At 47.7% G+C, this 144179-nt stretch overlaps 1 protein-coding gene across 2 annotated transcripts; it reads left to right on the plus strand.

The window, feature by feature from the left end:
- The first annotated feature begins 45028 nt into the window (after positions 1–45028).
- SAMD10 (sterile alpha motif domain containing 10) lies at positions 45029–118648 on the plus strand. Of its 2 annotated transcripts, none has more exons than XM_063147429.1 (5): positions 45029–45137; positions 86045–86229; positions 103445–103613; positions 112199–112339; positions 118389–118648. In XM_063147429.1, exons 1-5 carry the CDS (start codon positions 45032–45034, stop codon positions 118496–118498), a joined length of 711 nt encoding a protein of 236 aa, XP_063003499.1. In that variant the 5' UTR covers positions 45029–45031; the 3' UTR covers positions 118499–118648. The 2 variants fall into 2 exon arrangements, with proteins under 2 accessions (XP_063003499.1, XP_063003500.1); XM_063147430.1 differs by having other exon boundaries at positions 118154–118447.
- Positions 118649–144179: the final 25531 nt, after the last annotated feature.

Here is a 144179-nt window from a genome sequence, read left to right on the forward strand (position 1 = left end):
GGAGAGGCCCTTTCAGGGATACAACCAGCACTCTCATTAGGCGTCTCTGGTGAGTTTTGCTTTCTTCCCTTGCCAGTGACAATTGAACAGGGAAGTTCTTGCAGCCTGCCTTTGGATCAACAGAATATCAAATATTTAGGAGCCCAGGGGTAAGGGACAGACTTTGCTGCCAAATGCTATGCGATCTGTTCCCTTTTCCTGCTTGGGAACAGCTGACATTGATGGAAAGAACCTTCTTTTCCATTCCAGCCCTCGGGAAGCATCCCTGTCACAAATGGCAACCTTTGCTTCGAAGTGCAGAGAGTGCTCAGCTTTAAGGGGGGGGGGAGCCAAGGCTGGTATTAACATTTAAAGCCCTAAACGGCTTGGGGCCAGGCTATCTGAAGGAACGCCACCCCCCATATGTACCTGCCCCGACCCTAAAGTCATCCTCACGGGTCCTTCTCTGTGAGCCCCTGCCAAAAGAAGTGAGGCAGGCGGCTACCAGGAGCAGGGCCTTCTCTGCTGTGGCACCCCGGCTGTGGAATGAGCTCCCTAAGGAGGTTCGCTTGGCACCTACATTGTATTCTTTTAGACGCCTGGTGAAGACCTTTTTATTCTCCCAGCATTTTAACAGTCCATAAATTAATTTTAACTTTGCTGTTTTAAATTTGTATTTTTTGCATTGCTGCTGTTTTTATCCTGGTTGAGCTTTTATACTGTATTTTATATACTGTTGTTTTATACTTTGAATTGTCTTAATTTTGTAAACCGCCCAGAGGGCTTCGGCTATTGGGCGGTATAGAAATGCAATAAATAAATAAATAAGGCTCGGAGAACTTGTACCCCAAAGGCCGGTCCTGCCAATGTGGTACTTCTGTCTTTTCCGGATGGAGCAAAAGACCAGTGGCGGCTGGTGGATCCCGTGTCAGTGGGATGGTGAATCTGCTCCGGGTTTCAGTCAGAACTCTAAAGGAGCTATCCAAGGTGCGGAGCTCCTTTAGAGTTCTGGCTGGTTCTGAATGAAACCCAGAGCAGATTCATTGTCTCACTAACACCAGACCTTGGGCAGCTCCTGTAGAGTTCTGACTGAAACCCAGAGTGGATTCACGACCCCACTGACATCTGAGCCACCAGCCTCAACTGCAAAAGACACTCTGTGCATGCTGAGAGGCGCTTTTTGGCCAGGTGCAGGCGAAATGCTGGCTCCGTGTGAGGGATGTTGGCAATTTGGGAGCAAGTCCCGTTCAGTAAGGCATACACAACCATCTCTACCCATCCCGGGTCCAATTCCCCCTTCTCTCCCTTGCCCATGGAATAGTGTGACATCTCCACCAGCGCTTAGCATGATGTGCACTCACCACATGCTCTTCTTAACCTTTGCAAATGCTTGCTACAAAAGCTGCTTGAAAGAGGGAAGGTCACAAAATCTGGGATTGTTTACCTTGGAAAAAAGGAGGCTAAGGGGAGATATGATAGAGGTGTACAAAATTAGGCATGGTGTGGAGAATGTGGATAGGGATACATTTTTCTCCCTCTTGCATGATACTAGAACCCAAAGGGGTCATAGAATCATAGAATAGCAGAGTTGGAAGGGGCCTACAAGACCATTGAGTCCAACCCCCTGCTCAATGCAGGAATCCACCCTAAAGGATACCTGACAGATGGTTGTCCAGCTGCCTCTTGAAGGCCTCTAGTGTGGGAGAGCCCACAACCTCCCTAGGTAACTGGTTCTATTGTCATACTGCTCTAACAGGAAGTTTTTCCTGATGTCCAGCCAGAATATGGCTTCCTTTAACTTGAGCCCATTATTCCATGTCCTGCACTCTGGGAGGATTGAGAAGAGATCCTGGCCCTCCTCTGTGTGACAACCTTTGAAGTATTTGAAGAGTGCTCTCATGTCTCCCCTCAATCTTCTCTTCTCCAGGCTAAACATGCCCAGTTCTTTCAGTCTCTCTTCATAGGGCTTTGTTTCCAGACCCCTGATCACCCTGGTTGCCCTGGATGTACCTTGAGGGCATCCAGGGTACATCCCATGAAGTACCTTGGGTACACCCCAAGGTACATCCCATGAAACTTACCAGTGGGAGATTCAGGGCAGATAAAAGGAGATACTTCTTCACACAGTGTATAGTTAAACTATGGAATTCAGTATTACAAATGTGGTGATGGCCACCACAAGGGGTTGGGTAAATCCCTGGAGGAGAAGGCTACTAGTCCTGATGGCTATGTGTTACCTCCAGTATCTGAGGCAGTAAGCCTCTGTGCACCAGTTGCTGGGGAACATGGGCAGGAGGGTGCTGTTGCACCATGTCCTGCTTTATTGATCCCTGGCCTACAGCTAGTTGACCACTGTGTGAACAGAGTGCTGGACTAGGTGGACCCTTGGTCTGATCCAGCAGGGCTCTTCTGATGTTCTTATGCTCTTATGATGGTTAGCAGTGGTGGAGGTGAGACACTCAACTGGTGTCAAGGTTGACAAGGGGAGGGAGGCGATGGGGGGGGGAGAGAATCATGGTTGAGAGGGGAAGAGGCAAAGGGAGGAAGGAGTCACTGCCAGCCAAGGTTGGCTTCTAATTTCCCAACTCTGCTTTGCAGCGCTGAATCACTACTGGGCCTCTGTTATAAGGTCTTGTTAAGACAATTAATCTAAGGCTTCGATTCAGGGGCCATGTCTCATCGTGATGGAGACCCTGCTGGGTTTGTGGAAAGTCCCTGTTTCAATCCCTGGCCTCTTCAGGTAGGCCAAGGATAGAATCCTGCCCGAAACCGTGGACAGATGCTACTAGTCAGTTGGACTCAGTATAAAGCAGCTTCCTACATTCCTAAGGTGGCCAGGTGTCCTACTTTATAGAATGCTGGCAGAGGACAGTCCTCTATTTGAAGGTGTCCCCTGCTTGATGGGCTGTCCAGTCCAGGTGTGGTTTAAAGTCAAAGAACCATAAGGAGAGAGAAAAGTGGGACTTGGTGTTAGCAGCTGGATGGCAAACTGAGTAGGCAAGGTACATTTACCTCTCAGCTAAATGCCTTTTCAGGGCCGGGGCCAGACTATATTGCGCCCTAGGTAGGCGCGTTCTGAAGCCGGTGCCCCCCCCCCCCCGCTCTCTCGCTCACTCACCGCCCCCTCACTCGCCTGCCCACTCCCTCCCGCTCCCGGCTTTGAAGCCAGGACGCTGGGGTTGGGGGGCGGGGCAGAGGCTTTGAAGCGGCGCGCCTGGGTCGAGGAGCCGGAGCACGTCGCGGGCGAGAGCCGGGCCGGGGCGAAGCGAGGCGGGGCAGGACGGGAGCCGAGGTGCGGCAGCGGCGGCAGCGACGCAGGGTGGGGACGACGACGATGCGGGCCGGCCCACTGACCCCCTCACAGCTGCCGCCGCCTCCGGGACGTAATGAGCCGTTGCCGCCGCCGCTGCTGCTGAGGGACCACCGAGGCCGCTGCCCCCCCACAGCTGCCCCTGCTGCTGCTGCTCCCCCCCGCGGGCCAGTCAGCTGGTTAAAAAAAGAAAAAAAATGAAGCGGCACGCCTGGAAGTACTGAAGCCTCCGCCTCCAACCCCAGCGTCCTGGCTTCAAAGGAGCCAGGATGCTGGGGTTGGGCGGAGGCTGGGGCGGCGGCTTTGGAACAGCACACCCGGAAGCCGCTCTAGGAGAGCAGCTTCCGGGTACGCTGTTCGGCGCCCTCGTTTGCTTGGCGCTCTAGGCGGCCGCCTGAGTTGCCTCTATGGCAGTACCGGGCCTGCGCCTTTTGCATTCTTTCCAGGCTTCAGGCAGTCCGGCTGCTTTTCATTCTGGAGGTGTTTACCCATTATAAATGTTTGGAGATGTCTACCACACAATAACCTTATGGTTTACAGCCGAGTCGCCATGGCGTTTGTTCTGATGAAGCTCTCGCGCAAACAGGAGTAATAAACCCCGGAGACCTGTCTATAAAGTTTTATAACGCGTATAAGAACAAGAAAATAACAAATATAACCTTCTATTATAAAAATATGTTTAAAGGGGTATTCATTTGATGCTATTATTAGCACTGTGTCACGTTAAATAATTGTGACTGTGATTTTGTATGTTATATATGAAAAAAAATAATTATTGTAACGTGACTAATATTTGGGAGCACTTTTCTTACACAGTTTTGTTGGACAAATGGTAGTTGGCCATCAGTGACCGTGCAGCTGATATGCATCAGTTTGTTACGTGATGTGCTCTCATTAGACCCATGTACAAACTTGCACACATTCTAATGAGACTTACACCCGCTTATAAGGAATCTTTTGACATTGGCAATAGAGCGTCTGTGGCTAAGTAAGGCGATTCTTACTCAAGAAACTTACAGCACTGAAGGGGATAACGCCACAATGGCACATTTATTGAGGTTGAAACAAATACAAAGGCACAAGCTAGTTTTGGGGAAATTAGCTGAGCAAGTAGAAGCTTAGAAGCAGTTTCAAGACTGAAAAATAGACTTTTTGAGACTTAAGAGCATACACACAGAGACAGCAGGGGAAAGAGTAGAGGGAATCTTTAAAGGCAATATACCTTTCCTTGGGCTGCAGCCCTTTCCTGTAGAGCAGAACTGGAGAGCATTGCAACTCTTAGTCTTAGGTGAAGAGGAAAAGAAGACAGCGAGGCAAAGCACTCACCCATGGCAGCTTGCTCTCGCAAGCTGGAATGTGTAGTCTATTCTGTGCTTCTGGTTCAAAAGGGAGAGAGAGCTAGCCTGCCTCTTCTCTCCAACTTGAGGGTTTTTGTATGATCTTATCTAAAGATCTACTTGCTATGGGAACAAAAGAGGGTGATTTGGGATGATGGCTGTACTTGATGCAGCCTGGAGTTATTATTATTATTATTATTATTATTATTATTATTATTATTATTATTATTATTTATATAGCACCATCAATGTACATGGTGCTGTACAGAGTAGAACAGTAAATAGCAAGACCCTGCCGCATAGGCTTACATTCTAATAAAATCATAATGAAACAATAAGGAGGGGAAGAGAATGCAAACAGGCACAGGGTAGGGTAAACAGGCACTGGGTAGGGTAAAACTAACAGTATAAAGTAGGGTGACCAACTGTCAGGATTTCCCCGGATTTGTCCTGGTTTTTGTTCTTTCCATGGTGTCAGGGGGGATTTTCTGTAATTTTCAATAATGTCCTGGAATGACACACCTTCCCCTTTAAGGCTGCCATTAGCATGGCAGGAGGGAATGACATGCTTTCTTGAGGCACATCATTCCCCCACCCCGAGCTCCAATTGAGGTCTTAAAGGGGAAAGTGGGTCATTCGTGGACATTATAGAAAAGACCCCAATTGGAGTGGATGGTGGTGGTGCAGAATGAAATCCTTTCCCCTCCTCCACTCCAATCGGGTTCTTTAAGGTGGCGGGGGAATAACGTACTTTCTGCAGGACTCAGAAAGCTGCTTCCCCACACACACACTAGGTGTCCTCTTTTTTGGTTTCCCAAATATGGTCACCCTAGTATAAAGTCAGAACAAAATCAAGTTTTAAAAGCTTTAAAGTTCAGCAACAGGGCTATATTAGCATGTGTATGACCAGGTAAAACTCTTGCCATCCAGCATTCATATTCTGCTTAGTTTTACCCCTACCTTTGTCTCTGGGGAATGCATTTGAAGACGTCTATCAGGAAATGGTTACTTGACCTAGGCCTTCTGTGAATGCTCTCAGGCTGTAGGTGGGGTTTTGGGTCGCTTCAAAATGGAGTCAGTACTGCTCACAGAAGCTACCTTGTAACAGTTATATATTGTAAATAAATAAGGTTATTTGTTACTATTCATCACTGTATATATATTGTGTAGTGTGTGCTTTGGGCACTTTGTATATATTGAATCATTCACACGACTGCCTTCTTCTTTTTGAAGGGACATTTAGGGACATCCATAGAGGCACACATGTTGTGCAAAACCGTGTCCTCTTTTTTGTGTGCGATGCAGTTCATCTTTTTTGGCCTCCAAGGTTGCCTTGGCTGTGAATATCAGGTTCTGGGGCTGAGCCACGGCTCCGAGGAAACCCTGGAAATGCTTCATTTGGCCCACGAATCACATCAAGAATCAAGCCCGCAGGTTACTGGACTGGATGGGGCTGAACAAGTTGAAACTTAATCCAGACAAGACAGAAGTACTGTTGGTGGGTAGACAACATGGTTTGGGATTGGGTGTGCGGACTGTCTTGGATGGGGTTGCCCTCCCACTAAAAGATCAGGTGTGTAAGCTTGTGGTGGGTGGGAGAGGAGCGTTCCTTGACGTAGTGGTCTTGTTAGAGGCCAAAGGAGCCTTTTTCCCAGCTTCAGCTGGTGCATGAGCTATGAGCCTTCCTGATTAAATTGGACCTTGCCAGGGTCATTCATGCCCTAGCAGCCTCCAGATTAGACTACTGTAGTGAACTCTACAAAGGGCTGCCCTTGAAAAGTGTTCAGATATTTCAAAATGGCTGGGAACACTTGGTACTGAGCAAGGCTGCTCCTGTGTGGTGAACCACCAAGACTGCAGCTGGGGCACATGGTTTTTGGTATTTGTTGTTTGTATTATTTGTATGTGCATGGTTTTCAGAAAAAAATGGGATATAAATGCATTTATCATCATCACCACTACCATGTTCTCCCTGGGCAATCAGATGTTACCAGATTCTGGACTGGCATCTCCTGCCCAAGTTGGCCATTGAGTCCTCCTCAGCATCAAGAGCTATAAAAGGCTTCCTATTTGGGCTGGGACTTGGGCTGGGTTCCAAAGGTCTTCCTGGCTATGTGACTCCTGCCATGGTGCATCTACTCAGACTCCTGGCTCCCTGCCACACATGGGGCTCTGACCCCTGGCTCCACCTTCACAGCTGCCTACAGCCCAGCCAAGAGAATCACTGGTGCTGCATGGGGATTCCTTCATCACCATCATCATGGGTTTATTCGCATGCACCTTTTTCATGGTAATCCAGGCACGTCAGAATAGCATACAATGTGTTTGATCCAGAGTCATGCCTGGTCGAGTTCTACTCAGGTTGGAAGGTTGGAGTAAGAGAGCGAGGAAGTGATATTTGCAATTCCTCCTTCCCTCTGCAGCCCCCTGTGACTTCTGAAAAGCTGTTTGGGGGGAGCTGTAGGGGCCATCATCAAAGATTGCTTCCCCCACCCTCTTCTCCAGTGTGGATCCTGCTGGTATCTAGTGCCTTCCCCTTCTGTGAACGGGATGGCCAATCTGGGTCCAACCCAACTGCAGGGCAATATGAACATAAGAACACAAGAAGGGCCCTGATGCTGGATCAGACCAAAGGTCCATCTAGTCCAGCATTCTGTTCACACAGTGGCCGACCAGTTGTCCATGGGAAACCCACAAGCCGGACATGAGTGCAAGAGTATCCTCTAATAATACCCAATAATAATATACAGTACAACGAATACTGGGGCGCTTCCATGCGACCCCAGTGCGACCCCAAAGCGATCGTGTAGCTTGCCTGGCGAAGAGACAAGGAAGAGGCGTCCTTGCCGCCGTCGCCGCCACCACCCACCTCCCTCCTCGCCGGCCGTGTCGGAGAGCTCGGCGGAAGAAGCTCTCCACCCCGCCTTCTTCGGCCGAGCTCTCCGACCCGGCCGGCGAGGAGGGAGGTGGGTGGCGGCAGCGGCGGCGGCAGCAAGGACGCCTCTTCTTCGTCTCTTCGAACAGGCAAGTTACACGATCGCTTTGGGGTCGCACTGGGGGCGCATGGAAGCGCCCTCAGTACGACGTGTAGAATCCCCCCTGCATTTGTTGCACAAGCGTACCGGAATTGAGTGCACCAAAGTCCAATAATGAGACACTCGCGAAAGATCTCCGTCAAGGTGTTGGGTTCCAAAACTTTATTCCCGGGAACAGGTGAAGGCCTGCTGCTCAGGCAGTAAATGCAAAAGCAAGGAAAACCCCGTGGGGGAGTAAAAAGAAGGCAAAGGCAAAGGTAGAAACAGGCAATCTTCAAAACGGAATATTTACAAAAGTTTATTTACAGTGCCAAGGTGCCGCCTACACGTTTCGAACGCAAACTGCGCTCTTCCTCAGGGCTGTTATAGAGTTCGGCCCTGAGGAAGAGTGCAGTTTGCGTTTGAAACGCGTAGGCGGCACCTTGTCAGTGTAAATAAATTTTTGTAAATATTCTGTTTTGAAGGTTGCCTGGTTCTACCTTTGCCTTCGGTTTCTTTTTTACTCGCTCAGGCAGTAAAGACATGGTCACCCACCCACATTCAAATCACAGTGTACGTATATATAGTCCAGATGTTACATGTCATTTGCCCCTGTTTAATTGGTCCACCTCATCTGTTACATAATATAATAATAATAATAATAATAATAATAATAATAATAATAATAATAATAATATATTTATTTATTTCTTACCCACCTCTCCCTTTGGATCGAGGCGGGGTACAACACAAATAAAAACATCCTAAAGTACATAAAACTAATTCAAACATTTTAAACCAGTGCATCATTAAAAGCAGCACACCATTAAAAGAGGCATCTTAAAATTCAGCTGGGTAGGCCTGCCGGAAGAGATCAGGCCTAGCTAAAGCCTTAGCTAGACGGGGCTTTATCCCGGGGTGACCCCCGGGATGGTCCCTGTGCGTTCACATGATGCACAGGGGATCCCGGGATCAGGGAGGGATGATCTCGCCCTCCACTTTAGGCCCGGTTTTTCCACAGTCTCAGGCTGAGCCTGAGAAGGTGGAACGTGTGGCCGGGCGTTGCAATTTGTCCCGGCTCCTCGCGGTTCCTCACAAGGAGCAGGGACACGTGCATGGGGCGCAGAGCTCCTCAGGAGCTCTCTGCCCATCAGGGGTGGGGTGGGGGGGAGTGGGGAATTATTGTTTTTTTAAAAAAACAACTTACCTTTTGCGCATGAGCGCTCGTGTGCTGCTGCCTCTTTAAAAAAATAATGGCGGCCACGACACCTCTCCCTATGAGGTTGTCACAGAGGGGGAGATCTTACGATAAAAATATCGTGGGAACTTCACCCCTCTGTCGCGCTAGGCTGCTAGGTCTAGCTGAGGCCAAAGTTGGCTATCCCTGATCGACAGGAGAGGCCCATTCACAGGGTGTGGGGGAATCTCACTATGGCAGTGGGAGCATGCTCAGTTGTGCCCTAGCGACGGCCACAGGAAGGAGAGATGCCTGGCCGCCGTCATAAGCACATGGAATTTCTGAGTCCCCAGATGTGTTTTGCGCCGTCTACCTGAGAGTAACCCTTCCCTTATATGGTGGTGTTTGGACAGCTGGCTGGGCAATTGGTTGGTCAGTTTTGAACTGACCTAGGGTGTTGTCCTGGCAGTTAACCAGCCATGTGGATTCAATGGGATTTATTTCGTCTGGCAAGAAAGGGACTTGGAGGGAATCTACACGTCATACTGAAGGCACTTGCATGCACCCCCAGTACGCCCCCAAAACGATGGTGTAGATTCTTGCCTACCTGCAGCCCAGAAGAGACGGAGGAGGAGGGGGCTGGGGAATCCAGCCGCGTCCTTGCCGCCACCCGCCTCCCCGCCGGCCTCCTGCTGCTGGGGTAAGAGCGACCCGGGTCGGAGCTCCGACCCGGGTCGCTCTTACCCCGGCAGCAGGAGGCCGGCGGGGAGGCGGCAGCGGCGGCAGCAAGGACACAGCCGGATTCCCCAGCCGCCTCCTCCTCCATCTCTTCTGGGCTGCAGGTAGGCAAGAATCTACACCATCGTTTTGGGGGCGTACTGGGGGCGCATGCAAGCGCCTTCAGTATGACGTGTAGATTCCCTCTTGGTGTAAGTTTATGTGCAGTTCTCACAAGAATGAATGGAGATTTTACTGAGGGGCGTGTGGCTGCTACTTTTCTCTTCCTTGCTGTGCTCATTTGCCTTTTCTAGGTGCCCCCAGGTGGGCTTCTGCTGGGGTGTCTTAAAGGGGGTGCGTGTACGTGTACACATGTATTTGCGTGTCAGAGGAAATAGACACTCTAGTTTATTCATCACATTGATATTTCAAGACCGCTTATTAGCACTTCATTTTTCCCATACCTACAAATTGCAAACACAGAACTGACATTTCTGGAAGGCCCATCAAATCTTCTCGTAAACTAATTTCAACCACGTATTGGGATGTTAGCAGTGGGATGAAGGGGTTGGACCAAGGATTGTCCGAACATTGCAAGGTCATTGGGGTGGATCATGAAAGTAAGTTGTTTGGGTGAAGCAGCTCACCGCATGGTTCCACCAATGTTCACCGTTTCTTCTCAGCCAACCTTTATCTGCAGCCAGGTGCTCTCCCGGCTTCTAATTAAGCCCGAGCTACCAAATGCTAAATGGACACAAGTTTAAATTTGCCTTTTTCCTCCCGGTGGATTCACATAACCATCAGGTGCAACGTGGCTTCATTGGCTTCCAATTCTCTTCAGAATCCAATATAAACTTCTTCTGTTGACCTTCAAAGCTTTTCACGGTCTAGCTCCTTCCTATCTCTCCTCTCTCATCTCACACTATTGCCCCGCTCGTGCTCTTCGTTCCTCTGATGCCATGTTTCTCGCCTGCCCAAGGGTCTCTACTTCCCTTGCTCGGCTTCGTCCATTTTCTTCGGCTGCCCCTTACGCCTGGAACGCTCTTCCAGAACATCTGAGATCCACAAGTTCAATTGCAGCTTTTAAAGCTAAGCTAAAAACTTTTCTTTTTCCTAAAGCTTTTAAAACCTGATGTTGTTTGGACTCTATACTGTTAGTTTTACCCTACCCTGTGCCTGTTTACCCTACCCTGTGCCTGTTTGCATTCTCTTCCCCTCCTTATTGCTTTACTGTGATTTTATTAGAATGTAAGCCTATGCGGCAGGGTCTTGCTATTTACTGTTTCACTCTGTACAGCACCATGTACATTGATGGTGCTATATAAATAATAATAATAATAATAATAATAATAATAATAATAATAATAATAATAAGTGGCCACGGAAAACCATTTGAAAAATTTGCACAAGGCGGCTCCTTGACCCACGATGAGCCATCTATACAAATCTACGGTGCGGGCCACACTTGTGTGACGTTTACCAGGTAAAATTTTGGTTGCCCCATCTAATAGCTGCTTGTGGGGAGCCAAAATATAGGGCCAAATGTTTCCTACATGTGGTTTAGAATTGAGCGGGTGGCGATCCTTTTCGATCCAGGCTGTGTTTGCCCTCAAAGGTATGATGGACGGGATTCTCTGTCAAGGGCCTCATCTACACCAAGCAGGATATTGCACGATGAAAGCGGTACATAAAAGGCAGGAGCCACACGGCTGCTTTATAGTGGTAGGGAAGTGCACTGACAACTGTTGGGGCCCATTGACACATGCCATATACCACTTTCATAGGCCTCAGCTAGACCTATGGGTCTAGCACGACGGAGGGGTGAGGACCTCGTGATATTTTTATCATGAGATCTCCCCTTCTGTTTACACGTGGCACGCAACAGCCTCGGACGAACAGGACGTTGTGTCTGCCATTTTGTTTTGTTTTTAAAGAAACAGAAGCAGCACATGAGCGCTTGTGCACTCAAAGATAAAGGGTTTTTTTGGGGGGGGAATTAGTTTCCCCGCTCCCCATCACCACCCTGATGTGCGGTTCCCATCTCCTCGCAAGTAACTGTGAGGAGCCGGGACAAACTGCAACGCCTGCCCACATGTTCTGTGGTCTCGGGTTCATCCCGAGACCACGGAAAAAGCAAGCTGAAAGGGTAGGGGCATATCCCGGGGAAAGGGAGGTTCATTCCCTCCCTGCTCCTGGGATCCCCTGTGCATCATTTATTTATTTATTTATTTATTATTACATTTTTATACCGCCCAATAGCCGAAGCTCTCTGGGTGGTTCACAAAAATTAAAACCATAGTAAAACAACCAACGGGTTAAAAGCACAAATACAAAATACAGTATAAAAAGCACAACCAGGATAAAAACCACGCAGCAAAATTGATATAAAATCAAAATACAGAGTTAAAACAGCAAAGTTCAAATTTAAGTTAAAATTAAGTGTTAAAATACTGAGAGAATAAAAAGGTCTTCAGCTGGCGCTCATTCCACAGCCGGGGTGCCACAGAAGAGAAAGCCCTCCTCGTAGTAGCCACCTGTCTCACTTCCTTTGGCAGGGGCTCACGGAGAAGGACCCCTGTAGATGATCTTAAGGTCCAGGCAGGTACATATGGGAGAAGGCGTTCCTTCAAATAACCTGGCCCCAAACCGTTTAGGGCTTTGAATGTCAATACCAGCACTTTGAATCGGGCCCGGACCTGGACTGGCAGCCAATGAAATTGTAAAAGGACTGGCGTTATGTAATCTCGCCGGCCGGTCCCTGTTAGTAAACGGGCTGCCCTGTTTTGTACCAGCTGAAGCTTCCGGACCGTTTTCAAAGGCAGCCCCACGTATAATGCATGTGGGCGCACAGGGACGATCCCGGGGATCGCCCCGGGATATCACCCCGTCTAGCTATGGCCATAGTGCTACATCCTGCTTGGTGTAGATGAGGCCAAGTTTGCCACTTAGAGTCGGGCATTTAGCCCAGCTATGAAACGTGCTATGCTGGGGGATTTGTAAAAAGTGAGAGGAATCGCTGTTCCAAACAGGACCACCATTGTGTTGGCAAGCGACTGAGTGACCCTTCCTCGCCCTTGCATTCCCTGGATCCTGCCTGCCGCCCTGCACGCCGCCAAACATGCCCCCACTTAGTTTCCTGGTTTTGTCTGTCTATCGTCCAGGGAAAGCGCCAGAGCAATGGCTTCTCGCAGTTCCTTCTCCGTTACAAAAGCCAAAAAAAAAAAGAATTCAGCCAGCTGAACTCCAGGCAGCAAAGAATTTGCTGGGCCCAGATTTCAATAGTAGAAAGCTGTGCCCAAACTGGGAGACAGAAAGGCTTGTGTGATAAGGGGACGTTTGGGGAATGACCTGCCTCTGACATCAGGCAGACCGGGATGCCAAAACGTGACTCATTGCCAGTAAAAGGGCAGTGTTGGTAGATGGAGGGACATTTCCCTTTGCATCAAAGACACGTTAGAAGGAGGGGAGAAGAGAAAATGTTTTTTGGCATGGGCATCTGCTAGGATTTTCAGGGGGTGGGCGGAACTCCACAGTGGTTTGTGGTTGCATCACAGCTATCCATTCTAAAACGTAATAAATTGCCCTGCTGCTACAATCAATTTCACAGCCCCATCTGCATTTCCCTAAAACGAAAAGTAGAGACAGGATGATATCATGACTGGAATCCAGGAGTTCATCCTATGAAGGAATCCCTCCTGTTATCTCCAATCTCAGGTTGGAGATAACAGCACAGAGATGCAGCAGTGGGCAGCTGGTGTTGGGAGGAGCAGCTGCTCTACCCAGCACCAGCTGAGTCCTTTTGCATGGCAAATGATCCGAAACACCTCCATGGGGCAGCATTTGCCACACAAATTCAGGAATTCAATGGGCCCTGTGAGGAGCGGCTGCTGAGAGAGGCACAGCAAAAGACAAATTGGGCAGTGTGACAACGTCAGCTCAGACACAGGAGGAATTTACACACACTGCAAATGTGTTCAGCACTCCTGCAATAGGCCTTTGGTTTGATCCAGTAGGGGTCTTCTTATGTAGGGTGACCCTATGGAAAGGAGGACAGGGCTCCTGTATCTTTAACAGTTGTGCCATTCCTGGGTGCTGCTGGTCATAGAAAGTGAGAATGTTCTTTCCACCTGGGGAGAGGGGTGGCATCACTTTGGTCCATGGAGGCTGGTGGCTCCAATATCAGTGGGGCAGTGAACCTGTTCTGAGTTTCAATCAGAACCAGTCAAAACTCTAATGAGTTTCACTCCTTTAGATTTCTGACAGGTTGTGACTGAAACCTGGGGTGGATTCACCACCCCCACTGACATCGGAGCCACCAGCCTCGACTAGCTTTGTTTGCCAATAAGTTGTAAAAAGGCACTGGGAAAATCCAGGTCTGTCTTAGCCCTCTTAATAATACATGGGATCAGAAGTAACTGAATCTGGCAACTAATTACATAACAGATCTGGCTTCAAGTTAATAGAAAGCGCAGAAGCCGTTAAAACACTCAGATTCTCAGAAAATCCAGGAAGACAGACAGTCCAAGGGTGGGCACAGACAGATAGATTTAGCTGCAAACACAGAGCAAGGGATAAATTAGGCTCCCCCCCTCCCCGAGTGACTGTTTTACATCTTTAGTGGACAAAACCTGCTCCAATAAGTGGAATATACATCTGAAGGGAAATTTTGTTCCAGAAAGGGAAAATTCTTATGCACCCAGAGGGAAATCTGATCAAAACAATCAATGTACACTGCTTAAGGGGTTACAATGGGGTTCTCGATCCTCCCAAAGTGCAGGACACGGAATAATGGGCTCAAGTTAAAGGAAGCCAGATTCCAGCTGGACATCAGGAAAAACTTCCTGATTGTTAGAGCAGTACGACAATGGAACCAGTTGCCTGGTGAGGTTGTGGGCTCTCCCACACTAGAGGCCTTCAAGAGGCAGCTGGACAAGCATCTGTCGGGGATGCTTCAGGATGGATTCCTGCATTGAGCAGGGGGTTGGACTTGATGGCCTTGTAGGCCCCTTCCAACTCTGCTCTTCTATGATTCTATGAATGTAACCAGCGGTTCCCTTCATGTTCAATCGTGCCAAGGGAGGACAGAAAATCCGAGGGGCGATCCACACGACCGGCCAATGCACTCAAAATTATAGAGCCAGTTGTTCACACCTGATCTCGAGATTTTGCCTTTGTCCTGATCAGTTTCAGGTGCATTGAGATTGCCTGGAGCAATGGTACATTACTTAGGGTGGCCATATGAAAAGGAGGACAGGGCTCGTGTGCCTTTAACAGTTGTATTGAAAAAGGAATTTCTGCAGATGTCATTTGTATATATGGGGAACCTGGGGAAATTTCCTCTTCATCACCACAGTCAAAGCTGCAGGTGCCCTGCCCTCTTTTAAATCTGGTCACTCTAGTATAGCTCCTGCAGCTTTAACTGTTTGATGAAGAGGGAATTTCACCAGGTTCTCCATATATACAAAGGACCCCTGCTGAAATTCCCTTTTCTATACAACTGTTAAAGATACAGGAGCCCTGTCCTCCTTTTCATAGGGTCACCCTAACATTACTGCATACTTAGCTGGGTTTACTAGGTGACCATATGAAAAGGAGGACAGGGCTCCTGTATCTTTAACAGTTGCATAGAAAAGGAAATTTCAGCAGGTGTCATTTGTATATATGGAGAACCTGGGGAAATTTCCTCTTCATCACCACAGTTAAAGCTGCTGGTGCCCTGCCCTCTTTTAAATCTGGTCACTCTAGTATAGCTCCTGCACCTTTAACTGTTGTGATGAAGAGGGAATTTCACCAGGTTCTCCATATATACAAATGACACCTGCTGAAATTATTTTTTCTGTGCAGCTGTTAAAGATACAGGATCCCTGTCCTCCTTTTCATATGGTCATGCTAATCCAACACTCCCTACACACACACACACACACACACACTCACTTTGTGAGTCCAAATTCTCTCCTAGTTAATTAAAAATTGTGAAAATAATACACCCTTCCTTTCAGTGGAGACTGGTGGATCCCATGTCAGTGCAGCAGGGAATCCACTCCAGGTTTCACTCAGAACCAGTCAGAACTCTAAGGCAGCTATCCAAGGTACAAAGCTCTAAGGGTAGCTCCTTCAGATTTTGACTAACTTTGATTGAAACCTGGAACGGATTCACCACCACACTGACATTGAAGGTACCATCCTCCAACTACTTCCAAGATAACAGCTCAGATAACATAAGAACATAAGAGGAGCCCTGCTGGGTCAGACCATCTAGTCCAGCACTTCGTTCACACAGTGGGCAGCACACTGCCCCCATGAAACCCACAAGTAGGACGTGAATGCAACAGCACCCTCCCACCCACGTTCCTGAAACAACTGGTGAAAATAGGCTTCCTGCGGGCCTGTTCAGACAACACATTAAGCCATGGTTAGGCCGCTAACCCTTTTATAGCAAATGGCTAGTGAGCATCTTTAAACAGTGGTTATGTAATCACCATGGTTAGGAGTGGTTTACGTGATATGCTAAGCCATAATGTTTAACTCAAAATGCTTAACCATCATGGCTTAGCATGTCGTCTGAACAGGGACTGTCTCCTCTACTTGAGGTGGCACATAGTCAAGCACCAGTTTTAAAATCTCTTCACTGGCTGCCAATTAGTTTCCGGGCAAAGTATAAAGCGTTGGTTATCACCTTTAAAGCCCTACATGGTTTGGGTCCGGGCTACCTGCGGGATCGCCTTCTCCCGTACGATCCGCCCCGCACACTCAGGTCCTCTGGGAAGAATTTACTCCAGCCAACAAAAACAAGGCTGACGACTATTACCCAGAGGAACTTTTCCTCTGCCGCTCTCAGATTATGGAATGACCTGCCGGGAGAGATTCGTCAACTTAACAGTCTTCCGGATTTTAAGAAAGCTGTAAAGACTGATCTCTTCCGGCAGGCCTACCCAGTTGAATTTTAAGATGCCTTTTAATAATGTGCCGCTTTTAATAATGTATTAGTTTTAAATGTTTTAATTATATGTATTTTATGGCATTTGCATTTATGTTGTACCCCGCCTCGATCCGGAGGGAGAGGCAGGTAATAAATAAATAAAATTATTATTATTATTATTATTATTATTATTATTATTATTATTATTATTATTTCGCTCCTGCTGCCGGAAGCAATGGTACACTGTCAGGGGTGGTGGCAGCAGAGCAGCCAGAGGAACGTTCCTGCTGCATCTGGATCCCTACTCAACGGCCCCCTCAATTCGGCGCTTATTGCTTTGAGACATTGGGGTGTGCCTGGGTACACCCAGCACACCCCTTGTGCCTACCTATGCTAGCTGCACTACTGATGAGAAGCACACATGATGTCCCAACTTCAGATGCAGTCAGAATTGCATAACGGCATGATGGAAGTGTATGGTTTGCTTCTGTGAAGTGTGGCCTTTGCATTTTCCTATCGCCGAGCTGACATTTTCCATGAACTTTCTACCGTGTACCCACATTTCATTCCTGAGCAAACGCAGCCAATTCGTATCTTTAGGTTTACAGTACAGCAGCTATCCCCAATCATGGGCCTTCCAGTTGTGTTGGACTACAACTCCCAACGTGTCTGGTTGGGGGATACTGGGAAATGTAGTACTACGCAAAACAGAAAAGACAAAAGTCCCCAATGAGCACTCAAACCAAACACTCAAGCTGAAAGTTCCCTAACAAAACTGTACTAGACCAATAAGATCATTTTATACAATGTCTATAAATAAAGCACGTGATGGTACACAAGCCATCATAACAATTGGTTATACATTTTTTATAAATTAAGCACCTGATACTACACAAACAATCATACCAATGTCATGACAACATCAGTCTACAGAATCCCAGGATATTTCTGTTTCTGATTGGGGGTTGGGAGAAAAGGGTTGGAACCAGGAGAGGCGGGCATGACAGTCAACGATTGGTGGTTGGGGGAAAGGGGTGGAGCTAAGAGAAGGGGGCATGGCAATCAATGATTGGTGGTTGGGGAAAAGGGGGTGGAGCTAACAGAAGGGGGCATGGCAATCAATGATTGGTGGTTGTTTAAAAGGGGTGGAGCTAGGAGAAGGGGGCATGGCAATCAATGATTGGTGGTTGGGGAAAAGGGGGTGGAGCTAAGAGAAGGGGGCATGGCAATCAATGATTGGTGGTTGGGGGAAAGGAGGTGGAGCTAGGAGAAGGGGGCATGGCAATCAATGATTGGTGGTTGGGGGAAAGGGGGTGGAGCTAACAGAAGGGGGCATGGCAATCAATGATTGGTGGTTGGGGAAAAGGAGGTGGAGCAAGGAGAAGGCTATCTGGGGAACCCTGGAGGGCCAAACTGGAACCCATAGAAGGCCATATTTGGCCCTCAGGCTTGAGGTACTGCACCCCAGATCTAGGGAGACTGGTTGCCATTAAGAGTCCTAGAGAATGTATAACATATATACATATACACACACAGAGAGAGAGACAGACGGACAGACACAGTGAGGGGTATCTTCAAATATGAATACAAAAGTTGTGGGGTGGCCAGCCACTGGAAGAGGAAGTGCATAAGCCAAAAAGAGGGGACAGGTTTGCAAATGTTTTTCATAAGCTTTGCATGTGGTAATTCATACGTGTCGCTGCAAATTTAGAAATAATTGCTGTAATTTAAATAGGAAGACAACCTGTCTCACCACAGCGTGCCTGGCTCCATCAGCTGCCTAGGTGCCAAGAGATGAGGCGTAAGTTCAGGGCCCCTGTTCTCCCTTCTTATAGTTCTTTATCTTTCAACCAGACCTAGACAGGACAGACCTTCAAACAGAGGACCATCCCCTGTAAAAGAGGAGACATGGCCACACACGCTAAGTCTCAGCTGCTATCCCGGTGTGTGAGGGGGGCGGTCTCACCACCTACGCAAAACGCACAGTTGAAGCTCCTGCCAGATGAGCTGAAGTCACCGGTTTGTTTGGGCTGCTTCTCCTGTTAATTAGACACATCCTTAAATGTTGCAAGGTCTGCAGCCACAGCTTCTCCGCTGTCCCTTAACACGGACGGACGCACACACACGCACGCACACGTAGAGGCTGACTAATGTGCCACATCGCACATAGCATATCACCTACTTGAAAGCCTGAGGTGTGAAGCATAATTGCAAAAGCAGAAACACTCCGGGAAATGTTTCTTCATGCAAATTGGAAAGTAAAACTCCAGAGCCCCAGAGAGTGTGGTGTCCTTGGCGGGGAGAGATTTTGATCATATCAGCAGGAGGGATGGTTTTGCACCTGCCGACTGCAAGCAGCTCCATGCATTCAGGTGGAAGAAGTGAGGCAGAGAGATGATTAGGAGGTCTGTCTCTGGGTACATACACATACACACACACACACACACACACACACACACACACACACACACACAAACAAATCTGGAACTTGTCTGAGCAGCTCCTAAATTAATGCTTGCAGAAAAAGAAGTCGCACTCAACTATTCACAGTGCTACCACAAGTCTCTGAAGATTGGGTGGTCTATTTAACAAAATCAACTCTGCATTAAGGTAAATACTCTTCCTGAAATATTCATTAGTCTACATCAACAGCACAAAGGCCCTCGAGATACAAGTGCCAAGACCAGATTTCTTCCACGGGGAAAGCAGCTGGTCAGGTCTCAGCAGCTAAGGCCTGAAACTCACCCACATGCGCGCACACAGATATATTAAGTGGGACAGAAAAATCTGCATGTGTTGAGCAGCGGAGGCTGGTGGCTCTGATGTCAGTGGGGCGGTGCATCCGCTCCGGGTTTTAGTAAGAACCAGCCCGACTTGGATAGCTCTGTGCCTTGGATAGCTCCTTTAGAGTACAGACTGGTTCTGATTGAAACCCGGAGTGGGTGCACCACCCTACTGACATTGGAGCCTCCAGCTGCCACTGGAAATCTGTTTGGTGCCATGCGTGCTGATGCTGCCATTTTGAGAAACATAGAGGCCAAGACTGGGAACCTGGAGGGCTGGATTTGCCTGCCTCCCCCACCCCACCCCACGGTTTAAGGGGACAGGTTTAAGCACAACAACACACCTTCTGCACAATTCTGTGTTTTAAATGTCATTTTAGTCACTGGAGCCTCCACTGATTTTAGTGTATTGTTGCAACCTGCAATAAAGATCAAGCATTGGCGGGCAGAAACCAAGAATCATGAGGTCTGTTACTTAACTATACACCTGGCTATTTAAAATGAATAGGCGAAGTTCAGCCTTCCTACCACTGGTCACACCTACCTCTCCTCTCTGGCCATTTTTCTCCCAGTTTTCCTCCTCCTTTCCGGCTCCTCCCTCTGGCTTTCTCCAATCTGCTCCTCTCTCCTCATTCCTCAAGACCACGCCCCCAACACCCCTGTTCTAGGCTCCCTGCTTCCCACATTGTGCTGACTTCGATGCTGGCTTGTTCCTACAATCCAGATTCTCTGGCCTGCCCTTCACTGGGCTTTCCCGGCTCTCTCGCCCCTCTGTAGGATGTACACTTCTAAGCCAATGGTAGTTAGACAGAAAGCATCATCACACAGGGGGAAATCGTGTTTGCTTACCATCGCTTCTCCGCCCACGCATTTCTCCCTCATTGCTTCCTCTTTCGAAAGAGGAAGTAAACAACGTGCACGCGGCCCATTCAGCGGGCCGTTTTGATCCCGCTGCTTCTCCTGCACACAGCAGGAGATAGCGGCAATTTCTTTAAAAATAAGTCAGACTTAACTAGGGTGTTTTTTTGTTGTGCGAAGAAGGCTAGAATCATAGAATAGCAGAGTTGGAAGGTGCCTACAAGGCCATCGAGTCCAACCCCCTGCTCAATGCAGGAATCCACCCTAAAGCATCCCTGACAGATGGTTGTCCAGCTGCCTCTTGAAGGCCTCTAGTGTGGGAGAGCCCACAACCTCACCAGGCAACTGATTCCATTGTCATACTGCTCTAACAGTCAGGAAGTTTTTCCTGATGTCCAGCCGGAATCTGGCTTCCTTTAACTTGAGCCCATTATTCCGTGTCCTGCACTCTGGGAGGATCGAGAAGAGATCCTGGCCCTCCTCTGTGTGACAACCTTTTAAGTATTTGAAGAGTGCTCTCATGCAGAAGGCGAGCAGGAGGCAGATGACATTGTGAGGGACCCACGAAAATCCATGTGTGCCCAGTAACGAGTGTGCAATAAAACGCTCGTCTGATGGAGCTTAGAATATATGAGCTTCAACATAGGTCAGCCTACGGCAATGAGAGACTCTTCTACCTGCCCCGCCCTTCCTAACATCCAGGGGTTTAGCCAGTTACTCCCAAAGGTGGCACCACTACCGCTAGAAAAACCCTAAACTTTATCACAGCAAACTCAAGGGCCCATGGGCCTATCATAGGGTGACCCTATGAAAAGGAGGACTGGGCTCCTGTATCTTTAACAGTTGTATTGAAAAGGGAATTTTGGCAGGTGTCCTTTGTATATATGGAGAACCTGGTGAAATTTCTGCTTCATCAACAACAGTTAAAGTTGCAGGAGTCCTGCCCTCTTTTAAATCTGGTCACTCTAGTATAGCTCCTGCACCTTTAAATGCTGTGATGAAGAGGGATTTTCACCAGTTACTCTATATATACAAATGACACCTGGTGAAATTCCTTTATTTATTTATTTATTACATCTTTATACCACCCAATAACCGAAGCTCTCTGGGCAGTTATACACCACTTTACCATATCTAAAAATATATATTTCAAAATAGTTTACAAACGGAGATTGAAATGGATTAAAATGCATCACAATAAATTCAGAAACACTTAGAAAAGCATCAGAACCAGCTACTCAAAACACTGTCATTAACAAACAATTCCCACAAAAACCCTGCAAGGCAGCCTAGGCCAAGAGATTGCAACTGACTCAAGGTTAACTGGAGAAGCTTCATCATTTAGTAGGGCTTCGAGCCTGGTCTGTGCAGCCCAAGTCCCATGTTCCACCCACCGCAGCACTGCTGGCTTTCAAAGAGCCATTCCACACTGTTTACTTCCTCAGAGCCTTTAAAGCACAGCTGCTCATTTGAGGGTTGGGGGCAGCGGGGTCTTCATGAACATTGGCTCTCAGGCTCACCCTTTTTCTGTGGAGTGATCTCAAAAGGGCTACATTCATTCATTCATTTATTTATTTATTACATTTTTATACCGCCCAATAGCCGAAGCTCTCTGGGCGGTTCACAAAAATTAAAACCATCATAAAACAACCAACAGGTTAAAAGCACAAATACAAAATACAGTATCAAAAGCACAACCAGGATAAAACCACGCAGCAAAATTGATTTAAGATTAAAATACAGAGTTAAAACAGTAAAATTTAAATTTAAGTTAAAATTAAGTGTTGACATACTGAGAGAATAAAAAGGTCTTCAGCTGGCGATGAAAGGAGTACAGTGTAGGTGCCAGGCGGACCTCTCTGGGGAGCTCATTCCACAACCGGGGTGCCACAGCGGAGAAAGCCCTGCTCCTAGTAGCCACCAGCCTCACTTCCTTGGCAGGGGCTCACGAAGAACAGCCCCTGTAGATGATCTTAAGGTCTGGGCAGGTACATATGGGAGGAGGCATTCCTTCAAATAACCTGGCCCCAAACCGTTTAGGGCTTTAAATGTCAATACCAGCACTTTGGTATATACCTTACGAACTGGAAAGGGCTGGCTTCCCCCGGCGGCGGCTGGCCAAACAAGAGGTCTTTTGAGGATTTCAGCAATTGTTCTATGCAATTGTTAAAGATACAGGAGCTCTGTCCTCCTTTTCATATGGTTGCCCTACCTATCAGTCTGAAGGTGCAACGGAGCCAGTCAAAAATAAGATAGCGGTTTCTACATATTTGCGGGATTCCCTAGAAATACAGAAGATATATATATATATATATATATATATATATATATATATATATATATATTAAAAAACCATGCCAAAACAGCCTGGCAAGGACATGTGAGCTTCTGGGACATACAGAATGTTGAGCTGGTGATTAAGAAGAGAAAAAAAAAAACTTTCCCCACAAAGGGAACTACAAGGCTTCAGGTCCAGGCTGGCTAGAACCCAGAACAGGAGCACTGGTCTTAGGGGGTGAGGGTGGGTATTCTGCTACCTCTGACCTGGCCGGGCTCCTGACATCTGTTGCTATAATGCAGGGTTCCCCATTGAGGTGCCCGCAGGCATCTCCAAGGACTCCTGCAAAGCTCTTGGCTCCCTACCCCCTTCAAAACAAAATCTTTAAGTAAAAACTTCATTGTTCGGGAGCCAGGTGCTCCTTTCTGTTCCTGAACCTGCCGCTGATCAGCTGTTCAGCAGGCAGGGATGGGGACGCAAGGCAAAGGGGGAGAGGGGAGAGAAAGAGCGAGGCTAGGAGGGGGAGAAACCGCAAGATAAAGTGGAGGGTGGGAGAGAAAGAATACTGCTAGGGGAGAGAAAGGGAGAGAAATAGTGAGGCTAGAAGCTGGGATGTGTGTGTGTGTGTGTGTGTGTGTGTGTGTGTGTGTGTGTGTGTGTGTGAGAGAGAGAGAGAGAGAGAGAGAGAGAGAGAGAGAGAGAGAGAGAGAGAGAGAGAGAGAGAGAAGGGGAAAGGTTTGTGTGGATGGAAGATGTCAGGATCAAGCCCTGTCTTCCTGTTGCATAACCCGATTCGGACTCGGAGTTTGGAGAAGAAGTAGACAAGTCAAAACAGGAAGCGGGGGAGGAATTTCTCCAAGACTCTCCAGGAGTCAAAGAGGAATCCTCCCAAGAGCTTATCAGACAGGAAGCCCCAGGTGAGAGATCATCCTCCCCACCCCTAGGACTTCAGTCTTTGTTGGAAGAGGAGGAGGAGGAGGAGGAGGAGGAAGAGGGAACATCGAAATGGACAGATCCCAGAGTCACGCTGGTGGAGTTAAGGGCAGGTGGGAGTCAGTCTGCCAGACTAGCCACAGGGCAGAGGTTATGAGCTTGAAGACTCGCCCTGAGGGAGGGGTTCGATTAAAGTCAGCCGGGCACTACAACAAACTGTCCATTTAGTTGATAGGCAACTGTCTTGCTTTGTTAGGCTAATTAAGCTTAGAATGAATGAATGAATGAATGAATGAATGAATGAATACCTTTATTGAATAAGTCTTCTGACCATTTCAAAAAAATCACATAATCATTAAGAACAAACAGACATTACTTAAACTTTATGATTTAAAATTTTAAAACAATATACAGTTCATATGTGATATATATGACTAGGGATGTGCTCCGCTTCTAATCGGACCGGCGAATTAGAAGCGGAGCGGGGGGCTTCGCCTGCCCTTAAGGCGGAGGCGAAGAGGATCGAGGTGAAGGCGGATCCTTCGCCTCGATCCGGAGCTCCGCCGGAAAGGTAAGTGGGGTTTACCAGGCCCTGCCGCTGTCGCTGTTGCCCGTGCGGTGACGGTGGCAGGGCCCGGTAACCCCCCCCCCCGCCCTCCTCTCCCGGCCTTACCTGGCGCCACTCCCCTCCACTGCGGAGCTCCGATTTGGAGCCGGAGCTCCGCAGCGAAGAGGAGCGGAGTATGGGCGGAGCGGCGCGGAGCGGGCCGATCCGAAAATTTCGGATCGGCCCGCGGGGCGGAGCAGGGGGTCCGTGCACACCCCTATATATGACTAACAGTTAATAAGACCCCATGTATATTACAACATTTGATAAAAACTTATTAATTAATCCATTTTTTCTAATTCTTTTTTCCTTATGCTGGCTGCTTTAAGAGCGAAGAGAGCAACCCTCTGGGTCACAAAATAGTTAGAACCATGTAAGAGAAAGGACAATTTATCCTTGGCTGTCCAGTCTCTCATGTGTATTAAAAACAAAGATAGATAATGTTCTCTTCATTTTGAATATAAACAACATTCAAGTAAAAAGTGGGCTAAATCTTCTATTGCATCCAGTTCTGGGCTCCACAATTCAAGAAGGACGCAGACAAGCTGGAGCGTGTTCAGAGGAGGGCAACCAGGATGATCAGGGGTCTGGAAACAAAGCCCTATGAAGAGAGACTGAAAGAACTGGGCATGTTGAGCCTGGAGAAGAGAAGATTGAGGGGAGACATGAGAGCACTCTTCAAATACTTCAAAGGTTGTCACACAGAGGAGGGCCAGGATCTCTTCTTGATCCTTCCAGAGTGCAGGACACGGAATAATGGACTCAAGTTAAAGGAAGCCAGATTCTGGCTAGACATCAGAAAAAACTTCCTGACTGTTAGAGCAGTACGACAATGGAATCAGTTACCTAGGGAGGTTGTGGGCTCTCCCACACTAGAGGCCTTCAAGAGGCAGCTGGACAACCCTCTGTCAGGGATGCTTTAGGGTGGATTCCTGCATTGAGCAGGGGGTTGGACTCGATGGCCTTGTAGGCCCCTTCCAACTCTGCTATTCTATGATTCTATGATTCTAGGGTTGCCACATATACATAGTCTATCTTTCGATGGAATACCTTGGATTCTACCCTGTAACATCATTGTGTCCATCAGCTCGAATCGAAGCCGGGTAAAGGCTACTCGATGGACCCGTTAGTTAAGCTTAGAGGAGAGCTCTGAGTATTTGCACTTCCTTCGGGTGTGAAGAGATATTTAGTGAATACAGCTTGGTGGTTCGCATAGCGAACCTCTTTATTGCCTCGCATCTCGTTGGGAGGGTTTAGAATCACGACAGAAGATTGGGTGGGCCAAGAAGCAACTATTTCCATGGCCCCCTCCACCTGAGCAACCAGCATTGCTATTTCTCTCCCTCCACCACCTCTTGACTAGCCAGCCCCCATGGTAGCCATTATGTGACTAGTAGGGCTGTGCATGGACCCCCCTCCCCCCGAACCGCTTCGTGGCCCGATCCGGAACTTTCGGATTGGGCCTGAACTGTTTCGGGTCGATCGGACTCTCCCCCGCTCTGCGGAGCAAGATCCGGAAGGGCAGATCGAGATTCCCCCCCTTCACTACTTACTTACCTCCATGGCGGACAGCAGAGGCAGGTAAGTGGGGAAGGGGGGACAAAATGGGGGCCGAATATAAGCCTCCTCCCCCTTACCTCACCGCACAGACTGCGGCATGGTGGCAGAGCCAGGTAAGCCCCCTCCCCCCCCCCCACCCCAAATGTGCTCATGGGTCGAAAAAGCTGGAGATCCCTGCTATAGTTGGTCCTGTATTCTGTCAAGGTATCTGAGGACCTCCAGTCCAGATTGGTTGGGTTTCAGCCATCTTTCTGGTTGGGTATCAAGTATCTGCTTTGGAAATGATTCCTCCTCCCTTAAGCTCACCTCAAATGAAATCCGTTTAAAGGCCCTTATTTGAAACCTGTGAATGATTAAGGACGTAATCAATGAATCATGCCGATTCATCACCAAATGTTTATAGCACTACAGAACTGAGAAGGCTGACGTGGAAAATATTCGTGGAAATATTTGCGCTGCTTGAGCGTTTCTATTTCCATACGAGGTCTCTTGGAAACTTTCTTGGTTTCATGAAATCCCAGATTCGCCTTAAACCACACAGTTTTAGGAGGAAAGTCATTAAGGAAAACACCCAGGATTCCGTAACTTGACCGAACTCCTGAAGTTGGCCAAGACAGTTATTATTAGAATTGCAGCTGGCAGGAAATGGATGCCCTCTTAGCTTCCTCTGAGTTGTCCCACAAATGGTGATTATTCCAAGTAAACTATTAGCTGACACAAGCACATCTCCTGGTTCCTTAGGGCAGAAGCTGAACTAAAACCTGTAAAAATAAGCCTTGGTAATGATCCACAGTGTTATGGGTCCTTGGTTCTTTAAAACACACACACACACACATGGAAATAATATACAGAGTTCGGTGCCTAGATTGGTTTCTGACAACTCACCAACATATTCTCTCTCTCTCTCTCTCTCTCTCTCTCTCTCTCTCTCTCTCTCTCTTTCTCATGCAAGCTCTTTAGGTCAGCAGAAAATGTTTCCACTCCTTTCTCTTCAATTTTCTGTATGTAATTTCGTCTTGGCCTTCATCTTTTTCTTTCTCTTCTGTTATAGCTCATACATTCCAACTTCCATACTGTATTTACCAGGGACTGTCCTCATTTAGTCGTCCATTTTTATTTATTTTTGCCATTGGATGACGTCTTGTTAAAATCTTTGATCTATTTAAGCATACTTAACCCTGCTCTTCAGATGAAAAGACTCCCAGAATGGCTTACAGATGAATTTAAATCATCATCATCATCATAAGACAGACCCTGCCCTTTTATCATCTAAAACAGTGGTCTTCAACTAGTGGGTGGTGACACAGTCTGGATGGGTTGCGGCAAAGCTGTTGCTGCCGTGTTGGGCAATTGCGAAATTGTGAAAGTGGATCCCATGTTGCAGGTTCACAGTCCAAGGTGGGTCTCGGGTCTGGACCAGTGGAAGACCCAGTGCTCTTCAACATTTTTATTAATGGTTTGGACGAGGAGGTGCAGGGAATGCTTATCAAATTTGCTGATGACACAAAATTGGGTGGGGTAGCTAATACCCTGGAAGACAGAAACAAACTTCAAAGTGGTCTTGATAGGCTGGAGTGCTGGGCTGAAAACAACAGAATGAAATTTAATAGGGATAAATGCCAAGTTCTACATTTAGGAAATAGAAACCAAATGCACAGTTACAAGATGGGGGAATACTTGGCTCAGCAATACTACAAACGAGAAGGATCTTGGAATTGTTGTAGATCGCAAACTGAATAGGAGCCAACAGTGCGATAGGGCTGCAAGAAAGGCAAATGCTATTTTGGGCTGCATTAATAGAAGTATAGCTTCCAAATCATGTGAGGTACTGGTTCCTCTCTATTCGGCCCTGGTTAGGCCTCATCTAGAGTATTGCGTCCAGTTCTGGGCTCCAAAATTCAAGAAGGACGCAGACAAGCTGGAGCGTGTACAGAGGAGGGCAACCAGGATGATCAGGGGTCTGGAAACACAGCCCTATGAAGAGAGACTGAAAGAACTGGGCATGTTTAGCCTGGAGAAGAGAAGGTTGAGGGGAGACATGATAGCACTCTTCAAATACTTACAAGGTTGTCACACAGAGGGGGGCCAGGATCACTTCTCAATCCTCCCAGAGTGCAGGACATGGAATAACGGGCTCAAGTTAAAGGAAGCCAGATTCTGGCTGGACATCAGGAAAAACTTCTTGACTGTTAGAGTAGTGCGACAATGGAATCAGTTTCCTAGGGAGGTTGTGGGCTCTCCCACACTAGAGGCCTTCAAGAGGCAGCTGGACAAGCATCTGTCGGGGATGCTTTAAGGTGGATTCCTGCATTGAGCAGGGGGTTGGACTCGATGGCCTTGTAGGCCCCTTCCAACTCTTCTATTCTATGATTCTATGATTCTATGAGGGCAGGGCACCTGCAGCTTTAACTGGTGTGAAGAGGGAATTTCACCAGGTTCTCCATATATACAAATGGAGAACCTGCTACCTTTCCACCAGCAGGCCTTTGGCATGTAAGCAGGTCTGTTGGGTTGGATGCTATTTTTATCCCGTTATTGCTGTAATTTTGATTGTGTTTCAAAGAGCGTTTCTACATGATGCGTTTATTGTGCAATCATGACTCCTTACGCACAGTTGTTTACAGGCTCTTTAGATAATGTCACAATCCTCCAGTTTCACTTCTGTTTTTTCAGAGCACTTTTCCAGGGTTTGTTTGTTTTTTAGAACAGGGGAAATGGGGTATTATTTTCTGAAAGCACTGTTTCTACTGGTGTATTTGCGCTATTCCACTATAGCACAGCTCCACCTAGAGGTAATGTAGTGGAACAGCAGGAAAGCAAAAGCTCTATCTGTAGAGTTTGGATCTCGATTCTGAGAAGAAACTGAAAGTAGAAACAGGGATTGATGGCCTCGTGTAGAAAAGGTCAACACATTTGTTTTATTATAGTTTTAATCAAGTTTTACTTATGATTGTGAACTACCTCGAGTGCCAATTTTCTTGGTAGAAAGGTGGGTTACAAATCAAATAAATATATATAATTAATAAATAAATGATACAAAAGAAAGAGGGAATGGGGAGGGTGGAGGGGAAGTAAACTCAGTCTCAATTTCTTAAAGTTATATTTCTTATAATGACCAGCTGGAATGGAAACAGTTCAGTAGTCTGATGGAATGGTTACCACTACACAGCCATTGAGAAAGATCCAAAGGCAGCTGGTATCTCAGAAGAAGTGATGGAATAGCCCTGCTTCTCTTCTTAATCATAGAATAGCAGAGTTGGAAGGGGCCTACAAGGCCATCGAGTCCAACCCCCTGCTCAAGGCAGGAATCCACCCTAAAGTATCCCTGACAGATGGCTGTCCAGCTGCCTCTTGAAGGCCTCTAGTGTGGGAGAGCCCACCACCTCCCTAGGCAATTGGTTCCATTCTCTCCCTTTGCTCTGCAGTCTGATGGAATGGCTGCCACTAGGTGTTCGCGTGAGTTGCAGGCAGGGCCGGCCCTACCATTAGGCAGGGTGGGGCAGTCACCTCAGGTGGCAGTTGCTGGGAGGCAGCAGCAAGATGTTCAAGGAAAGAACGGTGTGCTTTCTGCACCCTCTAAGTTAGCCGGCTGCCTTCAAGTTCAGTAGAGAATGTTGTCCTATCATTAGTGTGGAAGGCAGATCCATCTACCAGTCTAGTCAGGTTTTGTACATGGAATAGGAGGGGGGGCATCTTGTCCTTTGCCTCAGGCCATAACTAGACGGGGCGAAATCCTGGGGCGATCCCTGAGAACATCCCTGTGCGTCCACATGACGCACGGTGCCCCCCGGGATCTCGCCCTCCCCTTCGAGCCTGCTTTTTCCGCGGTCTCCAGATGATCCTGAGACCACGGAACGTGTGTGCAGGCATCACGGTTTGTCCTGCGGTTCCTCATCCATTGAGGGGGCCAGAGCGGGGAAATTGATTTAAAATAAAAAACTCACCTTTTGCGCATGACCGTTTGTGCGCTCTTCTTCTTTAACCAAAAGGGAGAGGAAAATGGCGGGCGCGACGTCCTCTCCCACCGAGGTCGTCGCGCGCCGCATGTAAACAGAACGGGGGGATCTCGCAATAAAAATATCGCGAGATCCTCAACCCTCCGTCGTGCTAGACCAGGTAGGTCTAGCTGAGGCCTCAGTCAGCAAAATGTCTTGATCCATGGATGGTAGGGCTCGGACCAAAAACTGCTGCCCAGGCCCCAGAGGGGAGTCAGCAGGCAGGCTGTAGCCTGGGAAGGAGTGAGCAGCCAGCCGACCAGAAGACGGCTCTGGGCTGTACGGGAGCCGGGAGCCGGATGCCGACATGGGCTTGCGATAGCTCCTGGGCTGGTACTGGCTGCAGGATGTGCCATTTTCTACCCCAGCTTCACAGAACTGAGATCTCATGAGCTGTGCGATGTCTGCATTCTCTCTCAATTCGTGGTGGGGGCAAACGCATGAAAAATGTGCATTTATTTATTGCACTTATATACCGCTCCCATAGCCAGGGCTCTCTGGGCAGTTTACAGAAATTCTAAAATTAAGATTAAAATTAGTATACAAAATTTAAAATTCTAAAACACAGAACATACACACATAAAACATTAAAAACCGTTAAAAAAAACCACCACCTAAACATGTGGGTGATTAGGATGTGCCGCCATATGCCTGGGCAAAGAGGAAAGTCTTAACCTGGCACCGGAAAGATAGCAGCGTTGGTGCCAGGCGAGCCTCATCAGGGAGATCATTCCATAGTCTGGGGGCCACCACTGAAAAGGCCCTGTCCCTCGTTGCCACACTCCGAGCCTCTCTCGGAGTAGGCACCCGGAGGAGGACCTTAGATTTTGAACGTAGTGACTGGGTATATTCACGTTGGGAGAGGCATTCCATCAGGTATTGTGGTCCCAAGCCGTGTAAGGCTTTATAGGTCAAAACCAGCACCTTGAATTGGGCTCGGAAACATACAGGCAGCCAGTGCAAGCGGACCAGAGCAGGGGTTATATGGTCGAACCTTCTGGTTCCCGAAATCAATCTGGCTGCTGCATTTTGCATGAGCTGCAGCTTCCGAACTGTCTTCAAAGGCAGCCCTACGTAGAGTGCATTTGCAGTAATCTAACTTGGAGGTTACCAGAGTATGGACAACTGAAGCCAGGTTATCCCTGTCTAGATAGGGCCGTAGCTGGGCCACCAACTGGAGTTTATAGAAGGCATTCCGTGCCACTGAGGTCACCTGAGCCTCAAGTGACAATGATGCATGCATGAATATTAAGGTGCCATGCCATGCATCGCCTGCCATTCCCAAGGCTTTTGAGGCTACTCTTGAATTGTGAATAATAGATTATAGGACAAGCCTGGTTTCCCAGAGAGACTCACCTACCATATCTTGCTTTCCCAAGGTTTTTAAACTCTTGATGATCTGCTTCATTCTCCCTTGTGTATTTAATGCTACTTTTATTGATCTACTGGGTTTAGCTTGTGGTGTTTTTTTTTATCTACTAGGCCTTTTATTGTGGGTTTGAAATATTTTATTTTGAAGCCACCTTGATAATTGGTTGAAAAGTGGACATATATTTTAGGAATGAATAAATTATTTAAAAATATTTCTAGCAGGTCTTTTCACCAAAAGAACAAACTTTACCGTGTGTGTGTGTGTGTGTGCAGGAGAGGGGAATGGAATGGAAGAAGACATGGCTGGCTGGATCCCTGAGCAGAACCACTTCACACTGCAACATTTCGTTGCAGATCCTATTTGCAATAACTACAGTGCTTGATCATTGCAAGTGGTGACTTGCATGTATGAACAAACCATCTCACGTCTAACACCATGGCCAAACAAACCGTACATGTGAAACTGCCTTCTGTCACCACCTAGCTCAGCATTATCTACTCTGTCTGTTTGAGATCCATTTAACTGGATATAACAGGAATACCAGGATTCCAGGAAGCACTTGCTCTACCACTCAGCTATGGCTGAATCATCAAGCAGTATGCATAGGGTGACCCTATGAAAAGGAGGACAGGGCTCCTGTATCTTTAACAGTTGCATAGAAAAGGAAATTTCTGCTGGTGTCATTTGTATATATGGAGAACCTGGTGAAATCCCCTCTTCATCACAACAGTTAAAGCTGTAGGAGCTATACTAGAGTGACCAGATTTAAAAGAGGGCAGGGCACCTGCAGCTTTAACTGTTGTGATGAAGAGGAAATTTCACCAGGTTCCCCATATATACAAATGACACCTGCAGAAATTTCATTTTCATTACAATTATTATTATTATTATTATTATTATTATTATTATTATTATTATTATTTTATATAGCACCATCAATGTACATGGTGCTGTACAGAGTAAAACAGTAAATAGCAAGACCCTGCCGCATAGGCTTACATTCTAATAAAATCATAATAAAACAATAAGGAGGGGAAGAGAATGCAAACAGGCACTGGGTAGGGTAAAACTAACAGTATAAAGTCAGAACAAAATTGCACTGTTAAAGATACAGGAGCCCTGTCCTCCTGTTCATATGGTCACCCTAAGTATGCACATATGTGTGTGAGCCTATCTTGGGATTCCCCTAGACCAGCCTTCCCCAACCTGCCACGCTCCAGGCATGCTGTACTACAACCCCCATCATCCTTAGCCACAGGTGATTGTGTTTCATTGTGTTAATCGAGGACTCAATAGGGACTATGGTTAAATTTTATTGTATTAATCGGGGTCTCAATAGGGACTATGGTTAAATTTTATTGTGTTACTCGGGGACTCAATAGGGACTATGGTTAAATTTTATTGTGTTAATCGGGGACTCAATAGGGACTATGGTTTCTATGCACATTATAAAGACTCTTAGGGAGCAATCCTATGGCTCCTAGACAGAGTCTGGGGGAGCATAAGATATTTCAGATTCATGGATCCAAGATCAGAGACAGCATTCTGACTTTGCACCCAGGAAAACAAGCCCCCCTCCCCCATGCAGCAACCTCGAAGTAAAGGGAATTTGCCAGCAGGCAGGGAGGGGACTGGGGAGGTTGGCTTACACCGTATCCTGAGGCCTCCCCAACCTCCTTCCCTATCCCACCCTGGTTCCTCAGCTAGATGGGTGAAATGCCCATCTAGCTAAATTGCAGAGTTGGGGGAGCTCAGAGGTGAAGATCGCTTCTGTAGTTTCTCCCTCTCTGCATTGCATACTTGTAGACCTCTGGGTTCGGAAGCTTACGAGCATCAAGGATGAATCTGATAGGATTGTGCCCTTAATGCACTTTGTGATTTGTAACTGTTGCTATAAGATCAAGGATGAATCTGATAGGATTGTGTCCTTAATGCACCTTGTGATTTGTAACTGTTGCTTTAAGAGCATGGACCGCTTGCTGCAGATTGACCGGTTTAACTGTCTTTTCAGACTCAAAGCCCCCATTTCCACTTCTAGCATCGGATGAAGTGGGTTGCAAGCCGCAAAAGCTCATGCTAATTTACTAAGGTAACTGGACAACTAAAACAGTTAGTCTAGCTGTGCTATACTTAACCCTTGAATTCGTTATATATGACTAGGGTGACCATATGTAAAGGAGGCCAGGGCTCCTGTATCTTTAACGGTTGCATAGAAAAGGGAATTTTAGCAGGTGTCCTTTGTATATATGGAGAACCTGGTGTAATTCCATCACCACCATTAAAGCTGCAGGAGCTATACTAGAGTGACCAGATTTAAAAGAGGGCAGGGCTCCTGCAGCTTTAATTGTTGCGATGAAGAGGGAATTTCACCAGATGCTGTATGCATACAAATGACACCAGCTGAAATTCCCTTTTCAATGCAACTGTTAAAGATACAGGAGCCCTGGCCTCGTTTTCATAGGGTCACCCTATATACGACACCACGATCACCACTGCAGCTCAGACTACAACTAGTGGCCACAAGGCAGTCCACAGCCTCCCAATGGCCCAGAAAGCATAGCCCCATGATCCCTGAGCCACGGGCAGCTGCCATGAAAGGGGCAGTGAGGTGCTGGAAGGAAACCAGGCCATCCTGCCATTGCAAGGTGTATTTATCCATTTATTTATTTATTGCATTTATTTATTTATCCATTTATTTATTTATTGCATTTTTATACCGCCCAATATCCAAAGCTCTCTGGGTGGTTTGCAAAAATTAAAACCATAAAAACCATTCAAAATATAAAACAAACCGTATAAAAGCATAATATAAAATACAATATAAAAACACAACCAGGATATTATCAAGCAGCAATGAAGAAATTAATGCAGATTTAAAATACAAATTTAAAACAGCAGAGTTAAAATTAAGTTGATAGACTGTTAAAATGCTGAGAGAATAAAAAGGTCTTCACCTGGCATCTGCAAGAATAATAGTGTAGGTGCCAGGCGAACCTCCTTAGGGAGCTCATTCCAGCTGGCCAGGGTGCCACAGCAGAGAAGGCCCTCCTTCTAGTAGCCACCTGCCTCACTTTCTTTGGCAGGCGGTCATGGAAAAGGACCCGTGAAGATGACCTTAGGGTATATGGAGAGGCTGATTAAGAAAACATATTTAGCATAAGAGTGAGATGTGCCTTCCAAAAGACTGTGCCCCAGGCGGATTGGGTTACCGATGGCTGTTCATCACAAGATGCAAAAGAGGGCAGGGCTCCTGCAGCTTTAACTGCTGTGATAAAGAGGGGATTTCACCAGTTGCCACAGGCATACAACTGACACCTGCTGAAATTCCCTTTTCTATGCAGTGGTTAAAAATACAGGAGCCCCGTCTTCCTTTTCATATGGCCATGCTAGACTGGGACAAGCTCAGTCTTGGGGCAAAGCCACTCAACAGAGTCAGAATCATAGAATCATAGAATAGCAGAGTTGGAAGGGGCCTACAAGGCCATCAAGTCCACCCCCCTGCTCAATGCAGGAATCCACCCTAAAGCATCCCTGACAGATGGTTGTCCAGCTGCTTCTTGAATGTGACAACCTTTTAAGTATTTGAAGAGTGCTAAAAGGTGGTCACACAGAGGAGGGCCAGGATCTCTTCTCGATCCTCCCAGAGTGCAGGACACGGAATAACGGGCTCAAGTTACAGGAAGTCAGATTCCAGCTGGACATCAGGAAAAACTTCCTGACTGTTAGAGCAGTATGACAATGGAATCAGTTATCTAGGGAGGTTGTGGGCTAGGCAGGCAGAGCTCAGGAGTGCAGTGTTGCTGATCAGGAAGAAGGGCAGTTCAAGAGCAGGCTCCGAGGGAACAGGGTCTTGGGGCGTGCAAAGGGCTGCAGGGCAAGAGATCAGCCCAAAGAAAAGGAGGATTCAGGTTGCAAAGGTACTGGTGGCTCAAATGAAGGTGTTGGTTCCAGCAGCTCTGCCTGCCTAGGGCTGAGGCTTTGAGCTTCCAGGGGTCCACCCAGGACCCAGCAGCACAGCAAAGGCTTGTAGAAGCAGCCCTCCTCGTGGGTAAGAACAGAGCTTTACTCATGAGGAAGCTTCCTTTGCAAACAGGCACTCCTTCCCGCAATTGTTGTTCTGGCCTGTCTCTTGAGAGGGCAGCGTTCTCAGGTGGCAAGGTGGCCGCTCAGCCTCTGTCTCAGAGGCTGTCCCCCTCCTGCTGCAAAGTTGGACCCGTGGCCAACTCCCTTGAGGGCTCCTCCTGGGCTTCTGCTTGATGTCATTTGCCTCTGGGAGCGCTGGCTCCTCCTCATAAGAGGATTCCTCCTGCGGAGGCAATGGCACCGGTGCAACATAGACCCTCCATGCTCAGAGGCCACTGAACTGAAGCAGTGGAGACGTGCAGCCCCAAGGTCAATGTGTGTGTGTGTGTGAATCTGCTCCAGGTTTCAGTCAGAACCGGTCAGAGCTCTAAAAGGAGCTGTTGGGTAGCTCCTTTTAGAATTCGGAAAGGTTCCGACTGAAAACCCAGAGGGGATTCATCGCTCCCCTGATATCAGAGCCACCAGCCTCTACTGAACCAAAGGCTGGGTCAGTGGAGGCTCCAATGGCGTGATGAATCCGCACCGGGTTTCAGTCATAACCAGTCAGAGCTTTGCACTTTGGGCTGGTTCTGTTTGAAACCCGGAGCGGATTCACCGCCCCATGGTCATTGGAGGCACCAGCCTCCCCTGGCCCTCTGCACTCTGCTTATGCACTGGCTAGCCACCATAGCATGTGGTTGGCCCCCTGTGGGCAGGAACAGGATGCTGATCTAGTTTTCCACGGGCATCCTGATTGATTTGCAACCCAGCACCTGCACTGCACCAGCTCAGGGTTAGTGCCGGCCAGCCCTTGGACTATCAGAAGCAGGTCAAAATTTAGCGGTTGTGAGGACAGAGACAACTGTTGCCCCTGCTGAAGGTCACTGGTGGCAACATGCTCACCTCTACACATGTTGGCATTCTCTCCTCATCACGTATATTTCTGTTGGCTGTTCTGTTTAGCTACTGCAAGCTGTCATAGAAGTGATGAGGTTATTCGCCTTCTGTGGCCTACGGTGTACGTCGCATGCTGATAAGATCATCAATAGCCATTACGAGAGTTCATTACTCTGGCTTTTTGATTGTTCTGAATTGGAGTAGAGGTTTTTCTTCTTGTTGTTGTACTGCCTTGGCATACACTTGATTCATTTTCACAGGCCTTTGCACTACTGTTTCTTCAGTTATACAGAAGAGTTAAAAGCCGATCACAAAACTCGGTGAATATAAATGACTAACAAGTGTTCTTACCTTTTGCTGGCCAGGGGGTTAAAAAAAAAACATGATTGCATCTGCTCCCAAAGCAGGCAGAATAATATGTACCTTCCCGGACCCTAAGGTCATCCTCAGGGGTCCTTTTCCGCGAGCCCCTGCCAAAGGAAGTGAGGCAGGTGGCTACCAGGAGCAGGGCCTTCTCTGCTGTGGCACCCCGGCTGTGGAATGAGCTCCCTAAGGAGGTTTGCTTGGCACCTACATTATATGCTTTTAGATGCCAGGTGAAGACCTTTTTATTCTCCCAGCATTTTTATTCTCCCAGTCTATAAATAAATTTTAACTTGGTGTTTTAAATTTGTAATTTTGCATTGCTGCTGTTTTGATCTGGTTGAGCTTTTATATTGTATTTTATATTATAGTTTTATACTGTTGTTTTATACTTCGAATGGTTTTAATTTTTGTGAACCGCCCAGAGAGCTCCGGCTATTGGGCGGTATAGAAATGTAATAAATAAATAAATAAAATAAATATGGAAGTAAATGTCTGGGGCTACAAGGACGAAAGAGGGGTCCTTAAAGAAGGATGTGGTGTGGTGCATTTCATCACATTTTAGAACTATTCAACTAACTCCAGTGCATTTTAGAAGCAGCACAAAGTTGTCTGGTAAATGGCTCATTAGATCCCTTAATGTAGTGGTTCCCAAACTTTTTCAGGTCACCGCCCCCTTGGTTCCACAAACTCATGCCCACTGCCCCCTACCCTACCCTATAAAAATCATTATTCAGAATAGCAGTTTTCAACGACCCACTAAGGAAGATAATAACAATAAAATTCAAACCAGTAACTATTAATTGAATATTTATTCAAAATCCAAAGCACCCGCCGCAGGCTTGCTGAGGGAGGGAGGGTAAAGAGAGTAAATGCCTCTGTTTTGCAGCCAGCATGGCGGGGCACACCAAGCAGGGTATGTCTCTTCATTAGCATTTTGGTGCTTTTGAAACATTTCAATTCACCGTTAAAAGGACTCTTCTTAAACGGTATTAATACATGTGTGGATTCTTCCCCTATATGGCTTGGGACCAAACTACCTTCTCCCATAAAAATGTCCCTGGGCTTTAAGACCTTCTGGAGAGGTGCTTCTCGTAAAAGGCCACCTCGAGCGCCCCCCTGCCACCCCCTTGCCTCTTAACGCCCCCCTATGCAATCCCACCGCCCCCAAGGGGGCAGTACCGGCCACTTTGGGAACCACTGCCTTAATGACTGCTAAACGGTCAGGCATGAGGGTAGGCAGATACCTTGGAGACCAGTGTGCTGAAGGGAGACTGAGGCAGACAGGCTGGAGGCAGGCTGTCTTAAATATCATAGTAAGGGGGCACAGAGGGAGGGCTGAGTGTGACCTCCCACCATGACAAATTCCCCACTCTGAAGGGAAGTCAGTAGATCTCAAACAAACTCCTAAAGATAAAAGGTCCATGAGGGAGAGGGGAATCCAAAACCCACAGCTGGGCAGTACCTTTATTAGGACCAACTAAAATTCCACAAAAATGTGCAAGCTTTTGAGTTCTCCAGAACTCTTCATCAGGATAGGTGGTACAAAATCTCATCCCCGACCTGCTGTCTCCTCACCAGACCTAGCACAGAGAGGGGGGCACCACATAGCATTCACTGGAACCAAAGCAAGGTGACTTTTGATGGAGATGGTTGTTTATGGCACATTTCTCCTCAGTTGAGTTGTGATAAAGAAGTGACCCCAGCTGCAGAAACAACAGTTGTGGATAATACCTGCGGTGATGCAAGACATGGGTAGAAAAGACTCTTTGGCACCCTTCAGACATGCACCTGTTTTGCTGTTAAAACTGGACCCCCAGCCCTTCTTTCATCTATGAGTTGGTTTGCACATAACACTAACCCATGGTTTATTTAACCCAAGGTTTGTTGTTGCCTACCCAGGGTTTGTATGGCAGATGATCAAACTAACCAAAAGTTTGTATTTTCAATCCCTGGGTTGTTTCCCTCTTCCTTTGCCCACTCCATCCCTGAACCCCAAATTATTATTATTTATTTATTTATTTATTTATTTATTTATTTATTTATTTATTTATATAGCACCATCATGTAGCATAGATTTTTGTTGTTTTTTACATTCTTGCCTATCTCTGTAGCCTGGCAAAACAACCATGAGTAACCCAGAGTACTGGGTTCACACATAACAACGTTTAAACAACCTAGAGTTGTTTAAACAACAAACAACCCAACAACACACCATGGTTCTCTTTCTGGGTTGTCCCTGGTTAATAAACCAGAGTTTGTTAGTAAGGCTGGGTTCACATATCACGACAACCCAGAATTCAACAACCCATAGGTTGGATAGACTCCAGGTTAGCTGTGGCATGTGAACCAGTGACTGGAGCAATTCCATGTTCAGATATATGGGAATGCCACAATCATTTCATTTTTATGGGCAGCAGAAGTCATAATATTTCACATCCCACACCGAGTTCTACTGCTGTTTATGGGTTTTCATAAAAGACCGTTGCAATATTCTTGCACGCTGGGAGCCATTCAGTGCTGGCATTGTATTTTCATTATCGGCACTCTCGTCCACGCATGGCGCATTCAATGAAGCACAAGTGGAGACGGAATGGGTCATTAACACACTGGACAGTGATTCTAGAGACTCAGCACTGTACTCAGCAGCATTAACAATTTGGAGACCTCTTTGGTTGGCCCAGTTTTGGTTTTTTCTCAGGTTCTCTCTCCAAAGCAATCCTTTATACGTGCTGGTGTGTATCTAAAAGCAGCAAAACGGTGCTGCATTGAAATAGGCAGTAGGTTCGCGCAGGATGCAGTCAGCAAACCACACACACAAAAATTGTATATATATAATAAGTAACTGACAAAGCATACATTTGCACCCAATGCCAGTCTCACTTAACTCCCATTCTTTTTAATGGATCTCATCTAAGAAGCACTAACTTTGGATACAGCCCATCAAGAGGCAGAAGGAGAGATGTTTAACTAAAGGTTTTAATCAATCATTTAGATCAGGGATCAACCAGGATGATCAGGGGTCTGGAAACAAAGCCCTATGAAGAGAGACTGAAAGAACTGGGCATGTTTAGCCTGGAGAAGAGAAGATTGAGGGGAGACAGGATCGCACTCTTCAAATACTTAAAAGGTTGTCACACAGAGGAGGGCCAGGATCTCTTCTCGATCCTCCCAGAGTGCAGGACACAGAATAACGGGCTCAAATTAAAGGAAGCCAGATTCCAGCTGGACATCAGGAAAAACTTCCTGACTGTTAGAGCAGTACGACAATGGAATCAGTTCCCTAGGGAGGTTGTGGGCTCTCCCACACTAGAGGCCTTCAAGAGGCAGCTGGACAACCATCTGTCAGGAATGCTTTAGGGTGGATTCCTGCATTGAGCAGGGGGTTGGACTCGATGGCCTTGTAGGCCCCTTCCAACTCTGCTATTCTATGATTCTATGGGACAGACAGAAAGTAGATTGGAATTGACTGACAGATCCCAGGGTGATTTGACATAGATCTACAAGAGCTTGTGACTAAATGTTTTAACAAGAGCAACAACAAAACAAGGAACCAGGTGTTGTTGTTGTTTTTAACTCTCTCTACAAGATCCCCAAATATATCCCTCCCACCCATGTTCCCCAGCAACTGGTGTATGTGGGAGGTGGTTCCATTCCATGGGGCACTTGGACATTGGTGTTCCTCCCCAGCTCCCCATCATTCCCATTAGGGCTTGTGCAGGAGCATCGTGCCCTGTTAATTAGAGGATGTGCTCGTTTGGATTTTCCACGCTGAGGATCTTCTGATGCGCATCAAAATGTATTGAATGATGTGTGGTACCATCACCAGACCATGTTCCCCTGCACCCTCCTGTGGTGTGTGGACTGCAACACCCATCATCCCCAGCAAGCCCACTGACTGGGGAGGATGGGAGTTATGGCCCAACACAGTGAGTGGGTGCCCTAGTTGAGGAAGACTGCTCTAGAGATTCATCTCACTACCACAAGACGTGGTGATGGCCACCGATTTGGATGGCTTTAAAAGGGGTTTGGATAAATTCCTGGAGGCAATGGCTATCCATGGCTACTAGCCCTGATGGTTGGGTGCTACCTCCAGTATTCGAGGCAGTAAGCCTGTGTGCACCAGTTGCTGGGGAACATGGGTGGGAGGGTGCTGTTGCACCATGTCCTGCTTGTTCATCCCTGGCCGATGGCTGGTTGGCCACTGTGTGAACAGAGTGCTGGACTAGATGGACCCTTGGTCTGATCCAGCATGGCTCTTCTTACGTTCTTATCTCGCTGCTCCTCCAGAATCCTGGAAATTACTGGGACCTAGATTTCAGACCCGAATTCAAACCAGAGCACAGCCTTATCCAGTTTTCTTGGATGAGTTTCAGTTGGTACAGCTCCAGGATGTTGACAAGGTGCTTGGACAGGTTCGTGCAACCACCTCTGTATTGGATCCTTGCCCCTCTTGGCTAATTAAAGCTGGTAGGGATGGAGCAGCCGGCTGGGCCAAGGAAGTGATTAATGCCTCTCTACGAGGGAGTAGTCCCAGACTGTCTGAAAGAGGCGGTAGTGAGACCACTTCTGAAGAAATCTTCCCTGGACCTGGAAAATCTTAGTAACTACAGGCCGGTGGCAAATGTTCCATTCCTGGGCAAGGTCCCTGAGCAGGTGGTTGTGGGCCAGCTCCAGACACTCTTGGATGAGACTGATTATCTGGATCCATTTCAGTCGGGTTTCAGGCCTGGTTTTGGCACGGAAACAGCCTTGGTCGCCCTGTATGACCTACTTTCGCCCTATGTCAGGAGAAAGACAGGGGGAGTGTGACTCCGTTGATTCTCCTTGATCTCTCAGTGGCTTTTGATACCATCAACCATGGTATCCTTCTGGAGCGTCTGGCTGAGTTGGGAGTGGGAGGTATTGCATTGCAGTGGTTCTGCTCCTACTTGGTGAGTCGGCTCCAGAAGGTGGTGCTTGGGGAGCATTGCGCGGCCCCGTGGATTCTCCAGTATGGGGTTCCGCAGGGGTCAGTCTTGTCCCCCATGCTGTTTAACATTAACATGAAACCATTGGGTGCGGTCATTCGGCGTTTTGGAGTGTGTTGTCATCAGTACGTTGATGACACACAGCTCTATTTCTCCTTTTCATCTTCGACAGGTGAGGTTGTGGAGGTGCTGAACCAGTGCCTGGCTGCAACAATGGACTGGATGAGGCCTAATAAACTGAAACTCAATCCAGACAAGACTGAAATGCTGTTAGCGGGTGCTTCCCCTGACTGGACAGTGGATGTTCAACCTGTTCTGGATGGTGTGGCACTTCCCCTGAAGGTGCAGGTTCGTAGCTTGGGGGTTCTCCTAGAACCATCTCTGTCACTTGAGGCCCAAGTGGCCTCAGTGGCACGGAGTGCCTTCTACCGTCTTTGGTTGGTGGCCCAGGTACACCCGTGTATCTGGACAGGGATAACCTGTCTATGCTCTGGTAACCTCCAAATTAGATTAACTGCAATGTGTTCTATGTGGGGCTGCCTTTGAAGATGGCTCAGAAGCTGCAGCTTGTGCAAAATGCAGCGGCCAGATTGATAACTGGAACCAGAAGGTTCGAGCATATAAGACCGACTCTGGTCCGCTTGCATTGGCTGCCTGTATGTTTCCAATTCAAGATGCAGGTTTTAACCTATAAAGCCTTACACGGCTTGCAACCACAATACCTGATGGAACGCCTCTCCCGACATGAACCTACCGTACACTACGCTCAACATCTAAGGTCCTCCTCCGGGTGCCTACTCCGAGGGAAGCTCGGAGGATAGCAACAAGGGAGAGGGCCTTCTCAGTGGTGGCCCCTCAATTATGGAATGAATTTCTCGACGAGGCTCGCCTGGCACCAACATTGTTACCTTTTCGGCGCCAGGTCAAGATTTTTCTCTTCTCCCAGGCCTTTAACAGCATATGCTGAGTTTTTTTTAACTAACCCCAGAATAGTTGTTTTTAAATGGATATTGTGTTTTTGTTTGTATTTTATGCTTTTAAATTTTGTACATTTCTTTTTAATGTTCAGTTTTTAATTTTTGTAAACCGCCCAGAGAGCCTCGGCCATGGGGCAGTATGTAAATGTAATAAATAATAATAATAACCTGGCTAGAAAAAACAAGTAAGAAACTCACAAGACTTAACGTTTCCAAGACCTATTTATTTATTTATTGCATTTTTATACTGCCCAATAGCCAAAGCTCTCTATTTAAAGTGACAGTTTGTACCTATAAAACCTTAAACAGTTTGGGACAAAATTATTGAAGGACCACCTTCACCCATATCAGCTGGCTCACACTTTTAAGTTCAGCAAGAGGGGTTCTTATCACTTGCCCACTTCTGAACAGGTCACGAACAGGTCAAGAACAGAAGACAGTTCCTTTTCTGCAGCGGCCCCACACCTCTGGAGCAGGTTGACATCACGGGTCTGCCGGGCCCAACTTTGTAGGCATTTTGGAAGACCTTGAACACTTACTTGTTTATACTAGCCTTTCCCTGACTGTGTTTTACCAGACTATTCTTCTCTGTAGCTGCAATTATGCCGTAGGGTTTTACTAGTAATGTTTTATGGAAAGTGTTTGTTGTTTTACGGATGTTTGCTCCCTTATTATTGTATCAGGCTTTTAATTATATGAGTTGTAATGTTGTAAACCGCCTTGGGAGGCTGCCTACCCAGAAAGCCAGCCTAGAAATCGTTTAAATAAATACATAAATAAAACAGGTACTGTTGTGACTTGTTTTTCTTCTCGTGAAAGCAGTGGCTCCCTGCTGTTTTTTAAAGTGTTGCACTGGGAATCGGGAGATCCGGGTTCTAGTCCCCACTCAGCCATGGAAACTCACTGGGTGACTTTGGGCCAGTCACAGACTCTCAGCCCAACCCACCTCACAGGGTTGTTGTTGTGAGGATAAAACGGAGTGGAGGAGGAGGGTTATGTACGCCATCTTGGGTTCCTTGGAGGAAAAAAAGCGGGATATAAACGCAATAATAAATAATAAATAAATAAATCCCACCATCCCTGTGCTAGCTGTGTAGACAATGGAAGTTGTACTACAACAGCATTTGGGGACTCAAGGTTCGGGAAAGGCTGCAGACTCCAACTGCAACCCACCGTGTGTACTTCTGACTGTATTTGTTCATTATTCATCTCTGGCTGCCTTTGTCCCTGCACCCGTTTCTCTCTCTTACTTCCCTTGTCTCCCTCGCTGTCAAGGGCCCTAAGAGCAGGCGGGCCTGTCTTTTGTACCAGCATGCTAAAGCACCATATTTACTGGAAGTGTTGTACCCTCAACAAAATAAATAATCACCATCATCAATCGGAGAAAGAGAACAATAACCAGGGAGGATAGAAGGGGCAGAGTAAGAACATAGCAAGTGCCATGCCGGATCAGACCAAGGGTAGTAGAAAAGACAAGAAGGAAACAAAGGACAAAGAGACGAAGGAGCAAAAGTGATTGGGGGAGGGAGAGAAGTTGGCATTTGGTACGAAAATAAAATAAAACCAAAAGTGGGTCCCATATTTTTGTGAACCGCCCAGAGAGCTCCGGCTATTGGGCGGTGTAGAAATGTAATAAATAAATAAATAAATAAATAAATAAGTTGGAGAGGTGGAGAGGTAAATCAAAGGTGGCTCCACCCTGGTCTCAATAAATATATTGATTGATTGATTGATGGCATTTATACCCTGCCCCTCTGAAGTATCCCAAGCTGGCTTGCCACCTGAGCAAAACCGGACACTCGTGAAATAAAAACCCAAGTATGGAGACCCTTACCTGGGGCTTACTCCCAGGTAAGTGCGACTAGGGCTGCTGCCCTAACGCTGCGCACCTTACTCGGGCGTAAGACCCACTGGACTCTGGGATTGCTTCCCGGGTAAACAAACAGACACAGGGTTTGGCATCGTGGAAGGCGGCGGCGGCGGCAGCAGCCCAAAGCGACCGGAAGGCGCCGTCCCGCCCTAGATGCGGAGCGGGCCAAACCTGCCCCACGAGAGGCAGGGAAGGGCGAGGCGGGGTCAGGCGGATCGGGGCGCGCGGAAGCCCCGGCAAGGGCGGTGGCCGCCGGGGAAAAGCCCACAAGGCGGAGGGAGGAAGGGAGGGGGCGTGATCGATCGGTCGCCCGCGCCTGCACCCCCCCGTGAGCGGCGGGAGGAGGGAAGCGCCCCCACCCCACCCCTCCCCACCCCCCGGCCAGCCGCGCTACAAACCGCCGTCAGGACGGGGGAGACCGGCAGGGACGGAGGCGCGCTCGCTCGCTGGCTGGCTGGCTGGCTGGCTTTCCGGCTGCTTCCAGGCCCGCTCCGGCGCTCCCCGCTTTCCCTGCCCGCCCGGCCAGCTCCAGCGCCGCCCCGCTCTAACCCCTGGCCCTTTCGGGGCCACCTTCTGGCTTGGGCCGGGAGCGGCGAGCAGCAGCCCCGGTCGCCGCCGCCGCCGCCGCCGCCTCTCCCCGGCTGGCCTAAGGCGGGCGTGAGCAAAGGCGGCGGCGGCGGCGACCCCACTGCTGGACTCCCGGGTGCCAAAGCAGGCGGAGGCTGGCAGGACGCGGGTGACCTTGCGGGGATGCGGGCGGCGGCGAGGGGCGTGTTTGAGCATCTTCTTCTTCCTCCTCCGATCCGAGCGCATCGTCGGGTGACTTGAGAGCAGGAGCGAGAGAGACAAAAGCAGCAGGAGAGGAGGAGGAGGAAGAAGGCTCCCGGGACGCGCGGCAGCGGCTCGCTTCGCCCAAGTGGGGCTTCGCCCATCCGCACGAGCCAGCGGGCGCGCCCCGCCCCGCCGCCCCGCGCCGCCCCGCCGGACGTCTCGGGCGACGCGCGATCGTCTGAACCCGCCAGCTCGCGCCGCCCCTCCGGCCGCATGCGCTTGATGTTCGCGGAATTGCGCTCCAAAGGCAGCAGCCCCTTGGCGAACCCGGGAGGGGGACATGAGCGGGCGCTGACCATGAACTGCACCGAGGCCAAGGAGATGGACGGTAAGGAGAGGGGCGCGCGCGTGTGCGTGTGTGTGTGAGAGAGAGGGAGGGAGGGAGGCGCCGATGCTGCTTCGGTGCTTGCTTCGGGCGAGGGGATGGTGGGTTTCGGAGTCCGGCTTGAGGCAAGTGGGGGGGGTGCCCCTGCCTGCCCCCGATCCACGAGTCTCCGGTTTATTCTCCCCTGGAGATATTCGGCGCGCAGCAGAGCACCGCGGTCCTTTGTAAGTTACGCGGGGCGCGCATCCTGTCTGGTGCCAAGGGCTCCGGGAGGGAGAAGAGCAAGGCACCGAAGGCAGGCAGGAGGGGTTGTCAGCTATTTTTTCCTCTTCTGCCGGCCAGCGTGAACGAGAAGGACGCCTTAGATGGACTTCCTAAGGGGGAACCGGAGCTCTGTCGCTCCCAACGTGCCCCTCTGGCTTGGGCGACGGGGACATGGTCGTGTGCAGAGAGCCCCCGGGAAAGATGCATGAGCTGCGGAGCGCTGGGTTTTCTAAAAAGATGTCTGACCTGGCAGCCCTTGCCTGTTGTCCAGGGAGGAGGGAGGGAGGGAGGGAAGGGGCGCGCGACTGGGTGTGGAGGGCTGCGGTGCTGAGAAAGAAGCACTCTGCACATGCTCGCTGTTACTCTGGACTTCTTGTTCAGATCTCTCAGAGGTCAACGTCGGGCCCCGGGACTTCGGCTGTGGGCACTTTTTGTGGCGAGGGTGGTGGTGGATGGTCATAGAGAAATAAAGAGGCTGCATCCCAGGGCATGTTCAGGTAGGAGTAAGTCCGGCTGGGCTCCAGGAGTCCTTGCCCCTGAATAAAGAAGCGTAGGATCAGCTGAGAGTGTCTGAGGCTGCCTTTTCCTGGAAAACTGAGAGGAGGTTTAACACGGAACCGTTGCACTGGGGAGGGAGGGAGCTGGGTGGGGAGTGGACACATTTCATTTTTTAAAAAAATGAGAAGTACGGTGGTTTAAGCCTGCCTGGGTGGAGGCCATTTCTCTGTCCGGGAGACACCCTGATGTGTGGAGGTTATTCAGCGTCACTCTGCACATGGTCTGACATGCTGTTTTCTTTGCAGTTACTTGGTATCTTTCAGGCTTTTAGCCAAGTCAGTAGTTTAAATTAACTCCCCTGTGAAGTATGAAGTGTTTTCCAAATGGAGTAATATAACGTAGAAAGCAAGAGCGAGTGAAATGTTTTTTAAAGGGTGAAAAGATCTAACAGGCATAGCCCTGAATCCACTTAGAGCTGCCTTACCCAACCCTGGGGCCCTCCAGATGTTTTGGAGTACAACTCCCATCAGCCCCTGCCAGCACAGGCATCAGGGATTATGGGAATTGCAATCTAAAACATCTGGGAGGCATATGGTTGGAGAAGGTTGACTGAAGGGTAACAGGGTGCCTAATTAATCTTGCGACCTGATCCTTGCCATAGCTATCAATGGCAACTAGTTCTGATGGCTTATCAGAGGCAGCAAGCTGGGGAACATGGGTGGGGTGTGTGTTGTTGCACCATGTCCTGCTTGTGGGTCCATGGTGGACAGCTGGTTGGCCACTGTGTGAACAGAGAATGCTGGATTAGATGGACCCTTGGTCTGATCCAGCATGGCTCTAATAATAATAATAATAATAATAATAATAATAATAATTTATTTATTTATTTATTTATTACCCGCCTCTCCTTCTGAATCAAGGCGGGGAACAACACTAAATAAAATATAATACATAAAATTAGATAAAAGAGCATATAAAACCAATACAATATTAAAATTGTATTGTACCGCCCAGAGAGTTTCGGCTATAAAAATGTAATAAATAAATAAATAAAATAACAATCACAACATCTTAAATTTTTTAGGTTTAAAATTCATTCTTTATGTCCTTATGTTATGGTCTTACTTGGAAGTGATGGCTGTTGATTTTAACAGGGTTTGCTGCCAAGTATGAGGACTGAATATTGCTGTATCAGTGCCTAGCAGACCCCCTCCTCAGCATTTTTAACTAATAAACACGTCCCCTTGAAGGCAGCAGGACTGAATTCTGATGGGACAAGTTTCGGAATGGGTTTCCCCTTGAGCCTCTTAAATGCCGTTGCACCGGTCCCGGTCCTAGAGGGTGGGTAGATGTGGGCAAGCGCCATTTCCATGTACCCTAAACCTTCCAGACTGAATAATCCAGAGTAAATGTCAACATCTCCTTCAGAGACTCCCAGGGACCAAAGGCATTAGAGGTGGATTCCAAAGATCTCATTGGGTCGATCAGTTATCCCTCAACATCCTTTAATTACCTTTCTTATGCTCCGGGTTATGTATGATGTAGTGGAGGGGAGGGCGCTCACTCAAGATTCACCCCAGCCCTTTTTAGTGAGCTTGCAGTGGGTTTCTGATCAGTGTTTGCAACTGTGAAAGTGAAAATTGCAGAGGTAGTTATTGTGCCACAACTCGGAGTTGTGGCACAATAACTACCTGAATGAACATGAAGTACTTTGCACAGACTAAAGCCCCATTTGAATGTGGTGTGTTATTATCATCACCTTTAAAGCCCTACATGGGTTGGGTCCAGGCTACCTGCGGGATCGCCTTCTCCCGTACAATCCGCCCCGCACACTCAGGTCCTCTAGAATCTCCTTCAGCTAGCAAAAACTAGATTAACAACTGTTACCCAGAGGACCTTCTCTTCTGCTGCTCCCAGACTGTGGAATGGCCTGCCGGAGGAGACTCGTCAACTGAACAGTCTACTAGCATTCAAGAAAGCTATAAAGACTTATCTCTTCCGGTAGGCCTATCCAGTGGAATTTTAGGATGTTTTTAAAATGTTTTTAGGACGTTTTTTAGGATGTTTTTAACAATGTATATTATGTTTTAATTGAGTATTATGTATTTTATCATTTATTGTTGTTCCCTGCCTTGATCAAAATGGAGAGGCGGGCAAGAAATAAATTTATTATTATTATTATTATTATTATTATTATTATCATTATCAACATCATCAGCATCATATTGTGGGGAGGGGGCGCATTCTTCCACTGTTTTTCATCCCTCTCTATAACTTGTAAGGAATAGGGGAAAGGCTCCAAATAATAGAACCAGAAACAATAGCTCCGCCCCCTAACTCTGCACTGTGAGCCGTTGTAGGGTAGTGCAGTGGTTGCAGCAGCCTTGCCCAACCTGGTGCCCTCTAGACGTGTTGGAAGTACAACTCCCAGTGTCTCATGGCTGCCTGAGGAATTGTAGTCAAACCCATTTGCAGGCCACCAGGTTGGGGAACGTTGGACTAGAATACCTAGCTATGGCCAAGGTGATCTGGGTTTGAATCTCCACTTAGCTATGGAGCTCAGTGGTAGCGTTGTTCCAGTCACCTTTTCTCAGGGCTGTTGTGAGGATAAAATTGTAGAGTGGAAGGCCATGCATGCTGCTTCTTGGAAGAAGGGTAGGATGCCGTTGTTGTTGCTGTTATTATTATTATTATTATTATTATTATTATTATTATTATTATATTTATTTATATCCCGCCTTTTGCTCAATGCTGGGCCTCAAGGCGGCATCACGAAATTTAAAACATATACATTTAAAACATATACATTAATAATTATACATAAATGTTTGCATGTTGCTGCTGGTGGCGGTACAAACTCAATTTTAAACCAGGGCAGCAAAATGCTTGAGCTAGCCTTGCGTGTATTATCTCCACAACCCTGACAACAGCCCTGCAAGGTAGGTCAGTGTTGTTATCTCCGTCTTGCAGATTGGGAGCTGAGGATGAATGACAGTGGGTTTGCCTACGGCCACTTAAGTGGGTTCTCGTGACTAGGAGGAGATTTGAAAGAGAGACTCAAAGGTTTTCAAACAGAGGCAGATTGGCCACCTGTCAGGGATGCTGTAGCAGTAGATTGTCCGTATCGGCGGGGCGTTGATCTTTGAAGACTGTTCCAACTCTTATGATTCTTGGTTCACAGCTCAAGCGCTCAGCCACAACACTTTAACTGCTCAAAGTGGAGGCTGATGGCTCTGATATCACTGGGGTGATGAATCTTCTCCGGGTTTCAGTATCCTTTCATAGAATCATAGAAAAGCAGAGCTGGAAGGGGCCAACAAGGCCATAGAGTCCAACCCCTGCTCAATGCAGGAATCCACACTAAAGCATCCTTGACAGATGGTTGTCCAGCTGCCTCTTGAAGGCCTCTAGTGTGGGAGAGCCCACAACCTCCCTAGGTCACTGGTTCCATTGTCGTACTGCTCTAACAGTCAGGAAGTTTTTCCTGATGTCCAGCTGGAATCTGGCTTCCTTTAACTTGAGCCCATTATTCCAAAGCACCTTGGATATCTTCTTTAGAGTTCTGACTGAAACCCGGAGCAGATTCACCACTCCACTTATATCAGAGCCACCAGCAGCCTTTCATAAAAACACTTCTTCAGATGAATTGATGCTTGTTTTTGTCCTCATAGAGTCAATGTTACTCTGTTGGTAGCCAGATTCTTAAACATTGTTAATGCTAGATGTTTAATGCTTAGCAATTAGGATTGTTCCTGATAATGTGTGCTATATGTTCTCTTTTGACTTGTCTCCCGATTGGTGTGTATTCAGGCTGGTCGACTAATAAATTCTGATTGATTAATTGATTGCCCAAGCTGTTAAAGAGCTCTTTTTTCTGGAGTGCTAAAAGCGCTTCATGTACAATATTGCAACAATCCCGAAAAACCTTAAGAGGAAGGGACCATATGTTATAAGTGGCTTGTGTAAGGCTTGGGTGACCGTATGGAAAGGAGGACCAGGCTCTTGTATCTTTAACAGTTGCATAGAAAAGGGAATTGCACCAGGTGTCATTTGTATGCATGCAGCAACCGGTGACATTCCCTCTTCATCACAACAGTTAAAGCTGCAGGAGCCCTGCCCTCTTTTGTATCTGGTCACTCTAGTATAGCTCCTGCAGCTTTCACTGTGGTGATGAAGAGGGAATTTCACCAGGGGCTGCATGTATACAAATGACACCTGCTGAAATTCCTTTTTCTATGCAACTGTTAAAGATACAGCACGGCTCTTCTTATGTTCTTAGACACTTTTATTTATGAGTTTTATCCTGTCCTTCCTCTAAGACAGCCTTCCTCAACCTGGGGCGCTCCAGATGTGTTGGACTACAACTCCCAGAATGCCCCATTCTAGGAGATGCAGTCCAACACATCTGGAGCACCCCAGGTTGAGGAAGGCTGCTCTAAGAGGTCCAGGGTAGCACACACAGTTCTCCCTTCTCCCTTTTGTCTTCACAACAACCCTGTGGGGTAGGTTAGGCTGAGAGATTGGGACAAGATCGCCCAATAAGCTTCATGGTGGAGTGAGGCTTCAAACCCCAGTCCTAGGCTTAATCTACACCAGCCGTTTATTCCGGAATAATATCAAGGTCGTCCCTACCGCTCCACATGATGTTCACCTACTTCCACGGTGATCTAGGGTCGACCACGCCGTTTTCCTGGGATATCGCAGACTGCTTTTGCCATGTTTTTCTCGGCTCCCTCGCTACGATCCCAAAGTCCGCGGCTGGTGTGCCTCCCCTCCCCGAAGCTGTTGCTGTTCAGCAGGAGCACCTGGCTCAGCGAAGAGCCAACCCGCTTTCAGGGGCGTGTCCAGCGGTTTCTGACGTGTGCGGCCACCATTTTCAATTGGCTATTGGCGTGTTTTGGTGCTGACTGTGTGAATTTTTTTTTAACACAAATGTATCAACGCGCAGGAGCGCATCTTTGACACAGTACCTATTCCCCCTGGTTTTTTCATGTATTTGCGCTGGTGTGCATCTCGAAGGAGGTATTAAAAAAAATCTTTGCCCTGTACCCATCTGTTCAGTCCCACCCGCTTCTCCCAATACACCTTCGGAAACGCCATCACGGGACTCACATCCTCCCGCAATGGCACTCCTTTACTCCCAGGAAACTTCCCTCGCGTGTGCCTTGTGAGTGTGGATCCTGGAAGCGGGAAAACTCAGAACCACCCCTCCCCCTTTCGAAAGGGCTCTAAGTGTAGATCAGCCCCTAGTCTAACACTCTAACCACTACACCACACGGCTCTCTTGACATGCAAGGGATCCCTGATCAACATGACAGGGGAAAGTAGTGGGTTTGAGAGCCGTTTTACTTCATTTGCTAGAACCTTAAATTATTTCTCTGGTTTCTGCTTTTTCCCAAGTAGCAGGTGTTGATGGGGAAAAGCTCTTTCCTAAATCATGCCCTGCTGTGGTGTACACACTTGGCAGTTATTCATTAGAAGCTACAGCCCATCCTAGCCTTAAAGGCAGAGGAGAATGGCGAACAACACTCCCTAATCTCATTCATCCTGGCAGGATCCCAATGACTCAACTCAGTATTATTCCCACTTTACAGATAAGGAATTGAGATTATGGGAAAGAGATTCTCTCATGGCCACCAGGTGAGTTCAGGGCTCACCTGAACATTCTGAACTCAGGATGTTCATAGCATCATAGAATAGTAGAGTTGGAAGGGGCCTCTAAGGCCATCGAGTCCAACCCCCTGCTCAATGCAGGAATCTGCCCTAAAGCACCCCTGACAGATGGTTGTCCAGCTGCCTCTTGAAGGCCTCTAGGGTGAGAGAGTCCACAACCTCCCTATGTAACTGGTTCCATTGTTGTACTGCTCTAACAGTCAGGAAGTTTTTCCTGATGTCCAGCTGGAATCCGGCTTCCTTTAACTTGAGCCCGTTATTCCGCGTCCTGTACTCTGGGAGGATCGAGAAGAGATCCTGGCCCTCCTCTGTGTGACAACCTTTTAAGTATTTGAAGAGTTGCTATAAAACAATCTAGTAATACAACCTGGTACCCTCCAGAAGTTTTGGTTTACAACTCCCATAAACCCCACCCAGCATGATCAATGGTCAGGGATTATGGGAGTTGTAGTCCAAAACACCTAGAGGGCACTAGGTTGCATGCCTCTGCCATAAGATGTAGTGCTATCTGCTAGTCTAGCTGGCTTTACTTTCCCCCAACACCTTTTAGAAGAAAGAATTAAACATATTTGTCAATAATAGCCAAAAAATGGAACTTCCCTATTCAGAAGCAGTATACCCTTGATTGTGAACCACTTTGGACCTGACAGAAGCTGCATTATCTCCTCTGGAAAGTCTGGTGTCTAATCCCAGATACGTGGGAGCTTGTTGTGATATTTGGTGGCGGTGGCAGGAGTTCTTTTTATTATTCACATATTCCACAGCCGAGACCCAGCACAATAGGTTCTGGGGCTGAACCCAAGCTCTAACGAAGCCTTGCAAAAAGAGAATTAGCATAACTATTGGAGCTTGTGCTACTATGTAACATTTAATTTGAGTGTCTTAAGCCTTCTCTACTTTCTTTTTTTCTAAAAAAATAAATAAATGGTTGTCATAATATTTACCTAAGAGAAGCATGAGGCTGGGAATCAGGAAGCAAAAGGTTGCGGTTGCAAAGTTGTTTTTTCAGACGGAAAGGTGAAGGAAAAGGTCAAGTTGTCTTTTTTCGATCACACCCCTTGCAGGGCTAACAAACACTGCCCAATTGTTCTCTCTGCGGAGGGCTTTGATCCAGGCCAGGAGTCCTTAAAACATTTGCTGAGAGAGCTGCAGCAGGAGACCTTGGCCAGGGAAGGAACGGAGAACTCGGTCTAGAGCTGACTTCGCCAACCCGGTGCCCTCCAGGTGTGTTTAGATCAAAGTGTAACAAGACGCCAACTTCTTTGCAGGAGCCCTGCAACCTTCCGTTGTGAGGTTCTTGCCTTTCCGGCCATCTCTTCGATCCAGGTTGGGATGAAGACGAAACGTTTTTTCTCCCGTCTAATATCCAGTTGATTTGAAAGACTGCGGGCACATTGATTTCCCCCCACAGACCAAATCCCCACTAAACTAAGGGCCTGTCATTTGCAAAGCAACCGAAGTCGTCCATCTTGCAGCGTCTCCTGACCCTCTCCGCTGTGTGTGCATATTCTTTGGGAGCTGTTGGGAAATATTCCAAACCATGCAGATCAATCAAGAGCGTGATATTGATTTATTTCATTTCATTATTTAGTTAATTATTTGGTGGGCTTTTCAGGGGGGATCTTTGCAATGCAGAATGCACAGCTTCATTCCCCTTGCGGAACTATTCACAGGAGTAAGCCCATTCTTCTTTCATCGCTGGGTCTCTGTGTGTTCCCTTGTGGCTTTTTTTTAATCTTCCTTTCCCCTGCTCTTCCATCTTGCCTTCTCCCTCCTTAGAGGAAAGAAGCACCAAAGAGAATAGATGTATTCTGTGACTTACAATTGAAACGCATATCAAAACGTCGCACGGAGTCAGATGTTTGATATGGTTTAGTTCGGCTTTGCTTGATGTTCTCTTGGTTCAGTTCGGCTTCAGGCCCGTAAAAAAAGCCCAGTCGCCTGTTTGGCAGACCTGAACCGAACAACGTGGGTGGCGATTCCATTTCATGTGGGAGCAGGCTTATTATGAATGAGGCGATCAATATACCAGCACTTATCTCTGTGCTAGGGAAAGCTTCGATTTGTGTGTGTGTCCAGGGCACAATTCAGACATCACGGTTTTGCTAGGGTGACCAAGGAGGACAGGGCTCCTGTATCTTTAACAGTTGTATAGAAAAGGGGATTTCAGCAGGTGTCTGAAACCTGCTGAAATTCCCTTTTCTAGACAACTGTTAAAAATACAGGAGCCCTGTCCTCCTTTCCATAGTGTCACCATAGTTTCACTCAATACAAGTGCAAAACCTAGGGTGACCCTATGAAAAGGAGGGCAGGGCTCCTGTATCTTTAACAGTTGTGTTGAAAAGGTAATTTCAGTAGGTGTCATTGGTACACATGCAGTACCTGGTGGAATTCCCTCTTCATCACAAGCGTTCAAGCTGCAGGGGTATAGCTAGAGTGACCACATACAAAAGAGGACAGGGCTCCTGCAGCTTTAACTGTTGTGATGAAGAGGGAATCCCACCATGTGTACCAATGACACCTACTGAAATTACCTTTTCAACACAACTGTTAAAGATACAGGAGCCCTGCCCTCCTTTTCATAGGGTCACCCTAGGTTTTGCACTTGTATTGAGTGAAACTATGGTGACACTATGGAAAGGAGGACAGGGCTCCTGTATTTTTAACAGTTGTCTAGAAAAGGGAATTTCAGCAGGTTTCATGGTTATGCATGCAGCACTTGGTGAGATTCCCTTTTCATCACAACAGTTAAAGCTGCAGGAGCTATACTAGAGTGACCCGATCCAAAAGACAGCAGGACTCCTGCAGCTTTAACTGTTGTGAATAAAAGGGAATCTCACCAAGTGCTGCATGCATAACCACGAAACCTGCTGAAATTCCCTTTTCTAGACAACTGTTAAAGATATGGGAGCCCTGTCCTCCTGAACACAAACCATTAAATAGGCCAATGTAAAGGGATGTGAGCCAACGGTACGAATCCTTTTGCTTAAAAAAAAACCCAACTGCTGTTTGCCCTTCAAGGAAACATCCATGGGTGCTAAGGGAAGCTCCCCTTGAAATGCAAATAGCAGCTTCAAAGAGGTGATTTTTGTTGGGATCATAACAGGGAGAGGAAGAGTTAAACTCCCCCACCACAGCAAAGCTGTGCAGGCCTCCTGAGGGCTGCTATTTATATAACCGACAACAGGCACGTTAATTGCACATGGATGCAATTAATGTCAGGTCTGGTTTGGCTTTGAGATTCCAACATCTCTTCTGTCAGAAGGAAAACGGCTCTACACGTGTTGCTTTGAAGTTGTCACCTCTCATAGAAGAGGGAGTGAAACAGTGTGATTAGCCTGAATAGAAGAAGTCAAACAACCGTGTAGGCTCTTTACTGCCTAGTCCTCTGATTGAGTGCCTTGCTATGCAACCCGGGAGAAGCTGTGCTTGGCAGAAGGCGCTGGTGCAGATGTGATGAATTCACCTTTCCAAAGGAATCCTGCGAGACCCGTGGTTTTTGCTGTTGTTGCCTGCTAGGGGCACTGAAAAATACGCCGCTGTGTCGTAGTTACTCCTGACCACAGATCCATCTTCCCAACGGGAGATGAACAGCTTGCAGGATCGGGTGCTAAGTAGCCTTTCCCCCCCGAGCAATGTTGAAGATTTGGCTGCACAGCATGGTGGACTGCATGCATTTCCATGCTGGAAGGAGCTGTATAAGGAGGTTGTGAAACCACCTTCCACGGGGCCTTTCCAGAAAAGGCTCAGCAGGAATCTGTTGAGAATTCAAGGTGCTGGTAATGATGTTTAAAGCCCTAAATGGCTTGGGACCTCGATACTTGAGAGAGAGAGCCTCTCCTTATATATGCCTGCCTGAGACCTTAGATCTGTTGGAGGAGCCCTTCTCTGCATCCCACCAATGCAACACATACACTATGATGGGACAAGGGAGAGGGCTTTCTCTGTGGTGGCACCCCGACTGTGGAATGCCATCCCCTTGGAGGCCCAACTGGCGCCAACATTGATTGCATTTCGACGCCAAGTAAAAACATGGCTTTTTAACAAAGCCTTTGATGGTTAAAATGACCCTCGTGTGGCGCAGAGCTCCAATGTCAGTGGGGCGGTGAATCCGCTCTGGGTTTCAGTCAGACCTGTACACGTGCTACCTTGGCTAGCTCCCTTAGAATTATGACTGGTTCTGACTGAAACCCGGAGCGGATTCATCACCCTTCTGACATGGAAAACCACTAGCCTCCACTGACTAATTCAGTCTCATTCTTTGTATACATGTTTTGGGGCATGTTCAGTCTCAGGGTATGAGCCTCGTGTGGTGCAGAGCGGTAAAGCAGCAGTTTCTGCAGCTGAAACTCTCCCCACGGCCTGAGTTCGATCCCAGCGGAAGCTGGTGTCAGGTAGCCGGCTCGGGTCGACTCAGCCTTCCCTTCCATCCTCCCGAGGTCGGTAAAATGAGTACCCAGCTAGCTGGGGGAAAGGTAATAACGGCCGGGGAAGGCAACGGCAAACCACCCCGCTATAAGGCCTGCCAAGAAAACGTCAGCGAAAGCTGGCGTCCCTCCAAGAGTCAGTAATGACTCAGTGCTTGCACGAGAGGTTCCTTTCCTTTTTCCTTTGATGGTTAAACTCACTGGCACATTGTTTTAACTGTTTTAACTGCATCTATTACTTTTAAATTATATATTGTTTTAACTTGGATCATGGTTTAATTTATTTTTAACAGTGTATATTTATTGTTTTATACTGTATGTTTTTATCTGTACGCCACCCTGAGATCTTAGTGATATAGGGCGGGATATAAATATTTGAAATAAATAAATAAATATTAGGTAGGGTGACCATATGAAAAGGAGGACAGGGCTCCTGTATCTTTAACAGTTGTATTGAAAAGGGAATTTCAGCAGGTGTCATTTGTATATATGAAGAACCTGGTGAAATTTCCTCTTCATTGCAACAATTAAAGCTGCCCTCTTTTAAAGCTGGTCACTCTAGTATAGCTCCTGCACCTTTAACTGTTGTGATGAAGAAGGAATTTCACCAGCTTCTCCATATATGCAAACAACACTTGCAGAAATTCCTTTTTCAATACAACTGTTAAAGATACAGGAGCCCTGTCCTCCTTTTCATGTGGTCACCCTAGATTAGGGTCGAAGCTACACTGGCAGGCCTTCCAGGGCTTGGGTTTGGGGGGAGGATCTCGGTCTTTCCAGCTTCTGGGATCGTCCCCCAGGGTCCAAATGCCAGTGCAACATCCCGGAAGTCAAGAGGGATGTTCCTGGTGTGGCGTTGTTGTTGTTTTTAAGAAGGGAGAGGTTTGCATAATGGCGTGGCTGCAATCCTGTGCCAAAGGTAAGTTGTTGTGGTTTTTTTTTTTAAAAAAAAAACCAACCTTAAAACGTGGTGCTCCAACATGCTGAGGGACATCGCGGGGATGGCGAAAATGTTTTTCCCCCACCCAAATGGGCACGGAGCCCCCTCTCAGCTCCATGCCTGTTTGAAGAGCCCTGTTACTCACACAGAGGAGGGGAAATCTAGGAGCCCACGCCACACCGCCTGCAGTCCTCTGGGTTGTCCCGGGGCCATGGGAAAAACTTGGATAAGTCGAGTCCCAGTTATCCCAGGACAACTGAGAGGTCATCTCTGGTTGACCCCAGGATCAGCTGTGCGTCATTTGGATGCACAGGAACGACCTTGAGCTGACCCTGGGATAAATGGGAAGCGTAGACACGGCTCGGCTCCAGGACAGGGATTGGACCATGCGATCTATTAGATCGCTTCCCTTTCTATGGCCTTAGCTAGATTCTGCGGACTTAAAGACCGGTTTTTGGTTTTGTGTACTGTCTCGAATATTATGCAAACTTAGTCATAGAAAAATACATAAAATAAATCTTCATTGAAAATGCACATTTCCTCCATACGGTAAAACATGAAAATGCACATTGGTGTGTTTTGGGGAGATGTGCTGATTTGCACAAGGGTGATTTGCACAAGGGTGATTTGCCGAAGCACGAATTTGCACAAATTTGGAGAACTGGGGGGGGGGCGGAAACGTATTCCACCCATGAGCGAATGATAGGACAAAAGCTGCTTGACCATCTGCAAAACCCAGATGGAAGAGATTGTACAAAATCTGTACTCGCCTTGTGTGGGGATGCATCGCTTCATGCACCCTCTCTCTCCCTGCAAGGTCAGGCTCCTAGCAGTCCACCAAACATCTTCCTGCGTGCCCTGATTCCCAGTAGAATGTCTGAGATTTCAGTGGTGGAGGAGGAGGAGGAGGAGGTGTGTGTGTACAGCCCTCAAAGGGTTCTGAAGGATCAATGCAGCCCCCAACCCGAGGAAGTTGACCTACGCCTGTCCTAAGTTAAACTTCTGCCACCGCCATCACTGCCTCCTTCTCCTCCTCCTCTTCTAGCACTGGCCTAGTTATGCCTTGCAGCATGATATGCTAATCGCAGGATCCTCCCCACACATGGGCCACACAACGTCCCAGGCGTTGTACCCGTCGTGGAGGCTATTTTTTTTTTTTTACAAACTTGAAGAGGTGGAACGCATTTGCGCTCCAGTGAAAAGTAAAAGGGTAAAAAAAGTAAAAAAATGATTCCCCCGCCCAATCCCACCCCAATGGGCATGGAGCACCTGAAGAGCTCCGTACCCAGTTCCTGACTCCTTGCATTTACTCACGAGGAGCCGGGACAAAACCGGGATGGCCACCCCCACCTCCCGTGGTCTTGGGACGATCCCGAGACTGCGGGGAAAATCGGGCTAAAAGCTGTCCCGGTAATCCTGGGGAAAGGGAGGGATCATTGCGTCCAGGGAGGGATTATTGCATCCAGTTCTGGGCTCCATGATTCAAGAAGCATGCAGACAAGCTGCAGCGTGTTCAGAGGAGGGCAACCAGGATGATCAGGGGTCTGGAAACAATGCCCTATGAAGAGAGAATGAAACAACTGGGCATGTTTAGCCTGGAGAAGAGAAGATTGAGGGATTGAGGGGTGATAGCACTCTTCAAATACTTAAAAGGTTGTCACACAGAGGAGGGCCAGGATCTCTTCTCGATCCTCCCAGAGTGCAGGACACGGAATAATGGGCTCAAGTTAGAGGAAGCCAGATTCCGTCCGGACATCCGGAAAAAATTCCTGACGGTTAGAGCAGTACGACAATGGAATCAGTTACCTAGGGAGGTTGTGGGCTCTCCCACACTAGAGGCCTTCAAGAGGCAGCTGGACAACCATCTGTCAGGTATGCTTTAGGGTGGATTCCTGCATTGAGCAGGGGGTTGGACTCGATGGCCTTGTAGGCCCCTTCCAACTCTGCTATTCTATGAGTCTATCCCTCCCTGTCCCCGGGATCCCCTGTGCTTCATGTGGATGCATGTGGATGATCCCGGGGTGATCCCTGGGATAAGGCATGGTGTAATGCCCAGAGCGACAGGGCAGGGTGGAAACTTCCCACTGGTGGCTGTAGCAGTTGAAAGAACCCATGGCTGTCACAGGCACTTGGAGGCTTCTTACAATGTGGGGGCTTCTGAGGGCTCCTCGGGATGATGGGCCCTCAGATTTAAGAAAGTAGTAGAGTTAGTATCTATCTGTCTATCTCTCTATCTCTCTGTCCTGTGCTTTCAGCTGCATTGCAGGAATATATTCAACAGGTACAGCTTTCTCCATCGTTGCATTTCCACGCCGGAAAAAGCTGCATCCTCTCTTTGAAGGAAAAGGTGTGACCCTAGATGGTAGTTCCACATTTCTTTATCCAGATCCCCCCCCCCTGCCACCACCATCTTCCTGGCAAATAAAGGAACTGATATATTTTATGACTTTCTTACATAGGAGCAATGAAATTAAATGAGTCTGTGTGAAGCAATAGTTGACCTGAAAGCATTCGCAGAAGTGCTGAGTGGCGTTCCAGTTATAAAAGGCTAATAAATCAAAGAGAATGGTTCGGGTAGTTTTTCTTTTCCCTTGTATAGCTGCTGAACCTCTTTTCGGGGGTGGGGGAGGGAGTATTAGAGAACCTTCACAGCGGTGAAGGTCCAGTCCTAGAAGCTCTGTTTTTGTCTGTTGAAGGCAGTGGGAAAGCAATTTTTTTTAGTGTTCTCGTTGTTGTTAGGAAATGGTGTTGTGTCAGAAATTAGGCATGGTGGAAAATGTCAAGGTTTGCAAATTAAAAAAAATAAAAATCTACAGATTTTCACAGCGGGAGCCAAGGGCATACCAGGGCCAAGAAAACCCAGAGAGGGAAGCAATAAGGGGGCGGAATAAACTAGATGGAGCTTACATTTTTCCATTGGATTCGATGGCCTTATAGGCCCCTTCCAACTCTACTGTTCTATGGTTCTATGAACGTTTAGCTCACTGGGGTTTTTTTCCTTCATAGGTAGGGTGACCATATGAAAAGGAGCAGGGGGTTGGACTTGATGGCCTTCTAGGCCCCTTCCAACTCTACTATTCTATGATTCTATGAGGACAGGGCTCCTGTATCTTTAACAGTTGCATAGAAAAGGGAATTTCAGCAGGTGTCATTTGTATATATGGAGAACCTGGTGAAATTTCCTCTTCATCACAAAAGTTAAAGTGCAGGAGCTATACTAGGGTGACCAGATTTAAAAGAGGGCAGAGCACCTGCAGCTTTAACTGTTGTGATGAAGAGGGAATTTCCCCAGGTTCCCCATTTATACAAATGACACCTGCTGAAATTCCCTTTTCTATGCAACTGTTAAAGATACAGGAGCCCTGTCCTCCTTTTCATAGGGTCACCCTATTCAAAGGAGATTCAAGGTGACTACGCAGTCATCTTCCAGCCCTTTTCAGATGTTCTAAGGGCCAAACTTGACATGACATTAAATGCCTCTTTGCATTTTACGTGTGGGTTTTTCCAAACTGCAAATACCCATCAACTGGATCTCAGCGGGCGTGGAATCGTTTCCTCCCCTTCTGTGGAAAATCCTTCCTCTGAAGGTCCTGTTTGTTTTGGGAGGGAGGGGAATCCATTGGCACTGGGGGGGGGGAGAGATTTCCCCTCAAGGCGAACACCAGCTTAAGAAAAAGGATTTTCTCAGGATCATAGCAGGAGATAAATGCCCCTTTCCACCCTGCTGCTATCCTGATAATGATAGGGTGACCACATGGAAAGGAGGACAGGACTCCTGTTTCTTTAACAGTTGCATTGAAAAGGGAATTTCAGCAGCTGTCATTTGTATGCATGCAGCACCTGGTGAAATTCCCTCTTCATCACAACAGTTAAAGCTGCAGGAGCCTTGCCCTCTTGACCAGATATATAACATCTGTGGAGAGCCCCTACACATATGAATAGGATTTGGCAGAGCCTGCCATCACAAAACCGCCTCCCCTTGATAAGTGTTTATTCTGAATATCTGGGGGTGGTGGAAATAAAACACTCTTTGCAGTGCTTTCAGGGTGTTCTCTCTGCTCCACCCTCTGTTTCTCTTTCAAGTGATTCAGTGTTAGATTTTACAGGGTGGCTTTGAGAATTACGTAATAAGAATATTACACCATCCGATTTCCAAAATCCATGTTGATGTAACGCCATGTTTGAGGCCAACGCAAAGATCACCCCTTCAGAATTGTGCAAGCTTTCGAGATCCCCAGATCTCTTTGTTGGGCAAGATGTTATGAAGGGGATGGGAGTGGGGAACTGAATAGATAGCAGTCATGTTGTCTGCACGTTTGGACTAGTCCCAAGGTTAGGGTGACCATATTTGGGAAACCAAAAAAGAGGACACCTAGTGTGTGTGGGGGGGGAAGCAGCTTTCTGAGTCCTGCAGAAAGTACGTTATTCCCCCGCCACCTTAAAGAACCCGATTGGAGTGGAGGAGGGGAAAGGATTTCATTCTGCACCACCACCATCCACTCCAATTGGGGCCTTTTCTATAATGTCCACGAATGACCCACTTTCCCCTTTAAGACCTCAATTGGAGCTCGGGGTGGGGGAATGATGTGCCTCAAGAAAGCATGTCATTCCCTCCTGCCATGCTAATGGCAGCCTTAAAGGGGAAGGTGTGTCATTCCAGGACATTATTGAAAATTATAGAAAATCCCCCCTGACACCATGGAAAGAACAAAAACCAGGACAAATCCGGGGAAATCCTGACAGTTGGTCACCCTACCCAAGGTGTAATGACGGTGAAGTGTTCTGCAAGTATTCAAGATAGGCTCAGCAGGTCATGTGATGGTTACAGAACAAGGAGATTTGTATGGAGGTGGTACCTAACCCCGGTAAGATTAAATAAAATAAATAAGATGAATTCAGCAAGCTGCTGGAGAGGTTGTCAAAAGAAAGGAACATATTTACATATGTGGTGGGAATGCGAATTTGTACAAAAATTATGGGAAATGGTGTTTAATGAGATAAAAGAAATTTTAGGAATGGAGATCAAAGAGACACCTATAGTGGCATTGTTATCATTATACGGAGAACTGAATTGTAATAAAGAGACAAAAGAATTGATAACGAATTTGTTAACAGCAGCAAGATTAATGATAACTAGGAACTGGAAGGTTCAAGGGGATTATCATATCAAAGATTGGTATAAAGAAATATGGAATATCGCTATTAATGATAAATTAACATGTAATATAAAAGTTAGAAGAGGAATGATAAAAACGAATGATTTTGAGGGAATATGGAAACAGTTTCTAGAATTTGTTTTATCAAAGGGGAGAGGGAAAACACCTCCAGAGGAAGCAATGAGTTTCTGGAAACATGAATAAGATCCCGTGCTTGGGGGGAGCACTTTTATGTTAAGTATAATTATGTTAAGAGAATTAAGTTAGAATATATGTTATCAAATGTTTATTTTATATTATTGTGTATTATGTAGTATTGTTTTATTTTGTATTGATGTATTGTTTGAAGTATTAAACTAAAAAAAAAAGGTTTGCTTTTTTGGTGAGACTTGGAGAATACTGTATTTAGGGCAAAAGTCCTGCAATTCTCAGCATTCCCCAGCGTATATTTGTCTATAAATGCATAGGATTGTGCCTTTAGCCATTCCCACAGCAGGAGCATTTCATACCACCAAAAGATGGGACTTTATTCTCCGAGGGTTCATCTTCTCCAACCACTAGGTAAAGCTATCCAAATGGACTTCAATTGACTTTTATCATCTAGAGCAGCATCTAAAATTATCTCCTGCTTTGATAATGGCTAATTTTTCTCTGCAATCCACTGGTAAAAAGGGGTCCGTATGCTTCCACCAGGATGGAAAACACTTCTGAGAATCGCTGGACTTTATATTCCCTAAAAATGGAGGAGCAAACGTTTCCCCCTGTTAACCATCACATGACCTGCAGAGCCTAACTTGAATTACTTGTAGACTCTTCCACCCACACTATATCTTGGGACTAGTCTGAACTACTGATGAGCAAACTTACCCAGAGGAGATTTGTTATTTACTCAGAAAGTAATTAATTTGTGCGTATGGACGTGGACAAGAGTTCAGCTTTAGTCAGTGGAGGCTGGGGGCTCCGATGTCAGTGGGGCGGTGAATCCGCTCTGGGTTTCAGTCAGAACCAGTCAGACCTGTACAGGTGCTACCTTGGCTAGCTCCCTTAGAATTATGACTGGTTCTGACTGAAACCCGGAGCGGATTCATCACCCTTCTGACATGGAAAACCACTAGCCTCCACTGACTAATTCAGTCTCATTCTTTGTATACATGTTTTGGGGCATGTTCAGTCTCAGGGTATGAGCCTCGTGTGGTGCAGAGCGGTAAAGCAGCAGTTTCTGCAGCTGAAACTCTCCTCACGGCCTGAGTTCGATCCCAGCAGAAGCTGGTGTCAGGCAGCCGGCTCGGGTCGACTCAGCCTTCCATCCTCCCGAGGTCGGTAAAATGAGTACCCAGCTAGCTGGGGGAAAGGTCATAACGGCCAGGGAAGGCAACAGCAAACCACCCCGCTATAAGGCCTTCCAAGAAAATGTCAGCGAAAGCTGGCATCCCTCCAAGAGTCAGTAATGACCCAGTGCTTGCACGAGAGGTTCCTTTCCTTCCTTCAGTCTCAGGGTGCATCTTGGGAGCTGTAGTTTGGAATCACCAAGTGCAGCGTGATGTCATACAGCACCACATTATGTTCCCTTTCTCATTGGTTGTTTTCTCACGGCTCGCCTGTCTGATGGTGTCATTTGCTATCTCCCATTGCCAATATGAAGATGGACTGTCCAATGAATGAATAAGTTTATTACGGTATAACAACCAGCACTCCAATCAAACACCATACAATTTAACACATTATATTACAGATGTAAAACGTACATATGTTATTAACGTCTCGCCTCTTTATGGCGTGAGATGGCTGCAGCACAAAATCTGGCCACTTTCGCAGTAACTTGGGCATTCATGCCTGTCAGAAGGTAATCTAAACAAAATTTGTCCGTTCTGCCTGGGAATTTTTTTATGAGTGGTGTTATTAAGGAAACTCTGAGGTCTTTATACAGGTGGCAGTAAAGTAAAACATGGACTATTGTCTCAACATCCCCCGACCCACATGGACATAGCCATTCGCTGTAAGGGACTTTTTTTAAATCTGCCCTCCAGCAATGCTGAAGGTAAAACATTAAACCTGGCTAACGTAAAAGCTCTTCTGAGCCTCAGAACGGTCAAGTTTATCAGGTATGTAGCAAGTACAGGAGGACCACTATTTTCCCTGAACCCCAGGTTTAGGCTAGCTCAACTCAGTTGATCTTGGAGATCAGCGGTCCCCCAACCTTTTTGGCACCAGGGACCGGTTTTGTGGAAGACAATTTTTCCACGGACCGGGGTGGGTGGGTTGAGGGGATGTTTTTTGGGAAGCCACGCCCACCCACCCCATTCCAGCATCCTGACTTCGCTTTGGCTGGGCAGGTAAGATAGCACCCTGCGCCCAGGTACGCTGGGGTGGGTGTGGGTGGGTGAAAGCAGCTCACCTGCGTGGCCCGGGGGTTGGGGACCCCTGTTGTAGATTGATTTCTTGAATCCTTTGGGCAATATCCATTTTTTGCTTTCTCGTATCCTAGGTTCAGGTCCGCAGTCATGGAATAGCCTAAGGACTGCAACTTCCTATTCAAAGTATCTTTCCACCTTGAATTGAAAGTGTCCGTTAGAGTAAGCGGAGCTAAACCCACAGGGACAAACAGTAATTTTAACCAGAGATTAAACTTACGTATCCATATACAGGCCTCTAATGAGATCTGGCCTGCCTCCAGCCTTTTAATTGTATTTTGAACGCAGGACAGGAGATGGGACTGTCCGTGCAGAGTCAGAAGCAGCTAAGGGGTCTGCTTCAAGCTGTGTGTTGGGGCGGGGGGGAGGTTGTGTGTGTGCCAATTTGGGGAGGGGAATCTATGTACCATTTACTGCACATGCTCTGAAGCTCACAATCAATTCCGAACCTAATAGTGAATTCGTAACACATCAATCCGGGCTCGCTATGAAAGTGAGCATTACGAATTTATTTTATTCAAAATTAAAACATTTGTATCCCGCCCTGTATCACTAGGATCTCAGGGTAGCATACAGATAAGATTAGAACAATGTAAACATAAATATACATAGCTTTAAAAGTATTATTTATTTATTTAGGGTATTTTTATCTGGCACCTCAGCCAAAAAGGGTCCCAGAGCGGCTTACAATAAATCAGTAAAGAGGACAGTCCATGCCCTCAGGCTTACATTCTAAAATAAAAAAAGACATGACACACAAGGAAAAGCAGATGGGGAGGGAAGAGGGGGAAAATAAAAATAAATTAAGGAGACTGTTCAGGCTGGTGGGAAGGCCCTGCTCCCACCTCTCATCTCCCAATGGGAGAGTAGACCAACAGCTCCTTCTTCTCCACAGGGTCAAGATGACAGTTAGCCCTGGGAGGGGGTTGTCCAACTGATGGTCTCTGCCTGCTCCCGTCTCCCTCAAAATTAAAAATAAAATAAAAACCAGTAGATTTTTTTTAAAAAAGCAATCAAAACAATTAAAAACAAAACTATGTGTGCCCAAGGAGAATTTAGCCCTCAAAGGTGTTGATAAAGGGCCATGCTTTAACTACAAATGACTTCAGTTTCGACGAAGAGCTGACTCATTGTAGAATTGTAATTAACTGACTAATTACAAAACAGCATCACTAGTTGGAACACGCAGATAACGTGACTTCATCGTCTCGTAACTATTTTGCCTCTGCCCACCCCCTCACGCCTGCCTTTTAGGGTTGCCTGAAGAAGAGAACTGGGGATCTTGAAAGCTTGCACAATTATTAGTTAGGGTTAGCTTAATAGAAGACATTAGAGCAACATGAATTTGGGGGATTTTGTTATGGTTAATGCAGCTATCTTTTCTTTTATTATTGTAATAATGATGATGATGATGATGATGATGATGATGATGATGATGATAATGATGATGGGCTCCACAATTCAAGAAGGACGCAGAGAAGCTGGAGCATGTTCAGAGGAGGGCAACCAGGATGATCAGGGGCCTGGAAACAAAGCCCTATGAAGAGAGACTGAAAGAACTGGGCATGTTTAGCCTGGAGAAGAGAAGATTGAGGGGAGACATGAGAGCACTCTTCCAATACTTAAAAGGTTGTCACACAGGGGAGGGCCAGGATCTCTTCTCGATCCTCCCAGAGTGCAGGACATGGAATAACGGGCTCAAGTTAAAGGAAGCCAGATTCCGGCTGGACATCAGGAAAAACTTCCTGACTGTTAGAGAAGTATGACAATGGAATCAGTTGCCTAGGGAGGTTGTGGGCTCTCCCTCACTAGAGGCCTTCAAGAGGCAGCTGGACAACCCTCTGTCAGGGATGCTTTAGGGTGGATTCCTGCATTGAGCAGGGGGTTGGACACGATGGCTATTCTATGATTCTATGATTCTAATAATACATAGGCCTTAGCTAGACCTACTTGTTAGTCCGCGACGGAGGGGTGAAGATCTCGTGATGGTTTAATCGTGAGATCCCCCCTCTGTTTATATGCGGCGCGCGACAACCTCAGAGGGAGAGGCGTCACGCCCACCTTTTTTAATTATTTTCTTAAAGGGGATGATGCACACGAGCACTCGTGCGCATAAGGTAAGGTTTTTATAAAACAATAATAATTTAATTTCCCTGCTGTCCCACCCCACCCCCGATGGGCTCTGCGCTCCGTGTGAGGCTCCCTGCTCCTCACGAGGAACCACGAGGAGCCGGGACAAATTGTGGCACCCAACCACACGTTCTGTGGTCGCCCGAGACCACAGAAAAACCAGGCCTAAAAGGTAGGGCAAGATCCTGGGGGAAGGGAGGGATGACCCTTCCCTGATCCCGGGATCCCCTGTGCATCATGTGGACGCACAGGGACGATCCTGGGGATCGTTCCGGGATCAAGCCCCATCTGGCTATGGCCATAGAAAGGTTTGCATGGAACTGTTTACATGTATCTAATCAACTGATCGATTAATTGCTTGAAAGGATTATGAATAATCAGCCTGAGGCTTTCATTTAAAGATCAGCTTCTAGCACTGTTGAGTGGTTTGCCCTAGCAAGGCCCCTTAATGCTGGTATTTGAGTGTTGCCATTTTCCCCACAATGCCTCAGAGTAATACTACATCAGCTTACAGTAACAGTCAACTTAACAGTCGTCAACTTAACAGTTTTAACATTTAAGAAAGCTATAAAGACTGATCTCTTCCGGCAAGCCTATCCAGTGGAATTTTAGGATGCTTTTAGTGTGCTTTTAGGATGTTTTTTTTTTTTTTTGGATGTTTTAACGATGTATACTATTATACAGAATGATATTTAATAGGGATAAACGCCAAGTTCTACATCTAGGAAATAGAAACCAAATGCACAGTTACAAGATTGGGGACACTTGGCTCAGCAATACTACAAATGAGAAGGAACTTGGAATTGTTGTAGATCGCAAGCTGAATATGAGCCAATGGTGCGATATGGCTGCAAGAAAGGCAAATGCTATTTTGGGCTGCATTAATAGAAGTATAGCTTCCAAATCGCGTGAGGTACTGGTTCCTCTCTATTTGGCCCTGGTTAGGCCTCATCTAGAGTATTGCGTTCAGTTCTGGGCTCCACAATTCAAGAAGGACGCAGACAAGCTGGAGCGTGTTCAGAAGAGGAGAACCAGGATGATCAGGGGTCTGGAAACAAAGCCCTATGAAGAGAGACTGAAAGAACTGGGCCTGTTTAGCCTGGAGAAGAGAAGATTGAGGGGAGACATGATGGCACTCTTCAAATACTTACAATGTTGTCACACAGAGGAGGGCCAGGATCTCTTCTTGATCCTCCCAGAGTGCAGGACATGGAATAACGGGCTCAAGTTAAAGGAAGCCAGATTCCAGCTGGACATCAGGAAAAACTTCCTGACTGTTAGAGCAGTACGACAATGGAATCAGTTCCCTAGGGAGGTTGTGGGCTCTCCCACACTAGAGGCATTCAAGAGGCAGCTGGAGAACCATCTGTCAGGAATGCTTTAGGGTGGATTCCTGCATTGAGCAGGGGGTTGGACTCGATGGCCTTGTAGGCCCCTTCCAACTCTGCTATTCTATGATTCTATGTTTTTAATCAATATTTTATGTACTGATTAAACTTGCTGTAGTTCCCCTCCTCGATCAGAATGGAGAGGCGGGTAAGAAATTATTATTATTATTATTATTATTATTATTATTATTATTATTATTATTGGATATTTAAACTGTTGTGTGCTGCTGCCACATTATAAGAAGAGGCGCGGCAGTGGGCGCGTTGCTGAAGGTGGTGCCCAAATTGGAGTCAGCTTTGTTTGCGGCCCTTAGAATTAGGAAGGTCATGAATGAAGAAGGAGAAGGAAGCAAATCCAAGTTGGGAAAATCTGCTTGAGAAAATGAATGGGCCTTTGGGAGCCCTGCATTTCGTGGTGCTAATACAGGCCAAGGGAAGGTGTAATGAATGAGGCGGCGTGGGTCACCCGGGCCTGCTCATCTGAGTGTGTGCAAGGCTCTGGAAATCCCCACTTGACATGGGATTAAGAGGGGGCTGAGCAGCGGAAGTGGCCGGCAGATTTTAGAAGTCTGGCGGCGTTGGTGGATTAAGCTGTTTTCCCGTCCTTTGCATTCTGCTCCGTTTTGCATGGCTGGCCTTGAGGATGAATGAAATCAGCGAGGGGTTGGGAAAAGAAGGGATTATCATTTGGGGCGGACAATGAGTCCGAAAGACGGTGTGGGGGGGAACTCCCCAGAGCCAGCAGGAGAGTGCTGTGTGTGTGTGTACGCAAAGGATGCCAAGATCCTAATCCCCCTCTTTTAATTACGGGCTGGCGAGGTAGTTTCCTAGAAGTTGAGGGCACGGGAAAGAAGCAGAGGACAGATGGGCGTTTGTAGAAAATGAGGGAAGCATCCATTGGAGGAAATTGTGCGAGGGATTGTGCAGAACTGGAACAGAAATGAAAGCTGGCGGATCCTGCCATGCGCCGCAAAGCCTGCCATTCCTCCATCTTCCTTTGATCCCTCTTTCCCTTACGATGGCCAGCTGTTCGGTATTTCAGGGGTACAACTACTCAGACTACATCATGGCAGACAAGCCAGCAAATGCCAGAGTCTGTAAGGTTTACCTGTAACGGGGGCAGAGCATCAAACCTTGGGGCCAAATCTGGGCCTTTGGGATTCCCCAGTTAGCTGTGGTCCCTTTGGCCTGACCAATGATCATTCGGTGGTGTCCCAGCTTCTGTGCAGTTCTCTCTCTCACTCTCCCCCCCCCCCCAATTCTAAAGGGTTGAAACCTGTCTCCAAAGGCTCAGTTACTGGCTGTAAGAGGGTTGCAGGCAAGCTGGAGCGTGTTCAGAAGAGGGCAACCAGGATGTTCAGCGGTCTGGAAACGAAGCCCTATGAAGAGAGACTGAAAGAACTGGGCAGGTTTAGCCTGGAGAAGAGAAGATTGAGGGGAGACATGATAGCACTCTTCAAATACTTGAAAGGTTGTCACACAGAGGAGGGCCGGGATCTCTTCTCGATCCTCCCAGAGTGCAGGACACGGAATAATGGGCTCAAGTTAGAGGAAGCCAGATTCCGGCCGGACATCAGGAAAAAATTCATGACGGTTAGAGCAGTACGACAATGGAACCAATGACCTAGGGAGGTCGTGAGTTCTCCCACACTAGAGGCCTTCAAGAGGCAGCTGGACAACCATCTGTCAGGGATGCTTTAGGGTGGATTCCTGCATTGAGCAGGGGGTTGGACTCGATGGCCTTATAGGCCTCTTCCAACTCTACTATTCTATGATTCTGTGAAGCTAAAATATGCTTGTATTTTGGCTCCACCCCATCTTTAGCCCCGCCCACCACTGCAATGCAGCGCTTTAGAGCTTCTGCAGAATGGAATTCAGCCCACAGACTGAAAGAAATCCAACTGCTTGACCTCTAACCTCTCTGATTCTGACTGCAATCCAGGGCAGGATCTACGCTACTGCTTTAAAACGGTTTATAACCGTAGGGACAACTGTTGGGGCCCAGGACACACTCCATAGACAGCTTTCAAACCATTTTCAACATGTCATAACCTGCTTGGTGTAGATCGGGCCCTGGTCAGGATAAAAGAGAAACAGGTTCTCAGGATGCAAATTATTTATTTTCACGAAGACCGGCGCACGTCAGCCTGTACTGTATTCAAAGGTCTTCCTCAGGGGATTGATGGAAGATAGCGTCTGCAGAATTTCCTCTAGCAAAATACTCCTCCTTTTTCTTCCCTCCTGATATATTTAAAACTCTTTCAGCCTGAGGGCCAAATTCCATTTTGGAGAAGCCCATGTGGAGTGGGTGGGGTTTCCAGTGTTGGGCGTGGTTAAAGTCAAAAGGGGGCGTGCCAAAAAAAAAAAAAGTCCCAAAACTACCAGCCTCTTTTAGCTGAAAACCATTCAGCCTTTTAGAAAGGGGGAAAAAATGCACTGAGCCTGAGAAACCACCAAATGATCGAAAGTCGCGGGAAAGAAGGTGGGGCCAGGAGAAGTGGACGTGGCCTTTGGGGGACCCTTGGGGGGCCACATTTAGCCCTGGGCTTGGAAGTTCTGCCACCCTGATTTAATGGTATAAATATACTATTCTACCCCCGTGCCACTTCTGCCCCAGAAGAGAAATAGAGTTTCAGATTCTCATTTAGCTACCTCCTCCTTCTCAACAAGTGGTGTAATAAAACCAGGCTTCCTGGGTAATAAATGCCCACAGGGGCCGCACTGCATTCTCCTGCTCTCAGACAGCATGTCACCATCCCAAAGGGGGAGGCCTTTTGCCCCAACCTGAAACGCGTTCGCTCGCCACGCAGGGACGCATGGATCTCATCCCCTGGGCTGCAGTTTTGCATTCTGTTTTGTTGCATGATGAGAAGAAGAAGTCTGATAAGCAAGGGCCCTCCAGGTCTCTGCTGTCCTCTCAAAGTGTGAATCCGTTTTGCCGTTCCAGGAATCTTTTATTTAAGGTAACTGTGACTGGGGAAGGCAATGGCAAACCACCCCTCTTCAAAGTCTGCCAAGAAAATGTCAGCGAAAGCAGGCGTCCCTCTAGGAGTCAGCAATGGCTGAAGTGCTGGCACGAGAGGTTCCTTTCCTTTCCTTAGGGTGACCCTATGGAAAGGAGGAGAAGGGCACCTGTATTTTTTAACAGTTGTAGAGAAAAGGGAATTTCAGCAGGTGTCCTTTGTATGCATGCAGCACCTGGTGAAATTCCCTCTTCATCACAGGAGTTAAAGCTGCAGGAGCCCTGCCCTCTTTTGTATCTGGCCATGCTAGACAAGGCACCTGCAGCTTTAACTGTAGTGATGAAGAGGGAATTTCACCAGGTGCTGCATGCATAGAAAGGACACCTGCTGAAATTCTTTTTTCTATAGGATTGTTAAAACTACAGGTGCCCTGTCCTCCTTTCCATAGGGTCACTCTAGCCCAGTTTCCTTCCATCTGCTCCTGCTGCTCCCAGCCAGCTTCTCATTTGACTGCATTTTTAAGTAGCCTGAAATCAATAGTTAGCTCCTTAAATGACAGGTCCCCAGTCACAGAATCATAGAACAGTAGAGTTGGAAGGGGCCTCTAAGGCCATCGAGTCCAACCCTCTGCTCAAGGCAGTGTTCAAGTCTGCTCGGTATGGTGCCAGCTTGGGGTATATGCACCTGGTAAATCCATACGAAATTAATGTACCAGCTTTTGTACACCCTGAGGTCATCACCTCGCTGCAGTTTTCAACTGGAGCTCACGCCGCTGTTGAAACTTGTGTTGCATCTGGTGTCAAAAGCAGTGCATAACGTGAGTGGTGCCTGCCAGCATCTTTTACAACAGGGATGCAGAACTAATATTAATTGCCGCCTCCCAATCCTGGTCCATCCAGCATGGGCTAGATGATATCAGGGAGCAGGGCCACGCCTGCTAATGTCATCACACACACACACACGGGCATTTTCACTTTCTCCATGGTAAGGAGCAGCACGCAGAAAGAGACCCCTCCAGGTTCACAGATCATTTGTCATCCTGATAGGGATGGCACACGACGCACAGACAGACGTGGCCGGCACTTGTCCACCCGATTCTGACTGAATCCTCAGGTTCATGCGCCACTTTCATACCCATTCTTACACATTGAGAAATGTGCCTGAAAATGGCTTGTCCATAGTGGTGCTTGAACCCAGGTCTCTTGTATCTGATGCACACACATGCCCGTGCTTTATGGAATGTTCTCTATGGGCATGTCTAGATGGGGCGATATCCCGGGGATCGCCTCAGGACCATCCCTGTGCGTCCACGTGACGCACAGCGGATCCCGGGGGCAGGGAGGGATGAACCCTCCCATACCCCGGGATAACCAGGACGGCTTTAATCCCGACTTTTCCCTCGGTCTCGGGATCGCCCCGAGACCGTGGGACGTGTGGGCGGCCATCCCGTTTTCTTCCCGGCTCCTCGCGAATAAACGCAAGGAACTGGGCAGGGGGCACAGAGTTCTTCAGGAGCTCCGAGCCCATCAGGGGGAGGGGGATCTTTTTTAAAAAAACAACAACTACCTTTAGCGATCAATTGCTCGTGCGCTCATTTTTTATTTAAAAAAACCCAAAATGGCAGGCGCTATGTCTTCTTCCTCCTCCCGGGACATCGCGCACCATGTGTAGACTGAGGGGGAGGATCTCGCGATCACCATATTGCGAGATCCTCTCCCTCCCCTCCCTAGGTCTAGACATGCCCTATGTTGCACTGTTCCACTTAAAGTTATGGTGTTGTTCCAGCTCTCTTCCGGCACAACTAGTTGCACCTAGCAGTTGATGGGCCCTAGAATTGTTTTTAATAGACCCCAGAATTGTTGTTTGTAAATGGATACTGTTGTTTTTATACTGTTTTTATGTTTTTTAAATTTTTGTATACTTTTAATGTTTACTATTTTTAATTGTTGTAAACCGCCCAGAGAGCTTCGGCTGTGGGGCGGTATATAAATAAATAAATAAATAAATGGGAGGCACGTCTGCATCCAGCTAGTCCAATAAGGCCCAGACGAGCCATCATGGTTGCGGCTGCAAACACTCTTCCACCTTCGCTTCAGCCGCAAGCACGGCAGGCGGATTCCTTTGCACACAGATCTCCCTGGCTGCATGTGCACGCGCGTCTCTCCCCGCGTGCACGTGTGTATCCCACATCATTTCTGCGGCTTCCATACATTTCTCCGCTTTGATTAGCTGTCCAAGGCCTGGAGCGTGGGAAATCGTGAATTGGCACCCTCAGGAGCGCTGGGGAGAAAAACCTCGAAACGCTTCTCTGGCACGAGTCGTCAAAATCCAGTTAGAGCATTTGAATCAAGGACATTCCCCCCCACCCCTGCCTGGATGCAATCATTCCGTTTTCACAAAGTGTTGGATTAATCCGCTTTTTCCTTTCCCGTTCCCCTTCCCTTCCCTCAATCCCTTTGTGCTCGATTTTGCCCTTTGGCCAGGTTTATTTTTGTGAACGGGTAATAGCCCAGGTAGGTCATATTTGTTTTCTCCTCGGGCTTTGATGACACCCTTTTTTCACGGGGCGGATTTCACACCTCTGCTTCAGTCGAGGGTCTCGCGGCTGCGGAATTAGCACACAATAGATCAATGGTTTTCCGGAACGCTTTTATTCCCGGAACGCACGAGGCAGACTTAGACATGAGCTCCTCATTCCGCTGCTCTCTGATCTGCCTGTTTATTGCCATGCTCGCTGCTCGTCTTTGCTTGCCAGGATCAACGCAGCTTATACAAAGCCGGCTGCCTTTTTTATCCAGGGAGACAGGCGTGCGAGTCTCTTGTAAAGGGGGTTTCCTCTTTGCCACCCACCCCCCAACCGTGGTGGGTTTTGATATTCTAATTGTAATATGGCTGGAACAGTTTCATCTCAGGGCGATTCTCCCTGGATGATTTTCGAAAGACTCGGCTGCGCTTTCGTTGGAGCGTGGAAAACTCACGGGCCGTACGGCCATGTGGCAGACGCGCAGGATTCTCGCCTTTGCACAAGCGCCGCGATCCTGGACTGGTGTTAAAGCTCGGCCTGGTCGGGCACCTGCCATGACGTGCGTGCTTCAGAGGGCCCACCACTGACCTGAGTCGCTGGACTCCTCTCCAGGCAGGTGACGTGCTTAGGGACACGGGAGCCCCGACTCTCTCGGAGCCTGGATTTGGGGGAGAGGAGAGGAATGGGGCCAAAATGGGGAAACACGGACACCCTGTGACCAGGTTCAGACAACTGCGGGGGCAAAAGAATGCTTGTATGCCCCCTTACAAGTTTGCCCATGCTTTAAGATCTTCGGGAGAAGCCCTTTTCTCAGTCCCACCAACATTGCAGGTACGCCTGGTGGGAACGCAGGAGAGGGCCTTCTCGGTGGCTGCTCCAATACTCTGGAACTCTCTTCCCCGGGAAGCTAGACTGGCTCCCTCCCTGATGTGCTTTAGGAGGCAGGCAAAGACTTTTTTGTTCCAGCAGGCCTTTGGCGAATGATCTGGACCTCCGTCTCTGCCTAGAACTTTTAAAATTATCATTTTAAATGTTCAAATGTTTTAATATCGGAATACGTTTAATATACTTTTAACTTTTGTATATCTCTATAGGTTTTTAATGTATGTTTTAAATTTTGTAATGCCACCTTGAGGCCCAGCATTGGACGAAAAGCAGGAAATAATAATAATAATAATAATAATAATAATAATAATAATAATAACCCGCGTGTCCTGTGACCTCCAGAATTACCCACGATGTAGGGTAGGTTGCCATATCATCCAAAGCCACCGCGGTGCATGGTGTGCGTGCCTTCTTTCCACGCCACTACCCATGGCTTGTCATTGGGGTTGTGGGGTGATTCACCACCCCACTGATATCAGAGCCAGCCCCCCCCCCCGGGCTCTGACTCCATGCAAGATGGTGTCCTGTGTCTGAAAGGAAGCTCTCCCCGTGGCAAGCCGAAGATCCAATAAACGGATGCTCTTCTGAGTCTCCCGTTGTGCATTCGGTCGGCGTAAAATGACGTGCCGTTTTTGCATTGAGGTCAGTGGAGCAGTGATCCGGGTTTATTCGAGCAGAGGCGCCCACCCCGGCCAACTCCTGGCGTAAATCTAGCGCGAGGATGTGGTGAATCATTTGGCTGCATCTGGTGTGAAAGCTGGCAAGCCGAGTGTGTCTCCTCCTCCCTGCAAATAGCGTCTGGAGCACACACAGCCGTCTCTGTCCTGCTGGTTTAATTGCTTTGGAGTGAATCAATATCACCAGCCGTGTTTGGGGGCTTTGTTCAATTGTCTGTCGAAAGAAAAGGAGGAAATGGGGGGGGGGGGGTAGTGCAGAGGATTAAAAATAAGATGACATTTAAGCCAGCATTTGGGTTGCGATCCAGACTGACAATGGCTGAAAGGAGAACATCCCAACTGATTCTGTCATCTTTATTTAGCGTGGCCATTTAAGGATAGCCCAAAAAAGAGGACAAAAGAAGAGACCGATTTGCATAAAATTGCATGACAGCCAGCGTGGTGTCAGTGTTAAGAGTGTTGGGCTGGGACTTGGGAGATCCAGGTTCTAGTCCTTGCTCAGCCATGACGCTTCGGGTGAGTCACTGAATCACAGCCTCACCCTACCCCACAGGGTTTTTGTGAGGAGAAAACAGAGAGGGGATTCAAGTAAGCCGCCTTGTGTGCTTTGCAAGAGGGGGAGAAAAGCAGGATATAAATGTACTAAACTAATAAAGTAAAATATCGATGGATGCAAATTTAGAAATTATTATGATAATTTAAACTAGGGTGACCCTATGAAAAGGAGGCCAGGGATCCTGTATCTTTAACAGTTGCATAGAAAAGGGAATTTCAGCAGGTTTCATTTGTATATATGAAGGACCTGGTGAAATTCCCTCTTCATCACAACAGTTAAAGCTACCCTCTTTTAAATCTGGTCACTCTAGTATAGCTCCTGCAACTTTAACTGTGGTGATGAAGAGGGAATTTCACCAGGTTCTCCATATATACAAATGACACCTGCTGAAATTCCCTTTTCTATGCAACTGTTAAAGATACAGGAGCCCTGTCCTCCTTTTCATAGGGTCACCCTAATTTAAACAGAAGTTCAGCATACCTTGCCATAGTTTGGAAGGCCATGACCAGGTTTCCTGTGAGCTGTTGATGGCCACTTTTAAGGCCCAGCTATTAGTAGTAGTAGTAGTAGTAGTAGTAGTAGTAGTAGTAGTAGTATCCTGCCTTTTGCCCAATGCTGGGCCTCAAGGCGGTCTTACAAAGTTTAAAATATACGGGGGGGGGGAACAAAACCATAGACATTTAAAATACACAACAAAATTATAAGACATTAACATAGATGGAGGGCCAGATTATTCTCCAAAGGCCTGCTGGAACAAAAAAGTTTTAGCCTGCTTCTGAAAGCCCATCAAGGAGGGAGCCAGCCTAGCTTCCCCAGGAAGAGAGTTCCAGAGCACCGGAGCAGCCACCGAGAAGGCCCTCTCCCATGTTCCCACCAAGCGCGCCTGTGAAGATGGTGGGACTGAAAGAAGGGCTTCTCCAGAAGATCTCAAAGCACGGGCAGGCTCATAAGGGAGAATACGGTCTTTCAAATAACCTGGACCTGAGCCATATAGGGCTCTTCTTTCTGACAGTTATCTTTAAGCCAGACTTGGACCAGAGAGCCCTTCAAAAAGAGGACTCCCCCAAAATAGAGGCATGTACACTGTAGAAGAGGACACATGGCCACCTATCTGTGGTCCTCCTGGTGTGTGCTTTTTTTTTTTAACACCACCACGTTGAAGGCTGCTGGAAAACGAGCACGCTTGCTTTTCTTTTTTGTTGTAAGCGTTTTATCGGAAAGCTTTTCACTTGCTGCCGCTAGAACATTTCTCTCCTCACACGCCGTCTCCCTCTAAAGCGTCGCCGCTGTAAAGTCAGTCATCCAAAGTTAAAGGCAAATGATAGAATGCAAACATTATTAGCAGCTGACTCTCAGCAGGATTGATCAAATCGAGGAAAACACCATTAAAGCCCTTGGCTGATTTCCGCGCGCACATCCTGGATGTTAATGCTACGAGGACACCCACCCACCCCAAAAAAAGGGAGGGAAAGAAAGTAAAAGAGAGGGGGGGAATAATATAAATGTTTAGTTGGAAAAAACTTTTGAGTTGTTGGACTTTTTCCACCTAAACATGCATAAGATTTATCTACAATATTTGTACACCGCTCCACATCCAAGATTTTGGAGCGGTGAACAGCAGATAGGATTTATTATCATTATTATTATTATTATTATTATTATTATTATTTGCATTTATATACCGCCCCATAGCCAAAGTTCTCTGGGCGGTTTACAAAAGTTAAAAACCGTAAACATTTTAACAGTAAACATTAAAAACAAATATACAAAGTTAAAAACATAAAAAGCAAAAAAAAACCCACAGTATCCTTATAAAACAGCTATTCTGGGGTCCGTTAAAAACAAACACACTCCGCATATATTGTTAAATGCTGTTAAATGCCTGGGAAAAGACAAACAGAGTTCAAGGTCATTCAAGGAAGGTTTCCTGAAATCATGTTTTCAGGAGGCACCAGAAATATTGACCCTGTTCAGATGACACGCTAAGCCAGGGTGGTTAAGTATTTTGAGCTAAACATGTCATGTGAACCATGACTTAGCATGTTGTATGAACCATTCCTAACCATGGTGGCTGCATAACCACAATTTAAACACACTCACTAATTGTTTTCTGCAAAAGTTTAGTGTGTCATCTGAACAGGCCCAATGTAGGCGCCCACCTGACCTCCAAAGACAAGGAATTGCATACGGCCGTGCGGACCCACCAGCCTCCCTCACACAATTCCTAATTTCCTGAATTGCGTCTCATCTAATTTGGCCCTGAGTAACTAAAAGTATATATATTTTCCTGGATTAAGTAACCTTAAAAAAAATAGAATGGACTCATTTCTGGTGGGTACACTGAAGGCTAAAAGTCTGAGTTGTTAATCTGGAAGGACCCCAGTTCAAATTTCACTTCTGCTGTGAACTCACCAAGTGACCCAAGTTCTTTCAGCTTTCTACTCAAACATGAGGAATAATGACACCAACTTCCTTTACACAGGGAAAGTGGGGAGGAAGCTGTTTCTCTCTCTCCCCCCCCCCCCCATAATAATACTACAACCCAGTGTGGTCATCTCATGAAGCTGAATGGTGGGAGATTCAGGACAGGTTAAAGAAAGTACTTTACACAGTTAAACTACGGGAGTTGCTTCCACAAGATGTAGTGATGGCCACCAATTTGGACAACTTTAAAAGGGGATTAGACAAAGGGCCTTGCTAGACCTACCAGATAATCTGTGTGGGAGGAGGGGCCAGCCCACGCTACAAGTAGCACGGGCTGTCACCCCGTCTACACGTCAGACATGACGGGCTGCAGGAAGGACCCGTCGCATCCGCCATTTTTTTTATTTTTAAAGGGCCGGGTGCGCAGGAGCGCACCATTGACCAGTAAGTATTTTTTTAAAGTGTTTCCCACTCCCCCCTGGCTCCGATTACCCCCCCCGGCCGCGATTCCCACCCATCTCCGGTTCCCCCCCCCCTCCGCAGCAATCTCTGATTTCCCCACCCTGGCTGCGATTCTCCCCCATCTCCGGTTCCCCTCCCCCCGTGATCTCCCCACCCCCGGTCTCTCCCCCTGCCCCGATGGGCCCAGCGCCCTGTCCGCCACTTTTCCTGGTTACTCGCGAGTAATTGTGGTAGCTGGGAAAAGCGGGGAATCAGTCTACACGCCCGCGGTCTCGGACTCAGCCTGAGAAAATATCGGGCCACAAGCGGTGCTGGTTATCCCAGGTCAAGGGAGGGTTACCCCTGCCTGAGTCCGGGATCCCCTGTGCGTCATCTGGATGCACAGGGGCTGGCTAACCCATCATCTAGCAACGGCCAAAGTTATGTAGGCTAAAGCTGTCCATGGCTACTAGACCTGATGGACATACAATATCAGAGATATTGATATCTCCAATATCAGAGGCAGTACGCCTAGGTAATCTAGTTGCTGGGGAACATGGGTAGGAAGGTGCTGTTGCGCTCATGTCCTTATGGGTTTCCCACAGGCAGCTGGTTGGCCACTGGGTGAACAGAATGCTGGCGAGGCTTAGCCACCACTGGGAAATCCATTTCTCTTTTTGCCCGATGGAGCTCTATAGCATGAGTGCACTCTATACCAGAGTGCAGGACACGGAATAACGGACTCAAGATAAAGGAAGCCAGATTCCGGCTGGACATCAGGAAAAACTTCCTGACTGTTAGAGCAGTACGACAATGGAATCAGTTGCCTGGTGGGGTTGTGGGCTCTCCCACACTAGAGGCCTTCAAGAGGCAGCTGGACAACCATCTGTCAGGGATGCTTTAAGGTGGATTCCTGCATTGAGCGGGGGTTGGACTTGATGGCCTCCTAGGCCCCTTCCAACTCTGCTATTCTATGATTCTATGCCCATCTCAGGTTTTCTTTGCAGGCTGAGGCATTTTCCTGAACACTGGGAGCTCTCTGCATTAATTGTTTTGTTTTTTGCTTTGGTGAGCCATAATGTGTACAGATAGAGATTTCTGCCCATTTTGGCTGCAGTTTGCACAAAGTATGCAAATTTGCACCAAATTCAGCTGTAATTTGTACAACTTAAAAAAATACGAGAAATTGGCAAACTGGCCCAACTCCATACAGATTGAGTCGGGCTTCACAGCTGAAAGTGGACATGTTCAGGGGGTCATTGAGCTTTGCCCCCCAAACGGATTCCTCCAACATCCTTAGATGGGATGGACTCTTAGTCTGATCCAGGATGGCTCTTGTTATGGCCTTCAGGTTGTTATAAAGCAGTGGTTGCCAAGCCAAGAAAAAAAAAAGGCTATATTAAAATAAAACAAAACAACAACATGGGGTTGTGTTACCTGCAAACCACGGTTTGGATTGCAAAGCATGCTTTGCATTCAAAGTGTCCCAGGTTTGATTCCTGCCATCTCCAGGCTTCGGGGGTGGGTTTTTTTAGGTTTTTTTAAGGATCAGGCAGCAGGAGGAGGAGGACTTATACTGGAGCCCCTAATGTCCTGGTGCCAAACAGAGTAAGTCACTGGACTTCACCCTACCTGGTGCCTGTTTACACCTCCCTGTGCCTGTTTGCATTCTCCTTCCCTCTTTATTGTTTACTACAACTTATTAGATTGTAAGCCTATGCGGCAGGGTCTTGCTGTTTACTGTGTTATCTGTACAGCACCATGTACATTGATGGTGCTATATAAATAAATAATAAAATAATAATAATAATAATAATAATAATAATAATAATAATAATATAGTCTGATCTGGTGAAATCTAGCTTCCCTCGTTCCTATAGATAACCCATCCGTAAACCAGAGACTGACACCACAGTTTGAAGTGAGTTTGCAAAATCAAGATGGCAAAGGAACCTGGTTTGCATTCATGAACCCGGATATAAAAATATGGTTACCTCCAGAAAGGAAAAAGAGGGAAGAAATTGTTCCAGAAGGACATCGAAATGTCAGGGGAGGAAGAGAACGTAATGTTCCTCAAGCCGGTTTGGCGATTTGCAAACCACAATTCGCAGGGAATCGGCCCTGACATGCTATTTAAATGCTGAGAGTTCTTGGGAATTGGTTGGATTTTATGCAGGAAGTATTCGGCTGTTATCTCACGATAAGAATTCTGGAATAGTGACCTCACACTCCTGAGTGGCCACATGAGATAAGAATTGTGAAGCATTTTGCATTCCGAAGAGTGTAATAGATTTATAATGAGTTTGCTACGTGCAGGAAGCGGAGACCAGACACGGTCGGAAATCACCTACCAAATACTGTTTGCATATACGGGGTTCTATTATGAAGAGTCAATTGACTCTTCTTTACTTCGCACAGCCTCTAGATTTATCTCCAGCTTGGTTATATAAAGACTGCTTAGTTGAACTCGATTTCTGTTTTCCATCCACCAAGACCTGTCCGGGATGAGATGGTTTTGAGTCAACAGCTAGGTTCTATACTTTGAAAAATGGGGGATCTACTATTCCGTGCCGCTTTTGCCTTCTTCTGGTCCTAGGGGGCACTGAAGCCTGAAACCACATCACGTAGGGTATTCTGTATAAAGGAAAGGAAAGGAACACCTCTCATGCAAGCACTTGAGTCATTGCTGACTCCTAGAGGGACGCCTGCTTTCGCTGACATTTTCTTGGCAGACTTTGCAGCGGGGTGGTTTGCCATTGCCTTCATAGAATCATAGAATAGCAGAGTTGGAAGGGGCCTACAAGGCCATCGAGTCCACCCCCTTGCTCAATGCAGGAATCCACCCTAAAGCATCCCTGACAGAGGGTTGTCCAGCTGCCTCTTGAAGGCCTCTAGTGTGGGAGAGCCCACAACCTCCCTAGGTAACTGATTCCATTGTCGTACTGCTCTAACAGTCAGGAAGTTTTTCCTGCTGTCCAGCTGGAATCTGGCTTCCTTTAACTTGGGCCCGTTATTCCGTGTCCTGCACTCTGGGAGGATCGAGAAGAGATCCTGGCCCTCCTCTGTGTGACAACCTTTTAAGTATTTGAAGAGTGCTCTCATGTCTCCCCTCCATCTTCTCTTCTCCAGGCTAAACCTGCCCAGTTCTTTCAGTCTCTCTTCATAGGGCTTTGTTTCCAGACCCCTGATCATCCTGGTTGCCCTCCTCTGAACACGCTCCAGCTTGTCTACGTCCTTCTTGAATTGTGGAGCCCAGAACTGGACGCAATTCCCCAGTCGCAGTTCCCTTTCCCCCAGCTAACTGGGTCCTCATTTTACCGACCTCGGGAGGATGGAACGCTGAGTCGACCTGAGCCGGCTGCCTGAGAACCAGCTTCCGCTGGGATCGAACTCAGGCCGTGGGGAGAGTTTCGGCTGCAGTAACTGCCCCTTACCACTCTGCGCCACACGAGGCTCTGTATAAGCATGGTATAAATAGAATCAAATCATCATCCAGCAGAACTCAATTGCTATGTATACAACTCTTCCTGTTATCATCTTAGAACTCTGACCATGTAGACATCCTGGCTACAAATTCTAGCCTGCCTTTTCTGCTCCCTATCTTGCCCCCTTTTTAAACCCACATTTTGTAACATCTTGCCTGATGAAGAAATCTGGAGATCTCGAAAGCTTGCACATTCTTTGGCAATCTTTCAGTTGGCCTAATAAAGGTATTACATTATATGGATTTTGAAATTTTTCTGATGGCCGTCTTGGCTGCCGTCATGTGTCTGTGTTTTGTTTTGGGTTTTTTTTTGGGGGGGGGGTTGTTTTGTTTGCATATGCAAAGGGTTAGTTATCTAAACAACCTGATATTGTACCTAATGGCCCAACTCCAGTTCATACAAGCAGCCCTGCCCTATCGCCTGGTTGCACTCCCCTCCAATAAAGCTTTTAATTGCTGGGACATAACATTTAATTGCATTGCATTTAAATTGCTGGAGGCAAATTGGCAGTCCAGCCGAGAGAAAGAAATCAGGAGGAGCTGCAGTTAGCAAGGCTGGGTTAACCACAACGTTTGATGCCGTGCCGTGCCCTGGCTTGGCCAAAGAGCTGATATATGATGCAATTCTATGTACGTTTGGGAATCGGTCCCTCTAAATCAAGTGGGACCTACTTTTGAGTAAATGTGCCCAGGATCAGACTGTAATTGTTTATTCCCAATTCATATTATTTTATTTTATTCATAAAAGTATTTTATATACCTCATATCTTCCATTCCAGTGGCAACCTCAGGGCATCAGACTATAAGAACAATTAACACTAAAACCGTTTAAAACAAAGAACACACCGGTAATCATAACAAAACTAAACAGCAGCCGAATAGAATCATAGAATCATAGAATAGCAGAGTTGGAAGGGGTCTACAAGGCCATCTAGTCCAACCTCCTGCTCAATGCAGGAATCCACCCTAAAGCATCCCTGACAGAAGGTTGTCCAGCTGCCTCTTGAAGGCCTCTAGGGTGGGAGAGCCCACAACTTCCCTAGGTAACTGATTCCACCGTCGCACTGCTCTAACAGTCAGGAAGTTTTTCCTGATGTCCAGCCAGAATCTGGCTTCCTTTAACTTGAGCCCGTTATTCCGTGTCCTGCACTCTGGGAGGATCAAGAAGAGATCCTGGCCCTCCTCTGTGTGACAACCTTTTAAGTCTTTGAAGAGTGCTATCATGTCTCCCCTCAATCTTCTCTTCTCCAGGCTCAACATGCCCAGTTCTTTCAGTCTCTCTTCATAGGGCTTTGTTTCCAGACCCCTGATCATCCTGGTTGCCCTCCTCTGAACCCGCTCCAGCTTATCTGCATCCTTCTTGAATTGTGGAGCCCAGAACTGGATGCAATACTCTAGATGAGGCCTAACCAGGGCCGAATAGAGAGGAACCAGTACCTCACGTGATTTGGAAGCTATACTTCTATTAATGCAGCCCAAAATAGCATTTGCCTTTCTTGCTGCCATATCGCACTGTTGGCTCATATTCAGCTTGTGATCTACAACAATTCCAAGATCTTTCCCGTTTGTAGTATTGCTGAGCCAAGTATCCCCCATCTTGTAACTGCATTTGGTTTCTATTTCCTAGATGTAGAACCTGGCATTTATCCCTATTTAATTTCATCCTGTTGTTTTCAGCCCAGCGCTCCAGCCTATCAAGATCACTTTGAAGTTTGTTTCTGTCTTCCAGGGTATTAGATATCCCACCCAATTTTGTGTCATCTGCAAATTTGATCAGCGTTCCCTGCTATAATCATATATAATCATACCTCCACTGCCCCAGTTGCATTAAAAACATAAATAAGGTCATTTTGACCTGAACATGATCAGCAGAGAATTCTAAGATCTGGGTGCCATCAACAAAAAGGCCCTGCCTGCATCCCCTCCCCGTTCTAAATGTCGGAGAGAGAAGGGATGTGGAGCAGGGTCTAGCCCAAAGACCCTCATGTGCAAACGTGAAGTTTCTTGGAGAAAGAGACGGTTCTTTGGATATCCAGATCCCAAACCATTTAGGGCAGGAGTGGGGAATTTCACTTGCATTAAGGGCCATAGTGGGTGGGTGGAGGCTGCACACCCACATACACACACTTAGGCCGTACACACACACACACTTAGACCTAAGGTTTATCCCTGGATCATCCAGGGGTCAAACCTGTTCATCTAGGTGACACACAGGGGATCCAGTGCTCAGGCAGGGGCGAACCCTGGATGATCCCAGGATAAACCTTAGGTCTAGCTATGGCCCTAATCTCACCCAAATCCCATTGCACATTGCTGGGGTGGAGGGAAGGCTGTAGATTCAGACACACACACACCCATTGCAGCGATTCTCCTGGGGAAAAGGATGTGCTAGGAGGTATCCCCTGCTGTATCAGGCTCCCACCAGCCCATCAAACAGCTGTTTGGAAGGCTAACAAGTGCTGGGGCACTTTCAGAGGTAGTGGCAGGGCGGTGGTGGCAGGAGGGACACGTGGGGGCTGCTGAAATGGCCGTGGAGGGCCGTACGTGGTGGCACGCATGTGTTGCCCACCCCTGATTTAGGGTTTTAAAGGCAAGAACCAGCACCTTGAACTGGGACTGAGAAATGAATCATGACACAACACAACGGATGTAATATTGGCGTGCTGTGATCCAATAACTGAGCGCCTGTCAACAGCCGAGCTGCGGCATTTTGCACCAACTGAGGTTTCCAAAGGGAGTCCCGTGAGCCGTTTAATCTGGAAGCAACCGGAGCGTGTATAGATGCAGCGATGGCCAGCAATTTGGACGGCTTTAAAAGGGGGTTAGATAAATCCCTGGAAGAGAAGGAGAACAATGGCTACTAGCCCTGATGGTTATGTGCTGCCTCCGATACCAGAGGCAGTAAGCCTGTGTGCATCACTTGCTGGGGAACATGGGTGGGAGGGTGCTGTTGCACCACCATGTCCTGCTTAGTTGGTCCCTGGTCGACAGCTGGTCAGCCACTGTGTGAACAGAGTGCTGGACTAGATGGACCCTTGCTCTGATGTGATCCAGCAGGGCTCTTCTTACATTCTTAACCGGGCAACCCCGGTGTATCCTTGTGCTGTTTGCAGTGAAGGCCAATGGCTAAAAATGTGCATTGGGTATCTCACCTCAACTCCTTGCCCTTAAACAACAGACGGATCTCTCAGGCTCCGCTCTCCCAGCTTCAATCTTAGGATAACAACACAGGCCTACCTTACAGGGCGATTGTAAGGATCGAGGTACTGTACGTGAAGTGCTCTGAACACTTTGCAAGTGAAATATTACTGTGGTTATGCTTCTTTACTGAGATCCAGTGTGGTGTCGTGGTTGGAGTGTTGGACTGCGGCTGAGAATAACTTGACTCTAATCCCCAGTCAGCCCTGATGCTGTGCATCAGGGGCGTTGAACATATTTCAGCCTGAGGGCTGGATTCCATTTCAAAGAAATTCTCGGAGGCACGTGCTGGTGGTGGGCGGGGCCAGCCTCAAAAGGGGGCAGGGCCAAAATCCTAGCAACTTTTAGCTTCAAACTCTTAGGCCGTAGCTAGACCTAAGGTTTCTCCCAGGATCATCCTGGGTTCGCCCCTGCCTGAGTGCTGGATGCCCTGTGTGGCACTTAGATGAACAGGTTTGACCCCAGGACAATCCTGGGATAAACCTTAGGTCTAACTATGGCCTTAGTGTCCATCACTAAGCCTTAGGAGAGGCGTCTCAACCGTTTACAATGGGGGGGAAACTGGACAGAAGCTGGGAAACCACCCACGGGGGGTTGAGAGAAAGGGGTGGAGCCAGGGAAGGGGCGTGGCCATTTGGGGGAACCTGAGGTGTTGCATTCCTGCTATGGCTAAATGGAGGGGAACTCCGTAAGCCACCATGAGCTCTTTGGAGGGAGGGAGGGACTAAAATGTCATAACTACGTCAATATGATTAAATTGTGGCGTTAAGCTGATGGTGGAGAAATCACATAATGTGTCGGGGGGAAAGATTGTGGGCGATCCTTGACGCCTTGAGGCTAGTATTGAGCTCCACCCTTCTCTGCCCCACAGCTGCTGCTGCTCACTTCAGCTTCTGCCAGAACCTTCTAGAACACACCGTGTCGGCTGAGAACCTCAATTATCGCCTGCAGAGGAATTCGGGAAGCAGCCTGACCTGGCACGATGGGCGGAGTCAGAGGTCCGCGGGAGGGAGGACCGTGAAACTCCTTCAGCAACCCGGAACCGAAGGCTCCCAGGTACGACGGCGGGTGGACGGGCGAGTCTGTGAACGTAGAATTGCTCCTGGGGCACGATAGGAAAGGAGAAACCAAAGACCGGCTGATGCCTGTAGCTTCCCACACGCAATGGAATTTGGCCCTGTGATTTTTCGGACTGTGGGCCTCGTTCTCTCAGAGGTGATAAACCTGCGTCACGGGGGGCTGTTGCTGTAGCGAAATGCCTCCACCCCACTTGGGCCACCCTGTTCAATGGACACAAAAACGTGTGTTGGGGAAACGTGGCTATTTTCAGGGAGTGGGACAAGGTTCCAGGCTGCAAAACACTCCGGCGCTCTTCCCGGCTCCTTTGTGCTGCTGGATACCATTTTGAAATCCCTGTAGTATCCCGGAATGATGCTAAGTCATATGGAGAGAACGTGACCAGATATTCTGACCACAGGCTGGGGAGGACGCCCCTCCAGTGGAGGCTGGTGGCTCTGATGTCAGTGGGGCAGTGAATCCGCTCTAGGTTTCAGTCAGAACCAGCCAGAACTCTAAAGGAGCTATTCAAGGCGCGGAGACCCCTGATCATCCCCTTTGCCCTCCTCTGAGTCCCCTCCAGCTTGTCTGCATCCTTCTTGAAGTGTGATGCCCAGAACTGGACATAGATGAGGCCTAACCAGTGCCGAATACAGGGGAACCAATACCTCGTGCAATTTGGAAGCTACACTTCTATTAATGCAGCCCAAAATAGCATTTGGTTTTGGTTTTGTTTTTGCAGCCACATCACACTGTGGGCTCATATTCAGCTTGTGATCTCCAACGATTCCAAGATCCTTCTTCCTTGTAGTATTGCTGAGCCAACAACTCCCCACCTTGAAACGGGGCATTTGGTTTCTTTTTCCTAGGTGTAGAACTTGTGTACTGATCTGTGTGCAACGATAGGTGGGTGTGTCTATATTACCGTGCACACGCCCATCCCAGAAAGCCGGGCCGATCCCAGCTGCCCTGCGCATGTGCGTGCTGTAATATGTGCTCATGCGCTATTGTCGCGCGGGAGGGCCTCCCCGTGGATTCCAAACCACTTTCCTACGTAGACCAGAGCAGTCCCATGCAGGAATTTTGTCACAACTCCAGAAGCCATAGAGCAGGAGCGGGAGGCCGTCCCCCGTGCTTTTCGGACCAGGGGGGCAGGATGAAACCCCAGTGGTAGCTGTGGAAAGGCCTGATCCTTTTCCCTTCATGTGTAGAAGCTGAACAAGACCTCCAAGTAGCCTTCTGAGATCTCAGCTCCTTCCGTGGGAGGGGGCACTGAGGCAGGATTGCATCCGCAGGGGTGGGGGGAAACTAGAAAGAGAGAACTCGCTGCCTTCAGCCTGGAAGGAAAAGACGGGAGAGGGGGGGACCCTTTCCCTTTTAACAGGCTAAAAAATTGCCTCCAGGTGCCAGGCTGCATGCATCTGTTCCATTTATAGGTCACATTTGAGGCAATGTATGCCAGTTTGAGAAGCGGAGAGAGAGAAGGAGAGAGGCGAATTCAGACAGTGTGCCAATTTGCAAAAAAAAAGAGAGAGAGAGATTAAACACCAAGAGTAATACGCAGTTTGCTTCTGTCTGGGGGAAATTACTGGTTGTGCTGGGTACCTATTACTCCAGAGCGAGGAGGGTTATTTGGATAATGGTTGCGGTGGGTTCAGCATCTTTAGAGAGGAGATGCCGTCATTCTTGGGCACGGGCGTCCTGGACAAATTTCCACTTTCTGCCTTGGAAGGAAGATGTGGGCCTCAAACGTTTCCAGCTGGTTTTTGTTTTAAGCCACGGGGGAAGGCTGGTGTCTCCAATGTCAGTGGGGTGGTGAATCCACTCCGGGTTTCAATCAGAATCAGTCAAAACTCTGAAGGACCTATCCAAGGCGCTGATCGTTCCCTTAGAATTCTGGCTGAAACCCAGAGCGAATTCACCACCCCACTGTTATCGGTGCCACCAACCTCCACTGGTTTTAGGCATTGGGTTTTCTGCCCGGAGGGTTTTGTTACCCTAAAAAAAAAGTGCAGAAAAGGATGACAGAAAAGATCCAGGGCCGGATCTACACTAGTCTTATAACGTTGCTAGTGTCCCTTTCTAACATGGTTCTCTGTATTGGTTCTCTGTATCACGGGGCACACTAGCGTGACGTTACTGCAGGGCACATTGTTAAATCCTTTCCGTTATTCTCCCTCTTCTCTGAGAGTAGCAGAGTTGCTGGGTTTGCTCCGCCCACTGCCTGCCTCATTCCTAGCCAGCAGTGCAAGGCAATAGTCATAAGCACACACAAACCCCCTCCCAAAACATCTTAACATAAGTCCCAGGGAATTGCCTGAATGCATAGGAGCCAGCCACTTTGCTGAAGCTAAGCTGGGCTGGGTCTGGTCAGGGTTTGGATGGGTGACCAAATTGAAAAGTTTTAGTAGCAGCCCCGTTTGGGACTGGGAGCAGAGACCCTTGTTAATTTTCCTGCACGGAGCTACAGCGATCCTTTGAGCGCTCCTCAGCTCCTTTGCAAAGAGGGGGGAAATGTTAAAAAAAAATCATAAAATATCAACCGATGACCCAATTTGATTCAAATTTGGTATTTGAATTACTGTGCCAATTTTGGTGTCATTATCTATAAAGCTTATGCAGATGTAAGCATTTCTTTAAAATCTTGCTCTTGCGCCCACAGCAGCGGCTCGGGCGAATCTTTTGCAAAAGGAGCACAATTAAGGCAGGAGGCATGGGAGTACTTCACAATAAAAGCAGATTCTAAGGTGGAAAACTTCGGAGTCCTTTGCATGCAATTGTCAGTGATTGCACAGTATAAGGCTGGTGTGATTTCTCTGCTGTAGCAGATAAGATAGCAAACGGGGCGAAGGAAGGAGAACAGGAAGTGGGCGGCGCAAACCCAGCAGCTCTGCTACTCTCAGAGAAGAGGGAGAGGAAAATTAGCGGTAGAACGAGGCACATGAATCTGTAGCCGCGCTAGAACTAAGAAATAGAACCTGTAAGTACAACTCATTTACAACGTTAGAGACCCAGGGTCATGTGACGCTGTGCATCACAGTAACCCATTCAAAACGTTAGAATAACATCAGGAGCTGGAGAGCCTGACCTATGAGGAGCAGAAAAAGTATTTGAGGCTTCGCAGGAAGACAAAGAAAGGGAGACCTGCTTTAGCAACCACTTTGGGCACATTGGACAATTTGATGAACTGTCCCTCGCACCGTCACAAAATGGCTGCCATGGGAGTATGGCAAAGGAGAAGCAACCTACCCCAAAGACTGAGAACGAGGCAGGAGTGTGCTCTGAACCCCAACACACTCAACAACACTGAACAGTGGGAAAGGCCACTAGGGCACGGCAACAGAACTGATAGTGGGTAGAGTTTGCAACACTGCAGGATTGCGTCGATGTTCACTTTCTCCCTCTCTACCTCTTGCACACACACACACACACACACACACACACACACACACAGCAGAAAAGTAAGCAGTTCCCAAAGGGGTGGTCCAGGCATCCAGAGAACCATCATCATCATCTTCATCATCATCATATTATTATTATTATTATTAGATAATAATGATGATGGCATTTATATCTCACCCTTTTTTTCCTCTTGCAAAGAAGCCACAGCAGCTTACAAAGTCCTCCTCCTCTCCACTTTATCCTCACAACAACAACCCTGTGAGGTAGGTTAGGCTAAGAGTCCGTGACTGGCCCAAAGTCCCCCATGAGCTATGTGGCTGAGTGGGGACTAGAAACCGGATGTCCCAAGTCCCAGCCCAACATTCTAACCACTACCCCGCAGTGGCTCTCAGATGATGCTGAGGGTTGCATGAAATTATTCCGAAGGATGCAGCCCGAAAGACTCTTCCAGATCGGAACTTTTGCATCTGGGAGGAAAAAGTCAAGGAACAACCCCCTTCTTGACTGAGCTGGTGTTTCATGCCTGGAGAACTTTAACATCCATAAGGCTGAGGATAGTTTGGACATCTGAACAAATATAACATGGCCGTATGAGGAGAGACTGAAAGCACTGGGCAGGTTTAGCCTGGAGAAGAGAAGTTTGAAGAGAGACATGAGAGCACTCTTCAAATACTTGAAAGATTGTCACACAGAGGAGGGCTAGGATCTCTTCTCGATCCTCTCAGAGTGCAGGACACGGAATAACGGGCTCAAGTGACAGGAAGCCAGATCAGGACATCTGGAAAAAATCAGGACATCAGGAAAATTTTCCTGACTGTTAGAGTAGTACGGCAATGGAACCAATGACCCACACTAGAGGCCTTCATGGTGCAGCTGGACAACCATCTGTCAGGGATGCTTTAAGGTGGATTCCTGCACTGAGCGGGGGGTTGGACTCGATGGCCTTGTAGGCCCCTTCCAACTCTGCTATTCTATAATTCTATGTTTCCCCCTTACTAGGAAGTTCAGAGTAGTCTTTATGAGGTGAGGGGTGTTTGGACGAGAAAGGTCCGGAGGATTATGGTAATAATAACTCCCCTGTGTGCCTAAATATTGCTTGAGGAGGAATGCATGGGTGCAGAAACAAGCAGACAGGCAACACATGAGAATACTACTAACCTCAGCTTCCTGCCTCCCTTATTGGGCTCCCCAAAGCAGCGGTCCGGTCCCAGATGGCTTCTACCATGTGCTTTGGCTCTGATCGTCTTTGCACAGGATGGAGGGATGGCTGGGTGCTTTCCCGGTCCTGCTGCAGCCTTGATACACATTTGGCAAGCCCCCAGCCACCCTGTCCTCGAACTTGGCCTCATCACGCTCGGAGCCCTTTTAAAGATCTTTAAGAAACGATGGAACTGACCCAGCGGGCCAAGGGCAGCGAATCAGCCCCGGCGACCGCTTGCTGCGGTCTGGGCTTTTGGCGTCGCTCAGGGGACAAGCCATTAAGCAATGCAGCCATCGTAGAAGGTCTTGACGTTCCGGCTGCACTAATTGCTGCTCCTTAATTAGGCGTGCTTAATTAGCCAATGTTCACAGGCGGGGAAATTGGCTCCGGTGCGATTCAGTCGAAGCACCGCCGACCTTCCGAAGGCTGCCTTGTTTCTGTGAGCACCGCTGCTTCCAGCCGCTGCTTTCCTTCTGGGATAAATAGCCACAGGATCAAACCCAGGCATAGCTATTCAGCCCCTCTGCCAGTAGGAGTTTCAGCCTTCCTCGGATACTCTTGGCCTCTCTCTGGCACTGCCCTGATGGGAATGTCCACAGCAAGGGTGTTGAACCTCAGGGCAAACCTGGCCTGCCTGGCCTCCAACTGTGGTCCCCCCAGGATTCCCCCTTCCCTGACTGCCAGCTGTTTAATGGGTTCCTGATTTATTTATTTATTTATTTATTTATTGCACTTATATACCACTCCCATAGCCATGGCTCTCTGGGGGGTTTACAGAAATACTAAAATTAAGATAAAAACGAATATACAAAATTTAAAATTCTAAAACACAGAACATGCACACATAAAGCATTAAAAACCGCCCAGTTCTTCCCCCCATTCTATAAAGTTGAAATGCCTCTCCTAAGGCTGAGTTCCCAGCATTAAGGGCTTTATGCTAAATTAGGGTGACCATATGAAAAGGAGGACAGGGCTCCTGTATCTTTAACAGTTGTATCAGCAGGTGTCATTTGTATATATGGAGAACCTGGTGAAATTTCCTCTTCATCACACCAGTTAAAGCTGCAGGTGCCCTGCCCTCTTTTAAAATGGTCACTGTAGTATAGCTCCTGCAGCTTTAAGTGTGGTGATGAAGAGGGAATTTCACCAGGTTCTCCAAATATACAAACAGCACCTGCTGAAATTCCCTTTTCTCTGCAGCTGTTAAAGATACAGGAGCCCTGTCCTCCTTTTCAGATGGCCACCCTAGATAAATTAAGCTAATATTTTTCCTGGCCTGCCTCTTTTCCCTTTACTTAGGGTGACCATACAAAAAGGGGGAAAGGGCTCCTGTATTTTTAATAGTTGCATAGAAAAGGGAATTTCAGCAGGAATCATTTGTATATATGGGGAACCTGGTGAAATTCCCTCTTCCCCACAACAGTTAAAGGTGCAGGAGCTATACTAGAGTGACCAAATTTAAAAGAGGGAAGGGCTCCTGCAGCTTTAACTGTTGTGAAGAGGGCATTTCACCAGGTGCTGCATGCATACAAATGACACCTGCTGAAATTCCTTTTTCAATACAACTGTTAAAGATACAGGAGCCCTGTCCTCCTTTTCATTGTGACCCTACTTTACTACCGAGAGCCTCTGTTGTTAACCTTCTAGGGGCCTTCGGCCGAGTGTAAGAAAGAGGATCAGATGAAAGGTCCATCTTCTCCAACATTCTGTGTCCAGCAGCCACCGGACATATACCTCTAGAAAGCTCATAAGGCAGGGCATCAAGGCAAGAGCCCTCTCTCCTATGGCTTCTCTTTCCCATCTGGTAGTCAGATATACTGCTTCCGTACATGGAGGTCAGTGGAGGCTGGTGGCTCCAATGTCAGTGGGGCAGTGAAGCCACTCCGGGTTTCAGACAGAGCTCTAAAGGAGCTATCCAAGGTGCTGAACACATTTTGGGGACTGGGTTGAACACCTTGGATAGTTCCTTCAGAGTTCTGTCTGGACCTCGGAGCAGATTCACTGCCCCACTGACATCAGAGCCACCAGCCTCCACTGATGGAGGTCCCATTTATGCCTAACAGCCAATGCAGATGTATTTACTGCTATAAACAATGCAGATGTATTGTTCCCCTGCTTTATGAAGATGGTTTGTTTGTTTCTTTACATCACATTTTATTTTATTTTGAAATAAAGTTTACAAATTAAAGGCAAGAAAAAGAAGAACAAATATAATACATCAAGATCCCTAACAAAACAAAGGAATCCACTTATTATAATTCGTAGTCTATAACTTTTGTGCTTTATGGAACATCTGCAATTAAACAGCCTAAGCAGGAGATCACTATCTAATGAAAGAGTCAAAATACAATTTATACAGCATATAAAAGAAGAGTTATGTTATTTTGTGTATATGTGGGTATTAGTCAGAAAAATAATATAGGCAACTGTACTTGGCAAGATTTAATGTTTTAATGTTTGCGTTCGTTCTGGTCATATTCTCTATGGAGGAAACATGATCAGGGTCTGAAATTCCTGTTCATTACTCAGTGCCTTCTCAACTACACCAGGTTCTACATCTGTGAACGTGCTATCAGTGATTCAACATATCAGGCAGAATTCCATATTGCTCCCAAAGCAATGCTTTTCAATAGGATCTCTGCACATATTCAATTGAGAGTCCAAATCACGCGAGGTACCGGTTCCCATCTATTCGGCCCTGGTTAGGCCTCATCTAGAGTATTGTGTCCAGTTCTGGGCTCCACAATTCAAGAAGGACGTAGACAAGCTGGAGCGTGTTCAGAGGAGGGCAACCAGGATGATCAGGGGTCTGGAAACAAAGCCCTGGGCATGTTTAGCCTGGAGAAGAGACGATTGAGGGGAGACATGAGAGCACTCTTCAAATCCTTAAAAGGTTGTCACACAGAGGAGGGTCAGGATCTCTTCTCGATCCTCCCAGAGTGCAGGACACGGAATAATGGGCTCAAATGACAGGAAGCCAGATTCTGGCTGGACATCAGGAAAAACTTCCTGACTGTTAGAGCAGTATGACAATGGAACCAATTGCCTAGGGAGGTTGTGGGCTCTCTCACACTAGAGTGGGGATTTTTTTTAAAAAAAAAACCTTATGATTTGCGCATGAACGCTCCTGCGCTCCGTCTCCTTTAAAAGAAAAAAATGGCCGCATTGTCGCACACCGTATGGAAACCAGGGCGACGATCTCGCGATCATAAAATCGCAAGATTGCCTCCCTCTGCCCCCCTTGTCTAGGTGAGGCCTAAGCAACAAAAATGACAAAAGACTGTTGCAGCACCTTGAAGACTAACAGATTTATTCTGGTGTGAGCTTTCGTGGACACGGTCTACTTTGTCACATGCATCCAATGTCCACGAAAGCTTGTGTCTGGAAACAGATTAAACAGGGGTTTGGGAGAGTTCTTTGCATGGGGGAGGTGGATTTCCTTTTGTCGTTTTTCTTATTCCGACGCTGCTTCCTGGCCTTCCTGTTGCTGCTCTTCAGTAATGCTGTTGGTTTGTTGGCCTTTCAGTTTTTAGATTTATTTTTAGAACTTGAATTCTTTTAATTGTGCGTTGTTCTAAGTTGCATTTACTCTAAGCCACTTTGGGAGCTATTAGGGGTTGAAGTCTATGCATACAGCAAACAAACAAGCGCATTTGGTGTTGGGAGCTCAAAGTCTTTCCAGACAAGCCAACAAAGGATGCAGAACTAAAACGAAGGTGAGCCTGGTGATATAGCCGCAAGGCACCTCTGGTCATGTGCAGAGTGTCTTTCCCTCCCGTCGAGTCACTGCAGCCAACCCGCAGCTCTCTGAAAACGGTCATTTTTCAAGTTCTTGTAGCTCGTCTGCTCCTGCTTGAGCTCTGCTGCCATTCAGGGTTCAACAATACAAGAACAATGAAACATTCAGTGATTTTCTCACCTGCAATCTTCACAAATGGACCCTCTTTAACTGGGGGCCTCGCTTTCACAGAGGCAGAGGTCGTTGCTGGAAAGAACTCGGTCCCTGGGCGCTCCATTAGTGATCTCGGGCTGCACTGGCGCCCCTCCGGCTGTTACTCGTAGACCTTGCTTGGGAGGAGAGCTGGGGCGGTGTGGGGAGAGGCAATCTCCTTAACTGGAAGAGAATTTTGACAGAGGAACGTACCTTTGGAACAGAGGACTAAGTCCTGCTAAATGAAGTACCAGGCTTCCGTTGTATGGATGTGGTCAATTTCCTTTGCTATGTATTCTTGCAGAAATCAGTGATTGGTCCAGGTTTCCTGCTACCTTTCTTCCTCCCTCTCTCTCTCTCTCTCTCTCTCTCTCTCCATCTGTCTTTCAGAGGAAACTGTATCGCTGCCTCTTTCCAGCCTTCTCCTCCTCCTCCTCCTCCACTTCCTCCTCCATACTTGCAAAAAAAAGGAGCCTACACTTCCACCTTCCTTGCAAGGTAGAACTTAGATTGTAAGCCTATGCGGCAGGGTCTTGCTATTTACTGTTTTACTCTGTACAGCACCATGTACACTGATGGTGCTATATAAATAAATAAATAAATAAATAATAATAATAATAATAATAATAATAATAATAATAATAATAACAACAGTCTGAGAGAGGCAGTGTGGTGTAGTGGCTAGAGTGTTGGACTGGAGTAGTCCCCACGCATCCATGGAAGCTCACGGGGTGACGCAGGGCCAGTCACAGACTCTCAGCCCAGCCTACCTCACAGGGTTGTTGTTGTGAGGATAAAATGGAGAGGAGGAAGATTATGTACACCGCCTTGGGTTTCTTAGAGGCAAAAGGGCAGGATATAAAATAAATAAATAAATAAATAAGTAAATAAGGCATTTCCCACTTTAATAATCAGCAGTGCCAATTTTAATTCTTCTCAATCTGGACACCAGGTGTTGAGGCCTGAAGTATTCCTTCCAGCTCCTTCTAAGTCATCCTTTCCAAACCTTGTGCCCCGTGGATGTTTCGATTGCATCTCCCATCCACCCCAGACAGCAGGGCCAATGGCCAGGGATTATGGGAGCTGTAGCTTAAAACATCCAGAGGACAGCAGGTTGTAAAGGTTATCCTAAGTAATCCGGTAGTTTTAAGCACGGGGGCTCACGGATATGGCCTTGTTCAAGCAAAGCCCATTACCCAACACTGGACTTGGCTAGCACCTTGGATATTTCCTTTAGAGTTCTGGATGGTTCTGACTAAAACCCAGAATGGATCCATAGCCTGCCAAAACCGGAGCCACCAGCCTCCACTGGTCTGCCCTGACAAGAATCATAGAATAGTAGAGTTGGAAGGGGCCTACAAGGCCATCGAGTCCAACCCCCTGCTCAATCCAGGACTCCACCTTAAAGCATCCCTGACAGATGGTTGTGCAGCTGCCTCTTGAAGGCCTCTAGTGTGGGAGAACCCACCACCTCCCTAGGTAACTGGTTCCATTGTCATACTGTTCTAACAGTCAGGAAGAACGAACGATATTTGAGATCACCCGGCTCCTACGAACATCATCTTGCCTCGTGTCTCCTACCCAATTCCCATCAACGTTTGCAATCACTTCACGCTGTGCGCACGGGAAACATGTGCAAAGCAGCAGCAAGCAAATGGGAGATTTGCACAGATCTCCCCAAATTTGTGCAAATTCCCTACATAGGCCAAAGTGGGGCTGATTCAACCCCACTGGGAAATTTGTGCTAATTAGGACATTTACACAAATCGAACTAGGAATCAGAAACGAAACGATCACAAATTTGACAATTTGCGAATATGTTCGGTGGACATGTGCTTGCGTTCGGAGCTTCGAACAGGCAAGCAAAAACAAATTTTTCATTACATGCCTAACCGTGACTGCTGGCAACCGTCTCGGGTCTCCGGTAGAGTTCTTCCTTGTATTACTTGGACCTTTTAGCTGCAAATGGCAGGAATTGAATCTGGAACCTCTGTGCCGGTAGTATACGTTCTTCCACTGAGCTGCAACCTCTCCCTGGAAGAGCCAGAAGGACAAGAAGAAAAAAAGGATGGGGAAATGAAAAATGAGCAGATGTAGCAATCCATTAAACTGGGTCCCATGTTGCACGTTGGGGTTCAAGGTGGATCTCAATCAAAGCCCGCTGTGTTATGTAATTATTAATAAAAATGTTTCTTGGGGCGGGGACTTAATAGTCCCGGAACAGGAGCTTATTGCTGGAAAAGGGGGTCAGTCGCATAGGGAGTTGTGCCAGTTTGTAGAGGAGGCTCCGGCCATCTCTGGCTTTCAGCGCTGCTGCAGCAAAGCTGCCAGTGTCACACTGACGCCAGCTGTAATAGCCCTTCCTTTTACGGAATTCCAAATCACTGGGAACGTGATGTTGAATTCATCCAAAACATCGCCTCTTATTAACAAGCTGCTGTTTCTCTTGCCTGCCAAGAAGATTAAACCAGCCCGGCCTCCGTGATCACTGGGAGTCCAAACCTACTCAACGATAATTAGAATGGGGTGGTGTCGGTCAGGAGTGGGGGTGGGGGGAGGCTACCTGATGGCATTCCTACATCCTGCACACTGAAAACCCTAAATGTACAACTGGAATAAATTCAGGACAGGCCGTTTATTCATTTAGATTTTTTATCTCACCTGCTCCCAAGGAGTGCTTCCTAATCCAAAAGGAAAATCTAAACAGGACGTCAGCGACATTGACAACAAAGATTCCCAGTGTTTTAAGTCCAAGGCGCAGAGCGTCTTTTCCGGAGGTGGGCAGGTCCAAAATTGCCCAAAACGCCAGCAGATTTTAGCATAAACTTCTTGCCAATAACTAAGCCTTTCAACCTTCTTGAATGGGGGGCGGGGGGCGGGGTACAGCACAAAAGCTGAGAAACTATCAACAGATCAGGTGGTGGGGGAAAGGGGGTGGCCATCTGGGAAATGCCCGAGGGCTGGTTTGGGATGGGGTTCTGTACCCCTGTTTTAAATATAAGAACAAACAAAAAAATAGTGAAACTTTGTAGACAGATATTCCCAGCATAAACCATCTTTCTCCAAGCACCTACTATCAACCCAACCTTATATTATTAATCAGCTTTCTATTTAACAACCTATCTGGTCACTATAGGTGACCAGGAACTCCATACAGGTGAGTGAATAGGCTAGCACTGGAGGTACAGGTCATCCAGTCCTACCTCCACTAGCGTGCTTGGTTCTCCTGCAAGCCGGACATGAGTTTAATGCCACCTTCCTGCTCGTGTTTTTCATCGACCAGTACTACCTCCTTTTCCAATACTGGAGATACTATGTAGCCATCAGGACTAGTAGCCTGCTTCTGAATTTTAAGCTGCACTACTAGGGTGACCATATGAAAAGGAGGACAGGGCTCCTGTATCTTTAATAGTTGCATAGAAAAGGGAATGTCAGCAGGTGTCATTTGTATATATGGAGAACCTGGTGAAATCCCCTCTTCATCACAACAGTTAAAGCTGCAGGAGCTACACTAGAGTGACCAGATTTAAAAGAGGGCAGGGCACCTGCAGCTTTAACTGTTGTGATGAAGAGGGAATTTCACCAGGTTCTCCATATATACAAATGACACCTGCTGAAATTCCCTTTTCAATACAACTGTTAAAGATACAGGAGCCCTGTCCTCCTTTTCATACGGTCACTCTATGCACTACCGACCTAAACACAGCAGAGATCAACCCTGGAATTTCCTCTTCTGGCTTGCGGCCATGGTGGCAAGGAGAAAGGTGGGTAGTAGAGATGAGCAAGTTATCTGAACATTAACTCAGCAGTTATCAAACATCAGAAGGCCTCAGACAACATTTTTCTGAGACAAAGGGCCCATTCAAAAGACACCTCAAACCATTAACCACGGTGAATAAGGCTTTTTGCTTTATTCAACATGGTTCAAGCCGTGGTTTAAGGTGTCTTCTGAACACAGCCCGGCTTTCTGGCTTAACCACCATGGTTAAAGCCATGGTTTAAGGGGTCTTCTGAACGGGGCGAACCTGGGTACCAGTGCACCCTAGCATGGGAGACAACAGGAAATGTAGTTCTCCCATTGACAGAAGCCTCTGAGAAAACTACATCTCCTGGGCTAGGATGTACTGTTACTCTTCATTGTCAGGGTGGGGGCTTTGGGGGATTGAGAAGGATAGCAGAAAGCCAGAAATTCTTCTCCGATTTGGATTGGAGCTGTGAAAGAATGGGGGGGGGGGCTTTTAAAGCTTGTCTCTGATTTGAGGTGGGCCTTTATGAAGCCCAAAGTTCATTTCCAAGCCTGACTTGAGATAACTCGTGGCCCACATCTCTAAAACCAAAGTCTGTTTTCCAGAGTCTCTAGGATGACAGGGTCCAGTTGTAGACTTCAAAAAAAAAGGAAAAACAACCCACCTTGCATTTTTCATCTCATTTCTCAGGGTTTTACGCTAGCTTCATGTTTTAGCTGACGCTGCTTTTAGTTATTTTCAACTGCTTTGAATTTTGATTAAGATTTTGCACCTTAAAAGGTAGGACATAGATGTTGAATAAATTAGGGGGGAAGCACCGTTGCACACTCCTGTGATGTAATTCAGCTGACACTGCCCCACTAGCAGTGAGTAGGCACATGGCCAGTGGAAGCTGGCGGCTCCAGGGGCAGTGGGGCAGTGAATCCGCTCCGGGTTTCAGTCAGAACCAATCTGGAGAGCTCTTTTAGAGCACTTTGGAGAGCTCCTTTAGAGTCCTGATTGGTTTTGACTAAAACCTGGAGCAGATTCCCTGCCCCACTCCACTGTGCATGGCAGATAAATCCCTGTAGAGCAAATACCTCTGGCTGACTCCAACCAGAGAGAACCAAGACATGCATGGGAATGAGGGGAGACATGATAGCACTCTTCAAGTATTTATTTATTTATTAGATTTTTATACCACCCAACAGCCGAAGCTCTCTGGGCGGTTCACAAAAGTACTTGAAAGGTTGTCACATGGAGGAGGGCCAGGATCTCTTCTCGATCATCCCAGGGTGCAGGACACAGAACCATGAGCTCAAGTTACAGGAAGTCAGATTCCGGCCGGACATCAGGAAAAACTTCCTGACTGTTAGAGCAGTACGACAATGGAACCAGTTACCTATGGAGGTCGTGGACTCTCCCACACTAGAGGCCTTCAAGAGGCAGCTGGACAACCATCTGTCAGGGATGCTTTAGGGTGGATTCCTGCATTGAGCAGGGGGTTGGACTCTATGGCCTTATAGGCCCTTTCCAACTCTACTATTCTATGATTTCCACTGTGGTTTTTCAAGAGACACTATTTATTTGGGCCGGGGCCAGGCAATTATCCTGCATCTGCGAGAAGTCTCTTGTGTCCTAGAACTGAGGTTGTGGAGGTGAGAAAATGAAGGGCGGGTGACAAATTCATTTCAGATTGTTTTTGACCAGAATTGACACAATTCGCGCCACCCAGACCCGAACGCAGATTTGAAAATGATCGACAACCGAAGTGTGTACATTTCCACACTTGCGATGCCATTCACATAGCAAGCAAGAAAAATGTGTTTGAGAAATGTGCAGGTTTTAAAAATGAACATGGAAAAAAATGCATGTATTTGAAAAATGCCCCTACATGTGCTTTAATCTATGTGGGCATAATTTGCACTTTTTGAAAAAGTGGACAATTGCTGTGTCCGTTTGGAAAAAAATGCATGCAAATTTGCACGTGAAAATTAAAATATTGTTGAATTGAGTTTAGCATACATTAAACTCTATTTAGTAATAATAATGAATTGTAAACTGCTCAGAGCACTTTGGCTATGGGGAGGTATAGAAATGAAATAAATACATAATAAAAATGAATGCAATCTGAAGTTGCACGAGTTGGGACGTGCGTCGAGGTGGAAATTGGGGAACTTCAAAGTGCTTGAATTTCGCTGATTTGCACAACATAGAACCATAGAATCATCGAATAGTTGAGCTGGAAGGGGCCTATAAGGCCATTGAGTCCAAGACCCTGCTCAATGCAGGAATCCACCTTAAAGCATCCCTGGCAGATGGTTGTCCAGCTGCACCTTGAAGGCCTCTAGTGTGGGAGAGCCCACAACCTCCCTAGGTAACTGATTCCATTGTCGTACTGCTCTAACAGTCAGGAGGTTTTTTCCTGATGTCCATCTGGAATCTGGCTTCCTTTAACTTGAGCCCATTATTCTGTGTCCTGCACTCTGGGAGGATAGAGAAGAGATCCTGGCCCTCCTCTGTGTGGCAACCTTTTAAGTCTTTGAAGAGTGCTATCATGTCTCCCCTCAATCTTCTCTTCTCCAGGCTAAACATGCCCAGTTCTTTCAGTCTCACTTCATAGGGCTTTGTTTCCAGACCCCTGATCATCCTGGTTGCCCTCCTCTGAACACGCTCCAGCTCGTCTGCATCCTTCTTGACGTGTGGTGCCCAGAACTGGACATTATTAGAGAAACACCATTTCTGAGTTTCATTGACCCCGTGTCTAAAGCAACAGAATAGAAATCAGTGGGAGGAAAACCTTTGTGTGGAAACCGGCAAAGGGGCGGTGAGGGAGGGTGTGGTACGGGAGGGGGAAGGAGACGAAGGCCTTTTCTCGCTGAAGTGCTGCAGCCTTGAGCATTCCTGGGTAATTGGATTCTTGAGCCGCGGACAAATGGGGTGGTTTTACCCACCGCTCGCCTGCAACTCCACGTCCACTCGGTTGCCAGGCGGAAGGATATGCCGGGTGACAGCTCAGCCGGAGCAGTGATGCAGTACCGAGCCTATCATAATGAAATGGGGAGGGGGGATTTAAAAAGGCCGGTGGGCTCCTGTGTGGTAAGGGGAAATGAATCGAGCTCTAAAGGTAGAATTTGCTGCCTCGGGATTTGGTCATTGAATCATGGAATAGCAGAGTTGGAAGGGGCCTACAAGGCCATCGAGTCCAACCCCCTGCTCAATGCAAGAATCCACCCTAAAGCATCCCTGACTTGAAGGTCACGGTGCCTTCAACCCCAGTGGGGCAGCCGACTGGGTGCGGACCATATTTGGGTCTATAAATGGTTGCTAATCGTCTGGGCGCTTCCTGGCCTTGAAAAGCAAGTCAACTTGGCCCTACGACCCAATATCGTGGGTGATGAGTGATATTGGTGTTTGCAGTAGATGCTGATGATTCCTGTGTCAGTGGGGTGGTAAATCCGCTCCGGGTTTCAGTGAGAACTCTGAAAGTGATATCCAAGGTGCTCCACACATAGGATGTAAGGATGCTCCACACCTTGGAGAGCTCCGCACATTGGGAAGCATCTTTAGAGTCCTCAGTAGCCACTGTGTGACCAGAGTGCTGGACTAGATGGACCCTTGGTCTGATCCAGCATGGCACTTTTTATGTTCTTTCTGTACTACAACACCCTCACCCCTGGCCATTGGCCATGCTGGCTGGGCTGGTGGGAATTGGGGTCCATCTTCATCTGTTGGGCCTGCGGTTCCTCACCCTGGACCGAAGGTGCATAGCTTAGAAAAGACCTGCTGAGGTCTCAGCTGGGCGGGAGCAGAGGCTTTCCTGGAAACTGGCTAAAAAGAGAGAAAACAGCTGGAACAGTTTTGGGGAAACGTTTTCCTTTGTCTCTTTGGATTTATGTTCCGGTTTATCCTCTACGCTCCAGCCAATTTATATTCTTTGTTTGTTTGTTTGTTTGTTACATTTTTATACTGCCCATCAGCCGAAGCTCTCTGGGCAGTACACAATTAAAAACCATAAAACACAGGAAGTATAAATTAAAACATTAAAAAGTTTAAAAGGCAACATAAAACCAGCTACATGAAAAACCAGGGAAAGCCTGTGTAAAGTATGTCTTCAGGAGGCGTTTAAAAGATACTGTGTTTTCCGCCTCCCGAACCCCAAGAGGGAGGGTCTTCCAGAGGGTGGGTGCCACCACAGAGAAGGCCCGCCACCGAGGTTCTTCATATGGAAGCAAGGGTGCAAAATCTGACCCTTCTGGGGCCCCGATCCATCCCTCTAGATGGCCATACACCACTTCTTCCCCAACCACAAATTGTCTCATGGTTTTCCAGCTTTTGTGTAGATTGTCCCCCTCACATGCAGCATGATAAAAGGCTGGAATGCCTCTCCTAAAGCGTAATTACTGGCAGTGAGAGCTTTAAGCTACAATAGGCTGGTATTTCTGACTCCGTCCGCTTTGCCTTCAGTCCCACCCACCATGAAATGCGGCCCTCGAAGGCTTCTCCAAAATAGTTTCTGCACCCCAGTCTTAAAGTAGCAAAAATTGCCCATTTCAGTGATTGTTGGCGTGATGAGAACCGGGCCTTGGACATTGTACTTCACCATGGGCTGTTTCTGCCATTTAGTGTGCAGTTTTTAGATTGCTTGGAAAAAGACTTTATTTGGGTGTTTGTTTGCTTGATTAAGGATCCTAATATATACACCGATAAAATAGCCATATAAAACTCAATAAAAACAGCTGTATATTTACTTTTGCTGCCTTCGAAGTTTCTGATGTTCCAAAATGATCGTCAACTTGTTTTTGGAAAATAATAATAATAGGGGTTGCTTTTTCCCCACCAAGAATCAGAATTCGTACACCGACCGAATTATCCGTTAATCCGTTGCTTCGTGAGCAGCTCCAGGACACTCACTAACGCTTCCGTTCTCTTTTCCGGCATCGGCAAACCCTTTAGGGCCGGTCCTACGACCACTACGGAATCTACCACACCAGCCCAACTCTAGGCAGCCTTACCAAGCCGGTGGTGCTGTGGACGCAGCAGGATGTGTGCAAATGGCTCAAGAAACACTGCCCGCACAATTATCTCGTCTACGTGGAGGCCTTTTCGCATCACGCCATCACAGGTATGCCGTCTATCTGGGTTCCTGTGGTGGGCAGGCCTGAAGGCAAATGGGTGGGGCCAGAAATAATAATAATAATAATAAAATAATAATAATAATAATAATAATAATAATAATAATAATAATAATAATAATAATTTGCATTTGTATGCCTCCCCTTAGGCAAAGCTCTCTGGAGCAGTTTACACAGTATTAAGACACTTAAAAATAATATACAAAATTTAAAAAACCCACAAAAAACATACAATATACACATACATTTAAAACTACTGTAACAACTTTAAAAACTATGAGCCTAAAAAACAGATCCAGGCTCATTTCTGATTGCTAAATGCCTGAGAGAAGAGAAAAGTCTTGACCTGGCGCCGAAAAGATAACAATGTTGGCACCAGGCGGGCCTCGTCAGTTGGGGGGGCCACCACAGAGAAGGCCCTCTTCTTTGTTGCTGTCCCCAAAATGGTCAGTGGTCAGGGGAAGAGGGTGTGGCCTTCTGTAAACCCCAGAGGGGCCCCATCCCTGGAGTATCAGAATGTTTCATGGGGATTATTGTCACTGGCTGCATTTATCTACTGACCATCTATCCATCGAAAGTATTTTATGCCACACAGTTCTTGCCCACCAGCTTACAATCTAAAAAGTCACAACACTCAAGGAAAAAGGTTTGAGGAGGGAAGAGGAGGAAATCACGTTTTTATTTATTGAATACATTTTGATCCCACGCCTTCCTCCAAGTTGCTCAGAGTGACATAGATGCACCTCCTTCCACCCCTGTTTTATACTCACAACAACCCTTTGAGGTAGGCCGGGCTTATAGGCAGCGATTGGCCCGAGGTCACTCAATGAACTCTGTGGCTGAGTGTTTGAACCTGGTTCCTCTCGGGGGTCCTAGTTTACACCTCACTGGCTCTCAAACGGAACACAGGGGGACACTGCAGCCTTCCCAAACATGGTACCTTCTCAGGCTAGAATTCCCTCAACACCAGCCACCATGGTGGCTGTGCTGGCTGGGGGTCATGGGCTTTGTAGTCCAACACATCTGGCAAGCACCAGGTTAGAGAAGGCTGAGACAGTTTCCCCCCCAATCTTCCAGTTGTGTATTGTGACGGGTGAGTCCATCCCAGTCACCAATGCTCTCCTTCCTCTCCCCCCTTTTTGGGGGCTCCAAAATCACCCCATTTCTTCTTTCATGTATCTGAAGGCCAAGCTAGTCATGAGTGTGGCAGCCATCTTTGTTTATTTATTTGTATATTTGTGGGGTCCCGTATAAATTGGGGTGTGGGGGTCTCATTTCAACATCAAAAGGGGCAGGGTGGAGGAAGCTAAATTCCACACACAAACATAGAATCTTAGAATAGTAGAGTTGGAAGGGGCCTATAAGGCCATCGAGTCCAACCCCCTGCTCAATGCAGGAATCCACCCTAAAGCATCCCTGATCAATGGTTGTCCAGCTGCCTCTTGAAGGCCTCTAATATGGGAGAGCCCACCACCTCCCTAGGTAACTGGTTCCATTGTCGTACTGTTCTAACAGTCAGGAAGTTTTTCCTAATGTCCAGCCAGAATCTGACTTCCTGTCACTTGAGCCCATTATTCCGTGTCCTGCACTCTGGGAAGATCAAGAAGAGATCCTGGCCCTCCTCTGGGTGACAACCTTTTAAGTCTTTGAAGAGTGCTATCATGTCTCCCCTCAATCTTCTCTTCTCCAGGCTAAGCATGCCCAGTTCTTTCAGTCTCTCTTCATAAGGCTTTGTTTCCAGTCCCCTGATCATCCTGGTTGACCTCCTCTGAACACACTCCAGCTCGTCTGCATCCTTCTTGATGTGTGGTGCCCAGAACTGGACATTATTAAAGAAACACCATTTCTGGGTCTCATTGACCCCGTGTCTAAAGCAACAGAATAGAAATCAGTTGGAGGAAAATCTTTGTGTGGAAACCGGCAAAGGGGCGGTGAGGGAGGGTGTGGTACGGAAGGGGGAAGGAGAAGAAGGTCTTTTCTCGCTGAAGTGCTGCAGCCTTGAGCATTCCTGGGTAATTGGATTCTCGAGCCGCGGAAAAATGGGGCGGTTTTACTCACCGCTTGCCTGCAACGCCATGTCCACTCGGTTGCCAGGCGGAAGGATATGCCGGGTGACAGCTCAGCCGGAGCAGTGATGCAGCACCGAGCCTATCATAACGAAATGGGGAGGGGGGCTTAAAAAGGCCGGTGGGCTCCTGTGTGGGAAGGGGAAAGGAATCGAGCTCTAAAGGTAGAATTTGCTGCCTCGGGATTTGGTCATAGAATCATAGAATAGCAGAGTTGGAAGGCAGAGTTGCTGCTCTAACAGTCAGGAAGTTTTTCCTGACGTCCAGCCGGAATCTGGCTTCCTGTCACTTGAGCCCATTATTCCGTGTCCTGCACTCTGGGATGATGGAGAAGAGATCCTGGCCCTCCTCCGTGTGACAACTTTCTCCTGCTTTGTTTCACCCTTAAGAATTAAATCCCCATGCACTTCCACAAACAGCAGCAGGAGGGAGAGCGAGGCGAAATGCAGCAGGGGAAAAAAACTTCCCTGCAGCGTGGGGTACTGTCGAAGGTCAAATTGCCGTCTTTCTCCCCCTCGAGATGAGCTGCACGGCCTTCACCTAGGGTTGTCTGAGGAAGGCGATAGTTGCCTTCGAATTCCAGCGCCCGCTCACCTGATCCACGGAAAATTACGACCCTTCAGGTTTTGCTCTTCTCCGGATTTGACGATGCAGCTCTTGGCTCAATGCACAACCTGAAATGCATTTAGGAATGTGCACGTTTAGATAGATAGGTTTATAAAGGAGTATTCTTGAGCCAGTTCATTCGAAAAGAAGTACTTCGGTAGTTATTTATAGGTGCGTTTTCGTGCAGGAGTATCTCACGGATTAATGTGGAGACAGGTAGAACAGACGTGCGAATGCACTCATGCAAAATTGACATGGCTGGAAATAGACTCTCCTGCCCGTCTTTGCCTCTGCTTGTCACATCTCTCTTGCTGCTGGGTGTAAACTTGCGTCTTTACCCATCCTGCCTATGTAGCTACCTGGTACAGCCTTTCTGGGTTGCTAGGCTGTCTTAAAATAGTAGATCCGGGGCACCGTGATCTGAAGGACAAAGGCATCTTCGCAGGAGTACGTCAGGACAGAGAAGGAGCGAAGTTGCCGGATTAATATTTCACACATCTCAGGAACGTGAAGCGTCTGGGTTTTATACGAATATTGCCTTGTTTCACTGAAATCATAGTTTTATAGCAGCCTTCCTCAACCTGGGGTGCTCCAGATGTGTCGGACTGCACTTCCCAGAATGCCCCAGCCTGGCTGGGGCATTCTGGGAGTTGTAGTCCGACACATCTGGAGCGCCCCAGGTTGAGGAAGGCTGTTTTATAGAAAACTGCTGAAAACTTCACTTCGGACACAAACAGTAGATATGAGCAAGTCGATCCCCAGACAGGAGATATAATAACAAAGTAGCTAAATTTTGTGCTGCTGCAATTGCTTGTCAGCGTGGGATGATAGTAAATGTCTGACAATGTTTTTACTTTGCTAAATCTTGTATTTTTATGAGTGGGACATGTGCATTTTTAAAATTTATTTATTTATTTATTTATTACATTTTTATACTGCCCAATAGCCGAAGCTCTCTGGGCGGTTCACAATTATTCAATTTTACTTTTTAAAATTTTACTTTTAATTAACTGTTTAGGGTGACCATATGAAAAGGAGGACAGGACTCCTGTATCTTTAACAGTTGTATTGAAAAGGGAATTTCAGCAGGTGTCATTTTAATATATGAAGAACCTGGTGAAATTCCCTCTTCATCACACCAGTTAAAGCTGCAGGTGCCCTGCCCTCTTTTAAATCTGGTCACTCTAGTATAGCTCCTGCATCTTTAATTGTGGTGATGAAGAGGGAATTTCACCAGGTTCTCCATATGTACAAACGACACCTGCTGAAATTCCCTTTTCAATGCCACTGTTAAAGATACAGGAGCCCTGTCCTCCTTTTCATAGGGTCACCCTATGTAACTGCTTTTATATCATTGTATTCACAGTGCCATTCAACTTTTGCTGGTCTTGTGACCATAATACTACTTCTAAGGGTAAAGATTGCGGTGTAAAGATCGCCCAGGGTGCCTGGCAGGAAGGGAAGGGAGGAAGAAAAAGTGAACAGATGAAATGTCTGTGTGTGTGCCTCACCAGCTGTGGCCCAACACACACACACACACACACTTTAAGTAGAGGATAACTTGTCTGTGTCCTAATTTGGGAGGCAGGGATGCAGAAGGAGATGAGAAAGAGATAGGAAGTTGTTTTTCTGGACGTACAATGGCTGGAATCCACTTGCTTCTCTGCCCTGAAGGGGACGACGGAGGACTAATGGAACTACTCACTCAAGTTCCTTGTCTTAGAAAAAAGGGAGAATTAGTCATGGTACCTGCATGCGTGAGATGGGGACGATGCTGGTTATAAAATTCCTCTTCTGATAGCCCCTGGATGGAGGAGCAGGGAGAGAAACTCTAATGCATTCCAACGGGGATGCTCCGATTTGCCTGCGTTCCACCAGCACATGCTTAGGGAGACAGTGGAGACTCAGGGTGTCTTGCTTGAAGAGGTCGGTTGGAGAATCAGGGATCACCAGCCCGAGGACACGAATATCTTCCAAATGGCCCAATTTGTAGGGCAGTGCTGTCCCATTTTAGAACTGAATTCGAAGGACGGTGCTGTGGCTTAAGGAGGCAGCTCTTGGATTGGTTCTCAGGGTGAGACTCTGTTAAGTTGGGGAAGCTGGACATGGAATAACGGGATCAAGTGACAGGAAGCCAGATTCCGGCTGGACATCAGGAAAAACTTCCTGACTGTTAGAGCAGTACGACAATGGAACCAGTTACCTAGGGAGTTCGTGGGCTCTCCCACACTAGAGGCCTTCAAGAGGCAGCTGGACAACCATCTGTCAGGGATGTTTTAGGGTGGATTCCTGCATTGAGCGGGCGGGTTGGACTCGATGGCCTTGTAGGCCCTTTCCAGCTCTGCTATTCTATGATTCTATGAAAGCAGGGGAGATGTTTCCACCCATCAGAACGGAGGCTGAGAACTGGATGGAACAGCGATGGCAGGTGCTGGTCAAAGGCTGCTCCATAAAAAGAATTGATCTGGCAGTGTTGGGGAAGCATGGCCCACCCAGATGTTCTTGGACTGTAATCCCCATCATCCCTGACCATTGGCCATGCCAGCTAGGTCTGATGGGAGTTGTGGTTCAGCATATCCGGTGGGCACCGGGTTGGGGGATGGCTGTTCTAAGAATTTGAGCTGGGAGTCTCTGGTTCAAATCATATCACCATTGTGAACTCGTTGGAGAGCTTGAGGCCGGCTGCTTCTCCTTTCAGCCTCAGTCTCTCATCTGCAAAAGGAGGGTGGCAAAAATAATTCAGGTCTCTCTTCCCAGACGTAAAAGACATGAAACATTCGGAACTAGGGTGACCCTATGGAAAGGAGGACAGGGCTCCTGTATCTTTAACAATTGCATAGAAAAAGGAATTTCAGCAGGTGTCATTTATGTATGCATGCAGCACCTGGTGAAATTCCCTCTTCATCACAACAGTTAAAGCTGCAGGAGCCCTGTCCTCTTTTGTATCTAGCCATGCTGGACAGGGCTCCTGCAGCTTTAAATTCCCTTTTCTATACAACTGTTAGATACAGGAGCCCTCTTCTCCTTTCCTTATGGTCACCCTAACTTAAACCAAAAGCTGTATAAATGAAAATAGGGACTTCTGGAAGGAAATGGTATGTGGAGTTGACAACTTTTTAACCAGCACCTATAGTTTTGCCTTTAATGGCAGTTTGGTGTACAGATCCTTCACCTATTAATTTCTGAGCTCTTGTTAAAGCCACAAGAGTTGGCTGGGGTGGCGTTCCCTCCCCCAACCCTTCCGGTCAGTTGGCAACCCTACTACGGGTCTGCATTTCAAGCACCCCCATGCACAGTGTCTCGATTCAGGAACCCTAGCTACAGTATATTGTTCATCTGCCATGGAACCCCTGCCTGTTGCTGAGGATTCTGGGACACACTTTAGGGCATGCCTTCAATTCAAGCCAGGCATCGGCGCCCCCATCTGGGACTCATGGTCGCTCTGCATCAACGGAACGTGCAAATCTCTGTGATTGACAAGCCTTATCCGTCAACCTAGGGTGGCCATATGAAAAGGAGGACAGGGCTCCTGTGTCTTTTACAGTTGTATTGAAAAGGAAATTTCAGCAGGTGTCATTTGTATATATGAAGAACCTGGTGAAATTTCCTCTTCATCACTACAGTTAAAGCTGCAGGAGTCCTGCTGTCTTTTAAATCTGGTCACTCTAGTATAGCTCCTGCAGCTTTAACTGCTGTGATGAAGAGGGCATTTCACCAGGTGCTGCATACATACAAATGACACCTGCTGAAATTCCCTTTTCTATGCAACTGTTAAAGATACAGGAGCCCGGTCCTCCTTTTCATAGGGTCAACCTCTTTTCACACTAACACCACAGGGGCTGCCTTGTTTCTTTTGAGACTTTGAGCCAAACTCAGAGGATATGTGCGGCTGAATTTTATGTATCAGTGTGTAGGGTGACCATATGAAAAGGAGGACAGGGCTCTTGTATCTTTAAAGTTGTATAGAAAAGGGAATTTCAGCAGGTGTCATTTGAATGCATTGAGCACCTGGTGAAATTTTGTCTTCATCATAACAGTTAAAGCTGCAGGAGTCCTGCCCTCTTGACCAGAAACAAAAGAGAGGAGGACACCTACAGCTTTAACTCCTGTGTTGAAGAGGGCATTTCACCAGGTGCTGCATACATACCAGTATTCACCAGGTGCTGCATACATACTTCAACTCCTGTGTTGAAGAGGGCATTTCACCAGGTGCTGCATACATACAAATGACACCTGCTGAAATTCCTTTTCCAATACAACTGTTAAAGATTCAGGAGCCCTGTCCTCCTTTCCATATGGCCACCCTTGTGTTAAATAGCAACCATTGCAGTGGGAGTGGGCAGGATCAGGACCAAGTGCATTGGTAGTGGGGACCATCCTTTCTCCTGCATTGCAGTCCCAATGAATGTTGCCCCCACACACACACACACACAGTGGAGGCGGGTGGCTCTGATATCAGTGGGGCAATGGATCTACTCCGGGTTTCAGTCAGAACTCTAAAGGAGCTCTGCACACCTGACTGAAGGTGGGGCGAGGCTCACATAATAGAATACTTTTCCCCACCCACAGGGTGACCGTATGGGAAGGACTGGAGGACAAGGCTCCTGTATCTTTAACAGTTGTATCAGATCACTCTAGCTTTAATCCTGCTGCTTTAACTGTTGTGATGAAGAGGGAATTCCGTGCATAACTAGAGAAGAACCGTAGTTGATATAAACAAGATGCAACCAAAAGGTGCACAAGGCACACAACTACTACAGTATAAGAAAATACAATCAAAGAAGGGGTGAACAGTTTTATTACAGGAACAAAGATACAGCAATATAATAATACAAGCAATCACAGCAAATAACAAGAGAGTTATACACAAATGAAAAGTTATATAGTTGGGATAATAATCTACAGTGTGGAGACACGAAAAACTCTCATCAGTATTTAAACCTGATAAAACAATGCAGTGTGGTTAGAGTATAAATCAGTAGTGTTAAGACACAAAGTAGTCTCCTCAATGTTTTTAATCCTTTAGAATCATCAGTGTTTTTAATCCTTTAACAGGCTACCGGTTGTTGTTGTTTTAAAAAAAACTGTTTTCACAAATTGCTTCATCAGAGACACCGAAAAGAAATAATGATAGATAAAAGTTTGAATATCCCTCCAAAACAAATTGAAAAACCAGTCATAATATCGTTGGTGCGAGACGTATTCAGTTTGGTGTAACTCTCCTGTTTTCTGCTGTGATTGCTTGTGTTATTACATCGTTATATCTTTGTTCCCGATATAAAACTTCTGTTTGTTATAAATGTTTACCCCTTCTTTGAAGAGGGAATTTCAGCAGGAGCTGCATGCGTATAAATTAGGGTGACCCTATGAAAAGGAGGACAGGGCTCCTGTGTCTTTAACAGTTGCATTGAAAAGGGAATTTCAGCAGGTGTCATTTGTATATATGGGGAACCTGAGGAAATTCCCTCTTCATCATCACAGTTAAAGCTGCAGGAGCCCTGCCCTCTTTTAAATCTGGTCACTCTAGTATAGCTCCTGCAGCTTTAACTGCTGTTATGAAGAGGGAATTCCACCAGGTTCTCCATATATACAAATGATACCTGCTGAAATTCCCTTTTCTATGCAACTGTTAAAGATACAGGGGCCCTGTCCTCCTTTTCATATGGTCACCCTAATATAAATGACCCCTGCTGAAACTCCCTGTTCTAGACAACTGTTAAAGATACAGGAGCCCTGTCCTCCTTTCCATAGGGTCACCCTACCCACCCACCCACCATTACCCCACCCACGCCCCCGGAAAATAAAAACAAACATTAAAGAAATTGCCCCAGCAGGGTGAAGACCAAGATGGGACCCTTTTGCTTGACACCTGCCTTTCCCCTGCTTCCTTTGCTCTTGGGCAGGTCGGGCGCTATTGCGGCTGAATGCGGAGAAACTGCAGCGCATGGGAATTATCCATGAGTCTCAGCGACAGGAAGTCCTCCAGCAGGTGCTGCAACTTCAAGTGCGGGAGGAGGTTCGCAACTTACAGCTCTTAAGTCAAGGTAGGGCAGCGGATCGCGGACTCCAAGAGCGGCTCCGTCTCTGCCTTCATGGGGCCTGGCCGGGCAACGTTCTGTGGGCCAATCGATGGGGGAGGCGATACATGAAACGCCATACCTTGAGGACAAAAAGCCAGACCCAGTGACCTTCTTGTCTCTTCTGGCTAGGTCAGGGCTCCTGTTCTTTTAAAAGGCACAGGACAGGCAGAAATTCAACAGATGAAGCTTTTCTTGGTGGGTTCTCCAGTACCCTCCACAGGTTCACTGAATGCATTGGGGTGGGAGCACAGCCACACACACTCCCTATACTCTCCCCCCACGTTTGGTGGAAAGACTGAACAAGGAACCGTCACTTGTACAGCCGGTTGTACTATGCTCTTCCGTGTTACTAGGAAGCCCAGTTATGCAGACGCCTAACTGCTGTTTGCGCAGAACCGCCACTGAGGGGGCAGAGCCATCGGGCTGGTTGATATTGTCAGTGGAGGCATGGAGGGCACTGGTTGCCTTTTGGCCTGTTGAATTTCTGCCTGCCTGACCTTTAATGAAGACAGGGAGTCCTGTCCAGTGGGGGTGGGGGGAGGTAGCGGTCCCGCGTCTGGACCTGCCATGCTGCAGTAGGTCATAGAGGTTTGTGGAATGAGACTCTGAGATTTTACCTGTCCGCCATTTTAAAAAAATTGGGATTTTCATTGGGGATTATAATATTCACGAGTGGGGGCCTGCAAGGGATGGTGGTGCCTGAAGGGGGGTGGGAGCAGAGGAGAGATCCTCCCGACTCCGTCTTTCTCTCTTTCATTCTCTCCCTTCCATCCCTTGGTTCCTCTCCTCCGTCACGCCCCCTCACTCTTTCTCTCCTACCTCACTGCTTCTTTCCATCCTTCCCCATCCTTCCCTATCCTTCCTCATCCTTCCCCATCTGTCCCCATTCTTCCCCATCTGACCCCATCCTTTCCCATACTTTCCCATCCTTCCCCATCCTTCCTCATCCTTCCCCATCCTTTCCCATCCTTCCTCATCCTTCCCCATCCTTCCTCATCCTTCCCCTTCCTTCCCCATCCTTCCCCATTCCTTCCCATCCTTCCTCATCCTTCCTCATCCTTCCCCATCCTTCCTCATCCTTAACTAATCTTTCCTCATCCTTCCTCATCCTTCCTCATCCTTTCCCATCCTTCCTCATCCTTTCCCATCCTTCCTCATCCTTCCCCATCCTTCCCCATCCTTCCTCATCCTTCCCCATCCTTCCTCATCCTTCCTCATCCTTCCCCATCATTCCTCATCCTTTCCCATCCTTCCCCATCCTTCCCATCCTTCCTCATCCTTCCCCAATCTTTCCTCATCCTTCCTCATCCTTCCCCATCCTTCCTCATCCTTCCTCATCCTTCCCCATCCTTCCTCATCCTTCCCCAATCTTTCCTCATCCTTCCCCATCCTTCCCCATCCTTCCTCATCCTTCCTCATCCTTCCCCATCGTTCCTCATCTTTTCCCATCCTTCCTCATCCTTCCCCATCCTTCCTCATCCTTCCCATCCTTCCTCATCCTTCCCCAATCTTTCCTCATCCTTCCTCATCCTTCCCCATCCTTCCTCATCCTTCCCCATCCTTCCTCATCCTTCCCCAATCTTTCCTCATCCTTCCCCATCCTTACCCAACCTTCCTCATCCTTACCCTTCCTTACTCATCCTTCCCCCATCCTTACCCATCCTTCCCCCTCCTTCCCCCATCTTTCCCCATCCTTCCTCATCCTTCCCTATCCTTCCCCATCCTTCCCCATCCTTCCCCTTCCTCATCCTTCCCCATCCTTCCCCCATCCTTCCCCTTCCTCATCCTTCCTCATCCTTTCTCATCCTTCCCCATCCTTCCCCATCCTTCCCTATCCTTCCCCATCCTTCCCCATCCTTCCTCATCCTTCCCCATTCCTTCCCATCCTTCCTCATCCTTCCCCATCCTTCCTCATCCTTCCCCATCCTTCCTCATCCTTCTCCATCCTTAACTAATCTTTCCTCATCCTTCCTCATCCTTCCCCATCCTTTCCCATCCTTCCTCATCCTTCCCCATCCTTCCCCATCCTTCCTCATCCTTCCCCATTGTTCCTCATCCTTCCCCATCCTTCCTCATCCTTCCCCATCCTTTCCTCATCCTTTCCCATCCTTCCTCATCCTTCCCTATCCTTCCTCATCCTTCCCATCCTTCCTCATCCTTCCCCAATCTTTCCTCATCCTTCCTCATCCTTCCTCATCCTTCCCCATCCTTCCTCATCCTTCCCCATCCTTCCCCATCCTTTCTCATCCTTCCCCATCCTTCCCCATCCTTCCTTCATCCTTCCCCATCCTTCCCCATCCTTCCTCATCCTTCCCCATCCTTCCTCATCCTTCCTCATCCTTCCCCATCATTCCTCATCCTTTCCCATCCTTCCCCATCCTTCCCATCCTTCCTCATCCTTCCCCAATCTTTCCTCATCCTTCCTCATCCTTCCCCATCCTTCCTCATCCTTCCTCATCCTTCCCCATCCTTCCTCATCCTTCCCCAATCTTTCCTCATCCTTCCCCATCCTTCCCCATCCTTCCTCATCCTTCCTCATCCTTCCCCATCGTTCCTCATCCTTTCCCATCCTTCCTCATCCTTCCCCATCCTTCCTCATCCTTCCCATCCTTCCTCATCCTTCCCCAATCTTTCCTCATCCTTCCTCATCCTTCCCCATCCTTCCTCATCCTTCCCCATCCTTCCTCATCCTTCCCCAATCTTTCCTCATCCTTCCCCATCCTTACCCAACCTTCCTCATCCTTACCCTTCCTTACTCATCCTTCCCCCATCCTTACCCATCCTTCCCCCTCCTTCCCCCATCTTTCCCCATCCTTCCTCATCCTTCCTCATCCTTCCCTATCCTTCCCCATCCTTCCCCATCCTTCCCCTTCCTCATCCTTCCCCATCCTTCCCCCATCCTTCCCCTTCCTCATCCTTCCTCATCCTTTCTCATCCTTCCCCATCCTTCCCTATCCTTCCCCATCCTTCCTCATCCTTCCCCATTCCTTCCCATCCTTCCTCATCCTTCCCCATCCTTCCTCATCCTTCCCCATCCTTCCTCATCCTTCTCCATCCTTAACTAATCTTTCCTCATCCTTCCTCATCCTTCCCCATCCTTTCCCATCCTTCCTCATCCTTCCCCATCCTTCCCCATCCTTCCCCATCCTTCCTCATCCTTCCCCATTGTTCCTCATCCTTCCCCATCCTTCCTCATCCTTCCCCATCCTTTCCTCATCCTTTCCCATCCTTCCTCATCCTTCCCTATCCTTCCTCATCCTTCCCATCCTTCCTCATCCTTCCCCAATCTTTCCTCATCCTTCCTCATCCTTCCTCATCCTTCCCCATCCTTCCTCATCCTTCCCCATCCTTCCCCATCCTTTCTCATCCTTCCCCATCCTTCCCCATCCTTCCTTCATCCTTCCCCATCCTTCCCCATCCTTCCTCATCCTTCCCCATCCTTCCTCATCCTTCCTCATCCTTCCCCATCATTCCTCATCCTTTCCCATCCTTCCCCATCCTTCCCATCCTTCCTCATCCTTCCCCAATCTTTCCTCATCCTTCCTCATCCTTCCCCATCCTTCCTCATCCTTCCTCATCCTTCCCCATCCTTCCTCATCCTTCCCCAATCTTTCCTCATCCTTCCCCATCCTTCCCCATCCTTCCTCATCCTTCCTCATCCTTCCCCATCGTTCCTCATCCTTTCCCATCCTTCCTCATCCTTCCCCATCCTTCCTCATCCTTCCCATCCTTCCTCATCCTTCCCCAATCTTTCCTCATCCTTCCTCATCCTTCCCCATCCTTCCTCATCCTTCCCCATCCTTCCTCATCCTTCCCCAATCTTTCCTCATCCTTCCCCATCCTTACCCAACCTTCCTCATCCTTACCCTTCCTTACTCATCCTTCCCCCATCCTTACCCATCCTTCCCCCTCCTTCCCCCATCTTTCCCCATCCTTCCTCATCCTTCCTCATCCTTCCCTATCCTTCCCCATCCTTCCCCTTCCTCATCCTTCCCCATCCTTCCCCTTCCTCATCCTTCCCCTTCCTCATCCTTCCTCATCCTTTCTCATCCTTCCCCATCCTTCCCCATCCTTCCCTATCCTTCCCCATCCTTCCCCATCCTTCCTCATCCTTCCCCATTCCTTCCCATCCTTCCTCATCCTTCCCCATCCTTCCTCATCCTTCCCCATCCTTCCTCATCCTTCTCCATCCTTAACTAATCTTTCCTCATCCTTCCTCATCCTTCCCCATCCTTTCCCATCCTTCCTCATCCTTCCCCATCCTTCCCCATCCTTCCCCATCCTTCCTCATCCTTCCCCATTGTTCCTCATCCTTCCCCATCCTTCCTCATCCTTCCCCATCCTTTCCTCATCCTTTCCCATCCTTCCTCATCCTTCCCTATCCTTCCTCATCCTTCCCATCCTTCCTCATCCTTCCCCAATCTTTCCTCATCCTTCCTCATCCTTCCTCATCCTTCCCCATCCTTCCTCATCCTTCCCCATCCTTCCCCATCCTTTCTCATCCTTCCCCATCCTTCCCCATCCTTCCTTCATCCTTCCCCATCCTTCCCCATCCTTCCTCATCCTTAACCAATCTTTCCTTATCCTTCCCCATCCTTCCCTATCCTTTCCCATCCTTCCTCATCCTTCCCCATCCTTCCCCATCTTTCTTCATCCTTCCCCATCCTTCCCCATCCTTCAGTCTCTCCCTAGTCACACTTCGTTCTTTCTTCCCCATGTTTCACCCTCTTTTGCCCCCCTCCCATTTCTCCATCTTCCCTGAGTCTTCTGTCCCTTCTATTCCTCTCCGCAACCAATAGCTTTGCTGCAGGGTGGGGCTTGGCCTGCATTTATTTATTTATTTATTTATTGCATTTCTATCCCGCCCAATAGCTGGAGCTCTCTGGGTGGTTCACAAAAGTTAAAAACATCCAAAGCATTGCTGCTGCTTCTGTCTGTGGTTATCTCCCCTGCATCAAGTTTCTCCCTCCTCTCCTTCATTACATTTGTCCGGTTACCCAGCTCCCAAAGCAAGATTGGGAGCTTCTCTACATTGCATGCTCGTGATTGGCCAGTCACGGATGTTTGCAGGTCCTTTACACCATGCTGTCAACCTCCGGGACGTCTCCCGCGCTTTCCCACCTTTAACCTGCTTTCGGAGCGAAGCTGTAGCGATAACCGTTAATGGTGCTGTATCCGCAGTGTCTAATGCCGGCATCATGCTGTAATTCAACCACTAGGTGGCAGTGTTTCATTGAACATATAGAGCATTGCCAAAAAAGGAAGTTTTCAATTCCAAATCACGTGTTCGATGATTAAAGGAGCCCATCATAAACCTGGGAAGACCCTGGAAGAAGAAAGCCCGGTAGGGGTGTGGGTTTTTTTGCTTAATATAGAGAAGCTCTGAAGCTAGAGATTCCAGTACTAGAGATTTCAGTACCTGTCTGTAAATCTTCCAAGGGTCTTGGGCCTTAGAGAGGTCCACCTCACCCTTAGCCTAATGTTCATGTTCCCACAGTAAGAGTGGGCCAAACCCGGGCATCACTTTCCAAAAGCTCTGTGGAACAGCCACCCATCTTGCTTAATGCACAGCCGTGTTCCGGTTCCTTTTGACGTTTATTTATTAATTTATTAAGACATTTGTATCCCGCCCTATATCACGAGGATCTCAGGGTGGCGTACAGATGTTGCACCGAACCCCACGGTGTCCATCGACAGCTTGCTTGACAGCTTCGATACTTACTCCCTTTTCTGCTTCTTCCCCCCCCCGCACCCTGTCTTCCCCCCTCCCTTTTCCAGCCTCTTTTGGAAACGCCTCCTAACCCATCCACCTGTCTGGCAGCAGACTGGCGCATCACTGTGAACTGCATCACCTATGAGATGCCGAAGGATTGTGTGGACCCCAGGTCTGGACACACCTCAATCGCATGCTTGGGAATTTAGAAAGGGAGAAATCCCAGACTGGCTCCAGGGATGACAGGAATGCTCACTTTCCCCCCTCCCCCTTCTCTTTAACTCCTCGTTGTCCATGTAGAGACCAGCTGTTCTCTGGCGGAGAATCCGTGCCGTGCAAAGCCGCCGCCACCAGGACTTCTGAAACTCAGCCTTCTGGGGACTGATCACAGTGCAAAACTGTTCCCTTGACACAACCATGGACAGTGAGAAGACAGCTACTTTCTCCCGAAGGGACACGGAAGACACCCGACCCAGTGGAATTTGCAAATGCCTCAATGCTCGCCTTGTTAAAGTATCTCTGAGTTCATCTGGGGAGTCTCATTAGCTTTCATGCACTGGTCAGGGGGTGGGTTAAAGCTGATGTAGCCCTAGGATGTTCCTACACCTGCCTTTTTCCCCGGGATTGTCCCGGGATCATCCCTGTGCATCCAAATGACACACAGGGGATCCCGGGAGCAGGCAGGGACGACCCCTCCATTTGCCTGGGATAATCCTTAGGTGTAGAAAGGACCCTAGTGGCAAAGGGCCTGAGCGAAGAATCAGGGCTGCTGGTTCAAACCTTGCCTTGGCCATGAACTCGCTAGGTGGTCTCATAAGTTGAGAGCCTCCCAGCGGTAGATCTCAGCTGCAATAGGGACCTAGAAAAACTGGTGCAAATGCGCATTCATGCACGTCCACAAATGCGGATTTGCAAACAGGAATGAAATTCTCACGCATACTTCAAAACCAACAAACTGATTTTGTCAATGAGCAGACAACACAACGAAAGACGCCCAACAATCAGCCAAACACCGACAAAGTGGATTTTAACAAAATCCGTTCATCCCTACTTACAACTAAGAATGACTCGTTAATCTGGCAGAGTTCAGTTTCCAAAGCAGATAACTGCAATTCTGGTAGTGTGGATGGTAATTCCAAACCTGCCTTCTGTCCAGTTCTCTGTAATGTATATCTCAAGTAGACATACCAACAGTTGGATGCACAGACTTTGGTTCAAGCTTGATGTGGGGTTAAGGATCGAATTGTGCGTCCAAACGCACCTCTCACGAATCCAATGGATAGCATCTGGATGCATGTATCAGATTTATTTATATTTATTTTTTATTACATTTATATACCACCCCACAGCCGAAGTACCTGCAGTTCATAAAAGCAAAGAGATCCAATTACTACCCAGAGCTTCTGTGGGTAACTGAAGAAATGGGGTGGAAAACTCTGTGGAAATAAAGGTTTTCAGTAGGCATGTGCTCCGCTCCGATTAGGAGCGTAGAAGCAGTAGCGGAGCGGGGGGCTTTGCCTGCCCTTAAGGCGGAGGCGAAGAGGATTGGGGGGCCAGCGGAGCATGGCGAAGAGGATCGAGGTGAAGGCGGATCCTTCGCCTCGATCCGGAGCTCCGCTGGAAAGGTAAGTGGGGTTTACCAGGCCCTGCCGCTGTCGCCCATGCGGCGACAGCGGCAGGGCCCGGTAAACCCCACCTCCTCTCCCTTACCTGCCTCCGTCTGCAGGTCCGTCACCGTCTTCAATTGAGCCCGTGGTTCCAGCAGGAAGTCTGGGCCGCACTTGCGGCCCAGACTTCCTGCTGGAACCACGGGCTCAATTGAAGACGGCGACGGACCCGCGGACGGAGGCAGGTAAGGCCTCCCCTCCCCGTTGGTCCCTTACCGGGCTCTGCCGCCGTCGCCACATGGGCGGCGATGACGGCAGGGCCCGGTAACCCCCCCGCCCTCCTCTCCCTTACCTGCCTCCGTCCTCGGTCCGGAGCTCCGATCCGGATCCGGAGCTCCAAGCGGAGCGGAGTGGGCACAGGCGGAGTGGGGGCGGGGCGGAGCGGCCCGCTCCGAAAATGGCGGATCTTTAAATGAAGCAGAGCGGGGGGTCTGTGCACACCCCTAGTTTTCAGACCCCTACTTATAATAACCCTTTAAGGTAGGTCGATATTACAAATAGGTGGAGGAGGGTTGAGACAAAGGTGAATAGTTTGCCTAAGACCACCTACTGAGTTTGTGGCCAACGCAGAATTTGAATTGAGGATTTCCCGGCTCACACTGGCCAAGTTTGCAGATAACGAGAAGCCACCGTGGGTGAATTTCCCTGCAGGGCTGCCTGTTGCTGTGGCGGCCGCCATTTTGAATATTTGAGCTGTGGGAGGAGCACACCGTAGCTTGTCATTATGTGCAACCCAGGTGAGGGCGAGTTGTTGGGGTGATTGACAAGCCAACCAGAATTGTTTCAGGTTGTGGGCGGCTTTTCAACCATCCCAACAACCCTCCCTCACTGGGTTCTCACATAACAACAAGCTACGGCATGCTCCCACTGCAACTCAAATATTCAAAATGGCAGCCGTCACCACAAAGACAAGCCTCATAGGGACATTCACCCACAGTGGCTTCTCATTACAGGCGAACAAGGCCACTGTTAGCCACTTTATTATACTAACTCTGGGTAGAGAGAAAAACTAGGCACTGATTCTCAAATCTATCACAGTGGCCCCGTTCAGAAGATAATTTAAACCATGGCTTTAACCACGGTGACTAAGGCTTTGCCTTCGTCACCGTGGTTAAAGCCGTGGTTTAAGGTGTCTTCTGAATGGGGCCTATATCTCATCGTTGCCCCCATTCCCCCCCCCCAACTACAAATCTTAGCTTTGGCCATAGCTAGACCTAAGGTTTATCCCTGGATCGTCCAGAGGTCAAACCTGTTCATCTAGGTGACACACAGGGGATCCAGTGCTCAGGCAGGGGTGAACCCTGGATGATCCCAGGATAAACCTTAGGTGTAGCTGTGGCCATTGTTTGAACTTAAGAACAGAAGAAGAGCCGTGCTGGATCAGACCAGAGGCCTATCTCGTCCAGCTTTTTGCTCCCACAGTGGCCAACTGGATACCTGTGAAAATCCACAAGCAATAGCACCCTAAGAGCATAAGAACATGCTACCTCTGATCCTAGGGTAATAGGCAGCCATCATGACTAGTAGCCATTGATAGCCTTATCTACTGTGAATTTCCTGAACCTATCGATATTGGTGTCCATGACTATATCCTCTGGTAGCAAATTCCATAGCACTATATGAGGAAATACTGCCTTTCTCTTTCCTGACCCTCCTTTTGCTGGGCTTCTTTGGATGACCCTGGATTCTAGTATTATGGGATAGGGCGGCCGGGGGGGGGGGGGATCTCTCCCTATCCACTTTTCCACACAATGCATAATTGTAAACATTTCTATCCCACCCAGCCTTACTCAACCCTTTCATTCATTTCAATTTTTACGCCACCCAATAGCCAAACCTCTCTGAGTGGTTCACAAAAATGACAAGCCCCTGAACGCAACGTGTTAAAAACATTACGTACGATCTTCAGCATACAAAACTTTTAAAACTGTTTGAAACAGTTTTTTTAAAAAAACAAAAAAACCTCAGTTACAATAAAACGCTGGAACTTTTCCCCTAAGCTAAACCGTTCCAAATTTAACTTTTCTCCATCCGGGAGTTGCTCCAGCCCCTTTGATCATTTTGGTCTCAGCCCCCATTTTCCCTCCCCATTTTTAAAAAATTCTATACCAAAACACATGCAAAAGTGTTGCCCAAGCTTCACAATGTTTGGAATGTATTCCTCCGTTTTGCTCAAGTACTGGAACCTACGGGGAAATTTCTAGGAAATGGTTTATCAGTTGCTTGAAGGCCTTGCTTGAACAGTGGGTGCCAGAGTTCAGTTTGGACCCTGTGCCAACCCTCTTCCACCCCCATTTCGACCACCCCCCACCAACATTGCAAGAGATTAGAAATGATGGGAAGCATTCCCGAACCAAATCCTGGGATTGAACTTCTGAATCTAGGAAAGGGCCATTGATCCATCCATCCCGATATTGGCTTCTGTGAAAGGATGCAGTTTATTTATTTATCTATTTATTTATTTGCAATATTTATATACCACTCCCTATCCAAAGATTTCGGAGCAGTGAACAAATAGAATAAAAGAATAAAATCATAATAAAAACACCATTAAAAATTATGTTTTTTAAAGAAAAGGGGTTCAGATAAAACAGCGTCCAGTCATTCAGGGAAAGCTTCCTGTAACAACAATGTCTTTTTCAGGAGGCACCTAAAGCAATACAATGTTGGTGCCTGCCTGACCTCCAAAGGCAGGGAATTCCATAGGAAGGGGGCCACCACATTGAAGGCTTTTATCCTGGTGAACCCCAATCAGACCATAGGTCCATGCAGAACCACCAGGAACATGACCTCGGTGACCAGGCAGGTTGGTAAAGGGGAATAATCTCCGGAGACTGAGTGGAGGGAAGACACCATCTGCAGGAACTCCTGAAACAGCCCAGAATAGTCAGCTGCCCCACATTTTGAAACAAGAGGGGGTTCTACATGGGACCTTTGGTGGTCCAGATAGGAGTTTTCCCCATAGAGCAGGGGTGTTGAACCTCTTTCAGCCCGAGGGCCAATTTCAATTTTAAAGATGCTCTCGAGGGCTGCATTCCAGTGGTGGGAGGGGCCGAAGGCAAGAGGGGCGGGGCCAAAATACCAGCATATTTTAGCTTGAAGCTTTTATTGCCTGCAACAGAGCCTTAGGGTATGCATTTCAGCCTTTTAGACTGGGGGAAAAGAAACTGCACAAAAGCCAGGAAGCTCCCAAATGATCAGTCGATGGAGAAAAAGGGTTGGGCCAAGGGAAAGGGGTGTGGCCAGCTGGGGATCCCAGGAGGGCCGGATTTGGCCCCCAGGCGTAACGTTCTGCACCCTTGGCATAGAGCAAAATAGATAGCCATCGTTTTGGTTTCATCTTTTTCTCACTTCTTTGGATTGTGAATCAGTGGAGGCTGGTGGCTCCGACATGAGCAGGGCGATGAATCTGCTCCAGGTTTCCATCAGAACTCAAGGAACTATCCATGGTGCAAAGCATGGAGTTCTGACTAAAACCCGGAGCAGATTCGCCATCTCACCAACCTCGGAGACACCAGACTCCATGGTTATTAATATTAGAAACTCATGAGCACCCAAAGGAGCAATGGTAAGGTGACCCTATGAAAAGGAGGACAGGCCTCCTGTAACTTTAACAGTGGCATAGAAAAGGGAATTTCAGCAGGTGCCATTTGTATGCATGGTGAAATTCCCTCTTCATCACAACTGTTAAAGCTGCAAGAGCCCTGCCCTCTTTAGCTAGAGTGATGAGATACAAAAGAGTGCAGGGCTCCTGCAGCTTTAACGGTTGTGATGAAGAGGTAATTTCACCAGGTGCTGCAGGCATACAAATGACCCCTGCTGAAATTCCCTTTTCTATGCAACTGTTAAAAACTCAGGAGCCCTGTCCTCCTTTTCATAGGGTCACCCTAAACAATGGCCATTTGTTTCTGGAAGTCTTTTAAGAAGGATTAGAGAAATCCATGAAGGGATGGTCTCGTCTTGCTATTGGCCATGGCAGCCAAGCGAAACCTCTGTGTTTGGAGGGCGCAACACCTCCAACTACCACCTGCTGGGGACATGCGACAGAGGAGGGCACTTTTCTTCACGCCCTGCTGAGGAGCCCTCCGGAGGCTGGCCACTGTTGGAGACTGAACTCTGGGCTAGATGTGCTGCTTCTCCCACCCCTGGGGTCTGATCCAGCACAGCCATTCTTCCTGCAAAATAGGCATCATGGCAGATTCTTCGATGTGTCCAATAGAATCTTGTATCTGGCACAGGATTTGGAATGGGGAGGAGGGGAGGGTGGCGCCTGAGCATGTACAAAAGGTGTGTGAGCCATGCTTAGCCCCTTAACTCTGACCCTCAAAGACTTTGAGGTTCGCCGGCCTACATAAGCAGCAGTCTGTGAGAGGTGTTTCCTGGCTCATCTGACACGCTGCTATTGACACCATGCAATCCCCCTGTCCGAACCACCCAGCCGTGAAACAATGCTTTTGATTAGCTCCCCGGAAAATCCTCGCCTAGTGACTTCCTCCCCCGTGACTGGTGGGCAAAAGGATCCTTACCAAGTGTCCAAAGTCATTTTCCTAAGTGATCTCTCCTACCCTTCCAAATGAGCCCCCTGTATTGACGACGAGACGCAGGCTGAGCCGTCGCCTCCAGGGGCCCGGCGATGTTCATCACGCCTCCTTGCCACGCACACCCGCTCCTGCGAGAATGAGATGTCGTCTCGCCCTTGGAGCTCGTGGACTGTATTATACTCGGTTAAAAAAGCGCCACAGAGTTCTGTCGCGAGGAATTCTCTGGGGAAGGTGCATTGCTCTGACAACTCCGGGTTCGGCAGGTGACTGACGTAGCCCGGTTAGGTAAAGACCTGGTTTTGGCTGAGTCAGACTAATACATCCTTCCAGCTCAGGAACGTCTCCTCCCTGGTTGCCCACCAAGCTGAAAACATCCCATTGGCGTGCCAGGCACTCAGCAACCCTTGTGGTTTTGCAGTCCCAGGCAGGCAGCTTGAGAAACGTTTGATTGGGCATCGAGGGGGTGTATGCCATGCACCTGTGGCTGATGTGCTACATTCGGCTTGGGGCGTCGCAGGGTTTGCACATCTGGCACACTCTGACGGGCAGCAGCTTTCCAGGATTCCCAGGCGTGGCGGGCAGAGGACTTAATCAGCCCTGCTGCTACCTGAGAGATCCTTTTAGCCAGAGTCACCTGGGACTGAATTGGGGAGGGGGGAGCTAAGAGAGAAGCATGTGCTCACCCTCTGATCTGCCAAAGGTAGCCACATGCATGCATCATTTAAAACTCCACCATTTTTAAAAGCAGGACTGCTGATCCCCTGAAAATGAGAAGAGAGGTTAAAATGTGGCAGTCTTCTATTCTTCCATACCTAGGGTGACCCTATGGAAAGGAGGACAGGGTTCCTGTATCTTTCCCAATTGAATTTAAAAGGGAATTTCGGCAGGTGCCTTATGTATGTAGCACCCGGTGAAATGCCCTCTTCATCACAACCGTTAAAACTGCAGGAGCCGTTCCCTCTTTTGTATCTTGCTAGGCAGGGCTCCTGCAGCTTTAACGGTTGTGATGAAGAGGACATTTCACCCGGTGCTGCAGGCATAGAAATGACACCTGCTGAAATTCCCTTTTCTGTGCAGCTGTTAAAGATACAGGAGCCCTGTCCTCCTTTCCATAGGGTCACCCTAACCTTACCGGAAGAAAGTCAAGGAGCACCTTCAAGCAGGCCACTGAAAAGCGTGGACGGCTGAACAGACTTCCAGCCTGCAGTGACCCCAGCTTTTGCAAATCGAACCTGCTCCTATCTGCATAGCCCCGCCCCTTTATCTGCATAGCCTCCATCTTGGTGTGACTTCTCGGTCATGCCACAGTGTTATGGAATGTGGGGGACTGCCTTTTCCATAGATTCTCCAACCTAGAGCTGCTTAAAAAGCGTTCCTTCTGCATTCAGCTTTTAAAGGACTTGTCCAGGGTGCAGTTGTGCACATGGGGGGGGTGTCTCACAGCTGGCTGCATCTCACCCCCCCACCCTCCTTCCCCAACCTGCCCACCTTCCAGATGTGTTAGGATTATAATGGCCGTGTTGGCTGGGGGTGATGTGAGCTGTAGTCTCAAGACATCTGAACATCTTTCCACTGAGCAGGGCTTGCCTTATGCGAAGGAGTTTGCTTTCTGGTGGACACTTCCCCAAACCATGGGGTTGGGTGAGGAACTCAAGCATTTATCGTAGAGAAAATCTACACGATGTGCAAAAACACACCCGTCCGTCCGTGGTCTACCCACTGGTCATGATTTCCATAGACCCAAGGCTGATGAAACGCAGGATATCATGCAATAAAGTGGTTGGGTGGGCGAGGTTTTTTTTTCCTTGAATGTATTTATTGTGTCTCAGAGAATTTGATTTATAATGAAGTACCTCTGGGCACATCCACACTACAGACTTAAACTGGTTTAAATAACCACTATTCCTGGGAATTCATACTTTTTGCAAGTGCAGGCGACGAACGCTCATGAAACTACAATTCCCAGGACTGTTGGAGCGAAGCCGTGACAGTTAAAGCCGTTTAAAAACCAATGTACGTTTGTAGTATAGGTCTGGACTCTGAGTTGTCCTTTCTCTACTGTATGTGAACTTATTTGTGTACATTTCCAGTGTCATGTTGGGGGCGAGATGGGAGAACTGTTGTGGGGGAAGAAGGGGGAGAGTCTTTGTCTGCTTTTTGTTCCTGAGAGTGGGGAATGGGGAACGGGGAACTGAGGTAAACCGAACAACAAAGTGCTTTTTTTTGTTTATTTGGTTGGTTTTTGTACTTGACACAAACATCAAAAATTAAAAGAAACCGTTCTTTAAACTTAAGGGGAGAAAGTGATGGACTGATTCTTGTTTCTTCCTGGCGGATACTGGGAATTATTCGTCCCTCGGAACCCTCAATCCTTGACTACTGCATTGTGAACTCTGCGGGACTGCCCTTGGAAGCTATTTTGGAATCTTCACTGGCAGAGCGACCTTGGGACGCTCCTGGGGGCCCCACACCCTGGAAAGACCCACTGCTCTGCTAGCTATTGCCTCTAGGCCTCCTGCATCTGGTGGTTGTGTCTGGCAGCCACCATTTAAATTTCCCACAATGCTCCAGAGCAATTATACAATGGAAGCATTATGGGAAATGCCACCCAGGTCAGATCACTGCATTGCTGAAGTCCCTATTGCCACCAAGAGAGCCTGCCAGATGAAAAGGGGAAACTTTCTAGAGGACCCAATCCAACCTGGAATCAGTCCTGCACCACACCACACACCCCTAGGTGGATCTGCATCCCTAGGTACGTCTGGGTTAGGCCAAGGGCGGTTGAATTGTAACAGTGGAGCACCCTAAATGTATTGTTTCATCTTCCCCGAGCCCAAGGAAGCTCCAGAAAGTCCGGCTGTGAACAGCCAACATGAATAATATTTGAAGCTGCTTCACAGAAGGGCCAGCTCTGCTATCTGAGATCTGCTCTCTTTTATATCTGCTCAAGAGGGCAGGGCTCCTGCAGCTTTAACTGTTGTGATGAAGAGGGAATTTCACTAGGTGCTGCATGCATAACAATGACACCTGCTGAAATTCCCTTTTCTATGCAACTGTTAAAGATACAGGAGCCCTGTCCTCCTTTTCATAGGGTCACCCTACCCTATAAAGCAGCTTCCTATGTTCCTATGACGTCGTCTTCCATTTGTAACCCTCCTGTGAGTTCCCAATGTTTCTAACACCTTTTTTCTTACCACAGAAAATCTGCTAAGGTGGAAAAAGATGGAATAGCAGCACAATGTCTTGATTTCTACCGCTAGAAGCCTTTATGCATGCAGCACCTGGTGAAATTCTCTCTTCGTTACAACAGTTAAAGCTGCAGGAGCTCTGCCCTCTTTTGTATACTATAGCTAGTGAACAGATACTACAGAGGACAGGGCTCCTGCAGCTTTAACTGTTGCGATGAAGAGGGAATTTCACTAGGTGCTGCATGCATAACAATGACACCTGCTGAAATTCCCCTTTCAATACAACTGTTAAAGATACAGGAGCTCGGTCCTCCTTTCCATATGGTCACCCTAGTTAAGGTCAGAAGCAAAACAACTGCTTAACCCCTTTCCCTCCAGCCATCTTTCCGCCCAGAATCAACCCAGCTGCTTTTCTATCTCTGGTGGAAAAAATTCAGGGACCCCCAACAGCTGGAAAAGCAGCTGGGAGGGCACCATTTTGAGCAGGAAAAACAGCCAAAGAAAAAAGCAGCACCTTCTGTTTGCTGCGTCTTGCAGGTATCTTCCTCCTTTGGAAGCTTTTCATTTAAAAACAAAATGTCAGGAAAACTGATACGTGCGTCATCCATGTGTAACGTCCAGTTTGGCCAGTTGCACACAGTAGCCGCACATCGTGTTTAATGATGAAAACTGGATTGAGTCTCTGTCTTGTGAGGTGGGAGTAATTCTTATTTCAGGTTCATGGAATCGCCAGCTGCTCCTTGTTCCTTATCCCTGGCCAGGATCAGGAAGGAGAGAGAGAGAGAGAGAGAGAGAGAGAGAGAGAGAGAGAGAGAGAGAGAGAGAGAGGGAGGAGTTCTCCACTTCCCTTAATAGAATAGCGTAGCTCAAAAACCCAAGGAAACAAATGTTTGCACTTCCCCAGGGAGCAACTAAAGCAAAAACTGCAGTCCTTAAAAATGTTCTTTTGGTACATTCTGAAAACAGTCTCCTTGTGCCACAACATGCAATAGGATTTGTTTTTTAATGGAAACTGAGCTCAGTCCTGCTTGTTGCTTCCTTTTCTGCTGTCTGTGAGAAGACACCACTGACTGGGGTGACCTTATGGAAAGGAGGACAGGGCTCCTGTATCTTTAACAGTTGCACAGAAAAGGGAATTTCAGCAGGTGTCATTTGTAGGCATGCAGCACCTGGAGAAATTCCCTCTTCATCACAACAGCAAAAGCTGTAGGAGCCCTGCCCTCTTTTGTAACTGGTCACTCTGGTATAGCTAGTGTAACATTAACTGTTATGATGAAGAGGGAATTTCACCAGGTGCTGCATACATACCAATGACACCTACTGAAATTCCCTTTTCTGTGCGACTGTTAAAGATACAGGAGCCCTGTCCTCCTTTTCATAGGGTCATCCTACTAGTGGCCAAGCATATATGAGAGGCCATGAAGGTCCATTGCAGGCCTCATGGAAGCAGAGGGTCACATGGTTCTGGCCATGGGAGCCAATTGGAGAGGGCCACTTCCCCACCTCTTGAGTTCCACACTCCACGTCATTATTGCTAAGGGACACCATAACTCTGACTGACATGTGCGCTTCACAATGCAGAGTATTCATTTCCTTCTGCTGGTAGCAGTGAAGCTTCTGTTGGGCAAAATTATGCAATGACACGGAATCTTCATAAACATTCCAGCTGCTCAGGGAACTAAGCTATTAGCAGTCAAATGTTCACAGTCTGTTTTCTGGGAGGGAAGGGGAAAGTTATCAGTGTGGCTGGGATTAAACCCTTACAGGTCTGAGGGATGGACATGCCCTCGTGGGGCACATGGAGCACTTGGAAGTGGTCCCGGAAGGCAGGGCAGCAAAAGGTGCAGGAAACACTGGAGCCAGGAGACTGAAAAAAAATGCCTCCGTATATGTTGGAGGTTATGCTGCATGCTGGGGATGTGGTGGTGTGATTGGAGGTCTAAGGGAGCTGCCTAAAAAATGAGGTGACCAAAGGTAAAGGGGGAAAGTAGGCAGAGGGCTGATAAACAGGAGCCTGACAAAACAGAGTAATGATGGAGGTGATGGATAGATGCAGGTGAAGAAAGGAGGCACCAAGAAGGATTCCAAATTGGTCTCAGGGGCTGAAGAAGGAGAAGACCAGCCAAGACAGGAAGCAGGGGAGATACTCCCAAGACTCTCCAGGAGTCAAGGAGGGATCTTCCCTGGAGCTTATTGAAGAGGAGGCCCAGGCTCAGAGATCATCTCCCCCACCCAGGGAACTCACTGTTTGTTGGAGGGAGCGTTGGAATTGATGGGTCCCAGAGTCTGCTGCAGGGTCAAGCAGACAGAGTTCAAAGGAGGTGCGAGGCGGTCCACTAGACTAGCTACACAGCAGAGTTTGCAGCTTGAAGCCCCTCCCTGAAGGAGGGGGTCAGTAAAAGCCTGTTGGACAGGGCAGGAAACCGTCGATTTAGTTACTTGGTTAGACTAATTAAGCTTAGAGGATAGCTCCTAGCAATCACACTCCCTTCAGGTATAAAGGTTTTGTTGATTGCACGGCAGACCTCTTTATTATCTCACATCTCGGCGGGAAGTTTTGCGCTCACAACAGCAGGACCGGGGCAAAACTACTCCAAGGGCTTAGAGACAGGATGGGCTGTGCGTGATTGGCAGGAAAGGCAGGTTTAGAGGGATGGGGACAATGAACTATGGACCGGAGATCCAAGGGCTGGTTAGGTCCAGTCAATCAGGAAACATGACGGTGTCACAATTCCAAACAGCCTATCAGAATCAATGTTGTGCCAACATAGCCAGTCTAGAGCAAGGGTAATGCCTCCTGTATCACATCCCCCCCCCTTACACACACTGTATTGGCAGGAGAAAGCACAATATCTACAGGGCCGGTGCTACCATAGAGGCCACTCAGGCAGCCGCCTAGAGTGCCAAGCTAAGAGGGGCGCCGGGCGCAGTGCAGCACTCATGCACGTTGGCTGTGAGCCGGGCTGGCCCGAGGATTCAGCTGGGCCTGTGCGGGCGAGATGGCGCCCCATGCCCGCCCAACCGAAGCAAAGCCAGGGACGCTGGGGTGGGGGTGGGACGGCTCCATGTTCGGACTTCCGGAACATGCCCAGAAGCCCGAACGTGGAGCCGCCCCACCCCAGCGTCCCTGGCTTGGCTTAGGCTGGGCGGGCGCGGGGCGCCATCTCGTCAGCATGAGGGCGACGGAAGGCAGGGGCGGGGCTCAGTTCGCTCGCTGTCGTGAACAGCTGGGCCTCCAGCACACACACCCAGCGCTGAAGAAGAGGGGGAAGAAGAAGAAGCAAGAAGAAGCAAGCAGCAAGCACCAGGAGGTGGAGAAGAAGAAAGAGAAGAAGCGAGTAAGGTAAGACTGAGTGTGTGTGTGTGTGTGTGTGTGTGTGTGTGTGTGTGTGTGTGTGTGTGTGTGTGAGAGAGAGAGAGAGAGAGAGAGAGAGAGAGAGAGAGAGAGAGAGAGAGAGAGAATGTATGGGTGAATGGGGTGCATGGGGTCTTTGAGTGAATGCATGTGTTCATGCGTGTGTTTGGAGTGTGTGATGCTGAGTGTGTGTGTGCGCGTGTATGTGAGTTGGGGGGGATGATTTGGAGGTGATATTCCTATTAAATAATGCATTTTGGACCCATAGACGTTCCTTTCCAATTTGTTTGCTATAATTGGCATGACGTATTTCTTGCACTTTAAAATAAATTTAGCAGTTTCAAGTTTTGTGCTTCTTATTTTTTCCACAAAACACGTGTTCTTAAAAATCAAAGTTGGCATTTTTTGGTGTGTGTGTGTGCGTGCGTGTGTGTGTGTGTGTGTGTAAGTAGCTCACCTTGCCTAGGGCGCAAAATAGTCTGGCACCGGCCCTGTGTATCTAGAATCTAGAATCTAAGGCCTCAGTTAGACCTATGGGTCTAGACCTCTGTTTGCACACGGCGTGCGACGGCCTCGGAAGAACAGGACGTCGCGCCTGCCATTTTTTTCTTAAAGGAGACGAGTGCATGAGTGCTCGTGCGCAAAAAGTGAGGGTTGTTTTTTTTTAAAAAAAAAGTATTTTCCCCGCTCCCCATGCACGGTTCTCGGCTCCTCGCAAGTAACCGCAAGGAGCTGGGACAAACTGTGACGCCCGCCCACACGTTCTGCGATCTTGGGATCATCCCGAGACCACAGAAAAAGCGGGCTGAAAGGGTCGGGTGATATCCCAGGGAAAAGGAGGGATCATCATCCCTCCCTGCTCCTGGGATCCCCTGTGCGTCATGTGGGGATCGCCCCGGAATATCGCCCCGTCTAGCTATGGTCTAACAGGGCTCCATAGAATCATAGAATCATAGAATAGCAGAGTTGGAAGGGGCCTACAAGGCCATCGAGTCCAACCCCCTGCTCAATGCAGGAATCCACCCTAAAGCATCCCTGACAGATGGTTGTCCAGCTGCCTCTTGAAGGCCTCTAGTGTGGGAGAGCCCACAACCTCCCTAGGTAACTGATTCCACCGTCGCACTGCTCTAATAGTTAGGAAGTTTTTCCTGATGTCCAGCCGGAATCTGGCTTCCTTTAACTTGAGCCCGTTATTCCGTGTCCTGCTCTCTGGGAGGATTGAGAAGAGATCCTGGCCCTCCTCTGGGTGACAACCTTTTAAGTATTTGAAGAGTGCTCTCATGTCTCCCCTCAATCTTCTCTTCTCCAGGCTAAACATGCCCAGTTCTTTCAGTCTCTCTTCATAGGGCTTTGTTTCTAGACCTCTGATCATCCTGGTTGCCCTCTTCTGAACACGCTGGACAACCATCTGGACAACCCTGGACAGCCATCTGTCAGGGATGCTTTAGGGTGGATTCCTGCACTGAGCAGGGGGTTGGACTCGATGGCCTTGAAGGCCCCTTCCAACTCTGCTATTCTATGATTCTATGATCCTGCAGCTTCATGGATTGCATCATAGGAGAATTTTGCTGGCTGTGGCTTCTCTTGTCACCTCAGCATTGTGACCTGGCAGGTCTACAGGGGTAATAAAAGCCAAGAGGGGTGGGGTGCTGAATGTCACCAATTGTCTTAAAGTGGGTGGCCAATGCTATATCCACAGGCATCCAAGTCTGCTTTGCATCACGCATCACCACCTTGGCCTTGGGGACCCATATTTTAAAAGGAACCCTCTTGCTCCCTTCGACAGAGAAGCATTTCAGCTTCATCGCAAGGAAGGAAGAAGAAAACAACACTGAGACATCCCACCAAGGATTGTGAAATATGAATTTCATTCTCTGCTGCCTTTTGACCTTTTTCAAAAATTCCGCTCGCAGCCGTCTCAAGAGCCCCGGACAGCAACGACTCCGCCTGGGATTGTTTGATTTGGTCGGCTTCGTAGATTTTTTTGTTTGTTTTTAAATGCAGCTTCTCGCAGAGCAGCAAAGATCGCAGCAGGAACTCTGTAAAAATAATAAAATAAACATGGCTGTGGCGCGCCTGTTTATTAACAGTCCATTGTGCACACACAGCCTGAGACGGGGAGGGAGGGCGGTTTGACGCTGCTGTTCCCGTCTTCTTGAGCTTTGGTCTACAGCTGCTAACAATGAAGGCACCAGGAACACAGAGGGAAATGGGAGACACTGTTAGGGTGACCCTATGGAAAGGAGGACAGGGCTCCTGTATCTTTAACAGTTGTACAGAAAAGGGAATTTCAGCAGGTGTCATTTGTATGCATGCAGCACCTGGTGAAATTCCCTCTTCATCACAACAGTTAAAGCTGCAGGAGGAGTCCTCTTTTGTATCTGCTCACTCTAGTATAGCTCCTTAAGCTTTAACTGCTGTGATGAAGAGGGAATTGCACCAGGTGCTGCATGCATACAAATGACACCTGCTGAAATTCCCTTTTCTATGCAACTGTTAAAGATTCAGGAGCCCTGTCCTCCTTTTCATATGATCACCCTAGACACTGTGCAAAACTGCAACCAAAGTAGACCTGATGGGGCAATGCCTACTCCCTCACCCCCACCCCCACCACACACATTACCTCTCTGAAGGCTTAGTTACAAACAACAAGAACTTTAAGGTAGGGTGACCATATGGAAAGGAGGACAGAGCTCCTGTATCTTTAACAATTGCACAGAAAAGGGAATTTCAGCAGGTGTCCTTTGTAGGCATGCAGCACCTAGTGAAATTCCCTCTTCCTCCCAACAGTTAAAGATGCAGGAGCCCTGCCTAACGTGATCAGAAACGAAAGAGGGCAGGGCTCCTGCAGCTTTAACTGTTGGGATGAAGAGGGCATTTCACCAGGTGCTGCATGCCTACAAAGGACACCTGCTGAAATTCCCTTTTCTATACAAACTGTTAAAGATACAGGAGCCCTGTCCTCCTTTTCATAGGGTCACTCTAAATTTTAGCTAAAATATGCTGATATTTTTATAGTAATTTTATTTATTTATTTATTTATTTATTTATTTCATTTCATTTCATTTCATTTCATTTCATTTCATTTTTATACTGCCCAATAGCTGAGGTTCTCTGGGCAGTTCATGATTTAAAACCATAAAATACGAGTCAGAATAAGATTAAAACTTTATTTAAAAACAACAACATATAAAACCAAAATAAGTTACTGCTCAGGGAAAGTCTGTGTGAAAAGATATGTTTTCAGGAGAAATTTAAAGGAGGTTACATTTTCTGCCTCCCAGACCACACGAGGGAGGGTTTTCCAGATAGTGGGTGCTGCTACAGAGAAGGCCCCGCTGTCGAGGTTCTTCATGGCCACATTCCATTCATTTCAGAATGACCAGCAAGACCGCCTCTGAATATCGTAAATGTTGTCTGAGTGTATATAAGGGAAGGCGGTCTGCTAAATATCCTGGTCCCAAGTTGTTTAATTTCGGCCTGGCCCATTTTGCCTTTGGCCTCCCACTCCACTGGAATGCGGCTTTCAAGGGCTTTATTATTATTATTATTATTATTATTTATTTATATAGCACCATCAATGTACATGGTGCTGTACAGAGTAAAACAGTAAATAGCAAGACTCTGCCGCATAGGCTTACAATCTAATAAAATCATAGTAAAACAATAAGGAGGGGAAGAGAATGCCAACAGGTACAGGGAAGGGTAAGCAGGCACAGGGTAGGGAAAAACTAACAGTAGAAAGTAACAGTAGAAGTCTGCACAACATTTCTGTTTTCTGAAATGGAATTTGGCTCTCGGGCTGAAAGTGGCTCAACACTCCTGGCCTAAAAAGACCCCCTGATTTTGGAGCCAATTTTTTAGGCAATGCAAAGAACCACTTCTGGCAATGTGGGGAAGGGGGGACTGCAAATTGGCAAAGCTTTTACTTGGGAGGTGGCCGCAATGAACACCACAGCCACTGTATTTCTTTTAGAGGTCTACTCACAAGGCCTCCCAAATACCATGGCCATATTTTTTGGGCACAAATGTAGGGAGCATTCCTCCATTTTGGGGGTCGGAGAGTGTGCCAAAAATTCACCCCCTTCTTTTGGCAGGGGTGGCTCCTATTTTTGTTTTTAACTTTATTTTGCCATCACCATAGATAGCAGTGTCAATAACACTGTTTCAATCTCAGCAACCCATTCCTAACACCAAAGATGACCTGGATGTAGTGTCATTGTGGAGCACTGGGGGAAGAGAGGGAAATGACACCACAAAATCATCAACTCATTCAAAATAGGATTCCTGATGGGCTGGGATCAGGCTGTGTGGAAGAAGAAATGGCTGGGTAGAGAGCAGGATCCCTGATTGGCTGGAATCAGGTTGTGTAGAAGAAATGAATAGGGAGAGAACAGGATCCCTGATTGGCTGGGATCAGGTTGTGTTGAAGAATAATGACTGGGGAGAGAGGAGGATCCCAATGATTGGCTGGGATCAGGCTGTGTGGAAGAAAAATTACTGGGGAGAGAGCAGGATCCCTGATTGGCTGGGATCAGGTTGTGTGGAAGAAAAATTACTGAGGAGAGCAGGATCCCTGATTGGCTGGGATCAGGTTGTGTGGAAGAATAAATGACTGGGGAGAGAGCAGGATCCCTGATTGGCTGGGATCAGGTTGTGTGGAAGAAAAATTACTGGGGAGACAGCAGGATCACTGATTGGCTGGGATCAGGCTGTGTGGAAGAAAAATTACTGGGGAGAGAGCAGGATCCCTGATTGGCTGGGATCAGGTTGTGTGGAAGAAGAAATGACTGGAGAGAGAGCAGGATCCCTGATTGGCTGGGATCAGGTTGTGTGGAAGAAAAATTACTGGGGAGACAGCAGGATCACTGATTGGCTGGGATCAGGTTGTGTGGGAAAATAAATGACTGGAGAAAGAGTAGGCACCTTCTCAATGATAGGCCTAGGTTTCATGTTGTTTGTATCTACCGTTTAAACATTTTTAGTCTTGTGATATTGCTATTATAATGTATTGTGTTTTGTTATATTTTCATTGTATAGAAGCCACCCTAATAAATTCTATTTGACAGGTAGGATTAAAAAAATGTATTAAACTTGAAAATATCTAACCCAATGCTTAGATTCTACACTATTTCCAGTGTAGCGGAAACACTAATTTCTTTCCTTAGGCAAGAAATCCTTCTGAAGATGGGCGCTCATACCTGCAATTCATGCGTTCCACTTCCCAGCCATGGCTTCCCATTTGTCTCTAGGTTACGTTGTCGAACCTCAGGCCCAGGGGCCAAATCTGGCCTACCTGAGGTCTCAATCTGGTGCTCTGGGGTTCCCCAGAAGACCACGCATCCCACCCCCTTTCTCCTAGCGGCTGATCATTTGGTGGAATCCCAGCTTTTGCAGAGTTCCCCCCTCCCCCCTCTAAAAGATAAAAACGTCTCTTCTAAAGCTTCGTTACTAGCAGGAACAGCTTCAAGCTAAAAATATACTGGGCATTTTGGCCCTACTCCTTTAGCTCTGCCCACCAGGGGAATACACCCCCACAACAGCTTCCCTGAAATTGAATCCTCCCCCCAGCAACAAGGTGCTGGTCTCTTAAAACTACCATCCCTTCAGCATAAGACTCCTGTGTTTTGGATCCACAAAGCTAGCAGGAGCACAGAGGTGATGCAGCCATGGAGGTGGGCCTCAAAGCCCCTAATTTTTGTCTGTCCCCCCCTATTTATTTATTTTTTACAAATACATTTAATACATAATTAAATGTATGCAAAAAAATTAGAGAGCCAACCAGGGAAGCCTTTGTTTTTTCTTCTTAAACTTACACGTGCTGTTATTTTGTTGCAGTGCCATGGTGGAATCTGACTACTGATTCATAGCAGTACATGCAATTGAGGCTACCCTACCTAAGAGGAAGAGATATTTTGACGCATGCAAACAGTTGTATGTGAAGATGGGCCAAGATGGCTGTGGTCTTGCTCAGACTTGTTCAGGCCTCCTAACGGGGAGGGAGGCGGGAGTGTATGAGAACAGCTCTCAAGGACCATCTCACAAGAAAAACAGTTCCTTGAGCTGAACATCCTCCCCCCACCCCCCGCAACAACAGCACCTGGCAAGTTATCAGCCTAGCTCAAGGTCAGGCTAATTGGGTGTTCTCATTTCAGCTGTGGGGAAAATGGCCTGGTGAGGGGGTGCCCGTTCGCAAGGGAGGGGGCGCCGGAGGCCCGAGCAGGGCTTGGGATTGGCTAGGATGGGTCATGGTACCTGCCATGTCTAACTCTACTGCCCCTGTTTTGGGAGAAGATGTTTCAGGTAATCAATCAGAATCAGATTCAGAACTAGAAGATGCAGCGCCAGACACCAGCCAGCCCGTACCAGTGGGGAAGGAAGCTCTCACGGGTGATTCCCCAGCTGGGAGTCAGCCCTCTCCAGAGCTTATCTCCTTAAGGTCAAATCCTACACACTCTTCTGGAGGTGAGCATCCCAACACCTTCTTCCGGAGGTGAGCATCCCGACAAGCTAGCTGATGCTAGGGTCCGCCGGAAGTTCAAACGCACGGGGCGGAAGGAAGGCATGAGAAAGTCAGTTCGATTATGCCAGAACCTGCCTCCACACTAGGCGCTCTGAAATTACTGGCATTTGGGAAGTGGCTTCCTATTATTATTATTTTAACAGACAATTGTCTTGCTTAGTTTGCATAGTTTTGCCTAGGGGGACGTTTCTAAGAGGTTAAGATCTCTTCAGGTAGAAGAGACGTTTGTTGCTTAATAAAAGCTTTGTAGACTACTTAGCAAGCCTCATCATTTGCCTCCCATTGAAAGCAGGAGTTTTCTGAGAAACACGCCAGTACCAACAGGCCCAAAAAAGGATAAAGGAGTGGACAACCAGGGACCAGCCATCTTCCCTGGAACTACACACGTGTGTACTGGGACATCCAGTCCCATCCATCTGACATCCATCCCTGGGAAAATTCTGGAACAGATTATAAAGAAGTCAATCTGTAAACACCTTGAAATCAATGCGGTGATCACTAGAAGCCAACATGGATTTGTCAAGAACAAGTCCTGTCAGACAAATTTGATCTCATTTTTTGATAAGGTAACTTCCCTTGTGGACCGTGGGAATGCTGTGGACGTCATATATCTTGACTTCAGCAAAGCTTTTGACAAAGTAACACATTACATTCTGATTAACAAACTAGCTAAAAGTGGGCTAGATGGAACAACTATTCGGTGGATTCACAGTTGGCTACAGAATCGGACTCAAAGAGTACTTCTCAATGGAACCTTCTCAAACTGGGGAGAGGCAACGAGTGGGGTACTGCAGGGCTCAGTCCTGGGCCCAGTGCTCTTCAACATTTTTATTAATGATTTGGACGAGGAGGTGCAGGGAACGCTGATCAAATTTGCAGATGACACAAAATTGGGTGGGATAGCTAATACCCTGGAAGACAGAAACAAACTTCAAAGTGATCTTGATAGGCTGGAGTGCTGGGCTGAAAACAACAGGATGAAATTTAAGGCCAAGTTCTACATTTAGGAAATAGAAACCAAAGGCACAGTTACAAGATGGGGGATACTTGGCTCAGCAATACTACAAACGAGAAGGATCTTGGAATTGTTGTAGATTGCAAGCTGAATATGAGCCAACAGTGCGATAGGGCTGCAAGAAAGGCAAATGCTATTTTGGGCTGCATTAATAGAAGTAGAGCTTCCAAATCACGTGAGGTACTGGTTCCTCTCTATTCGGCCCTGGTTAGGCCTCATCTAGAGTATTGCGTCCAGTTCTGGGCTCCACAATTCAAGAAGGATGCAGACAAGCTGGAGCGTGTTCAGAGGAGGGCAACCAGGATGATCAGGGGTCTGGAAACAAAGCCCTATGAAGAGAGACTGAAAGAACTGGGCATGTTTAGCCTGGAGAAGAGAAGATGGAGGGGAGACATGATAGCACTCTTCAAATACTTAAAAGGTTGTCACACAGAGGAGGGCCAGGATCTCTTCTTGATCCTCCCAAAGTGCAGGACATGGAATAATGGACTCAAGTTAAAGGAAGCCAGATTCCAGCTGGACATCAGGAAAAACTTCCTGACTGTTAGAGCAGTATGACAATGGAATCAGTTGCCTGGTGAGGTTGTGGGAGGCCTTCAAGAGGCAGCTGGACAACCATCTGTCAGGGATGCTTTAGGGTGGATTCCTGCATTGAGCAGGGGGTTGGACTCGATGGCCTTGTGGGCCCCTTCCAACTCTGCTATTCTATGATTCTATGATTCTACCTTCTCGCTTGTAGTATTCCTGAGCCAAGTATCCCCCATCTTGTAACTGTGCATTTGCTTTCTTTTTCCTAGGTGTAGAACTTGGCATTTATCCTTATTAGATGTCATTCTTTTGTTTTCAGCCCAGCACTCCAGCCTATCAAGATCACCTTGAATTTTGTTTCTGTCTTCCAGGGTATTAGCTAACTAAGTCTGACTCCCAATTTTGTGTCCGACTTAGAGATGAGAACCAATAAAACTGAAACTTTAGCAAATGCATGCCAGAAGGAAAAAGAAGCAGGCAGAGTTTTGGGGATGGTTAGAGTGAAAAACACTTCAGTTAGGCACACGTCGAACACAGCACTCTGGTTCAGAAAATGCTCTCGGCAGCTGAAGCAAAGCAGTTTGTTCCTGAAAACAGAATGGATTCCCAGGCGGGCAGGCAGTGAGAGAGAGAGAGAGAGAGAGAGCAGAGTGTGCAGATAGCGACAGATGGCACATTTGCCAGGCCACTGCCTGGATTGCTGAGACTGCCTGCAAAGGTCAAGGCAAATATGTAACTTCTGTGTACAAATGCTTACATGTATTCCGAGAACACAAATGCAGAACGAGGAGGATGGTGCTGGCGTTGCAACAGGCAGCTGCTGAATGGCAAACAGCTCACACAGCCTCTTCGCAAGTGTGAAGCGCATTTGCCGGCTCTGAATTTCAGTCCCATAGAGGTGTTCAGTAACAGGCTTATTGAACAAGGTTTTAAATGGCAGGGCTCTTAATGCAGGCCTGCAGCGGGAATCCTCCAAGTCTTACGTGTAGCGAGCGGAAGGGAAACCTTGGGGCTGGGTTGCACTTAAGTGTACAGAGCACACTTAATTCACCATGCCTAAAAGTGCAATACAGTGGTACCGGTGAAATCTGGGCAAAATGTCTCCTCTTTACCCACTCTAGACTAGTCATAGGCTCAGTTCAGACAACACGTTTCTCAACAGTGGTTTTAGAACTCCACAGTAGAGTTTTTACGCCACCGTCCAGGAACGTGTTGTCTGGAGGGAAAGCTCCACCCCACGGTGGAGGTTTTTTTGTTTTTTAGAAAACACTCCATGCTGTATATCCACGCTGTGCAGAGGAGAGTAACTGCACAACCGTTGTGGGGCATGTTGTGTGGTGGGCTCCGTGGAGTTACCCATTGTGTTGAGTGGACTTTTCCCACTGGCTACAGAGTTCCCTGGCAAGAGTGGCACTCACTCCTTTTGCCACTCTTGCCAGGGAACTCTGTAGCTGTATTTTACAGCAATGGCTGATGGGATACCATCACAAGGACTGGAGGAGGAGAGAGGACAGAGCAACTGTCAATCAAACATCACTTTGCCTTTTACTCAACTCTACAGGAGCCCACAGTCACAGTCATGTTCTTAACGGTGGAGTTAAGAACATAAGAACATCAGAAGTGCCCTGCTGGATCAGGCCAAGGGTCCATCTAGTCCAGCACTCGGTTCACACAGTGGCTAACAAGCCGTCGGCCAGGGATGAACAAGCAGGACATGGTGCAACAGCACCCTCCCACCCATGTTCCCCAGCAACTGGTGCACACAGGCTTATAGTGGCATAGTTAAAGTGGTATAGTTAAATTATGGAACACACTACCACAAGATGTAGTGATGGCCACCAATCTGGATGGCTTTAAAAGGGGGTTGGATAAATTCCTAGAGGCAAAGGCTATCCATGGCTATTAGCCCTAATTGTTGTGTGCTACCTCCAGTGTCCGAGGCAGTAAGCCTGTGTGCACCAGTTGCTGGGGAACATGGGTGGGAGGGTGCTGTTGCACCGTGTCCTGCTCTGTTGGTCCCTGGTCGACAGCTAGTTGGCCACAGTAGGAACAGAGTGCTGGACTAGATGGACCCTCGATCTGATCCAGCAGGGCACTTCTGATGTTCTTGAGGTTTCAGACTGGTTCTTCGTCAACAAAGGCAACTGACTCTGTCCAAAAAATGCTATCCAAAGGAGGCTCATCATTAGAACTCAGCACCCCAACAGGGCCCACCTGGGCCTGTCCTGGGCTCCCAGCCAGGGATTACCTGGTGATAACAGGTAATCAGGGACTGGCCAACGAGACCACATCATGCCAGTCCTTTTCCAGCTTCATGGGCTGCCAGTCCAGGTCCAGGCCCAATTCAAAGTGCTGGTATTAACATTTAAAGCCCTAAACAGCTTGGGGCCAGGCTATCTGAAGGAACGCCTCCTCCCGTATGTACCTGCCCGGACCCTAAGGTCATCCTCAGGAGCCCTTCTCCGTGAGCCCCTGCCAAAGGAAGTGAGGCAGGTGGCTACCAGGAGCAGGGCCTTCTCTGCTGTGGCACCCCAGCTGTGGAATGAGCTCCCTAAGAAGGTTCACTTGGCACCTACATTATATGCTTTTAGACGCCAGGTGAAGACCTTTTTATTCTCCCAGCATTTTAACAGTCTATAAATAAATTTTAACTTGGTGTTTTAAATTTGTAATTTTGCATTGCTGCTGTTTTTGTCTGGTTGAGCCTTTATATTGTATTTTATATTATGGTTTTATACTATTGTTTTATATGTTGAATGTTTTTAATTTTTGTGAACTGCCCAGAGAGCTCTGGCTATTGGGCGGTATAGAAATGTAATAAATAAATAAACAAACAAATAAACAGGAGCAGTAGGCAGCCATTTTAGCTTCCTACAATGCCCCTGGCTTAGCATCACTCCAAGGCATTGTGGGAAATTAAAATGGCTGTGCCCCTTTCATGGTCCCTTTCCATCCTGAACCAGCCAATGGCAGATTGTAGAGGTCCTCTCTCTCTCTCTCTCTCTCTCTCTCTCTCTCTCTCTCTCTCTCTCTCTCTCTGCAAGTGTACACTGCCCCTTTAGGAAAGGCAGTTTGTGTGTTAATATGAAACGTGATGCCATATTAATTTATTTTTAGAATGTTAGATCCTGCATCTTCCCTGAAGCAGAGCCTCCTGGGGCCGCTTACGGAAGATTAAAGCAGAGAATCAAATCAATTTTAAAACAATTAAAATGCCCCAACTCACACATGGCGGCAATATTCAGGGTAGCGATAAACCCAGCAACCGTTTTATACAGCAAGGTCTGTCGAGAAATAAGGTCTTAACCAGCCTCCGTAAAGAGGCATATTGGCCGACCCACCAGAAAGAGCTTGACATGGCAACGGATTCCTAGCAGAGAAGGCCTGTGGGGCTGAGAGAAAGGGGGCACAGCCCTTTCTCCTTGCACTGTTTTCCTGATTAAAATGGGCCCACGTTCATATCCAGAAGCTGCTACATTTGCTGTTGTAGGGAAAAGACTACATAAACTAGGGCTGTGCAGGGAGCCCCTGATCCACCTTGGAGGCAGGTTCAGAGCCCCCGAAGCAGCCCTGATCCACCTCAGGGCTGCTTCGGGGATTGCCTGACTCGCCTCGGTGCTGAGCCTGAGGCAACATTCAGGCCCTTCAAGGCAACTCGGATTTTTCTAGGTGCCGGCTGCACAGCGGGCACCCAGAAAAGCCTCCCTTTTCCCACTTACCTGCTGCCTCCGTCGCCTCCGCCTCACTTCCGCCGGCTTCCATCACCGGTGATGCAGGTAAAAATAACCAGGCCGCACGCAATGGCCATAGAGGTACTAATAACTCAGAGGCCTGGTTATTTGCATCACCGGCAACAGAAGCCAGCAGAAGTGCGGTGGCGGAAGCTGGCAGAAGTGCGGCTGCAGAAGAGGAGGAGGAGGTGATGGAGGCGGCAGGTAAGGCCTGCCCGGTGCCGCTCCGAATTGGCCCGAGGTGACCTGAAGCTTCAGACCCAATTGGCTTCAGTTTCGGGGCACCTTGGGCTGAGCCGGAACCACCTCGGAACTGAGCCGAGGCAGGCCGAATCAGCCCACCTTGGTTCAGATTCGGTGCCTTGGCCCGAGGCGGTGCACAGCCCTAATATAAACCCATATTTTTCCCCAAGTAGCAACTTTGCAGGGATGAACTTAAGAACATAAGAAGAGCCATGCTGGATCAGACCAGGGGTCCATCTAACCCTTGGTTATCCATGATAACCTCTCGTTTGGATTACAGCAATGCGTTATACGTGGGGCTGCCTTTGAAAACGGTCCGGAAACTTCAGCATGGTACAAAACAGGGCAGCACGGTTACTAACAGGGACTGGCCGACGAGACCACATTACGCCAGTCCTTTTCCAGCTTCATTGGCTGCCAGTCCAGGTCTGGGCCCGATTCAAAGTGCTGGTATTAACATTTAAAGCCCTAAACGGCTTGGGGCCAGGCTATCTGAAGGAACGCCTCCTCCCGTATGTACCTGCCCGGACTCTAAGGTCATCCTCAGGGGCCCTTCTCCGCGAGCCCCTGCCAAAAGAAGTGAGGCAGGTGGCTACTAGGAGGAGGGCCTTCTCTGCTGTGGCACCCTGGCTGTGGAATGAGCTCCCTAAGGAGGTTCGCTTGGCACCTACATTATATGCTTTTAGACGCCAGGTGAAGACTTTTTTATTCTCCCAGCATTTTAACGTCTATAAATAAATTTTAACTTGGTGTTTTAAATTTGTAATTTTGCATTGCTGCTGTTTTGATCTGGTTGAGCTTTTATATTGTATTTTATATCATGGTTTTATACTGTTGTTTTATACTTTGAATGTTTTTAATTTTTATGAACCGCCCAGAGAGCTCCGGCTATTGGGCGGTATAGAAATGTAATAAATAAATAAATAAATAAATAACCCAGCACTCCGTTCGCACTAGCTGTTGACCAGGAACTCACAAGCAAGTCACGGTTGCAACAGCACCCTCCCACCCATGTTCTTCAGCAACTGGTGTACATAAGCTTACTGCCTCTGATACTGGGTGGTCAGGGATGAATCGCCAAAAAAGAGGACACCATATTATTATTATTATTATTATTATTATTATTATTATTATTATTAATTTATTTATTTATTTATATAGCACCATCAGTGTACATGGTGCTGTACAGAGTAAAACAGTAAATAGCAAGACCCTGCCGCATAGGCTTACATTCTAATAAAATCATAATAAAACAATAAGGAGGGGAAGAGAATGCAAACAGGCACAGGGTAGGGTAAGC

This window comes from Elgaria multicarinata, chromosome 1 (assembly GCF_023053635.1).
Source record: "Elgaria multicarinata webbii isolate HBS135686 ecotype San Diego chromosome 1, rElgMul1.1.pri, whole genome shotgun sequence".
Taxonomy (NCBI): domain Eukaryota; kingdom Metazoa; phylum Chordata; class Lepidosauria; order Squamata; family Anguidae; genus Elgaria; species Elgaria multicarinata.

Coding starts and splice junctions, on each gene's coding strand:
- SAMD10 (XM_063147429.1), top strand. CDS start 45,032: ATGTTCGCGGAATTGCGCTCCAAAGGCAGCAGCCCCTTGGCGAACCCG. Junction 86,230..103,444: donor CCGGAACCGAAGGCTCCCAG/GTACGACGGCGG, acceptor CAAACCCTTTAG/GGCCGGTCCTACGACCACTA. Junction 112,340..118,388: donor CTTACAGCTCTTAAGTCAAG/GTAGGGCAGCGG, acceptor TTGTCCATGTAG/AGACCAGCTGTTCTCTGGCG.